At 45.2% G+C, this 124,079-nt stretch overlaps 1 protein-coding gene across 1 annotated transcript; it reads left to right on the top strand.

Moving 5' to 3' along the window:
• The first annotated feature begins 18,668 nt into the window (after window positions 1-18,668).
• On the top strand, window positions 18,669-118,523 carry LOC122926973 (phospholipase A2 inhibitor gamma subunit B-like). Its single transcript, XM_044278505.1, has 5 exons — window positions 18,669-18,762; window positions 78,516-78,641; window positions 109,295-109,441; window positions 114,981-115,124; window positions 117,551-118,523. Exons 1-5 carry the CDS (start codon window positions 18,711-18,713, stop codon window positions 117,802-117,804), a joined length of 723 nt encoding a protein of 240 aa, XP_044134440.1. The 5' UTR covers window positions 18,669-18,710; the 3' UTR covers window positions 117,805-118,523.
• Window positions 118,524-124,079: the final 5,556 nt, after the last annotated feature.

Genomic DNA, 124,079 nt, shown 5'->3' with positions numbered 1-124,079 from the left:
ATAAAAAACATCTTTAAAGTTGTAGGCATGTTCTGCAAATCCTCAAACAATCCATGTTAATTCCAGGTTGTGAGGCACCAAAAAAGTCAAGGGGGGGGGGGGGTGAATGCTTTTGCAAGGCACTGTATATGGTATATTGTGAGTCTTCTGCTTCTGCTTTTCCCTTGGGACCACTACCAAGAGCTGTACAGAGAGCTGCAACATAGTTTCATCCAAGTTGCAGTGGACCGAAGTGGCACTGTGCAAAAATTAATACAGTACAAAAACAGAAGGACCTGTGTTAGTCCACATAGCACGATGGTCCCTTCATGTGAACAGTTGTTGGGAGTGGGATGCCCACTGATTAGCAAATGGAGACATATCTTAGGGATATAATGTCAATTTCTTAAGTGGATAAATCTTATTAACTCTTGAAGGGCACCTTACTATTTATACTGTATATGAATAATTTTATCAGACATTAGATGGTAGAACATTTTAGTATTTATGGCAAAAAGTCAATAATGCTTTTTTTTTTTTACCAGCTATGACCCTGCTGTATACTGGTAGGTGAGCAACATATTGCAATTGATAAAAACTAATTGTTAAATGGGGTTCAATTTGATCCCATCGCGGTACCACAAAAATAGATTAAAATCCAATTCTGGAATAATAAAGATTTTCTATCCAAATGAATTACTGATTATGTGTGTATATGGTGTTTTTGTATATTTTTACCCCAGGTTAAATGTAGAGTGTGACATAATTGTTAGTGATCTTGAAATTTAAATGAATCTGCCAAGTAAATCAGTTACCATGTAAATCAATTTAAAGGGGTTTTCTAACTTTTTTTTATACTGATAACCTATCCTTAGGTGAACCTTGCTGCCTTCTTAAGGTTTACAAATTTCAGTTGCAGAGTCGTTGTGCTTGATATCCCCTTCCCCCTCCATAGACTCCAGTGTCAAAAGCAGGAAAAGCGCAAAGCAGCCTGATAAAAGCAGATAGAAGCATTTTTCTTTAATAAGATATATTACAAAGTTTCTTATACTCACATGCACTGTTTATTTATACAAGGTTGCTTTATAACTGGATGCACGCTTTGAGTGTGGTTATTGTGTGTTCATTTTGCAAAAGTAGTAATCAGTCTGGTGCCAAAGCAATAAGGCCTGTGATAGGATCCTTTACCATTGTATGTATCTAGTGCCCTGGAGAAAGGGTACTTTGGAGTCTGGATGTTTTTGGACCTTTGGCCCTATTGTGGCTTTTCAAAGCCATCAACTCACTACTTTAGTTTTGTTTGCACTTGTACTGTTTTGTACTGTTGAATTGTATTTTATAGGCTATATTCTGCTCATTTGCGGTTATTGCACTGTATTTGCACTGGATTGCGGAATGTGTTCATGCACAGACAGTTCATACTAAAAGACTATGGGGATTTCCAGCCTGTTAACTGAGAAGTTAGTAACTTTCAACTACTCTTATAAGGGACTATGAAGAGTTGAGCTTTGGAGAGAGAAAACCACACACAGTGACCTTTTGACAGTCTGGTTTACCATCTGATTTAACTCTGTCAGACGTTATTTATGATATAAAACTGCTTAGTCATTCCCATTGACCTGTAATGAAGCCCTATACATGTTTATCACAGTCTTGAACTGCAACATTGTTTCTGTTAGGTTTTGGGTCTTTAGCTTCACTCTTCCCAATCTAAGGTTCTTTATCTATATATATATATAAAAAGGATGTATGTATGTATGTGTGTATGTTCCGCGAAAACTCAAAAACGCAACCATCCATTTCAACAAAACTAGGTATACACATCCCTTGCTACCTGGAAAGAAATCTTGCGGGGGTCTCAGCTCTCTAGGACGTACCGTTCCCGAGATATTCCCCAAAAATGACCTGCATTAGCCAATAGAAGCCTGCCAGCCTTTCACTTAAATCCTAAATGCCATACACACGCTCACATGTCCCTTATCAGACAATAGAAGCTCACAGGTCCTACTTCAGGTTGCCATAACAACTGATCGCAGGTTTTAGCAGTTCGCAGGTCCTTAAATATTCAGTCATATGAACTATGACGGCACAACTACACTGCTACATGCATGGGGGGCAGGGGCCACTATTACCCACTACCCGACTGCCTAACGCAGGATTGAGTCCTGCGGTGGCCGGGTTATTCCTCCTTGATGCGCCGGCGCGTCATCTCGCGAGACGCGAGATTTCCTGTAAACGCGCGCTCACAGGATCCAAAGATAAATGATTTAATCTACAGCGTGCCAGCGGTGATCATTCGCTGGCAGGCTGTAGATGCGATTTTTTTTAACCCTTGAAAGGTATATCAGACGCTGTTTTGTTAACAGCGTCTGATATACCTGCTACCTGGTCCTCTGGTGGTCCCTTTTGCTTAAATCGACCACCAGAGGACACAGGCAGCTCTGCAATAAGTAGCACCAAGCACCACACTACACTACACCCCCCTGTCACTTATTAACCCCTTATTAACCCATGATCACCCCCCGTCATTGATCACCCCCCTGTAAGGCTTCATTCAGACGTCCGTATGTGTTTTGCGGATCCGCGGATCCGCAAAACACGGACTCTGCAGATCTGAAAAACACGGACACAGGCAATGTGCTTTCCGCATTTTGCGAATCCGCACATTGCCAGAACTATATAGAAAATGCCTTTTCTTGTCCGCAATTGTGGACAAGAATAGGACATGTTCTATAGGCTCTAGAAAAAACGCAGTGTTCGCCCGATCAAGCCTGATCTTGTGTGCACACTTGCGTTCAGTCCGCCCCACCGCAGTGACAGAATTATTTTTTTCTGATCACTGCAAAAACACTGTAAAATCGCTGCGGCGCTATAAAGATCACTTTTGAGGGGCATGGCGAGTTCATAGATTTATTTTTTTTGGCACAAGTTAGCGGAAATTTATTTTTTGTTTTTTCTTACAAAGTCTCATATTCCACTAACTTGTGACAAAAAATAAAATTTAACATGAACTCACCATACCCCTCACGGAATCCAAATGCGTTACATTTTTTAGACATTTATATTCAAGACTTCTTCTCACGCTTTAGGGCCCCCAAAATGCCAGGGCAGTATAAATACCCCATAAGTGACCCCATTTTGGAAAGGTATTCCGTGAGGGGCATGGCGAGTTCCTAGAATATATTTTTGGGGCACAAGTTAGCGGAATTTTTTTTATTTTTTTTCTCTTAAAAAAACATTTTCCGCTAACTTATGCCAAAAAAATATATATTCTAGGAACTCACCATGCCCCTCACGGAATATCTTGGGGTGTATTCTTTCCAAAATGGGGTCACATGTGGGGTATTTAAACTGCCCTGGCATTTTAGGGGCCCTAAAGCGTGAGAAAAAGTCTGGAATCCAAATGCCTAAAAATGCCCTCCTAAAAGGTACTCATTGGAATTTGGGCCCCTTTGCGCACCTAGGCTGCAAAAAAGTATCACACATGTGGTATCGCCGTACTCAGGAGAAGTAGGGCAATGTGTTTTGGGGTGTATTTTTACATATACCCATACTGTGTGTGAGAAATATCAATGTAAATTACAACTTTTTAATTTTTTTTTATACACCCAGCATGGGTATATGTGAAAATACACCCCAAAACACATTTCCCTACTTCTCCTGAGTACGGCGATACCACATGTGTGACATTTTTTTGCAGCCTAGGTGCATAAAGGGGCCGAAAGTCCAACGAGTACCTTTAGGCTTTACAGGGTTGCTCACAATTTAGCCCCGCCCAAAATGCCAGAACAGTAAACACACCCCACAAATGACCCTATTTCGGAAAGAAGACACCCCAAGGTATTCGCTGAGGGGCATATTGAGTCCTTTAAAGATTGAACTTTTTGTCACAAGTTAGCAGAAAGGGAGACTTTGTGAGAAAAAACTATAAAAAAAATCAATTTCCGCTAACTTGTGCCAAAAAAAAAAAAATTCTATGAACTCGCCATGCCCCTCACGGAATACCTTGGGTGTCTTCTTTCCAAAATGGGGTCACATGTGGGGCATTTATACTGCCCTGGCATTTTAGGGGCCCTAAAGCGTGAGAAGAAGTCTTTAATCCAAATGCGTAAAAATGCCCTCCTGAAAGATACTCATTGGAATTTGGGCCCCTTTTTGCACCTAGGCTGCAAAAAAGTGTCACACATGTGGTATCACCGTACTCAGGAGAAGTAGGGCAATGTGTTTTGGGGTGTCTTTTTTACATATACCCATGCTGGGTGAGAGAAATATCTCTGTAAAATGACAACTTTGTATAAAAAAATGGGAAAAGTTGTAATTTACAGAGATATTTATCTCACCCAGTATGGGTATATGTAAAAACACACCCCAAAACACATTTCCCTACTTCTGAGTACGGCGATACCACATGTGTGACACTTTTTTGCAGCCTAGGTGCGCAAAGGGGCCCAAATTCTAAAGAGCACCTTTAGGATTTCACAGGGAATTTTTTACGCATTTGAATTCCAAACTACTTCTCGCGCTTTAGGGCCCCTAAAATGCCAGGGCAGTATAAATACCCCATAAGTGACCCCATTTTGGAAAGAAGACACCCCAAGGTATTCCGTGAGGGGTATGGTGAGTTCATGTAAAATTTTATTTTTTGTCACAAGTTAGTGGAATATGAGGGAAAGAAAAAATATCATTTTCCGCTAACTTGTGACAAAAAATAAAAACTTCCATGAACTCACTATGCCAATCAGCGAATACTTTAGGGTGTCTACTTTCCAAATGGGGTCATTTGTGGGGTGTTTCTACTGTCTGGGCATTGTAGAACTTCAGGAAACATGACAGGTGCACAGAAAGTCAAAGTGCGTAAATTCACATTTTTGCACCATAGTTTGTAAACGCTATAACTTTTACCCAAACCAATAAATATACACTTATTGCATTTTTTTTTATCAAAGACATGTAGAACAATAAATTTAGAGAAAAATTAATATAGAAATGTAGTTAATTGAAAAATTTTACAACAGAAAGTGACAAATGTAGTTTTTTTACAAAAATTTCGGTCAATTTTGATTAATATCAAAAAAAGTAAAAATGTCAGCAGCAATGAAATACCACCAAATGAAAGTTCTATTAGTGAGAAGAAAAGGTAAAATCCATTTGGGTGGTAAGTTGTATGACCGAGCAATAAACCGTGAAAGTAGTGTAGTGCAGAATTGTAAAAAGTGGTCTGGTCATTAAGGGGGTTTAAGCTAGGGGAGCTGAGCTGGTTAAACGGACGGCACAGTGAAGTTCACTGTTAAAGGGGCGGGCACAGTGGAGGTCACTTTTAAAGGGGCGGTCACTGTTAAAGGGGTGGCCATTGTGAAAGTCACTCTTAAGGGGGCGATCACTGTTAAAGGGGCAGCCACTGTTGAAATTCATTGTTAAGGGGCGGTCACTGTTAAAGGGGAGGCCACAGTGAAAGTCACTGTTAAAGGGGAGGTCACCATAGAAGCCACTGTTAAAGGGGCGGTAACCGTTAAAGGGGTGGCCACTGTGAAAGTCAATGTTTAAAGGGCAGCCACCGTATAAAAAGTCACTGTTAAAGAGGTGACAAAAAATAGTTGGAGAGTCACACTCACCAGATCTCGAGGTCATCCGGAATGCAACAGCCTACCTGGAGTCCAAGGTTCATCAGGGCTCCTAAGTAACAAGTCCCATAAAAGAAGATGGAGGCAGCATATCCGGTAAAAAATCCCTTTAATGGGAGCCGCTTAAGTGAACAAACGTGCAGAAGGTCGTGACGTTTCGGCTGATTCACAGCCTTTATCAAACACCTGTGTTTGATAAAGGCTGTGAATCAGCCGAAACGTCACGACCTTCTGCACGTTTGTTCACTTAAGCGGCTCCCATTAAAGGGATTTTTTACCGGATATGCTGCCTCCATCTTTTTTTATGGGACTGTTAAAGAGGTGGTCACCGTTAAAAGGGCGGTCACTGTATAAGTCTCTGTTAAAGGGGCGGTCACCATTAAAGGGGCAGCTACTGTGAAAGTCACTGTTAAAGGGGAGGTTACCGAAGTCACTGTTAAAAGGGCAATCACTGTGAAAGTCACTGTTAAAGGGGCGTCACCATTAAAGGGGCGGCCACAGTAAAAGTCACTGTAAAAGGGGCGGTCACAGTTAAAGGGGCTACCACCGCGAAAGTCACTGTTATATAATATAAAATTGCAATAAATAAATACCCGAACAAAGCCGGGTCATAAGCTAGTAAGTTATAAAAGTAGAACAGTCAGAGCCCCCTGTAGTCTGCAAATAGGGTCCAGTGTTCAGTAGGAGAGACTCTGGCAGACAGCACAAGTGAACAGAAGAAGATGCTGAGACAGATATTGACCAGGAATGATCATGCTCTCCCTATTTTTGAAGCATTCCAAAAAACGATTTCTCTCCACCTGGAGACGAATCCTGTCAAGATTGATGCAAGTGCGGTATTGGCTGCTCATCGACCCAGATACTTCTGCGTGAACCTGCCTGGCATGAACAGGCCTCTAGTAGCTTCAGACAATGAGAAGACAAAGCGTCAAGATAGCTTTGAGCCTGGAAGACTCGGGAGGTTCATCAAGATAAGTCACTAAAGATTTTGCTGCATATAACCGCAGCGCTGACCGCTGAATAAATTTTGTTTTTCGACCGAAATACTTCAATAAAGATTTTACCGCACATAACCACAATGCTGACGGCTGAATAAAATTAGTTTTTTGACCGAAATACGTCAATAAAGATTTTACCGCATATAACGACAGCACTGAATGCTGAATAAAATATGTTTTTCGTCCGAAATACGTCAATAAAGATTTTACCGCATATAAATGCAGCGCTGAACGCTGAATAAAATTAGTTTTTCGGCCGAAATACATCCCAAAGGGTTTTACCACATATAACTTCGACCAAAATACATCAATAAAGATTTTACCACATATAACGGACACTGAACGCTTTCACCACATATAACTGCAGAATTGAAATGCCTATATATTTTTCCTTTTTGTACTGAAATAGGCCACTAAACGCTTTCAAGACATATAACCGCCGCCGACGTGAACTGAGAATATATTTTTCTCTTTGCACTGAAATAGGCCAGTAAAAACTTTCAGCAGAAATAAATGCAACAGTGAAGTGTATATATATATTTATTTCTGTACTGAAATAGGCCACCTCTGGAATATGCTCCTATCTCTAGAATGGGGACCCTAAAATGAACAGAGAGCAGCTCCGCATGCACGGCTGCCCTCCAGTCACCACTATAGCAGTTCCAAGAATGGATGAGAGCCGGTTTGGCTATTTCTGGCAGTTTCATAGCGGTGGACACACTTAAACGGTGCTCTATCCATTCACTGCTATGGGACCACTGAAAATAATTGAGCATGCTCTCTTAGCTATTTTCGGAGATCCCATGGTAATGAATAGAGGGCACGCTGTGCATGTGTGGCATGCTCTCCTTCACTTCAGAGGTCCCCTTCTGGAGATAGGAGCAGGTCTCAGAGGTGTGACCCGCACCTATCAAACCTATCAAACATTTTTGGTATATCCTAGCACTATGCCATCAGTGTTTGAGATGATCCAACCCCTTTAATGATAGATCACATCTGTGCTTTACAACATGGTCATAATACTGTTATATTGTGCACACCTCCCAACATGACCCGATCACTGGACATAACATAATATAATTCTATTATATTCAATACCTAGAGCACTACAACCCCTAATGTGTCTCGATCACTGAACATGACCAGAATGCAATTTATTATACATCAAGCATTACGCCTCCCATCGTGAACAGTGGATGAAGCCTTGTTATCTATGAATTGTATTATACCTCTGTTTGCGCTATAGTCACCTAATATCTCATCTTTTATATTTCTTTTATGGATGGGTTATAGTGAATGAGAATGGGGGTGGGGGGTTGTGTAATTAACCGTTGCCTTGCATGGATGAGATGCATTCACTCACTGTGTCTAAATATACAAACACACATGATGTCAAACAGAATTACACTGGGTGCGGTTACTGTACAATATGATATGTCTGGCCGTGACCCAACATTCTGCTGGCAGCGGTCCTGTCCTGTGTCGTCTCTCTGCTGTCCCTACTATAGACGAGCGGCACTGTCCAAATAGATTCACGTCTTGTTCCAGCTTAAAAACAGAAACAAAAAGAAAGGGTAACATTTCTGGGAATGGGTTTTTATTAATAAAATGGTTGTCTCAAAAAATGTATGACTATGCAATGAATAGTGCACTTCAAATGAAGTATTTCTGCAATATACACGCAATCAAAATATTGTTTATTTTTTTAGTTCATTACATTTTCCTCTCTGGTAGCGCCCCCTGCTGTTTATTCTTCTGGTCCACCTTGTCCTGCATTCCGTGGTGGACAGACATGCCCAGTAGCTTCGCTGCCCCCTCCCTTCCCTTCCCTCAGTTCTGGTGTAGTGATCCCATAGTGAAGCGGCCCAGACACCTTTCTTTCATCCATCCCTTCTTCTAAATTCATAGAAGTATATAGCTGTATCTGTCTCTAGACAGTGGAAGGAAGGAAGTTGTGGAGGCATGACATACCATGTGTATCTTTGAGGCTTAATTTGAGGGACTATTTTCTATGCAGGGAAGGAAGGGTTTAACAAGAACTAACCACAATGCATCCTGAGAGATGCAGGTGGTTGATTGCCTCATTTGAGCTGCTGCCCACCCACAGAAAGGAAAGAAAGTCCTTCAGATAAGTGAGTACAATGCCCTTCAATTTTACAAGTTCAGAGAATAGGAAATGAGCAGAAATACAGAGGTGGTGGGCTATATAACTAGCACCAGAGCCTTATCTGCCTGCACCATTTGTGAAGTGATCCTGTGGTTGAACATGCATTTTTATTCCCAGACGGGTGATATGGAGCTGCTAGAATTACCTGGATGTTCCTTGGAGGTCTGTATAAGACATTTAAGTAGATGAGACAGATAAGGACTGGGCATTCTACAATAACTATTATTTAAATAGTCCCTACAGGGAGTGCAGAATTATTAGGCAAGTTGTATTTTTGAGGATTAATTTTATTATTGAACAACAACCATGTTCTCAATGAACCCCAAAAACTCATTAATATCAAAGCTGAATATTTTTGGAAGTAGTTTTTAGTTTGTTTTTAGTTTTAGCTATTTTAGGGGGATATCTGTGTGTGCAGGTGACTATTACTGTGCATAATTATTAGGCAACTTAACAAAAAACAAATATATACCCATTTCAATTATTTATCTTTACCAGTGAAACCAATATAACATCTCAACATTCACAAATATACATTTCTGGCATTCAAAAACAAAACAAAAACAAATCAGTGACCAATATAGCCACCTTTCTTTGCAAGGACACTCAAAAGCCTGCCATCCATGGATTCTGTCAGTGTTTTGATCTGTTCACCATCAACATTGCGTGCAGCAGCAACCACAGCCTCCCAGACACTGTTCAGAGAGGTGTACTGTTTTCCCTCCTTGTAAATCTCACATTTGATGATGGACCACAGGTTCTCAATGGGGTTCAGATCAGGTGAAAAAGGAGGCCATGTCATTAGTTTTTCTTCTTTTATACCCTTTCTTGCCAGGCACGCTGTGGAGTACTTGGACGCGTGTGATGGAGCATTGTCCTGCATGAAAATAATGTTTTTCTTGAAGGATGCAGACTTCTTCCTGTACCACTGCTTGAAGAAGGTGTCTTCCAGAAACTGGCAGTAGGACTGGGAGTTGAGCTTGACTCCATCCTCAACCCGAAAAGGCCCCACAAGCTCATCTTTGATGATACCAGCCCAAACCAGTACTCCACCTCCACCTTGCTGGCGTCTGAGTCGGACTGGAGCTCTCTGCCCTTTACCAATCCAGCCACGGGCCCATCCATCTGGCCCATCAAGACTCACTCTCATTTCATCAGTCCATAAAACCTTTGAAAAATCAGTCTTGAGATATTTCTTGGCCCAGTCTTGACGTTTCAGCTTGTGTGTCTTGTTCAGTGGTGGTCGTCTTTCAGCCTTTCTTACCTTGGCCATGTCTCTGAGTATTGCACACCTTGTGCTTTTGGGCACTCCAGTGATGTTGCAGCTCTGAAATATGGCCAAACTGGTGGCAAGTGGCATCTTGGCAGCTGCACGCTTGACTTTTCTCAGTTCATGGGCATTTTGCACCTTGGTTTTTCCACACGCTTCTTGCGACCCTGTTGACTATTTTGAATGAAACGCTTGATTGTTCGATGATCACACTTCAGAAGCTTTGCAATTTTAAGAGTGCTGCATCCCTCTGCAAGATATCTCACTATTTTTGACTTTTCTGAGCCTGTCAAGTCCTTCTTTTGACCCATTTTGCAAAAGGAAAGGAAGTTGCCTAATAATTATGCACACCTGATATAGGGTGTTGATGTCATTAGACCACACCCCTTCTCATTACAGAGATGCACATCACCTAATATGCTTAATTGGTAGTAGGCTTTCGAGCCTATACAGCTTGGAGTAAGACAACATGCATAAAGAGGATGATGTGGTCAAAATACTCATTTGCCTAATAATTCTGCACTCCCTGTATAAAAGAGACAATAGCTTGTACAGTGTATGAATGCTCTCCACAGGGTTGTCAACTAAAAAGAAAAAGCTCTGCATTTATAAAATCTAATTGCCCCCCCCCCCCCCGATCATCAAAAGAGCTATGCACCTCCCTCTCTCACCATGTGGACTCTTAGCCGACCTATCCCCATTGTCTCTATGTCTTTTATGTCAGTCTCTCACTAATCTCAACTTTGCCAATGAATTTCTGTATTGAAATAAAACATTGAGATCACACGGTTTTACCATGACCATCACAAGAGTGTCAAAACAATTGTATCTCAGTAGAGAGGGAATATTTCTCACTTGTTCCAGTTCCATCACCCTGACTCAGATGGGCAGTAGGTGAGCAGCCATCAGCGCCCACCTCCCCTCCTAGTGGTATTGGAGTGTCTGGGCAACCGGCACCAGAGGTTGACATTTCCAAACAAGCAATCTAAACTGGGCAGCTGCTCCTGAATGCCACCCAGGGATATAGATATTATATAAGCAGGCTTTGTTGTCTAGCATTTGCCACCTTCTATCTTGATTACTGACTTTATGCTTGAGTTTTCCCTTGGATTCTCATTTGATAGTTGTTGTTCTACATGATTTAACCTTGGCTTCATTCTAGACCGTGCTCTCTCATGTACCCTTGACATTTCTGACTTCTTATTGCTGACTCTTGGCTGGTTTTTTACTATGATATTTAATGATCTATACTGATTGAGTTTCATTTTTATTTTGGTAGCGATCCGTGTGGCAGGATCTGATTGATGTGGTTCATAGGTCGGAGGGTCTGATTATTGGTTTATAGCTTTCCTAATATACATGAACTCATCCATAACTACAAAGGCTCCCCCTTATCTGCGGGTGTAAATATCAGATCTTTATGAGCCTGTAACTCAGTAATGGCCCTATGTTCTTCCGGTGTCAAATTCTTCAAATGTTTGAACTCGCCCTTCCTATGTTGTTCCAAAATCTATTGAACAGATTGTTGTGTAAATGAAAAGTAGGTGTCCACAGGGTGGTAAGACTTGGGTGGCATAAAAGGGCTCTTATTCTTCAGGCCTATAGATTGAAATGAAAGAGCATTCTGTGGTGCCAGGTAACCTGAGGGGGTCTGGCTCTTAGGTTGAACAAAGCGAGAATGAAGATTAATTAATAATATCTGGATCACGCTATCTTCTTATGTTTATAATTATGTACATTGATTTATGAATAAAATTGAATTAGCTATAAAACCATTTGCACCTTGAAAATAATATAATAACCTATCATGAGCATTGATTCATCAATCAAGTAACCATTTATTGCGCATAATCATGGACATTGATTGGAAAATGAAACTGAATAATGAAGAATTGACATTATTTACAGTTATTTGCAATTAATGAGCATTGATTTTCTTTAGGATACAAAAAGGAATGTTTTAATCAAATCAGCATGATTATTGGATGATATAGTCACATTAGGATCATTCTGGGCCTGCTTTTCACAATTTAATAGTGTTCTTTTCTTTGGATTCCATTATATTGTGCAGGATGTGTCTCTGTCTTGCTTAGTCACATAGGTGACTGAGTACCAGCCTATATCTCGCACAGTCCTAAGTGCCACTGGCAGACAGTTTGTATCTGACTGAGTAACACAGGAGAACACTCAACTGACAGCTGATATATCAACTTGTGAGGTGTACTTGTTACTTATTCTTAATTTTATGTAAATATCTACCAATTTATTTTTTATATATTTTTATTGTCTGCATTGATTTTATTTATAATAAAATACTAGTTTTCGGTACAGTTCCTGGAGATTGAGTGCCTGTTAACACTTTGAAAGTGAGTCTTTAGTATTACACTCCAGTAGGACCGTTGTAATTCCTGACAGATCCGCTATACTACACCTCACAGGAGAGCTGACAGATCCTCTATACTACACCACAGAGGAGAGCCGACAGATCCTCTATACTACACCACACAGGAGAGCCGACAGATCCTCTATACTACACCACACAGGAGAGCTGACAGATCCTCTATACTACACCACACAGGAGAGCTGACAGATCCTCTATACTACACCACACAGGAGAGCTGACAGATCCGCTATACTACACCTCACAGGAGAGCTGACAGATCCTCTATACTACACCACAGAGGAGAGCCGACAGATCCTCTATACTACACCACACAGGAGAGCTGACAGATCCTCTATACTACACCACACAGGAGAGCTGACAGATCCTCTATACTACACCACACAGGAGAGCTGACAGATCCTCTATACTACACCACACAGTAGAGCCGACAGATCCTCTATACTACACCACACAGGAGAGCTGACAGATCCTCTATACTACACCACACAGGAGAGCCGACAGATCCTCTATACTACACCACACAGGAGAGCTGACAGATCCTCTATACTACACCACACAGGAGAGCTGACAGATCCTCTATACTACACCTCACAGGAGAGCTGACAGATCCTCTATACTACACCACAGAGGAGAGCCGACAGATCCTCTATACTACACCACACAGGAGAAGCTGACAGATCCTCTATACTACACCACACAGGAGAGCTGACAGATCCTCTATACTACACCACACAGGAGAGCTGACAGATCCTCTATACTACACCACACAGGAGAGCTGACAGATCCTCTATACTACACCACACAGGAGAGCTGACAGATCCTCTATACTACACCACACAGGAGAGCTGACAGATCCGCTATACTACACCACACAGGAGAGCTGACAGATCCTCTATACTACACCACACAGGAGAGCTGACAGATCCGCTATACTACACCACACAGGAGAGCTGACAGATCCTCTATACTACACCACACAGGAGAGCTGACAGATCCTCTATACTACACCACACAGGAGAGCTGACAGATCCTCTATACTACACCACACAGGAGAGCTGACAGATCCTCTATACTACACCACACAGGAGAGCTGACAGATCCTCTATACTACACCACACAGGAGAGCTGACAGATCCTCTATACTACACCACACAGGAGAGCTGACAGATCCGCTATACTACACCACACAGGAGAGCTGACAGATCCTCTATACTACACCACACAGGAGAGCTGACAGATCCTCTATACTACACCACACAGGAGAGCTGACAGATCCGCTATACTACACCACACAGGAGAGCTGACAGATCCTCTATACTACACCACACAGGAGAGCTGACAGATCCTCTATACTACACCACACAGGAGAGCTGACAGATCCTCTATACTACACCACACAGGAGAGCTGACAGATCCTCTATACTACACCACACAGGAGAGCTGACAGATCCTCTATACTACACCACACAGGAGAGCTGACAGATCCTCTATACTACACCACACAGGAGAGCTGACAGATCCTCTATACTACACCACACAGGAGAGCTGACAGATCCTCTATACTACACCACACAGGAGAGCTGACAGATCCTCTATACTACACCACACAGGAGAGCTGACAGATCCTCTATACTACACCACACAGGAGAGCTGACAGATCCTCTATACTACACCACACAGCGAGCTGACAGATCCTCTATACTACACCAGCACAGGAGAGCTGACAGATCCTCTATACTACACCACACAGGAGAGCGACAGATCCTCTATACTACACCACACAGGAGATCTGACAGATCCTCTATACTACACCACACAGGAGAGCTGACAGATCCTCTATACTACACCACACAGGAGAGCTGACAGATCCTCTATACTACACCATCACAGGAGAGCTGACAGATCCTCTATACTACACCACCAGGAGAGCTGACAGAATCCTCTATACTACACCACACAGGAGAGCTGACAGATCCTCTATACTACCCACCACACAGGAGAGCTGACAGATCCTCTATACTACACCACACAGGAGAGCTGACAGATCCTCTATACTACACCACACAGGAGAGCTGACAGATCCTCTATACTACACCACACAGGAGAGCTGACAGATCCTCTATACTACACCACACAGGAGAGCTGACAGATCCGCTATACTACACCACACAGGAGAGCTGACAGATCCTCTATACTACACCACACAGGAGAGCTGACAGATCCTCTATACTACACCACACAGGAGAGCTGACAGATCCTCTATACTACACCACACAGGAGAGCTGACAGATCCTCTATAACTACACCACACAGGAGAGCTGACAGATCCTCTATACTACACCACACAGGAGAGCTGACAGATCCTCTATACTACACCACACAGGAGAGCTGACAGATCCTCTATACTACACCCACAGGAGAGCTGACAGAATCCTCTATACTACACCACAGGAGAGCTGACAGATCCTCTATACTACACCACATAGGAGAGCCTGACAGATCCTCTATACTACACCACACAGGAGAGCTGACAGATCCTCTATACTACACCACACAGGAGAGCTGACAGATCCTCTATACTACACCACACAGGAGAGCTGACAGATCCTCTATACTACACCACACAGGAGAGCTGACAGATCCTCTATACTACACCACACAGGAGAGCCTGACAGATCCTCTATACTACACCACACAGGAGAGCTGACAGATCCTCTATACTACACCACACAGGAGAGCTGACAGATCCTCTATACTACACCACACAGGAGAGCTGACAGATCCTCTATACTACACCACACAGGAGAGCTGACAGATCCTCTATACTACACCACACAGGAGAGCTGACAGATCCTCTATACTACACCACACAGGAGAGCTGACAGATCCTCTATACTACACCACACAGGAGAGCTGACAGATCCTCTATACTACACCACACAGGAGAGCTGACAGATCCTCTATACTACACCACACAGGAGAGCTGACAGATCCTCTATACTACACCACACAGGAGAGCTGACAGATCCTCTATACTACACCACACAGGAGAGCTGACAGATCCTCTATACTACACCACACAGGAGAGCTGGCAGAACCTCTATACTACACACACAGCAGAGCCGACAGATCCTCTATACTACACCACACAGGAGAGCTTACAGATCCTCTATACTACACCACACAGGAGAGCTGACAGATCCTCTATACTACACCACACAGGAGAGCTGACAGATCCTCTATACTACACCACAGAGGAGAGCCGACAGATCCTCTATACTACACCGCACAGGAGAGCTGACAGATCCTCTATACTACACCACATAGGAGAGCCGACAGATCCTCTATTACTACACCACATAGGAGAGCTGACAGATCCTCTATACTACACCACACAGCAGAGCAGACAGATCCTCTATACTACACCACACAGGAGAGCTGACAGATCCTCTATACTACACCACAGAGGAGAGCCGACAGATCCTCTATACTATACTACACAGGAGAGCTGACAGATCCTCTATACTACACCACATAGGAGAGCCGACAGATCCTCTATACTACACCACATAGGAGAGCTGACAGATCCTCTATACTACACCACACAGCAGAGCTGACAGATCCTCTATACTACACCACACAGGAGAGCTGACAGATCCTCTATACTACACCACAGAGGAGAGCCGACAGATCCTCATATACTACACCGCACAGGAGAGCTGACAGATCCTCTATACTACACCACATAGGAGAGCCGACAGATCCTCTATACTACACCACATAGGAGAGCTGACAGATCCTCTATACTACACCACACAGGCAGAGCTGACAGATCCTCTATACTACACCACACAGGAGAGCTGACAGATCCTCTATCTACACCACAGCAGGAGAGCCGACAGATCCTCTATACTATACCTACACAGGAGAGCTGACAGATCCTCTATACTACACCACACTAGGAGAGCCTGACAGATCCTCTATACTACACCACACAGGAGAGCTGACAGATCCTCTATACTACAACCACATAGGAGAGCTGACAGATCCTCTATACTACACCACACAGGAGAGCCGGACAGATCCTCTATAGTACCACCCACAGGAGAGCTGACAGATCCTCTATACTACACCACACAGGAGAGCTGACAGATCCTCTATACTACACCACACAGGAGAGCCGACAGATCCTCTATACTACACCGCACAGGAGAGCTGACAGATCCCTCTATACTACACCACACAGGAGAGCTGACAGATCCTCTATACTACACCACACAGGAGAGCTGACAGATCCTCTATACTACACCACACAGGAGAGCTGACAGATCCTCTATACTACAACCACACAGGAGAGCTGACAGATCCTCTATACTACACCACACAGGAGAGCTGACAGATCCTCTATACTACACCACACAGGAGAGCTGACAGATCCTCTATACTACACCACACAGCAGAGCTGACAGATCCTCTATACTACACCACACAGGAGAGCTGACAGATCCTCTATACTACACCACTCAGGAGAGCCGACAGATCCTCTATACTACACCACTCAGGAGAGCCGACAGATCCTCTATACTACACCACACAGGAGAGCTGACAGATCCTCTATACTACACCACACAGGAGAGCTGACAGATCCTCTATACTACACCACACAGGAGAGCTGACAGATCCTCTATACTACACCACACAGGAGAGCTGACAGATCCTCTAATACTACACCTCACAGGAGAGCTGACAGATCCTCTATACTACACCACACAGGAGAGCTGACAGATCCTCTATACTACACCACACAGGGGAGCCGACAGATCCTCTATACTACACCACACAGGAGAGCTGACAGATCCTCTTTCAATAATCAGGACAAAATAAACAAACTAAAAGATATATATATATATATATATATATATATATATATATATTGCATCTTTTAACCCCTTAAGGACCTCCGCCATATATGTACGGCGGAAGTCCGGTCCCCAAACATGGCGCCGCTAATAGCAGAGACATTTTTGCAGTCCAGAATTGGAAGTCGCGCACTTCCGCTCCGGTAACAGAGTTCCTCGACTAAGATCGGGGCACCTGTTATATCTACAGATGTAGCAGTGTTAATACACAAATTCCTAACTCAATTTTTTTAACTCATTGCGTCATCTTGAAACAAAAGCCATTGAAAAGCAATTGAAGTAGTTTGCTTAACGCATTTAGTTTAGATAACATGTCTCATAAAGCATTTGTGTTAACTCTACTACATCTGTATGAAATAGCCTGAAGCCTCAAGCAGGTTTCGAAGCTAATTTCAGGAATATACTAATACAGGCTACTAGGTGGCAGCATTGTATTGGTATAGTGCAAATTAAGTTTTCATTGATGGCTAAAAGTTTAAATCACCACCCTTTCCTTAAGATAAAAATACTTAACCAATAAAAAAATAAACATCATTTGTATTGCCGCGTAATGGGAAAAAAAAAATAATGACAGCCAATTTGCCATGTTTTGTCACTTCAACTACCCAATTATTTTTTTTATAAAAAGTGATCAAAAAGTCGCACACACTTCAAATTGTTATCACTAAAAAGAACAGATCATCCCACAAAAAAATAAGCCCTCACAAAGCCCCATGTACATAACTACAAAAAAGTCATAGGGGTCAGAATATGGTTATTAAATAATTATTTTTTTCTTTCCTCAAAGGTTTAAAAAAAAAAATCTGTTTTAAAAAGCAAGAAAAATTATACAACTATGGTATCGTTGTAACCGTACTGACCTGGAGAATGAAGATAACAGGTCAATTTTACCGCATAGTGTACAGGGTAAAAAAATAAAAATCAGAATTGCGTTTTTTCCAATTCTACCCCTTTTGGATTTTCTTTCCGCTTCCTACTACATGGTATGCAACCATTAGAAAGTACAACTTGTCCCGCAAAAAATAAGCCCTGATAAGGCTATGTGAATGGAAAAATAAAAAAGGACTATGTGAAGGCAGGGAGTGAAAAACGAAAAGCAAAAATGGAAAATCTCAGGGACCTTAAGGGGTTAAAATTTCACTGTATTAATAAACAGTTTACCAGAATTTACATGAAATCTCTGTAGCATATTTCGTCTCGTCAATCGATATTTTGACAGACCCACTGATAGTTTGTACTTTAGATTTATTAAACATCTGGTGCTCACATTCTGTGTATTAAACAAGTGCCTCCCACATCGCTGTTCTTCTCTGGGCTTCATCTAGGAGTTGCATCGTCTCGTTGCAGTCATCATGTTCTTCTGCCTTCTCTTCCTAAATGTTATTTCAACCCTACCGACCACCAGTAAGTGACCCCCATCATCAATGTTGCTCTTTGTGGTAGGGATTTGTCAGACATGGTTCTTGTTTCATCCTTGCCTTTTGTGTTTTTATTACCTGCTGAAAAACAATGGGATATTGGGTGTATTGTACTGTTGTTTGACTTTATGTATTCCAGAAACAAGAACTGAACCATGGTTCTAGTGAACTGGACTTAGGTCTCTATAGGGGTCCAAATGTTACTTTCTCATGAATATTATATGCTAATGTTAAGAGGTTCTCCTTTAAGGATTTCTGTATTTTTTTTACTTCTGTGTTCAGAGGGAAGTAAACATGAAAACTAATACATTTTCATATAAAAAAGTAGCAGCAATCTTTTTACATTTTTTATTTTAAAAAATGGGTTTGGCTGTGTAGTCTCTCCATTATACCATATGTATCATCCGATTATTTGAGCCGCTCTATGACTTGTCTACACTGTAACATCTATCACTTGGTTATATGAGCCACTCCCTGAGATGTCTACATTATAACACACAATATGTACCACACTATGACCATGTCTACATTGTAACATATGTAGCACCCAACTATTTGAGGCCACTATGACTTGTCTGTAACATATGTATCACTTGGTTATTTGAGCCACACCCTGATACAGTATATCTACATTGTAACATAGTACAGTACCACCCGATTATTTGATGCACTCTGTGACTTGTCTACATTGTATCATACATATGTATCACCCGATATCTGAGCCATACTGTCTACATTGTAATGGAACAACCACACAGAGCAGTCATGTCGCAGTTGCAGTGAACTCTAATTAAACTAATGAGACTGCACTGTTTAGTGGGTCTGTATTGTCAATGGCCGCGTGGTATTAAAGATGCTTCAGGGCCATTAACAACACAGACCCACTGAACAGCGAACGCAACGTGAGCGCCATGTGGTTTTACCCTTACATACAGGGAGTGCAGAATTATTAGGCAAGTTGTATTTTTGAGGATTAATTTTATTATTGAACAACAACCATGTTCTCAATGAACCCAAAAAACTCATTAATATCAAAGCTGAATATTTTTGGAAGTAGTTTTTAGTTTGTTTTTAGTTTTAGCTATTTTAGGGGGATATCTGTGTGTGCAGGTGACTATTACTGTGCATAATTATTAGGCAACTTAACAAAAAACAAATATATACCCATTTCAATTATTTATTTTTACCAGTGAAACCAATATAACATCTCAACATTCACAAATATACATTTCTGACATTCAAAAACAAAACAAAAACAAATCAGTGACCAATATAGCCACCTTTCTTTGCAAGGACACTCAAAAGCCTGCCATCCATGGATTCTGTCAGTGTTTTGATCTGTTCACCATCAACATTGCGTGCAGCAGCAACCACAGCCTCCCAGACACTGTTCAGAGAGGTGGACTGTTTTCCCTCCTTGTAAATCTCACATTTGATGATGGACCACAGGTTCTCAATCGGGTTCAGATCAGGTGAACAAGGAGGCCATGTCATTAGATTTTCTTCTTTTATACCCTTTCTTGCCAGCCACGTTGTGGAGTACTTGGACGCGTGTGATGGAGCATTGTCCTGCATGAAAATCATGTTTTTCTTGAAGGATGCAGACTTCTTCCTGTACCACTGCTTGAAGAAGGTGTCTTCCAGAAACTGGCAGTAGGACTGGGAGTTGAGCTTGACTCCATCCTCAACCCAAAAAGGCCCCACAAGCTCATCTTTGATGATACCAGCCCAAACCAGTACTCCACCTCCACCTTGCTGGCGTCTGAGTCGGACTGGAGCTCTCTGCCCTTTACCAATCCAGCCACGGGCCCATCCATCTGGCCCATCAAGACTCACTCTCATTTCATCAGTCCATAAAACCTTAGAAAAATCAGTCTTGAGATATTTCTTGGCCCAGTATTGACTTTTTAGCTTGTGTGTCTTGTTCAGTGGTGGTCGTCTTTCAGCCTTTCTTACCTTGGCCATGTCTCTGAGTATTGCTCACCTTGTGCTTTTGGGCACTCCAGTGATGTTGCAGCTCTGAAATTTGGCCAAACTGGTGGCAAGTGGCATCTTGGCAGCTGCACGCTTGACTTTTCTCAGTTCATGGGCAGTTATTTTGCGCCTTGGTTTTTCCACACGCTTCTTGCGACGCTGTTGACTATTTTGAATGAAACGCTTGATTGTTCGATGATCACGCTTCAGAAGCTTTGCAATTTTAAGAGTGCTGCATCCCTCTGCAAGATATCTCACTATTTTTGACTTTTCTGAGCCTGTCAAGTCCTTCTTTTGACCCATTTTGCCAAAGGAAAGGAAGTTGCCTAATAATTATGCACACCTGATATAGGGTGTTGATGTCATTAGACCACACCCCTTCTCATTACAGAGATGCACATCACCTAATATGCTTAATTGGTAGTAGGCTTTCGAGCCTATACAGCTTGGAGTAAGACAACATGCATAAAGAGGATGATGTGGTCAAAATACTCATTTGCCTAATAATTCTGCACGTAGTGTATGTATCACCTGGTCATTTCAGTCACATTATGACATGTATGTTTGTCAGACCAGTAGTTAAGGACGAACAACGGTCGGGACATTTCACGGCAGGCCCCATTCACTTTAATGGCAGGCAAACCTGAAAAACCTTCAGGTCATATTTGCAGCCACCAAATACTTACTAGAAGTGCACAAATAGTCCCACAACATGGACATTGATATACCAGAGGGAGATCAATAGCATAAATTCCCACAAAAAATATGTATTTTAATCAGGGGCCATTTTTATGCGTCTTAAAGGGAAACTCTAAAAAATGTGCCCTGCTGGGGCATAGAACATTTTTATTTCAGGCCACAGGAGTACAGGCCCCAAAAATTAGGCATTCACCTGACAGAAAAGAACAAATGATTATGTGGCTGAGATTAGCTGCGCCACATCTCCAGTGTAAAGTGTGCGCATCCCAAAAATATCTGCGACATCCAGTGTACATTGTCAATAGATGGTGTTCGCTGCGGACAGTGACATTACAAGTGCCACATCTCCAGTGTACCGTGTGCGCCAATTTTTTTTTATCTGTGACATACAGTGTACTTTTTATGTAGACGCTTTGGACAGTGACATTACCGGTGGTATCTTTCCTCATCCCAAATACCTGTGATATTCCATGTATTTTTTTATTAGCCGCTGGTGACAGCATTGACATTATCTGCGGGATATCTCCTGTCTAACGTTTCCACATCACAAATACCTTTTTAATATTTTTTTGCGCAGGCATATCACACCCCTCAATCTGTTTTTTGTGGAAGCAGGAATATCGCACCCATCAATCAGTATTTTGTGGAAGCAGGTATATAGAACCCCTTAATCAGTATTTTGTAGAAGCAGGTATATCGCACCCATCAATCAGTATTTTGTGGAAGCAGGTATATAGAACCCCTTAATCAGTATTTTGTAGAAGCAGGTATATCGCACCCATCAATCAGTATTTTGTGGAAGCAGGTATATAGAACCCCTTAATCAGTATTTTGTAGAAGCAGGTATATCGCACCCCTCAATTAGTATTTTGTGAAAACAGGTATATAGAACAGATGAATCATTATTTTGCAGAAACAGGTATATCGCACCCCTCAATCAGTATTTTGTGGAAACAGGTATATAAAAAACTTGAATCTATATTTGGTGGAAGCAGGTATATCGCACCACTCAATCTATATTTTGTGGAAGCAGGTATATCAAACCCCTTAATCAGTATTTTGTGGAAGCAGGTATATCGCACCCCTCAATTTTTATTTTGTGGAAGCAGGTATATCAATCCCCTCAATCAGTATTTTGTGGAAGCAGGTATATAGAACCCCTGAATCAATATTTGGTGGAAGCAGGTATATCGCACCCCTCAATCAGTATTTTGTGGAAGTAGGTGTATCGCAGGCCTCTTCCCCGACAAGATGGAGGCTGTTGTGAAAGCCCTCATGGAGGCTAGCCTACAGCAGCGGGAGGCGAACAAACAGCAGCAAGAAACTAACCAGCTGCTGTTACAACATATAATGGCGTTGCAAGCAGCAGGAGCAACCCAGAGCACTTTTGATGCCAGGAAAGCTGTTCGGGCCGCCATTCCAAAGATAGGTTCCTCTGATGATGTCAAGACCTACCTGGCAGTGTTTGAGAAAGTCGCCATCCGGGAGAAGTTGCCCAAGACTAATGGGCTGTGATTCTCACTCCATTCCTGTCGTCTGGACCCCAGCAGGTTTTCTTAGATCTGCCCGAGGACCAATTGGCTGATTACCAGGTCATCAAGGGTAAGATATTGGCCAGACTGGGGATGAACGTTTTGGTACGGGCTCAGCGGGTGCATCAGTGGGAGTTTAACCCAGCTGAACCTGCCAGACCCCACTACTATGACTTGTTGCATCATTTACAAAAATGGCTGGAGCCAGAGACACTGAGCCCCGCTGCTATGCTGGACCGGTTGTTGGCTTACATCTTCTGGAGGGCTTTGCCATACACTCTCCAACACTGGGTAGGCCAGGTATCGCCGGGTCGACCTGGTGGAGAGTTTTGAGACCACAAAAAATATATACAGGGGGTTCTTTTGGGAGGGAGCCGGTTAAAGCCAGGAAAGCCCCGCCTTCGACCTGACGGCCAGTTCCAGCAAAGCCTGCTCGGGACGGGCCCCCCGCAGACCAAACTCCAATTATCTGTTGGCTGTGCCAGGAACCGGGTCACATAAGACCTGACTGTCCCTGTCAAGACGAACCCATGGCACTGGCCGCCGGATCCGCCGATCTGCTGCTGCCTGAAAGCATTTGTGAGACGGATCCGGATGCGACATTCCGGTATTCTGAATGCCGGATCCGGCGCTAATACATTCCTATGGGAAAAAATGCCGGATCCGGCGTTCAGGCATGTCTTCAGTTTTTTTCGCCGGAGATAATGCATGCTACGGTTTTCTCTTTTGCCTGATCAGTCAAAACGACTGAACTGAAGACATCCTGATGCAAACTGAACGGATTACTCTCCATTCAGAATGCATGGGGGTAAAACTGATCAGTTATTTTCCGGTATAGAGCCCCCGTGACGGAACTCTATGCCGGAAAAGAAAAGCGCTAGTATGAAAGTACCCTAAGAAATTCACTGATAATCCCGGCACAGCTCAGCTGAATGTAATGATACCTTCCCCTTAGCGATCCATTGCTTCATTCTGAAGAAAAAGTACCTGAAATCCATATGCAAATGAACAGTTCAGTGCACCGAGGGCGGCCCAAGTCACTGTGCACCTTTGCTCCCCCTGCTTCCTCTTTCAGCCCCTCTCTTTCTTAATTGAGAGGGCCAGGCGAGATGACTATGCTGGAACCTGGCCCTGTCAATCAGGAAAGAGAGTGAGGAGCTAACAGAGGAAGCAAGGGTGCACAGAGTGGCTTGGGTCCGCCCTTGGTGCACCTAGTGGCTAATTTGAATACGGATTAAAAGTACTTTTTCTCCAGAATGAAGCAACAGATCGTTAAGTGAAAGGTATTATTAGCAAGATTCTTTTCTGAGACCTTTCTGACCGGTGGGGGTCCGACACCCGGGGTCCCTGCTGATCAGCTGTTTGGGAAGGCAGTGGCACTTGCAGTAATGCCGCGGCCTTCTCTCAGCTTAGTTTAGGCCATGTTACTTCACGTTAATTGGTCACATGGCTTAGGCGCAGCTCATGGGGCTGAGCTGTGATACCAAGCATAGCCACTACACAATGTACGGCGCTGTGCCCGGTGAGCATCTGCTAACATATAGACTGTTGAGGAAGGGTTGAGACGTATGCATATATATCCATGCATGACCGCAAACACGTGCGGGCATGTATGGTATATATGTGCATACATTAACCACAGCATCATGGGACGATGTGCGTAGATGTGCCCAGCGTCTGCGCACGTCTGCCCATGGTGATCCCCAGGGGCTCATGGTGGCCCCTGTGGGAAATATGTGCCTCCTTTAGACCGTGCCCCTTATAATATATATATATATATATCTATAACATTATGCCCCTTATATATGTGTATATATATTATCAGGAGGACATATATATGTATCTGCCCCTTCTTTGATCCAGTGGGGACATATGTATGTCCCCTGTATGTGATGCCCCAGGTATATGAAAGTGTGTGTGTATACACTACGTGCAGAATTATTAGGCAAATGAGTATTTTGACCACATCATCCTCTTTATGCATGTTGTCTTACTCCAAGCTGTATAGGCTCGAAAGCCTACTACCAATTAAGCATATTAGGTGATGTGCATCTCTGTAATGAGAAGGGGTGTGGTCTAATGACGTCAACACCCTATATCAGGTGTGCATAATTATTAGGCAACTTCCTTTCCTTTGGCAAAATGGGTCAAAAGAAGGACTTGACAGGCTCAGAAAAGTCAAAAATAGTGAGATATCTTGCAGAGGGATGCAGCACTCTTAAAATTGCAAAGCTTCTGAAGCGTGATCATCGAACAATCAAGCGTTTCATTCAAAAAAGTCAACAGGGTCGCAAGAAGCGTGTGGAAAAACCAAGGCGCAAAATAACTGCCCATGAACTGAGAAAAGTCAAGCGTGCAGCTGCCAAGATGCCACTTGCCACCAGTTTGGCCATATTTCAGAGCTGCAACATCACTGGAGTGCCCAAAAGCACAAGGTGTGCAATACTCAGAGACATGGCCAAGGTAAGAAAGGCTGAAAGACGACCACCACTGAACAAGACACACAAGCTGAAACGTCAAGACTGGGCCAAGAAATATCTCAAGACTGATTTTTCTAAGGTTTTATGGACTGATGAAATGAGAGTGAGTCTTGATGGGCCAGATGGATGGGCCCGTGGCTGGATTGGTAAAGGGCAGAGAGCTCCAGTCCGACTCAGACGCCAGCAAGGTGGAGGTGGAGTACTGGTTTGGGCTGGTATCATCAAAGATGAGCTTGTGGGGCCTTTTTGGGTTGAGGATGGAGTCAAGCTCAACTCCCAGTCCTACTGCCAGTTTCTGGAAGACACCTTCTTCAAGCAGTGGTACAGGAAGAAGTCTGCAAGGTAAGAAAAACATGATTTTCATGCAGGACAATGCTCCATCACATGCGTCCAAGTACTCCACAGCGTGGCTGGCAAGAAAGGGTATAAAAGAAGAAAATCTAATGACATGGCCTCCTTGTTCACCTGATCTGAACCCCATTGAGAACCTGTGGTCCATCATCAAATGTGAGATTTACAAGGAGGGAAAACAGTCCACCTCTCTGAACAGTGTCTGGGAGGCTGTGGTTGCTGCTGCACGCAATGTTGATGGTGAACAGATCAAAACACTGACAGAATCCATGGATGGCAGGCTTTTGAGTGTCCTTGCAAAGAAAGGTGGCTATATTGGTCACTGATTTGTTTTTGTTTTGTTTTTGAATGTCAGAAATGTATATTTGTGAATGTTGAGATGTTATATTGGTTTCACTGGTAAAAATAAATAATTGAAATGGGTATATATTTGTTTTTTGTTAAGTTGCCTAATAATTATGCACAGTAATAGTCACCTGCACACACAGATATCCCCCTAAAATAGCTAAAACTAAAAACAAACTAAAAACTACTTCCAAAAATATTCAGCTTTGATATTAATGAGTTTTTGGGGTTCATTGAGAACATGGTTGTTGTTCAATAATAAAATTAATCCTCAAAAATACAACTTGCCTAATAATTCTGCACTCCCTGTATATAGATATGTGTGTATGTATTTGCACACATGTCTTTATGTATATACACTTGTGCCTGCATGACAGTATGTATGTGGGCTTATTGCTGCCCATTCATACCCCTGGTTTTGTATGTGTATGTGTTTATAGATGTGCCCCAAGAATCTGTGGATATATATATGTACTATGTATATGTGTATAATTGTGCATATGTGTGTGTGTATATATATATATATATATATATATATATATATTGGCCCTGTATGGCCAGAGGGGGGAAGGTCATAGTGTTATGTCTGTATATGTGGATATGTCTGTATGCCCCTGTATCTGCACACATGTCCATTTATACTTACATTAGAGTTGGGTATATATAGATATGCCCCAATTGTCTTATATGCATGTGGCCAGTTATGTCCCCCAGCCATGGAGCCCCCCCGCCTACCTGCGGGTGATGGCACCAGATGGCTAGATTGTCCAGTTTCTGGTCACTTCAGAAGATCAATAGAGCTCTTTAAAACATGCCCAGCAGGGCTCCCCACCTTCTGTCTAGGGACTGTTTATGACATGGGTGTGTGTGTGTGTGTGGTGCCATGATGTCTTTGGCTGTACAGATTGTGAGCCTCAGGGGGCCAGTTGTCTGCTTCAGTCTGAGTGCATGCATTCCGTCACACGCACACGATGATGTCATTTCCCTACACCTTGGATGGGGGAGGGGGGGTGAGAGTGACTTATATATCAGTCCAAGACAAAGGAAGGGGGTCTCTTGCAACCAGACTAGAACCAGAGACACATGGGGACTGCTGCCTGAAGGAAGAGAGGCCCATTTGCCCCTGGAGATGGCTGAGTATACGCTGGCATGGCATTGTACCTCTGCCCTTGCAGTGCCAACCATATTCACCCCTTCCCTGCCTCCCTTCACTGCTGCCTGCTTACTCCAGTAGCAGCTGAGTGTGTGTTGTGGGGTGGGCTGCTAAGGGATGTATGTACAGCTAGAGTGTGGGGTGGAATTGGGAATTGTATTGTGGTGTCTACGTCTATATGTATATATATATTTATAACCATTGATCTATAAATAGATATAGATATAGCGTATAATTAGATTACGATTATCCCCCCCCCCCCCCCCCCCCCCCCGGTTTACCCTTTCCCTACCCTGATTAACCCCTGCATTGCTGTACAGTTCTGATATTATCCCCATTGTTAATCCTTTGTGTTTGTGGTCGGCTTACACCCCTGTAAGACCACCGTTAACCCTCGGTGTACCCCATAGGGATAGTATAGAACTAGATGGGTGGGTTGTTAATATTACTTGTATGTGTGAACTGTATAGTTAGTTTATGGGTGGAATTGGGAACGTGTAGTGTAGTTTAGGATTGTATATTTAGTGCTGTATTGTTAGGGTATTGCGTGCGTAGTGTATTGTAAGTAATAAATACTGTGTACAACTATCCGTGTAATGTGTTGTTATTAACGATAGTTAGTTTAGTTAGGCGCATGCAGCTAGCGTAGCGATTAGTTTAAAGCATAGCGAAGGTATTGTTGTGGTTATATAAAGCTATAAATAGGCGGAGTCATCAATAGACGGCTCCTCCTAATTAGGAATATTAACTATCGATATTCGCATAATATTGGTGATTAATATTCCCCCCTTTACATAGATAGAGGAAAAATTAAAAGGAAACTCCAGGAAAATCTGGTCCACTGCTTATCTCTCAGAAAACAGAAATCCCATGATGACCGTAAAGGCTATGCTATCCATACAGTTATCATTAAAGAGCATCTGTCAGCAGTTTTGTACCTGTGAACCTGGCTGACCTGTTGCATGTGTGCTTGGCAGCTGAAGACATCTGTGTTGGCCTCATTGCTGAGAAAAATGATGTTTTAATATATGCAAATGAGCTTGTAGGAGCAACGGGGGCGTTGCCGTTACACCTAGAGGCTCAACTCTCTCTACAACTGCCGCGCCCCCTGCACTGTGATTGACACGGCCAGGCAGTGAAAATGTATGAACATGCCAAGCGCACATGCAACAGGTCAGCCAGTTTCATAGGTAGAAACCTGCTGACAGATGCCCTTTAACTGAGTGACAGATATGTGCCCCCTCACAGTATTATGCCCAGGATTGTGCCCCAACAAAGTAATATGGCCAGGATTGTGCCCCCTCACAGAAATATGCCCAGCTGTGCCCCCATTACAGAAATATGGCCAGGGCTGTGCCCCCTCACAGGAATATGCCCAGATGTGCCTCCTCACAGAAATATGCCCAGCTGTGCCCCCATTACAGAAATATGCCCAGGATTGTGCGCCCTCACAGGAATATGCCCAGCTGTTCCCCCTCACAGAAATATGCCCATCTGTGCCCCCTCATGGAAATATGCCCTCTGTTGGAAATCATGTGCCCACCTGTGCTCCCCATGCCCGCTGTGGCCCCTCACAGAAATATGCCCAGCTGTGGCCCCTAACAGAAATATGCCCAGCTGTGGCCCCTCACAGAAATATGCCCAGCTGTGGCCCCTAACAGAAATATGCCCAGGGACACTGTATTGCTTGAGGATGTGGATTGGTTGCCACAAAAAAGGCCCGGAGAAGGAGGACAGACTGATTGGGACTGCTGGCCACAAAATCTGGTGATGCCATGTCATGTGCACGATTACTTTAATTGCATATTATTTGCGATAAATGAAATAATTACGAATATTCGATTTCGACGAATATAATACGAATATTCAATCGAATATTCACGAAATATCGCAAAATCGAATATGGCACCTCCCGCTCATCACTATTAGTGGCATCACCAGTTCCTGAGCTGGCCACAATATAAGAAAATCTGTCCCTTGCAGGTTTTTCAGAGGTTTTAGCCATACGTTGGCTCTGCTCTTTATTGCTTCCAGGGCCACCACCCTTCTCCTCTGATGTCTCCTCCTCCTCAGCACCCCTATCTGGCTTCGAGGTCCTGCCCAACATACAATCAACATTATAATCCTCATCATCGGCTCCAGTTTTATCACACTGTGTCATGGTGGCTTCCTTGAACCCCCTCCAAATTCCCTCCTCTGTATTTTCGCTGACTGCCAATGCCGCTAATACTACCTTCATCTCCACCACCTTGGCTATAAGTGCCACTACTACTACTACTACAACCAGTATGCGTTTCTGCAGGACCGTGCAAATTCCTAATGGTTAATGAGGTCACCTCTTTAAGTCGAACCATCCAACTTTATGTATACAGGCAAAACACCGGATTCACCAGATATCCTTCTCCCACAACAGCTCCTGTGAGACACCAAAACCGCACCAATAGTAATGTACTGGAAATAACTGCTCACGCGCACTCTTTACTGATATACTCACAAGCGCAGGTGGAATGCAGGCACATCCAAACCAATATAAACATCTTGTATTCCTCCTTCTCACGCAATTCCTATAGGAAGTTAAAAGTTGTTCCAATAGTGAAGAACCGCCGTTCACTTTGACATAATGTTTTTTTATTATACTCACATGCGCAAATAGAAATACATACAAAATAAAACAAGTCAACGGCTAGTGCTCCTGCCCGACCAGGGTTTCGCTCCAAGCTTCATCAGGAGCGTAACCTCAAACTCTCACATAGGTCTTTAAATATCCTCATATTACCTCTCCCCTTCCTTCCCCTCATCTTGGTATTCTTTCATTAAAACCTCCTATTTAAAATCAACACCTATTCGCTCCTAATTCACCTGCAAAATGTGTATCAAATGGATGTTCCGCCCCCCTCTTTTATTTTTCACATTTACCGCCTAAAGTTTTATCAGTTTTTGTACATCACAGGGTCCATTCATAAATCCTATACTGCACCGTCCAGCCGAGGGAACATCACGTGGTTTTCCCCAACCAATCCTGTATGAGCAGGCAGACCCAGGTTCGCAACTCACTCCAATTATAGAGTATTGAGTAGCGCAGAGTGAATCTACCTATTCCGTCAGGCATGGTTTTAGATTGAATTCCCGGTTCAGACCCTGCGGCTGGATTGTGTCCAGCTCATACATCTACCTCACTTCGCAACGGTCTATCTTCGCTACGGGATCTCCTCCCCGCCAGTTCCCCTTCACCAATTCTATTCCCATAAAGGTAAGTCCTCTTGGATTTTTTTGGTGAGCAATTTTAAAGTGTAAAGAAACTCCATGTGTTTCAAGACCTTTCTTAATATTTCTTATATGTTCCTGCACACGGGTTTTGAGCTTCTTCATTGTGCGACCTACATACTGGAGGCCAAAAGGGCACTCCAAGCATGTGGACCATCCCCGAACTCTCACATGTCATTTCGCCGACAATTTTAAAATCCTTATCTCATTTATTTGAATGTAGTATAGACTCCTGTCTCTTTTTTATCATTCATCCTATCCTTACAGGGGAGGCAGAACCCACACCACGAGAATTTATTCTGCCCTTTCTTTCAACTCTGTGTGTGAATTATTCCCCTATCTTGCCCCGCGTTCTTCAGTACCGATATCTGTTTACTAGTAAATTACTTAGCCAAATTATGTTTTCTTATGTACTTATGGACATCTAAAAATGCCTCAAATTTGTTCAATCCCTTAGTCGGTGTAAATTTCAGGCCCCTCCCTGAACACACTCTTTTCTTGCTCTGAGAGAACATAACTACTCAAGTTGAAGATTCCTGCTACTGAAGAACGCGGGGCAAGATAGTGGAATAATTCAAACACAGCTACATGAAAGATCAAAGTTTTTTGCAAAAAATAATGAATGCCTGCAGGCATTTAAGAGAGGTGTGCTGAAAGAAATAGAGAAGATCGAATGTGAAACCTAGGGCATATAACCTAACAAAGGATGAAAAAGCGGCATCGAAAATCTGAAAAAAAAAATGCAATATAGTTATAAAGCTGGCGGATAAAGGAGGAGGGTTGGTGATAATGGACACCCAGAAATATGAGGCGGAGTTACAGAGGCAGTTAGCAGATAAGGAAACCTAGCTCCTTTTGAAGAAAACCCCACTACCAGAGTATAAATTAGAGTTAGATAAATTGCTACAAAGAGGTTATAAGGAAGGAGTTATTAATAAAAAAGAATATGAGTCTTTAACCATAAAAACCCCAGTAACACCCGTTATATATACCACCTGCCGAAAGCCTAAGTTGACCTATTGTCGGAAACAATTCTCTAACCAGCAGATTAACAGCGTACATCGATTATTTTCTTCACAGTTATGTTATTAAATCACCATCTTATTTAAAAGACACATTGAATTGGTGAATAGTTGAGGACCCTGTGGTGAGGATGTATGGTTGGCAACTGTCGACGTCACCTCTCTTTATACTATTATCCCCAAGGAATTAAGTTTGAGAGCAATAAAGGAAGCAGGGAGGGAGGGCGTTTCAAAACTAGAAATAAAGAGAAAGGGGAAGAGGTTAAGCTGAATAAAGATTATCGCTATTCCTTTCTAACCCAATAGACTGCACAAGCCGGTCTTGTAAAGAATGCGATTCGAAAAAAACTGGGCAGTACTTAAAAATGATCCTGTCCTGGGAAAAGAAATCCCAGATTGTCCTGATGTTATTTTCTGAAAAGTTCCCAATCTTCGTAACCATTTAGTGCATAGTGCCATCTCTATAGATAGTGGAAAGAATAAATTCTCGTGGTGTGGGTTCTGCCTCCCCTGTAAGGATAGGATGAATGATAAAAAAGAGACAGGAGTCTGTAGTACATTCAAATAAATGAGATAAAGATTTTAAAATTGTCAGGGAAATGACATGTGAGAGTTCGGGGATGGTCCACATGTTGGAGTGCCCTTGTGGCCTCCAGTATGTAGGTCGCACAATGAAGAAGCTCAAAACCCGTGTGCAGAAACATATAAGAAATATTAAGAAAGGTCTTGAAACACATGGAGTTTCTTTACACTTTAAAATTTGTCAGCAAAAAAAAATCCAAGAGGACTTACCTTTACGGGAATAGAATTGGTGAAGGGGAACTGGCGGGGAGGAGATCCCGTAGCGAAGATAGACCGTTGCGAAGTGAGGTGGATGTATGAGCTGGACACAATCCCGCCGCAGGGTCTAAACCGGGAATTCGATCTAAAACCATGCCTGACGGATTCAGATTCACTCTGCGCTACTCAATACTCTATAATTGGAGTGAGTTGCGAACCTGGGTCTGCCTGCTCATACAGGATTGGTTGGGGAAAACCACGTGATGTTCCCTCGGCTGGACGGTGCAGTATAAGATTTATGAATGGACCCTGTGATGTACGAAAAGTGATAAAAATTTAGGCGGTAAATGTAAAAAATAAAAGAGGGGGGCGGAACATCCATTTGATACACATTTTGCAGGTGAATTAGGAGCGAATAGTGTTGATTTTAAATAGGAGGTTTTAATGAAAGAATACCAAGATGAGGGGAAGGAAGGGGAGGGGTAATATGAGGATATTTAAAGACCTATGTGAGAGTTTGAGATTACGCCCCTGATGAAGCTTGGAGCGAAACCCTGGTCGGGCAGGAGCACTAGCCGTTGACTTGTTTTATTTTGTATGTATTTCTATTTGCGCATGTGAGTATAATAAAAAAACATTATGTCAAAGTGAACGGCGGTTCTTCACTATTGGAACAACTTTTAACTTCCTATAGGAATTGCGTGAGAAGGAGGAATACAAGATGTTTATATTGGTTTGATGTGCCTGCATTCCACCTGCGCTTGTGAGTATATCAGTAAAGAGTGCGCGTGAGCGTTATTTCCAGTACTTTACTATTGGTGCGGTTTTGGTGTCTCACAGGAGCTGTTGTGGGAGAAGGATATCTGGTGAATCCGGTGTTTTGCCTGTATACATAAAGTTGGATGGTTCGACTTAAAGAGGTGACCTCATTAACCATTAGGAATTCGCACGGTCCTGCAGAAACGCATATAGACACTGTGAATTGAGCCCACTTTACTTTTGGGACTTGCAGCGGTAAATAATTGAGGCAACGTATTGGAGTTTTATATTTTACTACAACCAGTATACCTATGCATTGGGTTCCCCATTTCCATCTTAGCATCCTGCTCATGGTGTTTCAATGCTGACTGTTCTCACACAAGTCATCAACAAGAAGACTACCTTGATCACCTTCCATGTCGGTTTTGTTGATTCTTCTAAGGCTACTTTCACATTAGCGTTTTTCTTTTCCGGCATAGAGTTCCGTCACAGGGGCTCTATACCGGAAAATAACTGATCAGGCATATCCCCATGCATTCTGAATGGAGAGCAATCCGTTCAGGATGCATCAGGATGTCTTCAGTTCAGTCATTTTGACTGATCAGGCAAAAGAGAAAACCGTAGCATGCTACGGTTTTATCTCCGGCGAAAAAAACTGAAGACTTGCCTGAATGCCGGATCCGGCATTTTTTTCCATAGGAATGTATTAGTGCCGGATCCGGCATTCAAATACCGTATTGCCGGATCCGTCCTTCCGGTCTGCGCATGCGCAGACCTTTAAAAATGAGGGAAAAAAAACAAAACGGATCCGTTTTGCCTGATGACACCGGAAAAACGGATCCGGTATTGCAATGCATTGCAATGCATTTTTCTGACTGATCAGGCATTTTTCAGACTGATCAGGATCCTGATCAGTCTGAAAAATGCCTGATCAGTCAGAAAAAATGACATCCGTTTGCATACAGTTTGCCTGATCAGGCAGTCAGTTCAGGCAACGGAACTGCCTGCCGGAATCAAACAACGCAAGTGTGAAAGTACCCTTAGGGAAAAAAGGTTCCCCACTAGAAAGAGGCAGTGAAGACCAGGGATGATTCTAGCCTTTCTGCTGCCTGAAGCAAAAATTTAAATGGAGTCCCCCTCCCCGTATGATTGTGTTTCCGGTGAGCATTGTTCCCCCGCTCCTGTGACCCAAGTTGCAGCTTCGTGATTACATCAATGCGATCTCCTGCGCCAGGCCACAGGCAGCTCGATGACTGGGTTACATGACCACGTCATTGCACTGCCTGTGACCTGGCGGAGGAGGTTGTAATGTCATCTCGACCATCGGTGTCATTCTACTGTCTCATAGGCTTCAGGCCTAGTGACATGAGGCCTATTAGACTGAATTGTTGGGACGGGAGACAGAGACTCCGGTGTCCAGAAGCAACCTGCTGCCCCCCTCAGAGTCAGGTCGGTTGCAACCTGAGATTCTCATCTCACCTCATAGTTGAAGCAGATCTGGTGAAGACAGAGACGATGCAAGGCAAAGGCTTATCTGGAGGAGCAGGAGGAAAGAGCTGACCCCTGGCTCAAAGGCGTAGTGCCAGACTCAGAGGTGACATCAATATCACCCTGCAGATAAGTGGAGCGAGCCATCCAGCCCACAATATCATTCTCTTTGTCCTCAATAATAATCCGGCACCTACCGGAAATGACAGGGAACTCTGCTGTTACTGATATTTGCACTGCTACAGCCAACCACAACCTCACTTCTGGATAAGGAGGCCTTGGTCTTTTGTTTTCCACTCTGTCCTTTATCAGACATTTTATTATGAGGCATATTTATACAGTGACAAGTCACAGGTTTGGTACACTAGATTATTAAATGGGAGCAAAACTGTTTTTGTTTTTTTTTTGTAATTAACAGTGATAAAATGAAACATCTCTTTCCAGAAACAGATGGGACACTTGCAATGAGCCGGACCAGTGGTATTGTTACACGGACGCCTAATTATGCAGTGGGTCAAGATATGAGTATAATAGTCTTTAGTTTTGTTTGTGACGCCAATTGCAGCGTGCGCAGGGTACTAACACAGGGCCCTTTAAGGTGTTGTAACTCACGTACCAGGTTAGGAATGCCAGAGTGGTGTAATGTCTCTGTATGGTAGTGGTAGTGGGGTCAACGGTGTCTCCTACCTGGGTACGGCTGGACTCCTGGATCCTGGCTCACTTGCAATAAATTGAGTGTGGTGCTAGTAGGAGTAATTGAGGAATTTGCAGCATTAATTTAGATCCAGACCTTTGGTAAAGTTCAAACTTGGCTTTACTGGTAGTAGTTTTCATCCAAGCAAGGTACAGCACTAGTCTTTGGTCCCAGCAGGTATTGGCAATGTGTGTCAGGAATGTATCTTCTGCTCTATCATGTGCCTGGAGATTTTGTAGGCAAGGACGTCTGCTTAGTAGCTCTGTAATGTGGCAGGAATTTATCTTCTGCACTATCTATCATCTGCTGTGTGGAGACTGACTAGCTGAGGAGGAATATGGCTTCTCCTGGGTCTCTGAACTTTGACTCACAGTTAGCTTCACAGGATATGCTTCTTCCTGGAATTCTGGAGTTGTCTGCTTGCTTCCTTCCATCTGAGGCTACAAGGCTCAGGCTGGGGATGATGATCAATTGTCTCAGCCGAAACAAGATCCTGGCTGGATTCCCTATAACTGGGAGCTCCTACACGCACAGCCTTCCCCAAGCCGTGGTGGCTGGCACACTGGCTAACTTCCTTCCCTCCCCATGAGGCAGGATATGGGCACAGCCACTCTGCTCACAGAGGGGGGAGTAAACTGGAATGAACTTGCTGAACACATTGCTGCCGCCTGCTGGTGAACATAGAAATTACAGCAATAAATATGTAACAAAGATTTCAATGCACATTTGTGAGGACATTATATGAAATTACATTAGATGACAATGTAGATACACTTAACAGGTTGTAGCGGGGTAAAAGAGTTTCGTAACACAACTCTGGGGTGTTACATTCCCCCTTACTTCGAGTTAAGCCGCCCTTGGCTTATGCTTAGGAGGGAGAGGAACCAGCTCTGGGGTACCCAAATAAGTAAAAAGTGTATTACACATATGACATACATAGACAAAACATATAACGGCTACCCTAGGTTCCTGCCCACATGAGTAGGGTGTCCTATGTAACAGTTTCCCTCTCGGTATAACCAGTGAACCAAGATACTGCACTAAGCAAACAATACTGACTAACTACTGAAGTGTTCTGGCCTTTAAACACCAAAGAAAGCATGGGGGTGTTTTTACTCCGTAGTCCCGACATTATGTAATGGAATGCCTGCAAATGGAAGGGTGGATTTATCCTGTATTCCCTTCCCTGCACCAAAGTCTGAAAAATATGGCCTAAAGCACGATCACTATTGTGACTATGGGTAGCTGAATGTGGCTCTAAGGTTTGAGGCGCCATACCATAGGCAAAGGCTCAGAAGGGGAGGTATTTAGTGTCTCCATTCCCTTTTGGCAATGTCAAAGGAGGAGGGTATGATAATCCCATGGAACTCCTGGAAGAAACACCTCAGGATGGGAGCAATCCTGAACATATAACCAATGGGAAGGAGGGGTCTATGACTTCTGACCATTCCCGAAGCAGCAGGGTTACTCGTGTATTTACTAGATCTGCCAGGACTTACCACTTGGTCCTACCCTGGGTACCTAGGATATATAACACCTGGTGTAGGCTATTAGTATTAAGCATCCGCATAGGCAGTCCGTATGAAGGGGTGAAAGAACAAGAGCTGTAAAGCAAGGCATACTGGAGTAAGTTGCTTGATTTCTGGTTAAGTGCAATGTTAAGTGCAATCATCACAAATAGTGCAGGAGGTCACATTGCGGCACCTGGAAAAGAATACACACAATGGGCATATTACACTTAAACATTACATAACATGTAAACTGGTACAATTAGTGCAAAATTATCACATAGGAATCACAAAGAGCTCAGGTATACATTTGAGTCTTTTCTTTGGGTGCAAGCTTTTTATGTTGCATTAAAGATTTTTGGAAAATAGTGCAAATTTTATTAGTGCAAGGGTAGGCTCAAAAATAACTTGAGTCCTTCTTTTCCTTGAAGTGCTTGATGTTGAATACTCTGGAAACTGTAAAAGTCAATTGTAATCCACAGGAATGATAAAAGTTAATTGCAATCCAATGGGCAATATAAAATGTCATTTAAAAGCACATAAAATAGCAGCGTAGTTTAGAACCGTAATTCCATAAGGTTATCAAGTAACCTGAGAAAGGGGGTGAAACAATGAGAACTTGGATGCAAGGGGTTAAATGATGATGGAGGGAGTCCTTACAGTACATGACCATCAGGGTGAGGACAAAATAGGGCAACCTGGAAAGAAAAACAATAAAAACAATGCCAACGGGTCCTCACTCGTCAGGAACAGTCCATGACGTGGCTCCCAATAGTCCTTATTTTTTAAAAGGATGCATTTAGAGAAGGACGTCCATGTCCCCCTCGCTGCTAGAGCTGCTGAAGCGCATTAGGGGGTGCTCTTGTCTCTGCTAGCTCAAAGTCGCAGCTGTAGTAGTACGCCACTGCCCTCTAGTGGTGTCTTTGGGTGGTGGCTGAGCAGACAGCCTGTTGAATGCAGTTGTGACCTGTTGCAAGCCGGGATCCCTAGCCAGTGCAGAGGCGGTTAAAACCTCCAGCTGAAGGAGTTCTGGTAGGCAAACAGAGGGTGCCTGGGGCAGTTTCCAAGGTAGAACATATGGCTGCACACTGGGGTTAAATGTTAGAACAGAGTTATTAATCTGGCCCACCCGCAGTGTTGGTGGGGCAGCCAGGTCAGGGATGAGTGGCTCAGGCTCAGGCTGCGGCTGTTCCCTGAAACGTAATCTGCCACCCTGGGTTTCTTGCAGACATCTCACTTTCCCTGCAGAGCCTGGGTCCTCCTACCAGGTCTCTGGGGTAACGGCAGGGGTTAAAGGTTTGGCCAGCAGGGTCACTCCGGCAGCAAATGGGCCTTGGATTGAGCGCATGGGAGTGTGTTCCACCTGGTCCCATGCGTACAGGTTGTGACAGGCCTGGGGCAAGTAGTGGCGCTTAACAGAGCGGCGGCCCACAGATATCTCAGACCCAGAATGACTGTCCTGTAGGAAGCCCACTCCTCTTTCAACAGAGAACCAGAGCACAGTCCCAGTGCGTCTGGTTAATTTAGGGTCTCCTGGCTGGGGATCATCTATTACTTGTTTAACCCATTCTTCCACGGCTGATTTATATTCCCAGGCCGTCTGGGCATGGGTAGTGATCTCTGTGGGGACCTCGGGATTTAAACGTCCCACTCTGGCGGTATTGGCTCTGGGCGGCGGAGTGGAAGTTCCGGCCGCCTCCGCCGCACCAAAATGCATTCCGTTCCGTTTAGTTGCGTTCCCAGACCGGAGAGCAAACCGCAACATGTATTTTGCTTTCCGTCCTGGGATGCGGAGCACGACAGATCCCGCATGACCCCCAATACAGGTCAGTGCGGACGGATCCGTTTTCTCTGACACAATGTGCCACAACAGAAAACGGATCTGTCCTCCATTGACTTTCAATGGGTGATTTAGATGGCCAGCTCGGCAGCAGGCCCTCACCCCTAATGTTTAAGAGGGTCAGCTCAGCGGCAGACCCTCACCCCTAATGTTTTTGAGGGTCACCAGCAGGCCATCAATCATAATTTCTCAAGGCCGTGTATGAGGCCCTCCTTTATGTGTATTAGAGCGCCGGTTCCTTGTAATATTTGGCAGCCCTTGCCCTTAGTGCATAGGCTTTATGAGTGTAGGAGTCCCACTACCTGAACAATTGTACCACAATGTGAATGAGGTCCCTCCTTTATGTGATATACAGGTTGTATCGGAGCCTCTTCCTTGTAATTTTTGGCAGCACTTGCACTTTATATACAAGTAAGTATACAGGAAAGAATGTTTCCTCTAAAAACAATTTTATCTTCGGTTTTGTGCGCATTATTGTCAGTCTGTAAAAGTGGAGTACTACTCGGACAACATGGTTCCCAGCAGCGACCTGGGAGTCCAAGATGCATCCAGACATCCTCCCCAAGCTGTTCCCGAACCATTTCTGTGGTGTTTCCATCAATTTCTGACCTTTTACTATGAACCAGGCGCCCCCCCCTCTTCAGAGCAGGGGGTTCCTGGCTTAATGCTCGTGTTCTCCCATTGACTTCCATTGTGCTCGGGGGCTCGGTAGAGCCCCCGAGCATCCCAAAGTGTTCTACTCGAGCACCCAAGCACTTTGGTGCTCGATCAACACTAATAATAGGCTATGGTGTCGCACTGCGACATGTGACATGCTGCGACACGACAGTTGCAAAACATCCTTTCAAGATGGATTTTTCTGCGAAATGTCGTGTCGCAGTCACAGCATGTCACATGTCGCAGTGCGGCACCATAGACTATCATTATAAAAATTGTCGCTCGACATTGGTGCGACATCAATGTCGCGTGACACATGTAGCAGTGTAGTTTTGCCCTATGTGTAGTGTGACTTATTGTCGTGCGACACATGTCGTCGTGTAGCCCTAGCCTAAAGCTGACCTACAGCAGTGACGAAAAATGGCTGGCTTGTTATGGAAACCTGGAGTAAAACTGTGTATATGAGGAGACTAAGGGCCTGCAAGCTTCTATTGGGGACATGTGACCGTGTGTATGGCAGTTGGGATATGAAGAGAAAGACTTGCAGACCTTCTTTACATATTGTGGGGATTCGCTTTGGTAGGCAGGGTAAGCGGACGCAGTACAGAGGCAAAAACAAGGTTTAAATCAAAGTTCAGTGTTTATTCACACATAGCAAGAAAACAAGCCAAAAGAAAGTGTTCAGTTTTGGTGCCTGTTCACACCACACAAAGTTCACAGTGCAAAAAGACGTCACCTGGTCAGCAGATGATTTTCACCCAGAGTCCGCAGCAGTCTTTAGTGGCCTGTTTCCCCAGCCTATGGCTCACACAAACAGATCCCTCAGTGTCTCAGACCACAGACTCCTCAGCTCCTCTGTCATGGAGGATAATCCACACCACCTGAACATGCTGGCTGGGTTTTTTATATTCCAGCCAAAACCCGGCCTGGAACCGTGGGGAACAGCCACCCACCCTGCTCTTTGGCTGCTCCCAATAAGAACCGGCCCGGATTGGCTTTACAGCCATTCTAACAGTTGAAGTGTCAGATTGCACTACAGACCTGACACTTCAGGAAAGAACCCGGTTCTTACCTCACCGAGGCCAGGAACCTCGGTGACACGTATCTTCCGTCAAAGACGGCTCCTTGTTCCTTCTTACAATATATATATATTGAGTTAATTGTTACAAAGTAACTCTTTCCTTGAATTTTAATAAACAGAGGTGGATCTTATAAAACAAAAATACGGTATATATCGGGTAAACTGCACAACTCTATGGCTGCGGCGTGACTGTCTGTTATATTCTCCCGATTGATCTGAGTTGTGCAATCACTTCCATCATGGCGTATGTGAATGAGCTTATCGTCCTCCACTAGTAAGCTTATGGTGGCCCACGCCTGTCTGTTTTTCTTGTCCCAGTCCTGATCATAGTCCTGTGGCCTCTCTGTGGTGGTGACCTCCCACAAGACATCTCTGGATAATAACATTTCCACTTTAAACTTCCATAGCTGATAATTTTCATTGTTCAGCTTGGCCACTGGGAGTTTAACCTCTGAGTTTCCGGCCATTCTCCCTCCCTTATATATGAACTTGCTTGTCTACAGGAGATGTCACTGGAAATCTTTCTTATGTCGATCTCCGCATCAGCAAAACTGTCTCCTGCTCGGGGCTTTGTTCTGCCAGGGCTGCGCCTGGTCACTGGGCTTTATCCGGTCACTGGGCCCATAACCTGTTGCAAAGTATGATTGCTGGGTGCAGCGGAGTCAATTCAGATCAAACGTAGTGGAGTAACAGGAACTGGCTTTATTGGAACATGCGTGCAATGACAGAAGGTCACCTTACATGGTGAATGGCACAGACAGCAAAAAGAAATCAGTGAGTTCACCTCAATGTACAGGAAATACAACACATCATAGAAATGCATAGAAAGACCACAAGTGAGCATTAGTAACAGTGACATCTAGTGTTATAACTGTGAATTGCAGTCAATCCAGCAATAGACTAAGCTGTAAGTTGTTGTATATCCAACACATTCATCCTTGATTCTGGGGTGAAATTGTGACCTGATACAGAAAGTTTTGCAGTGTTTTTTTTTTTGTTGTATACTGTATAAGTACATCCATTCATCCTTGATTCTGGGGTTAAATTGCGGCCTGATGCTACAGATTTTATGGTGCTCAAATTATATTACACGTAAATATATCCATTAATCCCTTTTTGTGGTGTTGGTATGAGATTTCTGCCTGATACTACTGGTCTTTTACCATTACAGTTACATTAAAGTACGTCCGACAAACAGGTGACAGGCCCTTCTAAGGGAACGGGCAGTGGCTAAAATGTTTCTGGAGCTGGCAGAGGTAGCAGCAGAAGAATGGGGGGTGGTAGCAGCAGTTGCAGCAACAGGCCTGAGCTCCCAGACAAGCTCTGTGCCCCCATCTGTCCTGAACCTGCCTCTTTCATTTTCGTTTTTTTCTGCTCGAGAAGTATTGTATGTGTTGGCTCGACTCCACTTTTCAGTGAGCCAACGGCATTCAATACTTCTAGAGAACAGTCAGCAGCTACTGCCCAGCCAAGATCTGGAGGTGAGATCTGCTGCTTCCTCCAGTAGGCGGGCAAGTAGCGATGATGAGAGTCGCATGGGAGCTGTTGTTGCAAGCAGTCAGTCCCGTGGCCCTGAGGGTGACATCAGTGATGTGCAGACAGTAGCTGATGATGATGTAGCCAATCACACGTGGGAGCCGGGTGAAGAGGGGGCTTCCTCTTCATCAGGAGAAGAGGGTGGCAGCTTGCCCGTGAGGCAGCGGCTGAGCCAGCAGAGTAGTAGCATGGCCGTGAGTCAGCAGGGTGGCAGCAGTGGGAGTTCTGGAGCCAAACGTGCCTGGGGTAGACCATCTGCTAAGCAGGAGTCGACCTGTCCGGAAAGAACTGGCAGTGCACGGGTTCGCAGAGGCAGCGGCTGCAGGCAGTTAACACAGAGTGATGGGGGAAAAATGCCCTACTTGGCGATGTGGGAATTTTTTATCAAGCCACCGGAGGACATCAGCATGGCCATTTTTACAATCTGTGAGCAGAAAGTGAAGCGTGGCCAGGGTGCCAATGTTGGCACCACGGCCCTGCGTCAACAATAAATTGGCCTGGGAAAACCGTGGCACTAATGTAGTGGTACAGCCTAACGTAGCAACCGCTGCATCACCCAGTTACCTGCACCCCTGCTCCAGCAGTCAAGGACTCCACCACCTCAGCAGAAGGGAGCTGTGTTTCCTTCCCATTATCTACTGGTCCTGATGCTCCTGCTCCTCCTCCTACTCCTAGTCACTTGTTTTGTGAGCAATCGATCAACGAGGCGATTGCAAAAAGACAACAGTATGTGTGCACTCATCCAATAACGCAGAAACTGAACATGCTCCTGGCCAAGTTGCTGGTACTACAGTCCCTCCATTTCCATGTAGTGGACTCTGCACCTTTCAGAGAACTGATGGCTTGTGCAGAGCCAAGGTGGAGAGTCCCAAGCCGTCATTACTTCTCCAAAAATGCTGTACTAGCCCTGAAGGAGTATGTTGAACAGAAGGTGGGCCAGTCCTTGAGCATGTTGGTGTCTGCTAAAGTTCATGGCACCGATGTGTGGAGCTATAACTACTGGTCAAGGACAATATATGTCCTTTATGGCCAACTGGGTAAATGTGGCTCCTGCACAGCCACACCAGCAACTTGGCCAGGGACAGCACTGCTGGCTCCACGTTCTCTAGCTCCACCCTCCACATGTTGGAACAACTATATGAGCAGAGGAAGGCCATCAACGATTTCTTGATGATGAAGGCAGACTGGAGCACTCCCCTGTGTAACTTCGACATTAGCCGCCAGTGGCAGCTTACACCTGCCATTTGCTCAGGCCCTTTGAGGAGGCTACTTTATTTGTCAGTCGCCAGTACTACAGGATGAACAACATCATTCCACTCCTTCGAGTCCTGGGGAAGATGCTGATAAATCTGGCTGAACAGGGACAGGAGATGTGGCGCCTACATCTCATGGCCACCTGAGCCCTGTGAGGGCTAAAATGGAGGAGATGGAGAAGCACATTCACGCACAAGCAATGTATACAGAAATGAGTGGTTTTTCTGCACAAGTGACAGGAGAGGAGCAGGAGGAGTTAGAGGGTGATGTGGAAGACCAGGCAGATGACCCTGAGACACTGTGGCAGTATGCAGTGGAGGTGGAGGCAGGGAGTTCCTCTGAGTCCCTTGCGCAAATAGCCCGATGCATGCTGAGTTGCTTGCATAGTGACAGTCTTTTTATCAACATTCGGCAGAGAGATGACTACTGGCTCTCCACCATGTTAGACTCTCCCTACTGCTCCAAAATAGGGAGTCTTTTTGCCACCCACTGAGAGAGAGGATAAACTGAACTACAACCGAGACATCCTATGTAGTCAGTTGGCTGCTGCCTATGTGCGCCATCGCCCATCCTCACGAAGGTCTGAGCAGAAGAGCTCTCTGTGCTCACGTTCCACTGCCATGACTTCTGGAGGGGGGTGGGGGGCAGGAGCAGCACCACCTTCATCAGCAGCAACTTAAGTCTGCGGTCTCTAATGAGCAGTTTTATTCACCTGCCTACTGAAGAAACCACCCACTAGCAACAGCAAGACATGGAGAAGAACCTGAACCAGCATTAGACTGCACCCTGCTGTCCGACATCCAAGATCCCCTGGATTACTGGGCAGTCAAACTTAATCTGTGGCCGCAACTGGACAAGTTTGCCACAGACAAGATTTTTTTTGGGGTTGTTCTTATGACGGATGAGAACAATGGCAAAATAACAATGATGTAAACACAAACTTACTGCTGACACCCTCTCCACTCTGTCAGGGGGACACTCCTTGTCTCAGCATGTAACAGAACAGATTCTGTAGAAATCGATGTGGAATCAGTTGACGACGGTGTAAAAGGAGTGCGCTCTTTCACTCTATTGTAGAATCTTGGGCCACTTCACAGTTCTTTATACCTGATGTTAACAATGACCTGTAAGTCTGAGTCCAGACTTGAGTTATTTGGTCAGTTTTGGCCCCGTAACTGACTAAATAAGTCAACTGCCGGTCATACAGACACAAATTAACTATTTCCAGCTCATCCCCCTTTGACCTTCTTGGGACAGGAAACAGAGAGGTTAAAAGGTCCCTCCAACCTACACCCACCAGTGTTTTTACTGTCCCTACAGGGGATAGACGCAGAGAGGTTCCCTGCTCTAGGGTTGAAGAGATTCTACAAGAACTTTTATGGCCTAAGGCTGGGACTAGGATCGGGGGCTTTCCGACCTCTCCTTCCAGGCTTCGAATAGCCTTGCTAACACCTCTCGGGGAAGAGGTCCCTTAGCAGCCTGGAACCTGGCGGAGTCTGAGCCTATAGGTGGCTTCTCTGATGGCCTGGGTTCGGTCGGTGGGTTTATCCTCATCCTTCCTACCCTATAAAGTGGCTGTGCCAGTAAACCCCTTATGTGGGTCCCTCTGGCTTGCTCCTAACCCCGATGAGTGGGTAATGCAGCTGGTGGCTACCTCACTATGTACAGCTATGGGTTTATGGAGCTTAGATCTGCTGTTTCTTAATGGAGTTTATCAGGATCGCTCCTCAGTGCGCCTGAAAGAGTCAGCAGCTGGACCGGGCCTTGTTGTTGGTTGCCTTACCAACGCTCCGTATGCAAGTGTTGACAAATGCTTGCATGACAATATTGGTGATTGCTTTGGCAGCACATATTCCAAGACTGGTAAGTAAACCATGCAAACTATTTGTCAGGTAAGTAAACCATGCATGTGTTTAACCAGCTGGATTGCCTCAACAGTTCTAATTACTTAAATTGAGAATCTGTTTGTAGATCTAAATAGGAGCTCAGATGATAGTAGCATCACCTGTTTCTTTAATCAGGACTGAATGTGGAGTTAAAATTTTCAGCCTGGATTTAATTGACAAGACTTAAATCTCTCAGGCTAGCAACCTAGCTTAGTATGTCTGACTTGATTCCTTATCTAGGAAAAATTTACACTTTGCCTGGTTGTGCCACCTCATGGCCTCTGTGCCTGGAAACGTGCCGCTTCATGGCTGTGCCTGGCATGCAGCCTCATGGCCTCTGTGCCTGGCATGCAGCCTCATGGTCTCTGTGCCTGGCGTGCAGCCTCATGGCCTCTGTGTGTGGTGTGCAGCCTCATGGCCTCTGTGTCTGGCGTGAAGCCTCATGGCCTCTGTGCCTGGCGTGAAGCCTCATGGCCTCTGTGCCTGGCGTGCAGCCTCATGGCCTCTGTGCCTGGTGTGCAGCCTCATGGCCTCTGTTCCTGGCGTGCAGCCTCATGGCCTTTGTGCCTGGCGTGCATCCTCATGGCCTCTGTGCCTGGCGTGCATCCTCATGGCCTCTGTGCCTGGCGTGCAGCCTCATGGCCTCTGTGCCTGGCGTACAGCCTCATGGCCTCTGTGCCTGGCGTGCAGCCTCATGGCCTCTGTGTCTGGTGTCCAGCCTCATGGCCTCTGTGCCTGGCGTGCAGCCTCAAGGCCTCTGTGCCTGGCATGCAGCAACATGGCTTCAGTGCCCGGCGTGCCACCTCATGGCTTCGGTGACCAGCGTGCCGCCTCATGGCTTGCTGCCACTTGCCTCTGTGCATGGCTTGCTGCCACTTGCCTCTGTGCATGGCTTGCTACCACTTGCCTCTGTGCATGACTTGCTACCACTTGCCTCTGTGCATGGCTTGCTGCCACTTGCCTCTGTGCAGGGCCTGCCTCCACTTGCTGCACCCTTTCAGGGCCTGCTGACACTTGCTGCCCCCGTGCAAGGCCTGCTGCCATTTTCTGACTACATGCAGGGCCTGCTCCCACTTGCTGCCTCCGTGCAGGGCCTGCTGACACTTGCTGCCACTGTGCGGGGCCTGCTGACATTTTCTGCCTCAGTGCAGGGCCTGCTGACACTTGCTGCATCTGTGCAGGACCTGCTGACACTTGCTGCCTCTGTGCAGGGCCTGCTGCCGTTTTCTGCCTCTGTGCAGGGCCTGCTCCCACTTGCTGCCTCCATGCAGGGCCTGCTGACATTTTCTGCTCCGTGCAGGGCCTGCTGACACTTGCTGCCTCTGTGCCGGACCTGCTGACACTTGCTGCCTCAGTGCAGGGCCTGCTGACACTTGCTGCCTCTGTGCAGGGCCTGCTGACATTTTCTGCCTCCGTGCAGGGCCTGCTGACACTTGCTGCCTCTGTGCCAGACCTGCTGACACTTGCTGCCTCCGTGCAGGGCCTGCTGACACTTGCTGCCTCTGTGTAGGGCCTGCTGACACTTGCTGCCTTCGTGCAGGGCCTGCTGCCTCTCTCCTTCGGGTGGTGGCCTGCTGCCACTGGCCTCCAGGCAGTGGCCGGCTGACACTTGCCTCCTACTGGTGTCATGACACATAAAAGTGACAAGGTAGGAGGCAGGAAGTTAAGTTAAAGTTAAAAGGGTCCTAAGGTGAAGAACTCAGGTAAGGACCCAGTGTGACAGGAGTAGCCTACAGTGCCTATTTAAGATATACAGTTTAGCACAAAGCTGTATTGGAGCCACATTCCTCCGGGGACAATGTGGACAATATTAATAGAAATGGTATGTAATTCAGGAGTACAAGACATATATGTGTACGGGCCATGTGATTTAAATGGTATAGCATACTCTACACCTGGAGATAGTATGGGTCAGCCTGAAGTTCAGGAACATTAGTGTGACAAGAGCACTGAAATTTAGTAAAGATCCTACCCAGACCTGTTATAATGGGAGGCAGCATCATCCTGGCTGGGAATTCATCTTGTACGGATTACAGCTGTCCCTTCTATGGCAACACATTGGTATATCTACCTCAGGACAAGTGATTTCACTAAATGTCAACTTATGCCCAACTAAACTGTTCTCTATGTTATTCTATCTATTTGCAGTCATGAACATTAGGGACCCAGCCTTCGTTGCACCTAATACCCATAACATCAAGGGCACCTCTGTCGCCTCCGGAAAGGAGACTTCCCTTACTGCACGCCAACTCAGGGAGCTACAAAACGGCAATAGTGACTGTGCATTCCTCTGTCCACATTCACACTTACAGCCATGCTCACACATATAAGCTGTTGCTATGTACGCTGCATAGGTCCTGTAACCTTTTGCCACTCCTCAGTCCCCTTGTCTCCTGGCTAGTGCCATGTGAAGATCTTGTGAAACCCTTAGGCCTCTTTCACACGGCCGTTGCGGAAAAATGTGCAGGTGCGTAGCGGGAACACGCGCGTTTTGCACTCGCATGAGAAAAATCGCGCATGTTTGGTACCCAAACCCGAAATTCTTCACAGAAGTTCGGGCTTGGGATCGGTGTTCTGTAGATTGTAATATTTTCTGAATACAGAATGCATAGTAAAATAGCGCTGGAGGGGTTAAAAAAAAATTAAAAATTTTTTAACTCACCTTAGTCCACTTGATCGCGTAGCCCGGCATCTTCTTCTGTCTCCTTTGCTGAACAGGACCTGTGGTGAGCATTCATTGCAGGAACAGGACCTGTGGTGACGTCACTCCGGTCATCACATGATCCATCACCATGGTAAAAGATCATGTGATGGATCATGTGATGACCGGAGTGACGTCACCACAGGTCCTGTTCAGCAAAGGAGACAGACGAGAAGCCGGGCTGCGTGATCAACTGGACTAAGGTGAGTTAAAAAATGTTTTACTTTTTTTTTTAACCCCTCCAGCACTATTATACTATGTATTCTGTAGTCAGAATGCTATTATTTTCCCTTATAACCATGTTATAGGGGGAAATAATAATGATCGGGTCCCCATCCCGATTGTCTCCTAGCAACCGTGCGTGAAAATCGCACCGCATCCGCACTTGCTTGCGGATGCTTGCGATTTTCACGCAACCCCATTCATTTCTATGAGGCCTGCATGAGCATGCTGCGATTTTCACGCAACGCACAAGTGATGCGTGAAAATCACCGCTCATGTGCACAGCTTCATAGAAATGAATGGGTCAGGATTCAGTGCGGGTGCAATGCGTTCACTTCACGCATTGCACCCGGCGGAATACTCGCCCGTGTGAAAGGGGCCTTAAGACTGCTTCTGCCCTTTAAGCTATGCGGGCAGGTGGGTTCTCGTTTGGCCTGGTTTAGTCAGCAGGATACTTTCTCCGTTCTTCTCCCTTGAGTTCATACTAAGGCCCCTTTCACACGGGACAAGTTTTCCGTGCGGGTGCGATACGTGCGGTGAACGTATTGCACCCGCACTGAATCCTGACCCATTCATTTCTATGGGGCTGTGCACATGAGCGGTGATTTTCACGCATCACTTGTGCGTTGAGTGAAAATCGCAGCATGCTCTATATTGTGTGATTTTCACGCGATGCAGGCCCCATAGAAGTGAATGGGGTGCGTTAAAATCGCATAGCATCCGCAAGCAAGTGCGGATGCGGTGCAATTTTCACGCACGGTTGCTAGTAAACGATCGGGATGGAGACCCGATCATTATTATTTTCCCTTATAGCATGGTTTTAAGGGAAAATAATAGCATTCTGAATACAGAATGCATAGTACAATAGCACTGGAGGGGTTAAAAAAAATATGTTTTATATACTGATAGTCTGTAGCGACTTCAGCCTCAGAGCGCTCTGGCTGACAGTCTGTATCTATCCACGTGTTTAAATCAAAGTAACTTTTGTTACGGAGCTCCCTGCCTGCCTACCACCGACTCTAAAAACACATACACACAAACATCCTGCATCCCGACATGTTTCGCTGGAAACCCAGCTTCTTCAGGGGATAATGCAGGTATGCGTGTTGGGGGTTGGGACCATCTCTTAACAGTTTGGTATCTGATGGTGTGTATCTCGCAACCTATCAGGCTGCTTATTGTGTGCCAAATCACCCCCTCCTCCTTTAATCTCCGGTTCTGAAAGGCTTACCTTCTCTTAGGTTACCGCCTTCTAGCCGCGTCATGCATAGATCATCTTATCGCTCTCTCAAAGCTCTGATGAGTCCACGCATGCGCGCCAACTTGGAATGAGTTTTCTCCCTTATCTCCGTACAGCGCATGACTTGCCACTTAGTCTCATTGCATTTCTAATCTATGAGGTCTGGCTATGCTTTTAGCCTTTCTCATGATGTATCAGTTTACCTCTCTATATTATTCTACCAATTGCTGTCCAAAAAAAAAACATTGCTGCACATTTACAGTTTGCACAAGAGCACCTGGATGTTCCACAGCAGTACTGGCAAAATATTCTGTGGACAGATGAAACCAAAGTTGAGTTGTTTGGAAGAAACATGCAGTACGAGGGTTATCACAGTTGTGTATAGAGTCCCTGGGCAGGCGTACAGCAGTGATAGAGAGGCTGGCACAGGGGTCCTCTGGGGCACACTCTGTATTTAGGGACCAGGCCTGATGGTGGATGAGGTGCCCTGGATGTTGCAGGTGTTTAAAGTGCCTAGGGCAAGGTCCCTTTAAAATTCGTGACGCCAGTGCCTGTAACGGTGGCACACCGATTTCTAGCAGTAATTAGTGATGAGCGGGAGGTGCCATATTCGATTTCGCGATATTTCGCGAATATTCGAATGAATATTCGTGTTATATTCGTCGAAATCGAATATTCGTAATTATTCCAATTATCGCGAATAATATACGATTTTTTTTTCCGCGTATTGCGATTATTTATCTTGATAGTATAAGGCAACGTTCCTATGCTAATTGACAATAGCTAGGCTAATATGTGTATTTTACGAAATTTCGTGATTTGCTCTAACTTCGTCTCTTAGAATATTACGAATATTCTAAAAGACGAAGTTAGAGCAATATTACGAAATTTCGTAAAATACACATATAGATTGTAATTTAGCTAATATAGTGCTATAATCCCTTTTTTTCCCTCTAATTTTTTTTTTGCCTCTTCTGAACTTAAGTTTTGTAAAATATGTACACTATTAAAAAATATTACTATAGCAGTATATTAGCTTAAATACAATCTATGTGTATTTTACGAAATTTCGTAATATTGCTCTAACTTCGTCTTTTAGAATATTCGTAATATTCTAAAAGACGAAGTTAGAGCAATATTAAGAACATTTGCAAAAGCCGAAATTGCGATGCGAGTAATATAATACGAAATAATCGCATGAAGATTTCAGCACTGCTATATTCCATATTCTAGCCTAATATGGAATATAGCTGTGCTTGTATAAGGCAACGGTATTTACGAAATTTTGTAATTGCTATAATTTCGTCTTTTAGAATATGACGAATATTCTAAAAGACGAAGTTAGAGCAATATTACGAAATTTAGTAAAATACACATATAGATTGTAATTTCGCTAATATAGTGCTATAATCATTTTTTTTTTTCTCTAATTTTTTGTCCTCTTCTGAACTTAAGTTTTGTAAAATATGTACACTGTTAAAAAAATTAATATAGCAGTATATTAGCTAAATTACAGTCTATGTGTATTTACGAAATTTCGTAATATTTCTCTAACTTCGTATTTTACGAATATTCTAAAAGACGAAGTTATAGCAATATTAAGAATATAAGTAGGGATGAGCGAACTCGAACTGTATAGTTCGGGTTCGTACCGAATTTTGGGGTGTCCGTGACACGGACCCGAACCCGGACATTTTCGTAAAAGTCCGGGTTCGGTGTTCGTCGCTTTCTTGGCGCTTTTGTGACGCTTTCTTGGCGCTTTTTGAAAGGCTGCAAAGCAGCCAATCAACAAGCGTCATACTACTTGCCCCAAGAGGCCATCACAGCCATGCCTACTATTGGCATGGCTGTGATTGGCCAGAGCACCATGTGACCCAGCCTCTATTTAAGCTGGAGTCACATAGCGCCGCCCGTCACTCTGCTCTGATTAGCGTAGGGAGAGGTTGCGGCTGCGACAGTAGGGCGAGATTAGGCAGATTAACTCCTCCAAAGTACTTGATTATTGATCGATCTGCAGCTGTGGATCATTGAGCTGCTGATACTCAATTGCTCACTGTTTTTAGGCTGCCCAGACCGTTTGTCAGTCACATTTTTCTGGGGTGATCGGCGGCCATTTTGTGTCTTGTGGTGCGCCAGCACAAGCTGCGACCAAGTGCATTTAACCCTCAATGGTGTGGTTGTTTTTTGGCTAAAGCCTACATCAGGGTGAAGCTGTCACACCAAGTGCATTTAACCAGCAATAGTCTGTTAATTTTTTGGCCATATACTACATCAGGGGCAAGCTGCGCCTGTCACCAAGTGCATTTAACCCTCAATGGTGTGGTTGTTTTTTGGCTAAAGCCTACATCAGGGTGAAGCTGTCACACCAAGTGCATTTAACCAGCAATAGTCTGTTTATTTTTTGGCCACATACTACATCAGGGGCAAGCTGCGCCCGTCACCAAGTGCATTTAACCCTCAGTAGTGTGGTTGGTCAAGCTATCACACCAAGTGCATTTAACCAGCAATAGTCTGTTCATTTTTTGGCCATATACTAAATCAGGGGCAAGCTGCGCCCGTCACCAAGTGCATTTAACCAGCAATAGTCTGTTCATTTTTTGGCCATATACTAAATCAGGGGCAAGCTGCGCCCGTCACCAAGTGCATTTAACCAGCAATAGTCTGTTCATTTTTTGGCCATATACTACATCAGGGGCAAGCTGCGCCCGTCACCAAGTGCATTTAACCCTCAGTAGTGTGGTTGGTCAAGCTGTGACACCAAGTGCATTTAACCAGCAATAGTCTGTTAATTTTTTGGCCATATACTACATCAGGGGCAAGCTGCGCCCGTCACCAAGTGCATTTAACCAGCAATAGTGTGGTTATTTTTTGGCCATATCCCAGTCTAATTCTGTCACTAAATCCATACCGGTCACCCAGCGCCTAAATAATAGGCCTCAAATTTAAATCCCGCTAAATCTCTCGTTACCGCTGTCCTGTTGTGGCTGGGAAAGTTATTTAGTGTCCGTCAAAGCACATTTTTTGTTCTGGGTTGAAATACAATTCCCAATTTAGCAATTTAAAAATTTAGTGGTTCCTGCTATATCAGAGCTATTTGAAATCTATCCCTAAAAGGGTAGATCATATTGAAGGTGCACATTGGGTCATTCAGAATAACTTCACACACACGCTACTGTGCATTTCCAAGTCTAATTCTGTCACTAAACCCATACCTGTCACCCAGCGCCTAAATACTAGGCCTCAAATTTATATCCCGCTAAATCTCTCGTTACCGCTGTCCTGTTGTGGCTGGGAAAGTTATTTAGTGTCCGTCAAAGCACATTTTTTGTTCTGGGTTGAAATACAATTCCCAATTTAGCAATTTCATAATTTAGTGGTTTCTGCTATATCAGAGCTATTTGAAATCTATCCCTAAAAGGGTATATAATATTCAAGGTGCACATAGGGTCATTCAGAATAACTTCACACACACACGCTACTGTGCATTTCCAAGTCTAATTCTGTCACTAAATCCATACCGGTCACCCAGCGCCTAAATACTAGGCCTCAAATTTATATCCCGCTAAATCTCTCGTTACCGCTGTCCTGTTGTGGCTGGGAAAGTTATTTAGTGTCCGTCAAAGCACATTTTTTGTTCTGGGTTGAAATACAATTCCCAATTTAGCAATTTAAAAATTTAGTGGTTTCTGCTGTATCAGAGCTATTTGAAATCTATCCCTAAAAGGGTATATAATATTCAAGGTGCACATAGGGTCATTCAGAATAACTTCACACACACGCTACTGTGCATTTCCAAGTCTAATTCTGTCACTAAACCCATACCTGTCACCCAGCGCCTAAATACTAGGCCTCAAATTTATATCCAGCTGAATTTGAATACAATACATTGGGCCAAATAATATTTTTGTTGTTGTGGTGAACGATAACAATGAGGAAAACATCTAGTAAGGGACGCGGACGTGGACATGGTCGTGGTGGTGTTAGTGGACCCTCTGGTGCTGGGAGAGGACGTGGCCGTTCTGCCACATCCACACGTCCTAGTGTACCAACTACCTCAGGTCCCAGTAGCCGCCAGAATTTACAGCGATATATGGTGGGGCCCAATGCCGTTCTAAGGATGGTAAGGCCTGAGCAGGTACAGGCATTAGTCAATTGGGTGGCCGACAGTGGATCCAGCACGTTCACATTATCTCCCACCCAGTCTTCTGCAGAAAGCGCACAGATGGCGCCTGAAAACCAACCCCATCAGTCTGTCACATCACCCCCATGCATACCAGGGAAACTGTCTCAGCCTCAAGTTATGCAGCAGTCTCTTATGCTGTTTGAAGACTCCGCTGGCAGGGTTTCCCAAGGGCATCCACCTAGCCCTTCCCCAGCGGTGAAAGACATAGAATGCACTGACGCACAACCACTTATGTTTCCTGATGATGAGGACATGGGAATACCACCTCAGCATGTCTCTGATGATGACGAAACACAGGTGCCAACTGCTGCGTCTTTCTGCAGTGTGCAGACTGAACAGGAGGTCAGGGATCAAGACTGGGTGGAAGACGATGCAGGGGCCGATGAGGTCCTAGACCCCACATGGAATGAAGGTCGTGCCACTGACTTTCACAGTTCGGAGGAAGAGGCAGTGGTGAGACCGAGCCAACAGCGTAGCAAAAGAGGGAGCAGTGGGCAAAAGCAGAACACCCGCCGCCAAGAGACTCCGCCTGCTACTGACCGCCGCCATCTGGGACCGAGCACCCCAAAGGCAGCTTCAAGGAGTTCCCTGGCATGGCACTTCTTCAAACAATGTGCTGACGACAAGACCCGAGTGGTTTGCACGCTGTGCCATCAGAGCCTGAAGCGAGGCATTAACGTTCTGAACCTGAGCACAACCTGCATGACCAGGCACCTGCATGCAAAGCATGAACTGCAGTGGAGTAAACACCTTAAAACCAAGGAAGTCACTCAGGCTCCCCCTGCTACCTCTTCTGCTGCTGCCGCCTCGGCCTCTTCTGCTGCTGCCGCCTCGGCCTCTTCCTCCGCCTCTGGAGGAACGTTGGCACCTGCCGCCCAGCAAACAGGGGATGTACCACCAACACCACCACCACCACCTCCGTCACCAAGCGTCTCAACCATGTCACACGGCAGCGTTCAGCTCTCCATCTCACAAACATTTGAGAGAAAGCGTAAATTCCCACCTAGCCACCCTCGATCCCTGGCCCTGAATGCCAGCATTTCTAAACTACTGGCCTATGAAATGCTGTCATTTAGGCTGGTGGACACAGACAGCTTCAAACAGCTCATGTCGCTTGCTGTCCCACAGTATGTTGTTCCCAGCCGCCACTACTTCTCCAAGAGAGCCGTGCCTTCCCTGCACAACCAAGTATCCGATAAAATCAAGTGTGCACTGCGCAACGCCATCTGTAGCAAGGTCCACCTAACCACAGATACGTGGACCAGTAAGCACGGCCAGGGACGCTATATCTCCCTAACTGCACACTGGGTAAATGTAGTGGCAGCTGGGCCCCAGGCGGAGAGCTGTTTGGCGCACGTCCTTCCGCCGCCAAGGATCGCAGGGCAACATTCTTTGCCTCCTGTTGCCACCTCCTCCTTCTCGGCTTCCTCCTCCTCTTCTTCCACCTACTCATTCAGTCAGCCACACACCTTCACCACCAACTTCAGCACAGCCCGGGGTAAACGTCAGCAGGCCATTCTGAAACTCATATGTTTGGGGGACAGGCCCCACACCGCACAGGAGTTGTGGTGGGGTATAGAACAACAGACCGACGAGTGGTTGCTGCCGGTGAGCCTCAAGCCCGGCCTGGTGGTGTGCGATAATGGGCGAAATCTCGTTGCAGCTCTGGGACTAGCCGGTTTGACGCACATCCCTTGCCTGGCGCATGTGCTGAATTTGGTGGTGCAGAAGTTCATTCACAACTACCCCGACATGTCAGAGCTGCTGCATAAAGTGCGGGCCGTCTGTTCGCGCTTCCGGCGTTCACATCCTGCTGCTGCTCGCCTGTCTGCGCTACAGCGTAACTTCGGCCTTCCCGCTCACCGCCTCATATGCGACGTGCCCACCAGGTGGAACTCCACCTTGCACATGCTGGACAGACTGTGCGAGCAGCAGCAGGCCATAGTGGAGTTTCAGCTGCAGCACGCACGGGTCAGTCGCACTACAGAACAGCACCACTTCACCACCAATGACTGGGCCTCCATGCGAGACCTGTGTGCCCTGTTGCGCTGTTTCGAGTACTCCACCAACATGGCCAGTGGCGATGACGCCGTTATCAGCGTTACAATACCACTTCTATGTCTCCTTGAGAAAACACTTAGGGCGATGATGCAAGAGGAGGTGGCCCAGGAGGAGGAGGAAGAGGGGTCATTTTTAGCACTTTCAGGCCAGTCTCTTCGAAGTGACTCAGAGGGAGGTTTTTGGCAACAGCAGAGGCCAGGTACAAATGTGGCCAGACAGGGCCCACTACTGGAGGACGAGGAGTACGAGGATGAGGAGGAGGTGGAGGAGGATGAGGATGAAGCATGGTCACAGCGGGGTGGCACCCAACGCAGCTCAGGTCCATCACTGGTGCGTGGCTGGGGGGAAAGGCAGGACGATGACGATACGCCTCCCACAGAGGACAGCTTGTCCTTACCCCTGGGCAGCCTGGCACACATGAGCGACTACATGCTGCAGTGCCTGCGCAACGACAGCAGAGTTGCCCACATTTTAACCTGTGCGGACTACTGGGTTGCCACCCTGCTGGATCCACGCTACAAAGACAATGTGCCCACCTTACTTCCTGCACTGGAGCGTGATAGGAAGATGCGCGAGTACAAGCGCACGTTGGTAGACGCGCTACTGAGAGCATTCCCAAATGTCACAGGGGAACAAGTGGAAGCCCAAGGCCAAGGCAGAGGAGGAGCAAGAGGTCGCCAAGGCAGCTGTGTCAATGCCAGCTCCTTTGAGGGCAGGGTTAGCATGGCAGAGATGTGGAAAACTTTTGTCAACACGCCACAGCTAACTGCACCACCACCTGATACGCAACGTGTTAGCAGGAGGCAACATTTCACTAACATGGTGGAACAGTACATGTGCACACCCCTCCACGTACTGACTGATGGTTCGGCCCCATTCAACTTCTGGGTCTCTAAATTGTCCACGTGGCCAGAGCTAGCCTTTTATGCCTTGGAGGTGCTGGCCTGCCCGGCGGCCAGCGTTTTGTCTGAACGTGTATTCAGCACGGCAGGGGGCGTCATTACAGACAAACGCAGCCGCCTGTCTACAGCCAATGTGGACAAGCTGACGTTCATAAAAATGAACCTGGCATGGATCCCACAGGATCTGTCCGTCCCTTGTCCAGATTAGACATTAACTACCTCCCCTTAACCATATATTATTGGACTCCAGGGCACTTCCTCATTCAATCCTATTTTTATTTTCATTTTACCATTATATTGCGAGGCTACCCAAAGTTGAATGAACCTCTCCTCTGTCTGGGTGCCGGGGCCTAAATATATGCCAATGGACTGTTCCAATGTTGGGTGACGTGAAGCCTGGTTCTCTGCTATGACATGCAGACTAATTCTCTGCTGACATGAAGCCAGATTGTCTGTTACGGGACCTCTCTCCTCTGCCTGGGTGCTGGGCCTAAATTTATGAAAATGGACTCTTACAGTGGTGGGTGACGTGAAGCCTGATTCTCTGCTATGATATGAAGACTGATTCTCTGCTGACATGAAGCCAGATTGTCTGTTACGGGACCTCTCTCCTCTGCCTGGGTGCTGGGCCTAAATATATGCCAATGGACTGTTGCAGTGGTGGCTGACGTGAAGCCTGATTCTCTGCTATGACATGCAGACTAATTCTCTGCTGACATGAAGCCAGATTCTCTGTTACGGGACCTCTCTCCTCTGCCTTGGTTCCGGGGCCTAAATATCTGAGAATGGACTGTTCCAGTGGTGGGTGACGGGAAGCCAGATTCTCTGCTATGGGACCTCTCTCCAATTGATTTTGGTTAATTTTTATTTATTTAATTTTTATTTTAATTCATTTCCCTATCCACATTTGTTTGCAGGGGATTTACCTACATGTTGCTGCCTTTTGCAGCCCTCTAGCCCTTTCCTGGGCTGTTTTACAGCCTTTTTAGTGCCGAAAAGTTCGGGTCCCCATTGACTTCAATGGGGTTCGGGTTCGGGACGAAGTTCGGATCGGGTTTGGATCCCGAACCCGAACATTTTCGGGAAGTTCGGCCGAACTTCTCGAACCCGAACATCCAGGTGTTCGCTCAACTCTAAATATAAGTACAAAGTTTAAATCGCAATTCGATTATTATAACTTAAATTAATCGAATTGCGATTTCAACTTGGACCTGTTTTACTATGGTTGGCTTCAATGGCTTGGTAGAATTAGCGAATATGACGAATATATTCGTCATATTCCACAAAACGAATATACGAATGTATTCGTCATATTCCACAAAACGAAGATATTCTCCATCTTCGTTTTAGCTACCTATTCATCAACTTCGCGAATTCTAGCAATCATCATATGGGAAAGTTTACTATATAGAGAGACAGCTAAGTTTAATTCGATATGCGATTATATTACTTTGCCTTTTTTTAATAGAATAATTATAATACCTGATAATTTTTATAATTATTCTATTTATAAAAAAAAGCTAATATAAATACGAATATTTTTAATATGGATACGATTTTTTTGTCTAAATTTATTTTATTTTTTGAGTCTAGCGAAACATTCGTAAATACGAATATTTTTAATATGGATACGATTTTTTTGTCATGAATTATTATTTTTTTTTTAATATGCTAAAAATAGATAATACAGATTTGTGCACTGCACTAAGTATTCTTGTTACTTCACAGCACTATGTTTGTAGCCTGTATGTATGGACAACAGATACATTTATATCACATGCACAGCACATAGCACGTCCATTTTCCTGTCACTCAATATATACCACACACTATATACGGTACCATACACTATATACCATACACACACACACACAATATATATATAGATTATATTTAATGTACATGAGCTTTCTTTGTTTCACCGTATTTGCTGTTTCATTTAGCGTTACCCAGGGTGCACCACGGTGATGCAAACCAGCTGTACACCCAATACCGTACCGTCACTTGACTAGACAAGTACATCGCAGCTTAGCCGGTCAATATCCGATTGCTCCCTCAGACCCCACACACATAGAATCGCAATACAATCCGATCTTATAACGGTAACATTCAATCTAATATTTCCCCTTTAAATACATAACTACTTTTTGCAGGTTTGTTGAGGACATATGTTTTAAAATTTTGAATGTAAAAAATTGGAATTCTATGCTTGCATCTTTATATTGCAATGTTTGTTGGTGAGGGGATACGCCCTAACCAAGAAGAGGGTGGAGAAGCGCGCCATTCTAAGGTCTATCCGTGCGGAGTTGTTTATGAAGTTTTCTTTGTGGCATAAATATGTGGAACTGCAAAAGAAGTGGTGCGATCTGAAGAGGTTTAGGCCCAAACTTGTAAAGGAGATGAGCGAACGATTATGTCCAGGTACAATATTTACATGACTTTTGTATCTCTCTTTACAACACTATGTAATGTATATATTCAGTTATGCTGCTAATCTGTACAGATGTAGTTGGGATAAAACACAACCTCTTAACTCATTGCGTTATCTAGAAACAAAAGCCATTGTTAAAAAATAGTGTAACGCATTTAATTGCATTTTGTTTAAATAACACGTCTCCTAAAGGATCTGTGTTAAATCTACTACATCCGTATTTCATCCCTTTAAAAATTATTACTTAATACCCGGTGTGACACGTACAAAATAATCCGCTTACATCATACATCTCTTCCTCGCTGAGATTGTATATATATATATAGTTATACACACAGCGCGGTCAGATGTATCATGTCACCGGATGATTTCATACGTTTCACAGACTGATTACAGGTTACATCCCCTCCCCTCAGTCTGAAAAGTAATTTAATAATCAACAATCCATTTGTAACATCCATTGTAGCCCAACCAGACGAATGCTAAGTGGTTGTAGACGAATGCTAAGTGGTTGTAAAACAAAAAAAAACAACATACGTCACAGTGAGGAAGCCGGCATCAGGAGAGCGGCCTTCAGTCACTGCGCCGAAGACAGAAGTGAACGGCGCAGGCGCGTGATTTCGGCAGTGATGCGGCGGACCGTGCCTTCAATCAAGAGGAGCTGACATACGCCCACATAGCCCCTAGAGGCTCATTAGCATATAATAAAAGTGTTTTTTTTTTACAAAAACGGCTGCAGGGACTAACGTTCGAAACATACTGTTATGCAGTGCTGACATTAGCGCATCGCTAATGTCAGTCAGCTACATAACAGTATTTCTGGTGGTAGAAACCCTTTAAAGACAATAATACGTACTCAGCCCCTTATCTGTAAGATAATAATGTACTTATTATGATGGTCTTTGATATGTTTTTTTTATTATATTTGAAATGCCTATTCATTCCGCCATGTATTCCTTCTCATAGTATATATGACAGATGAAGGGACTGGTCAGTTCTCGGAAGCTCGCCGCCATGTGATATAGTAATTCATTTTTTTTGTCCAATAAAAAATATCAATCCACCCTAAATCTTATTTAGTATTTCTTAATGACAGCACTGAATTACTTTGAAATAATTATGTAATGTTTAATGTGAATTAGTTGGATATTATATGGTTTTTATGTAGATTACAGAGTGATTTGTGTTTGTAATTTTTCTGTCTATCTCTCTACTTTTTTATATTTTGAAAAAATTTTGGTCCCTTTTTCTTGTAAACATTGTATTGATATTTAATTAGCTAGCTTTTGCACAAATTTACCTTCCTGATGAGGGGTGTAAACCGGCTCCGCCTCCTCTTCTGCCAGTGGTGGTGGAGAAGACTCCCCTGGTTGAGGTGGTTCCTCTGACTCCAAGGAGATTTGGGAGGGTCCAGGCTGCTCCTCCTCTGCCTGGTTCTCCAATTCTTCCTCCTCATCGGATGTCACCACCATCTCCTGTGATTTTCGTTTTTTTACGGTTGGAACAGGATCCCCTGTAATCCCAGAATGTTAAGAATTCAGACAAACAATAAAACATAACAAAGCTAAATATATAAAAAAAATCATATACGGAGGGATCTGCATGGGATTCTGATTATCCACACGGTGGATTTGCCTCATTTTGGAGTTATATAACATGCCCAAACCAGTGTTACAGATGGCTAAAACTGGCCTAAGTTGAAAGGTAGGATGACGTAACAGGGCTTATTGGATGGTGTTATGTTGGGTATATTATATTTTTGGGCTGTCAGCGTTAGTTATACTGTCTGGCCAGCCGCATTTTCAATATCTGCCGTCCGCCTTCACTCCCTGTTGATTCACACGGTCACTTTATTAGTAAAAGGAGGGGTAAAGTCGCTTGCCGATAGGTGCCAAGCGTACTTGATTTTTAGATGGTATTTAGGAAGAGTTTATCGCTGGTCTATTCAGTGGTAGAGGGAGTCTTTCACGTAAAATTATGATGTTACACCAGTAACATCATGATTTTCCTAACTTTCCCCTTATTAAAATTGTAACTTTAATATTGCTGTCCATCAACTGTATTCATCGAAAAATGCTTTTATTTTAGTGTTAATTAGCTTGTATAGGTGCCCAGAGGCGGCGTTGATGCGTGTGCTGCTGCCCATGCCCCTCGGCGCTTTTCAAAGCAAACCACTTCCCTTTCACCCCTCTGGGCTGCCCTAGGTTCTTCAGTTTCCATCATCTCTTCAACCCTAAATCCTGCTCCTGCGCTGTTTAACATAATCCTTACGCCTGAACAATACATTACCCTAATTAGTCTACTTTTTTAAATTTTGGTTTAATTTAACACAATAAAAGCATTTTTGAACCCAAAAAATCATGTTTTAATCTGAGAGCCAGCCGTATTTTATTAAAATTTTTGGCCATTTGTCTTAGATAGTGGGTCATTTTTTGCGTGATGGAGGGCATACCATGGGCGTAGCTATAGGGGATGCAGAGGTAGCAGTCGCTACTGGGCACAGGAGCCTGAGGGGGCAAAATGACCCTTGTGGTGCATACAAAGACATTATATTGTATTATATTATAGAAAGTGCATGCTGGTCAAGTTAAACCTCTGGCTGGAGGGAAGGGGTTAGGTCAAGAATTTGGCATGGGGATGGGGGGAGGAGGTGCTGTTTTAATTTTTGCCTGAGGCAGCATAAAGGCTATGGCTAGGTCTACACGACGACATTTGTCGCGCGACAAAAAGTCGCGCGACAGATAGGGCGCAACAGTTGTCGCGCGACATTTTGTTGCACCAATGTCGCGCGACAATTTTTATAATGGCAGTCTATGGTGTCGCACTGCAACATGCAACATGTTGCGACTGCGACGCGACAGTCGCAGAAAAATCCATCTTGAATGGATTTTCTGCGACTGTCGCGTCGCAGTCGCAGCATGTCGCATGTTGCAGTGCGACACCATAGACTGCCATTATAAAAATTGTCGCGCGACATTGGTGCAACAAAATGTCGCGCGACAAATGTCGTCGTGTAGACCTAGCCTATGAGCTTCCCTGTCCCTGACCACTAAGCACTGAGGGAAGGGGGCCCAAGCTTAATTCTTGCAACAGGTGTCATGAACCTTTAGCTATGCCCCTGGGGCATACGCCTTTTTGATTGCTTAGGGCTGTTTCACACGAGCGGATGCCGTGCGTGACATCCGCTCCGTGTATGACAGCCAAGACGCAATGCAGACTGCAGAAGCACGGAGCATTAACATGACTGATAATGCTCCGTGCCTCTCTGTGACAACTTTATCTCACTGGGATTTCGTAGTAAAGAGGTCACAGAGAGGCACGGAGCATTATCAGTCATGTTAATGCTCCGTGCCTCTGCAGTCTGCATTGCGTCTTGGCTGTCATACACGGAGCGGATGTCACGCACGGCATCCGCTTGTGTGAAACAGCCCTTAGTGTTACACTTTTAGTGATAGCAATTCTGTCATGTGATATCTTTATTGTGCCGGTTGCAAAAATAAATCTTTTATTTACAATTTATTTTGGGTCCCACTCTGGGACTTTAACTTTTGGGGTCTGAACCCCTTTACAATGCATTCAAATACTTCTGTATTGGAATGCATTGGCTATAGGAGTAATACAGTTGTATTACTAAGGCCGAATGCCCACAGCCGTGTTCCGCGGCCGAGAGCGGTCCGTGGTTTCCTGGCCGGGATTCCTGCTGACAGCAGGAGTGCACAGCGTCATTGGTTGCTATGACGCCGTGCGCTTCATGCCGCCGCTGCTGTACAGTAATACACTCGGATGATCTTAACGAGTGTATTACTGTACAGCAGCGGCGGCATGAAGCGCACGGCGTCATAGCAGCATCACTGAATATATACATAAGAAAGTGTTGTAGAGGAAGATAAAGTTATGTAAGCAGCACTGTACCTGGGCATATTTCTGCACTTTCTTTATGGATGCGATCCATATGGTGGCGCTTTAAATCACACCATTTTTTTTGAATAGATGCCTTTGTGGGCCTCCGATGAAATTTTTCTGCCATCTCCTCTATCAGCTCCGTGATAATGGCGTCCTTCGTCGCATTTTTCCTGGTGCGATGGTAGCCCTTTTCCAACATGCGCTGAAGAATAAAGATGCAAGCATTTAATCCCAAATATTTGAAATACAAGTTTTCAGCAAAAAGGTCCTCAACAAAACAGCAAATAGTAGATACGTATTTAAAGGGAAATATTATATTTAATGTTACAGTGATAATTTAAGATCAGATTCTATTGAGATTATATGTGTGTGGGGTCTGAGCTATCAGATATTGCCCAGCTGAGCTGCACTGTATCTGTCTAGTGAAGTGACGGTGCGGTATGGGGTGTAGAGCTGGTTCACCTCCCCGTGGTGCACCCTGGGTAACTCTAAATGAACCAGCAAATACTTGTGAAATACAGTGAAACAAAAAAAGCTCAGGGACAGAAAAAAAATATAATATATATATATTTTGTGTGTGTATGGTATGGTATATAGTGTGTGGTATTTAGTGTGTGGTATTTTGTGGCAGGAAAATGGATGGGCTATGGGCATCTGAGCAGTGTCGGACTGGGGTACTTAGGGCCCACCAGTAAAATTTATTTTTGGGGCCCCGTCGTACGGATACATTTAAGTATAATAAATAATCTATCACGTTTTGAATATGAACATAGGTTGGTTGAGGTGCTGTACATTGAACCTATGTATATAGTGCAGTAATTCTACTGTGGTAATTACTTTCAAGCTTGCGTTTTTCTTTTCCGGCGCTGAGTTCCGTCATAGGGGCTCTATACCAGAAAAGAACTGATCAGGCATATCCCCCTGCATTCTGAATGGAGAGCAATCCGTTCAGGATGCATCAGGACGTCCTCAGTTCAGTCTTTTTGACTGATCAGGCAAAAGATAAAACTGCAGGATGCTACGGTTTTCTCTCCGGCAAAAAAAACTGTAGACTTGCCTGAATGCCGGATCCGGCATTTTTCCCATAAAAAAGTATTAGTGCCGGATCCGTCGTTACAGCATGCTGCGCAGATCGGTAAAAATGTACAAGAGGGATCCGTCGGTCCGCATGACAAGCGGAGAGACGGATCCGTCCTTGCAATGCATTTGTGAGACGGATCCGCATCAGGATCCGTCTCACAAATGCTTTCAGTCAGTGGCAGATCGGCGGATCCGGCGTGCAGTTCCGATCCGTCTCACAAGTGCCGTGATGTCACAAATATTACTTAGTGCACCAATCAGTAATATCTACTCTTTAGTGGGAGGTGGGGAAGAATAATTCGGAACAATAATGAAAATATTCGGATTTACAAATATTTTCAAACGCTCCACATACATATAAACTATTTGTCATACATGCAGTATGTAATAAAAAAAAATACAATGCTGTGATACAATATTACTTACAGTCAGGAGGAATCCTTCCTCATCCTCTTTAAAGAATCTTTTCACCATCTTTCGCTAGCCGATAATATTTGCGGCACTATGTTCGATTCCGGCATAGAAAACGAAACCAAAAGTCACGTCACTGTAACTTCGTACGAAGTAACGCGATATTTTCATAACTTCATGATTTTCGGTTGATACGGATATTCGAATTTAAGATCGATTCCAGCCTGCTTCTTGCGCGAATAGACAGGACACTGGGCAGGAAGTACAGTTTTTCGAAAGATAGAATATACTGTCGGATCTGAGTTTCTCCTGCAACTCAGATCTGATGGTATATTCTAACCCACAGGCGTTCCCATGGTTACTGTGACGCTTGACGGGGACTCCGGGGAGCAGTATGTTAGTGGAATATTATTCGTCTTTTCGAATATTCTTAATAATTGCTCTAACTTCTTTGAGAATATTACGAATATTCTAAAACTAAATTAGAGCAATATTACGAATATTCTAAAACTAAGTTAAATTAATAATATACGTAAAAAAAAACAAAAAAAAAAAAAGAATATTCGATTTCGCAAATATATAGCACTATATTCTAAATATTCGTGAAATCTCGAAAACACGATATTCGAGAAAAAAATTCGCGATTCGAATATTCGCGCTCAACACTAGCAGTAATAAGTGAGGAACACAGATTGTAGTGAACCAAACTTTTCTTTTACTAGCAACAGTTCAACTTTGTACAGTTGGTGGTTAATACATTTCCATATATCAGGTTCACTTCACAAGCAGGCTCTTACATCAATGGCAGGTATACTGTTCCTTGCAAGATACTCAGAGGGTAACAACAACACACTCAGATCAGGCTGTACCTTCTCCTCAGAAAAACTGTACACTGTTCCTAAGAACTCCTGTCTGTTCTTATCCCAAGGCCCGGATGCCCTAATACTGGCTTTATCCTTGGTAGAAATCTTCCACCCGTATTTATCCTTGCTTTAAATTAATAATCCTTCTGCCCTTCAGCTTACTTGACTAGCTGGAACACTGGCTCTGCTTGGCTTGTGGGAACTGCAGGTTTCTCCCAGGAGGCAAACCCTTCTCTTGGGGTGGATCTTCTGAGCTAAACATAGGCTCAGGAAACTTCAGGCAGGCTATGCTCCTTTACTAGCCTCCTGGTGGCAACTAGAAGCCTGGACTGTCTAGCTGCATGTCAGGAGGAGGCCCTCAGCTTGTCTCTGGCTGGTGCCTTCTCACTTCTGTCTCCACAGACTCCTGACTACAGACTGACTCCTCCCTGTCTGAGCCTCAATATATATACTAGAGGCTCCCTATCTCCCTCTAGTGTCTAGGATGAATAACTGCACCCTAATAGGCCTGCTGCACAGCTTACAGGGGAGAAATACACATAAAAGCATATGGAAATACATTAAAATGGACTGAGAAATATACTGCCACTGTCCCTTAGGAGTAGGAGGACAACATGGCCCAATTTACCCTTGTGTAGTGCCCAATTTTACCTAGTGGGACACTACATACCCCGTTGCTATGACGTTGCCCGTCCTCGGCGCAACATAAGGGGCCCGCCCAGCTGGAAACTGCAACCTGAAAGACAAAAATAATGCAAAGCAGGAACACACATCTACATTTGCAAATACACATACATATATCAGGCAGCTCCGCTGGCTAAGGAACAAGTCCGGTGAAAAGGGGCGTCGTTCTCTTCTCTCAGGATAGTATAAGGGAACATGGGGCGCTGACCTGGTGCAGCGTATCAAGGATACCAGGATAGTCCATAATAAAATACAGTAGTCCATAATAAAACAGCATCTCAGAGGCCCACTTGAATCTGAGGTCATCTCTGGGCACATCACTTTTAAGTTTAATATTGCACGTAAAAGTCACAGCACACAAAGTCCATATCATATAAAATGGCATATAAAATAAGTGCTGTAATGTTCCTTAATCAACCTGAAAAGGGAGTTAAAAGGGTTAAAGTGCAAATCAAAAATAGGCACAACTTCGCTTAAGTTCTAGAAGCAGGCAGGAGGTCCTGTAAACAACATGGCAGCAGAGCAAGTATTATTCTCAGTGGCCTTGCAACTGTCACTGGGCCGTGGGGAACTGGAAGCAGCTCCATGGTGCCAAAACAAAGGACTCCTGTCCTGAAAGGGTTAAATCTTCAGCAATTAGGGTCCCTCAGCAAAACAGATTATAACAATGGCCTGCAGGCCTACTCACAGGTGTTTATCAGTTCCATCTGATCAGCATCAGTGGCACATCCTTGCTCTGCTTGTAAATTGGGCCTGATTCGAGGATCCACATATGACTGGGCCCACAAAATTGTATTCGGCGGCAGTTGCAATATGAAGGGTCCCCTTACAGGTATGGGCCCCATAGGCCTAGGGGTGTATGCCGCGGGAGGCCTTAATGCAACAAAAGGATCGCCGTCTCTGGGTGCGACCGCAGCAGAAGGCTCCATGGGCTCAGGGGTTGCTGACAGTACGTGGGGCTCCTGGCATAGGTGAGTCTTCTTGGGGTCGTAATAGCGGCTGCAGCTACAATAGGTGGCCGGCTGGTAGGGATAGGCACCCTTACCTCTGGCTCAGAGACGTCTGAGTCCTTAGTTGCACTCCTCATTTCCAGTGCCGGAGACGGTATCCTGGAGGTGGAAGCTGGCGCAGGCCTCGCAATTGAAGTTCAAGTCAGATGATCTAGTCGTCCAAACTTTCAGGCTCTGCGTCACTGCTGGGATCCTCTGTCGTCACCGCAGGTGCAGGTAAGGGATCCGGCTTGTCTTGCGCGGCCGCTGCAGGTTCTGGTGCCGCATCCGCACTCTTTAAATTGCGAATATTGTCCAGGGCTGTATGGAACCTCTCCAGATTCTCGAGTTCCCTGATAGTTTTCTCCCGGCGGGGCAGCTCAGGTGACGGGTACAGGCTTACTTACTTCTCCAAGACCGTGGGCTGCCAGAATACATTCAGGCCAATGAAAGAGCCCCTTTCTTGGAAGGTGTTGTGAGCCGGTTCTGAGGAACGCTCCGGTTTGCGTCCCGGGCTGGCAGGCTCTTCCGGCTCCTCCCAGTCTTCCGATCCCGGCTTGGGACGGGTCACGGCCATTGCGTAGGGGTCTCGCAGGCTCTCGGCAGGGGTGAACTCTACCTCCTTTCCCTCGCGAAGGTTATGCAAATGTTCAGGGAGGTAGCTCCATTTGACGGATCTGCGGTTCACGAATAGATTCCTGCCGGTCATATAGTCCTGAATAGAGTTGAGCGGACACCTGGATGTTCGGGTTCGAGAAGTTCGGCCGAACTCGATCCGAACTTCGTCCCGAACCCGAACCCCATTGAAGTCAATGGGGACCCGAACTTTTCGGCACTAAAAAGGCTGTAAAACAGCCCAGGAAAGGGCTAGAGGGCTGCAAAAGGCAGCAACATGTAGGTAAATCCCCTGCAAACAAATGTGGATAGGGAAATGAATAAAAATAAAAATAAAATAAATAAAAATTAACCAATATCAATTGGAGAGAGGTCCCATAGCAGAGAATCTGGCTTCACGTCACCCACCACTGGAACAGTCCATTCTCAGATATTTAGGCCCCGGCACCCAGGCAGAGGAGAGAGGTCCCATAACAGAGAATCTGGCTTCATGTCAGCAGAGAATCAGTCTGCATGTCATAGCAGAGAATCAGGCTTCACGTCAGCCACCACTGCAACAGTCCATTGTCATATATTTAGGCCCAGGCACCCAGGCAGAGGAGAGAGGTCCCGTAACAGAGAATCTGGCTTCATGTCAGCAGAGAATCAGTCTGCATGTCATAGCCGAGAATCAGGCTTCACGTCACCCAACACTGGAACAGTCCATTGTCAGATATTTAGGCCCAACACCCAGGCAGAGGAGAGAGGTCCCATAACAGAGAATCTGTCTTCATGTCAGCAGAGAATCAGTCTGCATGTCATAGCAGAGAATCAGGCTTCACGTCAGCCACCACTGCAACAGTCCATTGGCATATATTTAGGCCCCGGCACCCAGGCAGAGGAGAGAGGTCCCGTAACAGAGAATCTGGCTTCATGTCAGCAGAGAATCAGGCTTCATGTCATAGCAGAGAATCAGGCTTTACGTCACCCAACATTGGAACAGTCCATTGGCATATATTTAGGCCCCGGCACCCAGACAGAGGAGATGTTCATTCAACTTTGGGTAGCCTCGCAATATAATAGTAAAATGAAAATAAAAATAGGATTGAATGAGGAAGTGCCCTGGAGTACAATAATATATGTTTAAGGGGAGGTAGTTAATGTCTAATCTGCACAAGGGATGGACAGGTCCTGTGGGATCCATGCCTGGTTCATTTTTATGAACGTCAGCTTGTCCACATTGGCTGTAGACAGGCGGCTGCGTTTGTCTGTAATGACGCCCCCTGCCATGCTGAATACACGTTCAGACAAAACGCTGGCCGCCGGGCAGGCCAGCACCTCCAAGGCATAAAAGGCTAGCTCTGGCCACGTGGACAATTTAGAGACCCAGAAGTTGAATGGGGCACTGTTCCACCATGTTAGTGAAATGTTGCCTCCTGCTAACACGTTGCGTATTAGGTGGTGGTGCAGTTAGCTGTGGCGTGTTGACAAAACTTTTCCACATCTCTGCCATGCTAACCCTGCCCTCAGAGGAGCTGGCCGTGACACAGCTGCCTTGGCGACCTCTTGCTCCTCCTCTGCCTCGGCCTTGGGCTACCACTTGTTCCCCTGTGACATTTGGGAATGCTCTCAGTAGCGCGTCTACCAACGTGCGCTTGTACTCGCGCATCTTCCTATCACGCTCCAGTGCAGGAAGTAAGGTGGGCACATTGTCTTTGTACCGTGGATCCAGCAGGGTGGCAACCCAGTAGTCCGCACACATTAAAATGTGGGCAACTCTGCTGTCGTTGCGCAGGCACTGCAGCATGTAGTTGCTCATGTGTGCCAGGCTGCCCAGGGGTAAGGACAAGCTGTCCTCTGTGGGAGGCGTATCGTCATCGTCCTGCCTTTCCCCCCAGCCACGTACCAGTGATGGGCCCGAGCTGCGTTGGGTGCCACCCCGCTGTGACCATGCTTCATCCTCATCCTCCTCCACCTCCTCCTCATCCTCGTCCTCCTCGTCCTCCAGTAGTGGGCCCTGGCTGGCCACATTTGTACCTGGCCTCTGCTGTTGCAAAAAAACTCCCTCTGAGTCACTTCGAAGAGACTGGCCTGAAAGTGCTAAAAATTACCCCTCTTCCTCCTCCTCCTCCTCCTGGGCCACCTCCTCTTCCATCATCGCCCTAAGTGTTTTCTCAAGGAGACATAGAAGTGGTATTGTTACGCTGATAACGGCGTCATCGCCACTGGCCATGTTGGTGGAGTACTCGAAACAGCGCAACAGGGCACACAGGTCTCGCATGGAGGCCCAGTCATTGGTGGTGAAGTGGTGCTGTTCCGTAGTGCGACTGACCCGTGCGTGCTGCAGCTGAAACTCCACTATGGCCTGCTGCTGCTCGCACAGTCTGTCCAGCATGTGCAAGGTGGAGTTCCACCTGGTGGGCACGTCGCATATGAGGCGGTGAGCGGGAAGGCCGAAGTTACGCTGAAGCGCAGACAGGCGAGCAGCAGCAGGATGTGAACGCCGGAAGCGCGAACAGACGGCCCGCACTTTATGCAGCAGCTCTGACATGTCGGGGTAGTTGTGAATGAACTTCTGCACCACCAAATTCAGCACATGCGCCAAGCAAGGGATGTGCGTCAAACCGGCTAGTCCCAGAGCTGCAACGAGATTTCGCCCATTATCGCACACCACCAGGCCGGGCTTGAGGCTCACCGGCAGCAACCACTCGTCGGTCTGTTGTTCTATACCCCGCCACAACTCCTGTGCGGTGTGGGGCCTGTCCCCCAAACATATGAGTTTCAGAATGGCCTGCTGACGTTTACCCCGGGCTGTGCTGAAGTTGGTGGTGAAGGTGTGTGGCTGACTGGATGAGCAGGTGGAAGAAGAAGAGGAGGAAGCCGAGTAGGAGGAGGTGGCAACAGGAGGCAAAGAATGTTGCCCTGCAAACCTTGGCGGCGGAAGGACGTGCGCCAAACAGCTCTCCGCCTGGGGCCCAGCCTCCACTACATTTACCCAGTGTGCAGTTAGGGAGATATAGCGTCCCTGGCCGTGCTTACTGGTCCACGTATCTGTGGTTAGGTGGACCTTGCCACAGATGGCGTTGCGCAGTGCACACTTGATTTTATCGGATGCTTGGTTGTGCAGGGAAGGCACGGCTCTCTTGGAGAAGTAGTGCCGGCTGGGAACAACATACTGTGGGAAAGCAAGCGACATGAGCTGTTTGAAGCTGTCTGTGTCCACCAGCCTGAATGACAGCATTTCATAGGCCAGTAGTTTAGAAATGCTGGCATTCAGGGCCAGGGATCGAGGGTGGCTAGGTGGGAATTTACGCTTTCTCTCAAATGTTTGTGAGATGGAGAGCTGAACGCTGCCGTGTGACATGGTTGAGATGCTTGGTGATGGAGGTGGTGGTGGTGTTGGTGGTACATCCCCTGTTTGCTGGGAGGCAGGTGCCAACGTTCCTCCAGAGGCGGAGGAAGAGGCCGAGGCGGCAGCAGCAGAAGAGGCCGAGGCGGCAGCAGCAGAAGAGGCCGAGGCGGCAGCAGCAGAAGAGGTAGCAGGGGGAGCCTGAGTGACTTCCTTGTCTTTAAGGTGTTTACTCCACTGCAGTTCATGCTTTGCATGCAGGTGCCTGGTCATGCAGGTTGTGCTAAGGTTCAGAACGTTAATGCCTCGCTTCAGGCTCTGATGGCACAGCGTGCAAACCACTCGGGTCTTGTCGTCAGCACATTGTTTGAAGAAGTGCCATGCCAGGGAACTCCTTGAAGCTGCCTTTGGGGTGCTCGGTCCCAGATGGCGGCGGTCAGTAGCAGGCGGAGTCTCTTGGCGGCGGGTGTTCTGCTTTTGCCCACTGCTCCCTCTTTTGCTACGCTGTTGGCTCGGTCTCACCACTGCCTCTTCCTCCGAACTGTGAAAGTCAGTGGCACGACCTTCATTCCTTGTGGGGTCTAGGACTTCATCGTCCCCTGCATCGTTTTCCACCCAGTCTTCCTCCCTGACCTCCTATTCAGTCTGCACACTGCAGAAAGACGCAGCAGTTGGCACCTGTGTTTCGTCATCATCAGAGACATGCTGAGGTGGTATTCCCATGTCCTCATCATCAGGAAACATAAGTGGTTGTGCGTCAGTGCATTCTATGTCTTCCACCGCTGGGGAAGGGCTAGGTGGATGCCCTTGGGAAACCCTGCCAGCGGAGTCTTCAAACAGCATAAGAGACTGCTGCATAACTTGAGGCTCAGACAGTTTCCCTGATATGCATGGGGGTGATGTGACAGACTGATGGGCTTGGTTTTCAGGCGCCATCTGTGCGCTTTCTGCAGAAGACTGGGTGGCAGATAATGTGAACGTGCTGGATCCACCTTCGGCCACCCAATTGACTAATGCCTGTACCTGCTCAGGCCTTACCATCCTTAGAACGGCATTTGGCCCCACCATATATCGCTGTAAATTCTGGCGGCTACTGGGACCTGAGGTAGTTGGTACACTAGGACGTGTGGCTGTGGCAAAACAGCCACGTCCTCTCCCAGCACCAGAGGGTCCACTAACACCACCACGACCATGTTCGCATCCCTTACTAGATGTTTTCCTCATTGTTATCGTTCACCACAACAACAAAAATATTATTTGGCCCAATGTATTGAATTCAAATTCAGGCCTTTTTTTACAGACACCTAACACTATCTGGCTATCTATTTAGGTACCGTATTACACTAATACAGGCACAGCAGTAACCACAGATTTAGCTGGATATAAATTTGAGGCCTAGTATTTAGGCGCTGGGTGACAGGTATAGGTTTACTGACAGAATTCGACTTGGAAATGCACAGTAGCATGTGTGTGAAGTTATTCAGAATGACCCTATGTGCACCTTGAATCTGATAAACCCTTTTAGGGATAGATTTAAAATAGCTCTGATACAGCAGAAACCACAAAATTAGGAAATTGCTAAATTGGGAATTGTATTTCAACCCAGAACAAAAACTGTGCTTTGACGGACACTAAATAACTTGACCAGCTACACCAGTACAGCAGTAACAACAGATTTAGCTGGATATAAATTTGAGGCCTAGTATTTAGGCGCTGGGTGACAGGTATAGGTTTACTGACAGAATTAGACTTGGAAATGCACAGTAGCGTGTGTGTGAAGTTATTCAGAATGACCCTATGTGCACCTTGAATCTGATATACCCTTTTAGGGATAGATTTAAAATAGCTCTGATACAGCAGAAACCACTAAATTAGGAAATTGCTAAATTGGGAATTGTATTTCAACCCAGAACAAAAACTGTGCTTTGACGGACACTAAATAACTTGACCAGGATATAAACTTAAGGCCTAGTATTTAGGCGCTGGATGACAGGTATACGTTTACTGACAGAATTAGACTGGGATATGGCCAAAAAATAACCACACTATTGATGGTTAAATTCACTTGGTGTGACAGCTTGACCAACCACACTACTGAGGGTTAAATGCACTTGGTGACAGGCGCAGCTTGCCCCTGATGTAGTATATGGCCAAAAAATAAACAGACTATTGCTGGTTAAATGCACTTGGTGTGACAGCTCCACCCTGATGTAGGATTTAGCCAGAAAACAACCACACCATTGAGGGTTAAATGCACTTGGTGACAGCTTGCCCCTGATGTAGTATATGGCCAAAAAATAAACAGACTATTGCTGGTTAAATGCACTTGGTGTGACAGCTTCACCCTGATGTAGGATTTAGCCAAAAAAGAACCACACCATTGAGGGTTAAATGCACTTGGTGACAGGCTCAGCTTGCCCCTGATGTAGTATATGGCCAAAAAATAACCAGACTATTGCTGGTTAAATGCACTTGGTGTGACAGCTTCACCCTGATGTAGGATTTAGCCAAAAAACAACCACACCATTGAGGGTTAAATGCACTTGGTGGCAGCTTGTGCTGGCACACCACAAGACACAAAATGGCCGCCGATCACCCCAGAAAAAAGTAACTGAAAAACGCTCTGGGCAGCCTAAAAACAGTGAGCAATTCAATAGCAGCAGTTGAATCATCCACAGCTGCAGATCGATCTCTGAATGAAGTCCTTTGGAGGAGTTAATCTGCCTAATCTCGCCCTAACATCGCGGCTGCAACCTCTCCCTATGCTGATCAGAGCAGAGTGACGTGCGGTGCTACGTGACTCCAGCTTAAATAGAGGCTGGGTCACATGGTGCTCTGGCCAATCACAGCCATGCCAATAGTAGGCATGGCTGTGACGGCCTCTTGGGGCAAGTAGTATAATGCTTGTTGATTGGCTGCTTTGCAGCCTTTCAAAAAGCGCCAAGAAAGCGACGAACACCGAACCCGAACTTTTACGAAAATGTCCGGGTTCGGGTCCGTGTCACGGACACCCCAAAATTCGGTACGAACCCGAACTATACAGTTCGGGTTCGCTCATCCCTAGTCCTGAATAAAACCGAAGCCTCGGTTCTTGTCAAAGGCCATCACCACCCCCATTCTCCTTTCCAGGCGGGGTTGGGTGTTGGTGTGGCGCTCATAGACATTCTTTGCCAATTCTTCAAAGTATATCTTGGTGCGTGTGGTCTTTTTAATAGCGGCCTCTCGCACTTATGCCATCAGTGCCGACCATTGCATAGAGGGCCTGATAATGTCCTTCCAGGAGCCAAAATAGGGTTCCAGCTGTGATCCTGGCGGCATTCAGGTGGGTCTCTCCGGTCCCGGAGAGTAAGCTGGTGGAGTGTCCATATTAGTAGGATCCATTTTTAATCCAACAGGTGCCGACATCCCTTCAGAGCAGTCTTTACTGGTCAACATGCTCGATCGACAGGGCGGCACCAATAATTGTAGATAAGACCTCCCATTGCTCCGGGAGGCTGCCCCCCAGGTACTCCAGCATAGGGGAGGCGGAGTCCATTATAGCAGACATGCTAATTTGTAGACAGGGCGGTGGCACGGACATACAGTCTTTCCCGCACTTTTTAGCAGAAGGCGTCAATTTTGCCGCCAGCAAAGTACAAAGATGATGCAGCAAATAAATCCAGTCAGGTTTAGGCGGCCAACTTTTTAAGCATACTGCTGTCTATTCACTGACAGCAAGTGGTCATAAGCAGCAAAACATTCCATGCAATATACAGTTTTTCACACCACTAATTATTACAGTTCTATGGCCCAGCAATTTTTCCAATAAACAAGTAGGGCTTGGTCACTTTATGGGCAAATAACGGCACACAGTTTAATTTCACAATGGCGCAGGAATAATCCGCAAATCCTGTTCGTGACGCCAAATTATGCAGTACGCCGACCTGCAGGGTATTGCGATGTGAGGTCACGGTTAACGGGCAAACGAGGGTTACTTACAGTTGTGTATAGAGTCCCTGGGCAGGCGTACAGCAGTGATAGAGAGGCTGGCACAGGGGTCCTCTGGGGCACACTCTGTAGTTAGGGACCAGGCCTGATGGTGGATGAGGTGCCCTGGATGTTGCAGGTATTTAATGTGCCTAGGGCAAGGTCCCTTTAAAATTTGTGACGCCAGTGCCTGTAACTGTGGCACACCGATTTCTAGCAGTAATAAGTGAGGAACACAGATTGTGGTGAACCAAACTTTTCTTTTACTAGCAACAGTTCAACTTTGTACAGTTGGTGGTCAATACAGTTCCATATAGCAGGTTCACTTCACAAGCAGGCTCTTACATCAATGGCAGGTATACTGTTCCTTGCAAGATACTCAGAGGGTAACAACAACACACTCAGATCAGGCTGTACCTTCTCCTCAGAAAAACTGTACACTGTTCCTAAGAACTCCTGTCTGTTCTTATCCCAAGGCCCAGATGCCCTAATACTGGCTTTATCCTTGGTAGAAATCTTCCTCCCGTATTTATCCTTGATTTAAATTAATAATCCTTCTGCCCTTCAGCTTACTTGACTAGCTGAAACACTGGCTCTGCTTGGATGTGGGAACTGCAAGTTTCTCCCATGAGGCAAACCCTTCTCTTGGGGTGGATCTTCTGAGCTAACCATAGGCTCAGGAAACTTCAGGCAGGCTATGCTCCTTTACTAGCCTCCTGGTGGCAACTAGAAGCCTGGACTGTCTAGCTGCATGTCAGGAGGAAGCCCTCAGCTTGTCTCTGGCTGGGGCCCTCTCACTTCTGTCTCCACAGACTCCTGACTACAGACTGACTCCTCCCTGTCTGGGCCTGAATATATATACTAGGGGCTCCCTATCTCCCTCTAGTGTCTAGTATGAATAACTGCACCCTAATAGGCCTGCTGCACAGCTAACAGGGGAGAAATACACATAAAAGCATATGGAAATACATTAAAATGGACTGAGAAATACTCTGCCACTGCCCCTTAGGAGTAGGAGGACAACGTGTCCCAATTGACCCTTGTGTAGTGCCCACTTTTACCCAGTGGGACACTACAAACACACAACACTATGTGTGGAGAAATATGGACACACCGCAGGGTTCAGAAAGAAAGGAGCGCCATATGTTTTTTGGGGGAAATTTAGCTAAAATTGTTTTTGCGAAAACCCCAAGTGACCCTGTACTAGAAAATACTTCCCCAAGGAATTTTTTAAGATGTATAGTGAGCATTCTGACCCCAGAAAGAAATGTGCAGTAGATGGTAAAAAATAAAATGCAAACTTTTCCACAGATATGCCATTCCTTTGCCGAATATGTTGTGTCCAATTTGTACCACAGTGAAATGTCAAATGTGTTTCTTGATTGTAGAACTACCCAAACTGTAGACTGGATATTGGTTATTTGTGATGGCTCACCTAACTGTTGCACATGGAGTTGGTGCCCCAACCGGTAAGACACACCCAGTCTATAAAGTAAAAGATAAATATAAAATATAGAATGGTTGGGCACACCTCATTTGGAGGGATTCATCTGAATTATTAATATAGATCAGGTTCCTATAGTGGAATGATAATAAATAATTTTATTTTTTTACATATATTGAAAAGAAGTAAAAAAAACTATATCTGATGTATATAGAATTTTCCGGAAGGGTGTCAGAGGTATTCAACAACGGGAACCGTGGTCGGATAGACCATAGGGTGGTGGGGTCTCCGTAGTGAATAGCCCGGATAATCCTCAAATGGCTATATAACGCCCTGATAATACAGGGAGATATATCTCTACCAGAAAAGTATTTCATAAATTGACGCTCATCAAATATGTAAAGGTGCGAACATTAGTCAAAGTTCATCAAATAGGGATGTAATTTTATCCAACAAATAGTAAACAGTTCATCCACAGTAGAATTATGATAGTTCAAAATACAAGAGTGGGTCCACTTGTTAAAAGATTAGTTAAAAAATCATGCGCAAAAAAAATAAAAAAATTCAGGTATAGAGGTAATTCCACCTATAAAGAGGATAAGTCCACCTGTAGAGAAGAGGATGATTCCACCTGTAAAAAAGACTTCTCCAGCAAATAGTTCATCCACAGTGTGACCACAAAGGGTTAAAATGCAAAAATTAGGAAATAATAATTGATCCAGCAAGTAGTTCAACTACTATAAGAACTGTAATGTCTATTGGAGTAAATAGAGTAAATAGATCCCGATTATTCAACAATGTATCATTTCAATGCTCCAGATAGGGTAACATATACATTGTGAGTGAGTCTATAAGAATATGTTGCTCAATGTAGATTTCTTATATATTCCTGCAATTTTCATAGACCGGCTTGATAAATATTTTTTGTTACGTAGGTGATAGGACTTGATAATTGAACCCTTACTCACGGTTAGTTGTCCCAGCTGGGAAACAGCCCGGCGGTATCGTAACGGATGGAAGATTGGGAGATTTAACTCAATGTAATCCGTGTAAACCGCAGATTATGCTGTTGGCATCGCGATGTTTGGGGCAACACGCTGGTGATATTTGTGTCCCCTTGCGTTTTTTATGCGGTTTTTATAGAATAAAATAGTAGACAATAATGTAGTAAATTATATATAAAATATAAATATAAAAAGATAAAAAGAGTAAATATAAAAAGAATGGTGGTGATGAATAAGAATAAATGTATGGTATATATTTTTTGCATATATGTATACATAATATAGTTGCAAAAAATTAGTTGATAGGAAAGTTTTTTCGGCTGGTGATGTCTTGTTAGATCAGCCGCTTTGATCGGATGTCAGATCTAGTGTATCTGGAGTACATGCAGTATAGCAGAACCCATTGCGTTTTTTATGCAATATGTTAAAAAATATGATAAGATATGAAATAAAATAACAGTTTACAATAATAGCAGTCTGGACATTGATCTTTTGTAGTGAATTATATATAAAAAATATTATGGAGATGAATAAGGATAATGTATATAATTATATATATTATAGTTGCAAATAATTTGATAAAAATGGTTTTCGGTTGGTTATTTATAGTTGATAGAGGACCAACATTACCAGTAGAAGAGTCTATAATTGATAGATGTATGGATGTGGTCGCTAAATGTCGCTGCTATCTCCCCTCGACATTTAGCGACCACATCTATACATCTATCAATTATACTGTAGATTCTTCTACTGGTAATGTTGGTCCTCTATCAACTATAAATAACCAACCGAAAACCATTCTTATCAAATTATTTGCAACTATAATATTTATAATTATATACATTATCCTTATTCATCACCATAATAACCATTCTAATATTTTGTGGACTGGATATATCTGCCCTCTGGATATACAGTATCTGATGGGACAGGCTATTACTTTTTCTGTATGAAATCAGGGGACATACAGCGATACAGTAGAGCCCCATAGATAAGCCATCCTATACAGTAGAGCTCCATAGATAAGCCATCCTATACAGTAGAGCTTCATAGATAAGCCATCCTATACAGTAGAGCCCCATAGATAAGCCATCCTATACAGTAGAGCTCCATAGATAAGCCATCCTATACAGTAGAGCTCCATAGATAAGCCATCCTATACAGTAGAGCTCCATAGATAAGCCATCCTATACAGTAGAGCTCCATAGATAAGCCATCCTATACAGTAGAGCTCCATAGATAAGCCATCCTATACAGTAGAGCTCCATAGATAAGCCATCCTATACAGTAGAGCTCCATAAGCTGGAGCCATCCTATAAACAGTGCAGTCTTCAGGACATGCTGCATTTTGGTTTTGACCCATGCCACACCCAATATTGTTTTTCATGAGTTAATTTTAATATTTTCAGGTTACGCTCTCTCGTGTACCTGGTGTGGATCTTGGTCTTCCTCTACATGCTCTGACTCTGGCTTAAGAATGGTTTGTTCTCCTGGCGAAGTGTGTGGATCGACATACGCAGAAATCACCACTAATGGTAAAATACAATCTTCTGAAATCTTTTAATTCAGGATGTGGACTCTCTATTACATAAAGCATAACTATCATTATAGCGTTTCCTGTGCATCTATAGCGTATGCAGAGTTAGGTCTCCTGCACACGAACCGCATTTGCAGATCCGCAATACACGGGCACCGTTCCGTGGGCATTCCGCATCACGGATGCGGACCCATTCACTTCAATGGGTCCGCAAATCCGGAGATGCTGAATGGTGCGGAACGGAAACACGAAATGGAACCCTACGGAAGCACTACAGAATTCTTCTGTGGGGTTTCGTCCCATACTTCCGTTCAGCAAAAAGATAGAACATGTCCTATCTTTTTGCGGAATGGCCGGATCGCGGACCCATTAACGTGAATGGGTCTGCGATCCGCTGCGGTTGCCCCACGGTCGGTGTTCATGCACACGTTCGTGTGCAGGAGGCCTTAAAAAGGTTATCCTCAGGATTGATCATCAGTATCTGAACGGTGGTGGTCCGACACCCTTGACCCTTTAGAAGGCATCAGCGCTCCTGTGAGCACAGTGTTGTACATTGTATAGTGGCTGTGCTTGGTATCCAAGTGCCTTTTCAAACAGCTGATCAGTGGGGGACCCGGGTGTCGGACCCCCAGCAATCAGATACCGATGACCTATCCAGGGGATAGGCCATCAGTATGTAAGCCTAGGAAACCCTATTTTTTTTATAATTAACAAGCCTAGGAAACGCCTTTATAATAAATCTCGTTAAAGAAACATTCTGAATCTCTGCACTCACTGAAAAACCTACTGAGTCTCAGCGATGGATAATATTATACAGCAGAGCTGGACAGAATGCATGTGAGCATGGAGACGGGAAGTACTGGATGTGCACATGTCATGGTCCCTCCCATGACAGAGGTGAGAAGATTGGAGAGACTGGCGGCATGTGAGGGTATCTGACAGTCTCTCTGTTTTCTCCTTGCAGTGTTGTTTTTCGGTAATGACCACACCTCTTGGCAGGTGCTGCTTGTAGTCATTACTGAGGCTCTATTTAGTCCTGAATCACACTGCTTACCATGAGGTTGATATTTCTTGCTGGAGTTAGTTGAGCTGATGTGTTGTTCCTTTGGATCTCCTGCTCCTCCATTCTGCTTGAAGCTAAGTGCATTTTGTTTTGCATTTTGCTTGTGTGTGTTGTTGTCTAGGCCTCAGGGTGACGCTGGTTGAGGAACCAGTAGTCTCATTCCCTGCCACCATTCCTAGGGCCTTCCAGGGTCTTCAGGGCTTAGGTTCCAGTGTATGAGTATTTCCACCTTCAGGGTCTACTCATACTGGCAGGAGTCAGGGAGAGGTCTAGGGATTCCTAGGAGGTCACCATCCCTCTCCCTTAGCTTTGAGGCCTAGACTCCGGTCTATTCCTTCTGCGTGTTATTTAGTGTTATCCCCTCCCCATTACCTGTGACAGCACACAATAGACTCCTGCTGATCATCGATCATCTTCTAGTATGTGGGGCATTATTGAGAAGATATACTTCAAACTAACTTAGATTCAAACTAACAACATAAATCATATAAATAGAAAATCTATCTTTTATATCTTTTAATTTGTGATTAAAAGATTACAAGCGGAGGCAATAATAAATCTCAAAATCGCCCATACACCTAGTTCACATGTGTTGCACACCCAATCCCATTAGTGCAAATAGTACAACCAAAGAACCAACCGGATGACAAAAGAAAAGTACTATGTACATGACAATGTATTTGAATTTCGAGGTACCAAAATTGGCAGTTACACAGGGGGACATTCCTTTTGTTCCAACGCGTTTCCCCTTATGAAAGGTTCAGCAGGAGACTATTATTCAAGAAAGCTCGCCATAAAAAAATATCAAATTTTAAAGAGAGAATATATATATATACATACATGTATATACACTGTAAATGCAGTATATAAAAATATTAATAAATGACACCTCCTTTAAACACTGTGGTGCCTTTTCATAGGTAAATGCATTGATATCCAATTTATTTTAGTCAAGATGAATGTTCATTACCTTTAAGAGCCATACTCGACTATAGTTACAATTTTGTATGTCTTGAGTAGGCCAAATTAAGGTCGTACAAAGGTTTCTGCTTTTTAGTGCTATTCTTCCCATGAATGTACCAGTCTGAGAAGAATACTCCTTGTCTACTCTTAAATTTACGACAGGAGGTAAAGATAAGCTCTATGCAGCTGGTGATAATTACCTATACAATTAGGCATTTATCAATGAAGCAAATATATAATATGTATGTATTCATTTAATGAGCCTTAGTCCTTAGCATAAGACAATCAGTAGAACATATAATATATATTATACTGTTATATGTGATGAAGACAACATGTATCCAGTATATTATATATATTTCTCATTAGGAGAATATTTGTCTCTAAAAGAGTGTCTGTGAAGATGTGTGTTTTGTAACAATTATTCACCTCTTTGGTATGAGAGGAGGTACTGATATCCCTGAGTAAACAAAGCCATTGAAGTTATTTACGATACACAAATAAACAAAGTGAGAAACATTCAGAGAGACGCCTAGAGGTCTGTCTCTAATTGCTACAAGTGTCAAATCTAATCCCTATAGCCCTGAATTAAAGCTTTTAAGGTCAATTGTATATTATACCTTTATTCAGACTTACAGAAGTTAACCCTTTATACTATGATGCAAATAGCTTACACAGCAGTGCCACATAGGTACGAGTAGGTGACATTACAACAGTAGCAAAAGTGTATTCTGGGTAAGGTTATGATGTCATTTCTTATCAATAGTCACGCCCATCCGATTATGATTGGAAACTTCCAAACTAGGAAGGTGTGTCTAACTGATAAGTTTGTGTTCATAAACCATACACAGGGGGGAGAAAGGGGAGACAGAGAAAAACAGAGACAAGAAAGAGGATAGGAGAGAGAAGTGGAGCTCTCTAGAGAGGTCTATCAAGATGAAAGCCATGGTGAGATGTGCTATGATGGACCACCCAGCTTTCCTAGGAGCAGAAGTAAGATTTCTACTAGGACTTGGTAAGAGACACAGAAAATTATATTTCATCTTATTAAGACTAATTTGATAGTGTGGGTGAAATTTTACCATCTAGATTGGCGAATAAATACATTAATTAATTGATCATCTCCATATTGAGATGTAGTTTTAGGATATTGTGAGACTTTATTCTACCTGCAGAAGAATCAAGACTCATAATCTCGCAGAGCATTAAATAATTGCTTAGATATATATATTTATATATATATATATATATTGATAGAACATTCTTCGCCAAGCTAAGTGATGGATTCCCACAGGAAAGACTTATTTCGAGTCCTTCCCATCAAAGATATGGTCTAGCAAAGATCCTATATCCCTGTCATTTGTCTTAATAGTCTTACCAAAGTTATATGTGTGAAAATAGTCCAGGATGGGGCAGAAGGATACAGTTATCTCTTCTAGTTATATCCTTGAATGGGTTTGCCCATGCCTGAAGTCATGTGACGTGTAGTTTGTTAGAGGGGGGCGGAATGTATTTAGCATTCTATATTGATGTCTAGGATTAGACAGGCCCATCCTGATATCATGAGGTTTCCTCCAACTGAGGTAATATATAAATTATGTTCCTATTTGATATCCTAACCTAATAATAGCTTTGTTATAATGTGACAAGTTATTTCCTCTCACATGTATTGTTAAGCTTGTAATGCTATATATATTCATTTGCATGTTTCATTGTGTTTATTTACTTATATATGTTTATAACCTTGTATCCAATAAATCTGCATATTTTTATAAACCTGTGTATTATTGTATAATGCAGAACTACATGTTTTATCATTAACGTCATCTCACGTCAAAAAGAACTTATTTATCTGAGGAAATAGTCGGCCTCAGATGTGAATTGTATCAAGTAGGTTGTCTACGATTCACCAGGTCATGATTTTAAGAATTTATGAAAAATTTTATAAATTAAATTTTTTTATAATTAATAATTTTTATGACCATAATTTATAATTCTTAATTGAATTATTACCACCCGACAACACTGAAAGTACAGAAGAGGATCAAGGGTTTCTCTTGAATCATGATGGATAGATGCAATTTAACAATAGCCCTGAAAACCATCAGTCCAGATAATTCAAATTACAATACAGGTCCTTCTAAAAAAATTAGCATATTGTGATAAAGTTCATTATTTTCTGTAATGTACTGATAAACATTAGACTTTCATATATTTTAGATTCATTACACACCAATTGAAGTAGTTCAAGCCTTTTATTGTTTTAATATTGATGATTTTGGCATACAGCTCATGAAAACCCAAATCTCCTATATAAAAAAATTAGCATATTTCATCCGACCAATAAAAGAAAAGTGTTTTTAATACAAAAAAAGTCAACCTTCAAATAATTATGTTCAGTTCTGCACTCAATACTTGGTGGGGAATCCTTTTGCAGAAATGACTGCTTCAATGCGGCGTGGCATGGAGGCAATCAGCCTGTGGCACTGCTGAGGTGTTATGGAGGCCCAGGAGGCTTCGATAGCGGCCTTAAGCTCATCCAGAGTGTTGGGTCTTGCGTCTCTCAACTTTCTCTTCCCAATATCCCACAGATTCTCTGTGGGGTTCAGGTCAGGAGAGTTGGCAGGCCAATTGAGCCCAGTAATACCATGGTCAGTAAACCATTTACCAGTGGTTTTGGCACTGTGAGCAGGTGCCAGGTCGTGCTGAAAAATGAAATCCTCATCTCCATAAAGCTTTTCAGCAGATGGAAGCATGAAGTGCTCCAAAATCTCCTGATAGCTAGCTGCATTGACCCTGCCCTTGATAAAACACAGTGGACCAACACCAGCAGCTGACATGGCACCCCAGACCATCACTGACTGTGGGTACTTGACACTGGACTTCAGGCATTTTGGCATTTCCCTCTCCCCAGTCTTCCTCCAGACTCTGGCACCTTGATTTCCGAATGACATGCAACAGTCCAGTGCTGCTTCTCTGTAGCCCAGGTCAGGCGCTTCTGCCGCTGTTTCTGGTTCAAAAGTGGCTTGACCTGGGGAATGCGGCACCTGTAGCCCATTTCCTGCACACGCCTGTACACGGTGGCTCTGGATGTTTCTACTCCAGACTCAGTCCACTGCTTCCGCAGGTCCCCCAAGGTCTGGAATCGGTCCTTCTCCACAATCTTCCTCAGGGTCCGGTCACCTCTTCTCGTTGTGCAGCGTTTTCTGCCACACTTTTTCCTTCCCACAGACTTCCCACTGAGGTGCCTTGATACAGCGCTCTGGGAACAGCCTATTCGTTCAGAAATTTCTTTCTGTGTCTTACCCTCTTGCTTGAGGGTGTCAATGATGGCCTTCTGGACAGCAGTCAGGTCGGCAGTCTTACCCATGATTGCTGTTTTGAGTAATGAACCAGGCTGGGAGTTTTTAAAAGCCTCAGGAATCTTTTGCAGGTGTTTAGAGTTAATTAGTTGATTCAGATGATTAGGTTAATAGCTCGTTTAGAGAACCTTTTCATGATAGGCTAATTTTTTTAGATAGGAATTTGGGGTTTTCATGAGCTGTATGCCAAAATCATCAATATTAAAACAATAAAAGGCTTGAACTACTTCAGTTGTGTGTAATGAATCTAAAATATATGAAAGTCTAATGTTTATCAGTACATTACAGAAAATAATGAACTTTATCACAATATGCTAATTTTTTTAGAAGGACCTGTATATGGCCTATAAAAAAGAAAAATAGAAATATCCAAACACATAAAGAAAAATGCAAAAGAGCCACAAATAATAGCAGCAGACAGGATTTCCAGTTCCGGCGCACACATGCAAAGCAGCAAGCGGAGTGAACTTCATGGCCCCAGACTCTCCACCCGGAGATTTCAACACTTATAGGGGAATTCCCCCAGCACACCTAGACTGTGACTCTCAAGCAGGTGATGGAGAAATTCCTAATCCTTAGTGGATCTCCAACTTCTAGCGATCCCTTGCTTCAGAGAGAAGGACGACTGCTGAGTGGCAAGATGGCGGCCACAGCTGAATGTGTCATGCAAGTAACCCGCTCCTCCTCCTAACCCAGATTTGGAGGGAGAAGTAAATCGCTAGCAGTGGAGGTAGCTAAACTTCTAGCTCCAGATATTAAGGTCACACTGGAGGCTACAGTCTCAGCAATAATGAATCAGCTCCAGACAGACGTTGCATTACATTCCTCTCAAGTATCCGAGTTGGAGCAAAGAATGGAAAGATCTCAGACTCAAATCTGACAGTTTCATAAAAACAAATCATGCTCTCCAGGAGAAAGTGGATCATTTGGAAAAACAGGTCGAGGAGGAGTGTCCTGAGGATCATTGGCTTACCGGAATTGATTTCTCTTGGATAGTTGCAACAGATCTGCACCACAGAAATACCTTATACATTGGGACTCACTGGCCCTTGTTTTGTGGAAAGGGCACACCGCTTAGGGCCCTCCATGGGACTTACACTCCAACAAGGAAGGGACAAGGTCGCGCCCAACTATAGTTAAATATCTGAACTATTGTTATGCAAGCAGGTGTGGACCCACTGCGCCACTCACTGGCTGTACTCTGAAGGGGCGTAACTAAGCAACTACCTGGTCTTCACTGGAGCCTCTGATGGTGAGGATAGGCTTGAGCCGTTTGGGTAGTTGCCAGGTGCCACTCCACAGCAGTCCCCGAGTCAGTGGCAGCTGAGCAGGGGGTCAGAGTACACGGTGCAAGCACTGAGGGGACGTGTGTGGCCAAGAGGATCTGAGTCTGGACAGGCAGCAATCAAGAAAGGTCAGTAAGCGAAGTCTGAGGTCAGAGGCAGGCGGCAAACAAACAAAGTCCAAAAACGAGATCTGAGGTCAGAGGCAGGCGGCAAACAGGCAAAGTCCAGGAGTTCAATAAGCAGAGACCGGTACACAGTGAAGCAGACAAGAGAAACACCTTCGCCCATGAGTTGCTCAGGCATATTCCTGTGGTAGGAAGCGCCTTTAAAAACCTCCTGCAATCCAGCCAGAGGCTGGTGAGACAGAGGGCGTGTGTGTGTTGCATCATAGGTGAAGAGAGACACACCTATGCAAGCTCAAACACTAGTACAGGTCTCCAGCAGGAAGGAAACTCTGGCATGGTACACAGACACCATACTTAAGCTTCCTGCTGCCCGCCCGTCAGCATGGCACATGGCGGCAGGGAAAGAGGGAGCCCGGCCCCCTTGCCCGCGTTTAAGGGCAGCAGCGCCGGCACAGACCGCTGGTCTCCCCAATTATGATGATAAAGCTGCCATCTTGAGCAGAGTCAAACGTGGGGTGCTCCTATTGTTGTCAGAGGGCATAAACTGCTGTTGTTTGGAGACCATTCTTTTGATGTGCAAAAAAAAGAAAGGCCTTTTCTGAGGTGTGCTCTATACTGGTAACAGTTTACCTTGCAGTTCCCAGCCATGCTAAAAGTCTTCCCTTCTGAGGGACAGGCCGACATCCGGAAGAAGCCATGTCGTCTCTGGATATACAAGAACATACTTGGATACGGAGATTAGAAAATTTGCTCTAAATCTGAATTTCCTGGCCCTTCGTGGTAATGAATCAATTTTTTCTTAACATGTCGGCTAAACGTGTTACAAAGTGAAAGTAAGAAGCGATATCACCCATAATGCCATGCAGACAGCCAATCAGCAGCTAGCCATCCCCTATAAATCGCTCATCCTGCCCGTTCTCCACCATTTTACTGTGAACTGAGTACAGGGAGAGACATGACAAACGCTAGAGACAGTGATTAAGAAAGCATTTATTTATAAAATATTGTATAGGAAGAGTTCAGGAACAGCCTAGGGAGATCGTAGGGAGACTTTTTGCACAGTATAGGGAGTGTATAGGGAGAGTGCAGGGACTTGGCTGATAGATAAGCAATTCTATCTCACCAGATATAGACTGGGAAACTGAAACCTGTACATCTCATAAAGGAAACAGGTTCTTGGCAATAACCAAAGACAATTGCCTCTCCCAACTGATTCAGGACCCGACTAAAGGGACGTACATACTAGACTTAGTATTAACCAATATACCTGACAGAACAACAGACGTGCAGGTTGGGGGACACCTGGGAAATAGTGACCATACAGTAATAACCTTCCAATTATCATTCAAAAAAGCGTTTCTTCAGGGAGGAACAAAAATACCAAACTTCTAAAAAGTTACATTTAGCCAAGTAAAAGAGGCCATAGGCCTAACTAACTGGGATAAAGTCCTCAAAAATAAAATACAGTCACAAAATTGGATATTTTTAAAAGCATCCTAAAATCTCATTGTGAGAGGTACATACCTTATGGGAATAAAAGGTTAAGGAACAAGAAGAAACCAATGTGGATAAATAGAACTGTAAAGAAAGCAATAAATGACAAAAAGAAAGCATTTAAATCACTAAAACAGGAGGGTGGTGAGGAAGCACTAAAAAACTATAAGGAAAAAAAATTAATATGTAAAAACAAATAAAAGCAGCCGAGAGATTAATTTCCAAAGAGAGTGAATCTAACCCTAAAATGTTCTTCAATTATATACCGTATTTTTCGCCGTATAAGACGCACCGGCGTATAAGACGCACCTAGGTTTTTGGGGAGGAAAATAAGAAAAAAAATATTTTGAACTAATTGTGGTCTGTGGGTGATGCACTGTTATGGAGGATCTGTGGATGACACACTGTTATGGGGGATCTGTTGTTCTGGGGGATCTGTGGGTGACGCACTGTTCTGGGGGATCTGTGGGTGACGAACTGTTATGGGGGATCTGTGGGTGACGCACTGTTATGGGGGATCTGTGGGTGACGGACTGTTATGGGGGATCTGTGGATGACGCACTGTTATGGGGGTCTGTGGATGACACACTGTTATGGGGAGGATCTGTGGATGACAGTTATGGGGGGATCTGTGGATGACACATATATAGCATCTTATGCTATGTGTCATCCACAGATCCCCTCCATAAGTGTGGGGGTCGCATTTGCTTTTATAATGGGGGTGGGGGTCGCATCTGCATTTATAATGACAGCGGGGCCCGTGCAGTGACTGTATTCTACTACACGGGCCCCGCTTACTGTATAATCATATCCCTAATAGTTAATTGTTGTGTGCACTGCATGTAAAAGCACAATGAGCGATAATGATGAGCGCTATTACTTACAATTAGAAGCGCTCGCCGTTCGGAGCAGAGAGGAGGGAGGAGGCAGGAGGCAGGCCGGGAGGACGGGCGCTGGCAGTGTGAGTCATACGTCATGCGCCCACGCCGCCTGCTTCATTCATGAAGCAGGCGGCGCAGGCGCGTGACGTATGACTCACACTGCCAGCGCCCGTCCTCCCGGCCTGCCTCCTGCCTCCTCCCTCCTCTCTGCTCCGAACGGCGAGCGCTTCTAATTGTAAGTAATAGCGCTCATCATTATCGCTCATTGTGCTTTTACATGCAGTGCACACAACAATTAACTATTAGGGATATGATTATACAGTAAGCGGGGCCCGTGTAGTAGAATACAGTCACTGCACGGGCCCCGCTGTCATTATAAATGCAGATGCCGCACCCAGCCCCTCCTCCCTCACAGCTGATACACCCGCCGCACGGCATCGCGGCGGGTGTATCATTGAAAACTAAGCAAAATCGGCTACATTCGCCGTATAAGACGCACTGCTATTTCCCCCCCACTTTTGGGGGGGAAAAAGTGCGTCTTATACGGCGAAAAATACGGTAAATGGAAGGTGTCTACCGTTTCCAGAGTAATGATGGGGGAGTTGCAAAGAGCGATGAGGAGAAAGCAAAGCTATTAAATATTTTTTTCTCCACTGTATTCACTGAAGAAAATAAACTGTCAGATGAAATGTAGAATGTAAAAGTAAATTCCCCATTAAAAGTGTCCTGTCTGACCCAGGAAGAAGTACAGCGACGTCTTATAAAGATTAAAATAGACAAATCGCCAGGACCAGATGGCATACACCCCCATATCCTAAGAGAATTAAATAATGTCATAGCCAGACCCTTATTTCTGATATTTAAGAACTCTATACTGACAGGGAGTGTCCCACAGGATTGGAGCATAAATGTGGTGCCAATATTCAAAAAGTGTCCAAAAACAGAGCCCGGAAACTATAGGCCGGTAAGTTTAACATCTGTCATGGGTAAACTGTTTGAAGGTTTTCTAAGAGATTTTATCTTGGAGCACCTCAATTGAAATAAGCAAATAACGCCATATCAGAATGGCTTCATGAGGGATCGCTCATGTCAAAATAATTTATTCCGTTTCTATGAAGAGGTAATTTCTAGACTTGAAAGTGGCGAATCAATGGATGTCGTATATCTGGACCACATAAAAGGTTAGTATATAAAATGAAAATGCTCGGACTGGGAAAAAATGTCTGTATGTGGGTAAGTAACTGGCTCAGTGATAGAAAACAGAGGGTGGTTATTAACAGTACTCACTCAGATCAGGTCACTGTCACTTGTGGGGTACCTCAGGGGTTAGTATTGGGCCCTATTCTCTTCAATATATTTATTAATGATCTTGTAGAAGGCTTGCACAGTAAAATATCAATTTTTACAGATGACACTAAACTGTGTAAAGTAATTAACATGGAAGTGGACAGTATACTGTGTATATATGTATATATATATATATATATATATATATATATATATATTACAGAGGACAGTAAACTATATATACAGGTCCTTCTCAAAAAATTAGCATATTGTGATAAAGTTCATTATTTTCTGTAATGTACTGATAAACATTAGACTTTCATATATTTTAGATTCATTACACACAACTGAAGTAGTTCAAGCCTTTTATTGTTTTAATATTGATGATTTTGGCATACAGCTCATGAAAACCCCAAATTCCTATCTAAAAAAATTAGCATATCATGAAAAGGTTCTCTAAACGAGCTATTAACCTAATCATCTGAATCAACTAATTAACTCTAAACACCTGCAAAAGATTCCTGAGGCTTTTAAAAACTCCCAGCCTGGTTCATTACTCAAAACCGCAATCATGGGTAAGACTGCCGACCAGACTGTTGTCCAGAAGGCCATCATTGACACCCTCAAGCAAGAGGGTAAGACACAGAAAGAAATGTCTGAACGAATAGGCTGTTCCCAGAGCGCTGTATCAAGGCACCTCAGTGGGAAGTCTGTGGGAAGGAAAAAGTGTGGCAGAAAACGCTGCACAACGAGAAGAGGTGACCGGACCCTGAGGAAGATTGTGGAGAAGGACCGATTCCAGACCTTGGGGGACCTGCGGAAGCAGTGGACTGAGTCTGGAGTAGAAGCATCCAGAGCCACCGTGTACAGGCGTGTGCAGGAAATCGGCTACAGGTTCCGCATTCCCCAGGTCAAGCCACTTTTGAACCAGAAACAGCGGCAGAAGCGCCTGACCTGGGCTACAGAGAAGCAGCACTGGACTGTTGCTCAGTGGTCCAAAGTACTTTTTTCGGATGAAAGCAAATTTTGCATGTCATTCGGAAATCAAGGTGCCAGAGTCTGGAGGAAGACTGGGGAGAGGGAAATGCCAAAATGCCTGAAGTCCAGTGTCAAGTACCCACAGTCAGTGATGGTCTGGGGTGCCATGTCAGCTGCTGGTGTTGGTCCACTGTGTTTTATCAAGGGCAGGGTCAATGCAGCCGCTATCAGGAGATTTTGGAGCACTTCATGCTTCCATCTGCTGAAAAGCTTTATGGAGATGAAGATTTCATTTTTCAGCACGACCTGGCACCTGCTCACAGTGCCAACACCACTGGTAAATGGTTTACTGACCATGGTATTACTGTGCTCAATTGGCCTGCCAACTCTCCTGACCTGAACCCCATAGAGAATCTGTGGGATATTGGGAAGAGAAAGTTGAGAGACGCAAGACCCAACACTCTGGATGAGCTTAAGGCCGCTATCGAAGCCTCCTGGGCCTCCATAACACCTCAGCAGTGCCACAGGCTGATTGCCTCCATGCCACGCCGCATTGAAGCAGTCATTTCTGCAAAAGGATTCCCGACCAAGTGTTGAGTGCATAACTGAACATCATTATTTGAAGGTTGACTTTTTTTGTATTAAAAACACTTTTCTTTTATTGGTCGGATGAAATATGCAAATTTTTGAGATAGGAAATTCGGGTTTTCATGAGCTGTATGCCAAAATCATCAATATTAAAACAATAAAAGGCTTGAACTGCTTCAGTTGTGTGTAATGAATCTAAAATATATGAAAGTCTAATGTTTATCAGTACATTACAGAAAATAATGAACTTTATCACAATATGCTAATTTTTTTAGAAGGACCTGTATACTGCTACAGAGGGATCTGATAGATTGGAGGCTTGGGCAGAGAAGTGGCAGATGAGGTTTAACACTGACAAACTAAGCTGTAAAAACCAGTGTCAGGCAGCTGCTGCCAAGGCCAATAAGATAATGGGTTGCATCAAAAGGGCCATAGATGCCCGTGATGAGAACATAGTTCTACCACTTTACAAATCATTAGTCAGACCACACATGGAGTACTGTGTACAGTTCTGGGCTCCTGTGAACAAGGCAGACATAGAAGAGCTGGAGAGGGTTCAGAGGAGGGCAACTAAAGTAATAACTGGAATGGGGAAACTACAGTACCCTGAAAGATTATCAAAATTAGGGTTATTCACTTTAGAAAAAAGAAGACTGAAGGGAGATCTAATTACTATGTATAAATATATCAGGGGTCAGTACAGAGATCTCTCCCATCATCTATTTATCCCCAGGACTGTGACTGTGACGAGGGGACATCCTCTGCGTCTGGAGGAAAGAAGGTTTGTACACAAACATAGAAGAGGATTCTTTACGGTAAGAGCAGTGAGACTATGGAACTCTCTGCCTGAGGAGGTGGTGATGGTGAGTACAATAAAGGAATTCAAGATGGGCCTGGATGTATTTCTGGAGTGTAATAATATTACAGGCTATAGCTACTAGAGAGGGGTCGCTGATCCAGGGATGCCTGAATGGAGTCGGGAAGGAATTTGTTTCCCCTTAAAGGGGTTGTCCCACTTCATAAAATAGGTTTTATCTAATCTATTTACCCCCACACAACATATCTTCCTATCCATGTTATTATCCAAAAGCTACCTTTCATTCAAAAAATCATGTAAAGCGATTCCTTTGTTGTTTTCTGTATCCCATGGATACGGCCTCTTTCGTCCGGCCGCATCGCTGTGCCGCGCCTGCGCACAACGGCTGAACAAGTACTCGGGCCGCCTCTCCATTCCTACAAGTACGCGCACGCCCGCGCATGCGCAAATACAGCAGGCGGGTGCCGGAATCAAATAGCCGGCACCCGACCTCTATGACAGGGAGCGGGACCTTAGGGGTTAACTGCCGCTGATCGCAGCCCCCTATCATAGAGGTCGGGTGCCGGCTATTTCACTCCGGCACCCACCTCCTGCATTTGTATTAACATTGGTGGCGCAGTGCGCCCCCCCCCCCCCCAGTATAATATACATTCAGTGCGGCCACCCCCCCCCCCCCCAGTATAATATACATTCAGTGCGGCCACCCCCCCCAGTATAATATACATTCAGTGCGGCCACCCCCCCCCCAGTCTAATATACATTCAGTGCGGACCCCCCCAGTATAATATACATTCAGTGCGGACCCCCCCAGTATAATATACATTGGTGGCGCAGTGGGAAGTGCCAATGAGGGTTAAAAAAATAAATAAAAAATTAACTCACCTCCTCCAATTGTTCGCGCAGCTGCCGGTCTCCTGTTCTATCTTTAGGACCTGTGAAAGGACCTTTGGTGACGTCACTGAGCTAATCACATGGTCCATTACCATGGTGATGGATCATATGATGTACCATGTGATGACCACAGTGATGTCACCAAAGGTCCTTTCACAGGTCCTAAAGATAGAACAGGAGACCGGCAGCTGCGCGAACAATTGGAGGAGGTGAGTTAATTTTTTATTTATTTTTTTAACCCTCATTGGCACTTCCCACTGCGCCACCAATGTATATTATACTGGGGGGGTCCGCACTGAATGTATATTATACTGGGGGGGGGGTGGCCGCACTGAATGTATATTATACTGGGGGGGGTGGCCGCACTGAATGTATATTATACTGGGGGGGGGGGGGTGGCCGCACTGAATGTATATTATACTGGGGGGGGGGGTGGCCGCACTGAATGTATATTATACTGGGGGGGGGGTGGCCGCACTGAATGTATATTATACTGGGGGGGGGGCGGCCGCACTGAATGTATATTATACTGGGGGGGGGGGGCGCACTAAATGTATATTATACTGGGGGGGGGGGGGCCGCACTCAATGTTTATTATACTGGGGGGGGGGCGGGACCTCACATACGGCTCCATGTGGATGACCTCATACACATGAACGAGCACGCAGGGTGAGTCATGAGGAGGCGTGGCCTTCACTCAACTGCCTGAGAACCAGGAAGTTATCAGGACATCTACTGCTGATAAGATTAAAAAAGCAAAGTGGGACAACCCCTTTAAGTGGGGAAAATTGGCTTCTACCTCACCGTTTTTTTTTTGTCTTCCTTTGGATCAACTTGCAGGATGACAGGCCGAACTGGATAGACAAATGTCTTTTTTCGGCCTTATATACTATGTTACTATGTTACTATGATGATCAAGATTCTAAAATATGAAATGACTGGTGAAAACTCAAGGAGAGGACCTGTTCTCGAGGTCCTACAGAAAACTCAAATTATACATTTTAAAAAAAGGGGGGAATGTTGGGGGGAATTAAAATTTACTCTGTGTTTTCTAGAATGGACTTTATTGTAATTATTTGAGGTATGTGCAGGGCCTTGGTCTATTCGATAAAGAGGTCAGAAGTCACGTAGGCATAGATGATTGATGCCCTGACACTATAGACAAGCATAATAGTGGACATCTGGAACAGATCTTGTGCTCAGAAACTTTTTGATGGATGGCCCCCAATGTCTGTAACTTTTTTTCATATGCCTCTCTAACTGTGGATATATTGTTAAAACTGGTCCAAACCAGTTTTAACTATGCCTTAAAATTGTCTATATAAACTCAACTTGAGAATAGACTGCAGACATCCTGCTGAACCTCCATACAGTGTGTTTGTCTCTTCTTATATAAGAACAAAGATAAATTACCTCCTTTTAACCTTAAATTCAGATGACATCGTGATCCTTCCTTGGTAAAGAAAATTCTACAGACACTGTTGTATGTTTGCCATAAATGCTATGGAATCTCTGCGGAAGCGTAGAAGTACCACCAGAAGTCTGCTGTTAAGGTCTGGATCAGACAGTAAGACATCATTTAGTAATACGCCGTCGCACCAGGCGTTCGAGTCGAATACTACTCGTATCTGCCCTGTTTTTTTAGGATGATACACGCCGAATATGGGTAAGTACCAACACTTCTCAGAGTCTTGGAGCACAGGTACTATTTCTGCATGGTTGTTCTGGAATATTCTTTCCATTAAGGTAAAGAAATGTTCTCTCGTCTCTGGTGTCCTCTGAAGTTTGTGCTTGAGGGAGATAAATCGACTGTAGACAAGTTCTTTGTTGTTAGGTAAGCGTTGTCTCTGAGGTTTAATCGGTAAAGGTGCAACCCAGCTTTTTGACTTGTCTTTTAATATTCCTTGATGCATGATATCCAAGAACAGCCTGTTTTCTATGGACATTGCGACCCTGTTGTCTTCTCTTGTCCTGTGGAAAACTGTGCACCCTAAGTGATCTTGCTCGCCATTGTCATGGTCTTCAGAGGGGATATCTGCAAAAGGACAAGGCACAGGTGCACTGTGTGGCAATTCTTTTATAAGGAAACTGCTGTGACATGGCTAGAATAGGGAAGGACATCCATTCTCAAGTGTGTTGGTGAGCATACTGTTGACTGTTGTGTGCTCCTCCTAGACAGAGATCTCCTATGATGACCCATCCTAGGTCAAGTCTCTGGATGTATGGAGTGATCTGGGGACCGTTAATCTGTCCTCTAGCCTTGTGAACTCGTAGTATGTCTTTTCCAAGGAGCAAGACTATTGGGGCTTCCGGGTCCAGTTCCAGTATCAGGTGAGCTATATGCTTCAGGTGGGGGTGGTATGCCGCTACCTCTGGTGTAGGTATCTCAGACCGGTTGTCAGGTATGTGATTGCACTCCAGTATGGTTGGCAGGGACAAGCAGGTTTGACCATCTATCGACTCCACCTTGTACCAAATTGCTTTCCTCCCCGCTGTCTCAATGGTACCTGCACTCCTTAAGGAGTAGGGAGAACCAGGCCCTACGATGCTGAAGTTGTAGAAGAAGGTGGATTAGGCTAAAGACCTGTTGCTTTGATCATCTAAAATTACGTATACCATGATCGCCTTATCTCGGTGACCTACCAGATAAACTCTGACAAGGCAGTCATGCTCCTCTGCTTGGGATGGTACCTGAGAAAGTGGTCCAGGGTTTAAAGCCATGTTGTGTTCTGTGCTGCCGCATTCTGTGCATGTCACACTGACCTTACAGTTCCTGGCAAAGTGCGATGTTGTAGCTCAGCACCTGAAGCATATGATGTTTTCTTTCAGGAATTCTTTGCGGTCCTCTAAAGACTTCTCCCTGAAGGCTCTGCATTTTAGTAGAGAATGTGGCTTCTTGTGCAGGGGGCATTGTTTGGTAAGATCTTTGGGTATGTTCTCTTCTTGAGAAGACTTAAACTGCCTGTAAGGAGAACCTGCGGAGGCAACATTAAATTTGTGGACTGCCACTGGTGTGTTATGAGGTTTGACACCAGTGGTAGTGGAACATGACAATGTAAAGTCAAAACTGAGATTGTTTCTGATCCTTGTCTGTTGAGTAACAAATTCTACAAACACCACGAATGGGGGAAATTGTACATTATAAACCTGTTTATAATGAGAGCCATGCGTGATCTACTTCTCCTGTAGGTTATAACTGAGTTTTTGGACAATCGGGTTGACACCTCTGGCCTCTGGTAACCCCTACCCACTATTCTGGGAAAATTATCAATTCTCTTATATAAAGCATTTTCCATAGCTTCTATTGACCCATAACACTCATCAAGTCTTTCCCACACCATCTTTAGGCCTTTGCCCGGATAGTTTATGGTAATGTCTCTGATTCTTTTGGAGTGCTCTGCAGACTCGTTACCAAGAGATCTAACTCATCACTACAGGAAAGATCTAAGTCCCTTATGGCGTTCTGGAAGGAAGCACGCCATGCCCTGTAGTTCTCGAGGCAATCAGCGAACTTTATAAGTCCCTTGGTAATCAGCTCCCGTTTAGCAAAGGACTTAGGGCTCTTTCACACCTGCGTTCTTTTCTTCCGGCATAGAGTTCCGTCGTCGGGGCTCTATGCCGGAAGAATCCTGATCAGTTTTATCCTAATGCATTCTGAATGGAGTGAAATCCATTCAGGATGCATCAGGATGTCTTCAGTTCCGGAACGGAACGTTTTTTGGCCGGAAAAAATACCGCAGCATGCTGCGCTTTTTGCTCCGGCCAAAAATCCTGAAGACTTGCCGTAAGGCCTGATCCGGAATGAATGCCCATTGAAAGGCATTGATCCGGATCCGGCCTTAAGCTAAACGTCGTTTCGGCGCATTGCCGGATCCGATGTTTAGCTTTTTCTCAATGGTTACCATGGCTGCCGGGAAGCTAAAGTCCTGGCAGCCATGGTAAAGTGTAGCGGGGAGCGGGGGAGCAGTATACTTACCGTCTGTGCGGCTCCCGGGGCGCTCCAGAGTGACGTCAGGGCGCCCCAAGCGCATGGATCACGTGATCGCATGGCACATCATCCATGCGCATGGGGCGCTCTGACGTCATTCTGGAGCGCCCCGGGAGCCGCACGGACGGTAAGTATACTGCTCCCCCGCTCCCCACTACTACTATGGCAACCAGGACTTTAATAGCGTCCTGGCTGCCATAGTAACACTGAAAGCATTTTGAAGACGGATTCGTCTTCAAATGCTTTCAGTACACTTGCGTTTTTCCGGATCCGGCGTGTAATTCCGGCAAGTGGAGTACACGCCGGATCCGGACAACGCAAATGTGAAAGGGGCCTTAGCAAAGTCCATGGCAGCCTGGTTAGCGCCAATACTACCTGGTGTGTTGTTCTTATGCTGCATGTGTGGTGAATCACCATACCTTTTAGGGGTTTCTGGCTTAGGGAAGTCTGTATGATACCATTCTGACACGAAGGTTGTCCCTTTTAGTCGAAGCGAAGGTTATAGCTTCTGTTCTGTAGGGCGGTAGTTGTGGTCAGCATCGCTTTGTACTGTGGTTCAAGGTAGGATCTTTGGCACTCTGTATAAGCTGGCTGATATACTGGATCATTGTCATCGTCTTGGGATGCTGATGGATGTATTCTGAGACACGCTGTGTTGGATCTTGTTCATCTATGTCTGGCCCAGGTACTTGGCTGTGTTTCTCGGATTCAGGGAACTCCAAGGCTTCTAGGAACTCTGCTTTGGCTACTGCAGCTGCCGCTTCTTTCTCTGCGGCGAGTTTTTCCATTGACACTTGCAGCAGTACTCTCTCCTTTTCCATTGACGCATAACGACGTACTCTCTCTTCTTCCAGTGACTAGAGTTGAGCGGACACCTGGATGTTCGGGTTCGGCAGGTTCGGCCGAACTTAAAAAAAAAATAGGGTTCGGGACCTGAACTTGACCCTGAACCCGAACCCCATTGAAGTCATTGGGGACCCGAACTTTTGAGCACTAAAATGGCTGTAAAAATGTCATGGAAAGAGCTAGAGGGTTGCAAAAGGCAGCAAAATGTTCTTAAGAGCATGGCAAATGCTCTGCAAACAAATGTGGATAGGGAAATGAATTAAAAAAACATAAAAGACCTTAAAAAAATAAAAATTAGGAATGATGTATGAGGGAGAGGTTGAGGAGGCAGTGAATGGGTGGATGTGGCCGTGTAGGCTCACGTGGCAGTCTAGGTGGAAGCTGCGGCGAAGGAGGAATAGGTAGCCAACACAGATGTGTGTTATTTTTCATTTTTACATAGGGGTACCCCCCCAATATTGGGACAAAAAAAAAGGAATAAGTGCACTTGAGTACAAGGATGGATGGTTGAGGCTGTTAGAACTGTCTATTCTGCACAAGGTACAAACAAGTCTTGTGGGATCCAGGCCTGGTTCATTTTAATGAACGTGAGCTTGTCCATGTTGGCTGTGGACAGACGGCTGCATCTGTCTGTAATGATGCCTCCTGCCGTGCTAAATACACGTTCAGAGAGTACACTGGCTGCAGGGCAGACCAGCACCTCCAAGGCATACAGGGCAAGCTCTGGCCATGTGGACAATTTGGAGACCCAGAAGTTGAATAGGGCAGAACCATCAGTCAGTACGTGTAGGCGTGAGCACAGGTACTCTTCCACCATGTTGTTCAAATGCTGCCTCCTGCTAACACGCTCCATATCAGCAGTTGGGGCCAGTTGTTGCGGCGAGATGACAAAACTTTTCCACATGTCGGCCATGCTAACCCTGCCTTCTGAGGTGCTGGCGCTGACACAGCTGTGTTGGTGGCCTCTTCCTCCTCCCCTGCCTTTGCCTTGTGCTTCCACTTGTCCCCCGGCATCAGTCGGGAATGCTCTCAGGAGCGTGTCTACCAGCATGCGCCTGTAGTCGCTCATCTTCCGATCAGTGAGGGAATTAAGGACGGCACATTGTCTTTGTAACGGGGATCCAGCAGGGTGGCCACCCAGTAGTCAGCACACGTTAAAATGTGGGCAACTCTGCTGTCGTTGCGCAGGCACTGCAGCATGTTGTCGCTCATGTGTGCCAGGCTGCCCAGAGGTAAGGACAAGCTGGCGTATCGTCTGCGTCCTTCGTATCCCCCCAGCCACGCACCAGTAATGGGCCGGAGCTGCGTTGGATGCCACCCTGCTGTGAACATGCTTCCTCCCCATCCTCCTCCTCATCCTCCTCCTCCAGTAGTGGGCCCTGGCTGGCCAAATTTGTACCTGGCCTCTGCTGTTGCAAAAATCCTCTTTCTGAGCCACTTCTAAAAGACTGGCCTGAAAGTGTTAGAGATGACCCCTCTTCCTCCTCCTCGTCCTAAACCACATCCTCTTCCATCATCGCCCTTTCACACGGGCGAGTTTTCCGTGCGGGTGCGATGCGCGCGGTGAACGTATTGCACCCGCACTGAATCCTGACCCATTCATTTCTATGGGGCTGTGCACATGAGCGGTGATTTTCACGCATCACTTGTGCGTTGAGTGAAAATCGCAGCATGCTCTATATTGTGCGATTTTCACGCGACGCAGGCCTCATAGAAGTGAATTGGGTGCGTTGAAATCGCATAGCATCCGCAAGCAAGTGCGGATGCGGTGCGATTTTCACGCATGGTTGCTAGGTGACAGTCTATTCACTGTATTATTTTCCCTTATAACATGGTTATAAGGGAAAATAATAGCATTCTGAATACAGAATGCATAGTATAATAGGGCTGGAGGGGTTAAAAAAATAATAAAAAAAGTTAACTCACCTTCTCCTCTTGAGTTCCCGGTCTCTTTACTTCTTGAATGAGCTGTGGGCTAAAGGACCTGTGGTGACGTCAGATCACATGCTCCATCACCACGGTGATTGACCATGTGATTGGAGCATGTGATCTGACATCACCACAGGTCATTTAGCCCACAGCTCATTCAAGAAGTAAAGAGACCGGGAACTACGCGATCAAGAGGAGAAGGTGAGTTAACTTTTTTTTTATTTTTTTTTAACCCCTCCAGCCCTATTGTACTATGCATTCTGTATTCAGAATGCTATTATTTTCCCTTATAACCATGTTATAAGGGAAAATAATACAATCTTCAGAACATCAATCCCAAGCCCGAACTTCTGTGAAGAAGTTCGGGTTTGGGTACCAAACATGCACGATTTTTCTCACGCGAGTGCAAAACGCATTACAATGTTTTGCACTCCCGCAGAAAAATCGCGCATTTTCCCGCAACGCACCCGCCTCTTATCCGGGCAAAAAAACTGACGCCCGTGTGAAAGAGGCATAAGTGTTTTCTCAAGGAGACATAGAAGTGGTATTGTAACGCTGATAACGGCATCATCGCCACTGGCCATGTTAGTGGAGTACTCGAAACAGCGCAACAGGGCACATAGGTCTCGCATGGAGGCCCAGGCATTGGTGGTGAAGTGGTGCTGTTCCGCAGTGCGACTGACCCGTGCGTGCTGCAGCTGAAACTCCACTATGGCCTGCTGCTGCTCGCACAGTCTGTCCAGCATGTGCAAGGTGGAGTTCCACCTGGTGGGCACATCGCATATGAGGCCGTGAGCGGGAAGGCCGAAGTTACGCTGTAGAGCAGACAGGCGAGCAGCGGCAGGATGTGAACGCCGGAAGCGCGAACAGACGGCCCGCACTTTATGCAGCAGCTCTGACATGTCGGGGTAGTTGTGAATGAACTTCTGCACCACCAAATTCAGCACATGCGCCAAGCAAGGGATGTGCGTCAAACCGACTAGTCCCAGAGCTGCAACGAGATTTCGCCCATTATCGCACACCACCAGGCCGGGCTTGAGGCTCACTGGCAGCAACCACTCGTCGGTCTGTTGTTCTATACCCCGCCACAACTCCTGTGCGGTGTGGGGCCTGTCCCCCAAACATATGAGTTTCAGAATGGCCTGCTGACGTTTACCCCGGGCTGTGCTGAAGTTGGTGGTGAAGGTGTGTGGCTGACTGGATGAGCAGGTGGAAGAAGAGGAGGAGGAAGCCGAGTAGGAGGAGGAGGCAACAGGATGCAAAGAATGCGATCCTTGGCGGTGGAAGGACGTGCGCCAAACAGCTCTCCGCCTGGGGCCCAGCCGCCACTACATTTACCCAGTGTGCAGTTAGGGAGATATAGCGTCCCTGGCCGTGCTTACTGGTCCACGTATCTGTGGTTAGGTGGACCTTGCCACAGATGGCGTTGCGCAGTGCACACTTGATTTTATCCGATACTTGGTTGTGCAGGGAAGGCACGGCTCTCTTGGAGAAGTAGTGGCGGCTGGGAACGACGTACTGTGGGACAGCAAGCGACATGAGCTGTTTGAAGCTGTCCGTCTCCACCAGCCTAAATTACAGCATTTCAAAGGCCAGTAGTTTAGAAATGCTGCCATTCAGGGCCAGGGATCGAGGGTGGCTACGTGGGATTTTACGCTTTCTAGCAAAGATTTGTGAGATGGAGAGCTGAACGCTTCCGTGTGACATGGTGGAAATGCTTGGTGACGGAGGTGGTGTTGTTGGTGGCAGGTGCCAACGTTCCTCCAGAGGCCGGGAGGACGAGGCCGAGGCAGCAGCAGAAGAGGGAGCAGGAGGGGCCTGAGCCATTTCTGGGTTTTGAGGGTTTTGAAGGTGCTTTCTCCACTGCAGCCCGTGTCTCGCATGTAGATGCCTGGTCATGCAGGTTGTGCTAAGGTTCAGAACGTTAATGCCTCGCTTCAGGCTCTGATGGCACAGCGTGCAAACCACTCGGGTCTTGTTGTCAGCACATTGTGTGAAGAAGTGCCATGCCAGGGAACTCCTTGAAGCTGCCTTTGGTGTGCTCGGTCCCTGGTGACGGTGGCCAGTAGCAGGCGAACTGTTTTGGAGATGGCTGCTCTGCTTTTGCACCCTGTTCCCACTTTTGCTACGCTGTTGGCTCGGTCTCACCACTGCCTCTTCCTCCGAAATCTGAAAGTCAGTGGCACAACCTTCATTCTTCCAATGGTCCAACCTGACCTCCTTTTCGGTCTGCACACTGCAGAAAGACGCAGCAGTTGGCACCTGTGTTTTGTCATCATCAGAGACATGCTGAGGTGGTATTCCCATGTCCTCATCAGGAAACATAAGTGGTTGTGTGTCAGTGCATTCTATGTCTTCCACCGCTGGGGAAGGGCTAGGTGGATGCCCTTGGGAAACCCTGCCAGCAGAGTCTTCAAACAGCATAAGAGACTGCTGCATGACTTGAGGCTCAGACAGGTTCCCCAATATGCACGGGGGTGATGTGACAGACTGATGGGCATGGGTTTCAGGCGCCACCTGTGAGCTTTCTGCAGAAGACTGGGTGGGAGATAATGTGAACGTGCTGGATCCACTGTCGGCCACCCAATTGACTAGCGCCTGTACTTGCTCAGGCCTTACCATCCTTAGAACGGCATTAGGCCCGACCAAATATCGCTGTAGATTCTGACGGCTACTGGGACCTGAGGTAGTAGGTTCAGTAGGACGTGTAGCTGTGGCAGAACAGCCACGTCCTCTCCCTGCACCAGAGGCTCCACTAACACCACCACCACCACCATGACATCGTCCCTTATTAGATGTTTGCCTCATAGTTAGCGTTCAAAAAGCAAAGTAAAAAGTGTTTAAGTCTGTTAAAAATAATTAACTACCAATAAAAACCCTGATGTAGGGTATTGCACTAAATTTATTTTTTTTAACTGTATATGACAGCGGCATTTGTGGCCTAAATTTCACAGTAACTTATGCATGTCTAATCCCAGATGTGCAGTATATCAGAGGGTTTTTTCACCTCAGTAACCAAAAAGCCGTATTTCTGGCTTAATTGTTACAGTCACTTATGCATGTGTAATCCCAGATGTGCAGTATATTGGAGGGTTTTTTCACCCCAGTAACCAAAAAGCTGTATTTCTGGCCTAAATGTGACAGTCACTTATGCATGTGTAATCCCAGATGTGCACTATATGAAACAGATATATTTTTTTCACCCCAGTAAGCAAAAAGCTGTATTTCTGGACTTGCAGACATGCAGATAGCCTGTGCTGGTGCACTAGCGTTGCATAAAATGGCTGCCAATTATGTATTGATATTGACTAACTGAAGGAAAAAAAGTTTGTTTTCAGCAGTAGTTGGCTGAGGGCAGGCTTAAAAAAAATTGTGCACTGCATCCACAAAACACATTTGCTGTAAATCGCTGAGTAAAGAAGCAGTTCTGAATCTTCATAAGATTTCTCCCTGATCTCTTCCTCACAGCAGCTGCAGCCTGTCCCTACACTAATCCGAGCAGAGTGATGGGCGGCGCTACGTGACTCCAGCTTAAATAGAGGCTGGGTCACATGGTGCTCTGGCCAATCACAGCCATGCCAATAGTAGGCATGGCTGTGATGGCCTTTTGGGGCAAGTAGTATGACGCTTGTTGATTGGCTGCTTTGCAGCCTTTCAAAAAGTGCTATAAAAATCATCGAACACCAAACCCGAACCCAAACTTTTACGTAAATGTTCGGGTTCTGGTCCGGGTGCCGAAAACACTAAAGTTCGGTACGGTAAGTTCGGGTTCACTCAACTCTACCAGTGACGCTCTCTCTTTTTCCATTGAAGCTTGGACGCATGCTCTTTCTGTTTCTTGATCTGCTTGCCTTACCATTAGTTGCATCTCTTGTGCAGCAAAGAAAGAACTAACTTTTGCAGCCTCAGCTTCTGCACGGGCGAGAGCAGCCTTTTCTTTTATTGAAGACTTGCTAGAGCAGCTTGCTCGTAACCTGGTCCTGTATGATGATGCCTGGCTAACGGACATTGTGTGCCTTTTGCTGGCTGCTTAATGTCTCTGTGTGGACTCAGTCTATTGTGAGATAGTGACAGGTCTCACGCAGGTTAGAGGCAAGGAAGGGGTGGATAGAGCGGTCCACGCCCCTATTCCACCACAGGTGAGACCAGCTGGAGGTACTCAGCCTGGCAGAAAGCAAGGGGGGAGTGTGTTACCTGTGGACAGAGGCCTGGAGGCTCTGTCTGTGTGGTCTCAGCTGGGCAAGGCTAGGAGATAGCCTGGAGTTGGGTGACGAAGCGATGCCTGGGAGGGTCGCAGGGCTATAGTCAGGCGGACTACTAAGCCCCAATCCCCCACAATAAACACTGAACTGGAGACAGTGGGCGTACTGGACTCTGTACAGCCAGAAGGCCGTGGGACATTGGCTGACAAAGCCGCATGGGTTCACCGGGTGTGAACTGTGACTTAGGGGAGTCAGAAACTTCATATTTAGTTAGAGCCCAGCCGGGCAGGTGTTTATTTTGTATTATTTATGTTTAGTTTGCTGAGGCACAATAAATGCACTGTTTGGACATGAAACCTGGTGTCCTGAAGACGATTCTTGTGAGAACGACCACGGAATAAGAGACGATCCCTTACACTATATAGAAACGAATGTCAGCATGGTCTGGATCGTGCTGCACTTGCTGGGGGTTGCTCTCTCACTTCTTGTGGCTGTATGACAGCCGCTGCAATCTTGTACGCAGGACCACATGTGTGATGGCAGCTCCGTATAGTCAGATCCACTATCGCTGGTGACTAGCATCTTTTTTACTGACCTATCTTCTTACATGTTCACACAGTGTGCAGTCTGACATTCAGCATAAGCCATTCCTGTCTTTCAAATAAGATGGCTTCCTGTACATAAGATTGCATGTCTAGCTAACAGTATTAACAATTCCCTGAGTGACAATTACAACTAGCTGAACAGTTCTGCAACACACATCCCTGAAACAAAGATAGATCCCTCATCAGATATGCTTTTACAAGGACGGTGAAGTTTAAGAAGGAGACATGCCTCTAAGGCCTTTGACAGGGTGGAGTGGCGCTTCCTCTGGAAGGTTCTGGCAAGGATGGGCTTTGGGGAAAAGTTTATACGTACTCTTAAGTTATTGTATAGATCTCCAAGGGCAAAATTGAGTCTTAATGGAATCCTGAGTAGTAGTATTGATTTAAATAGAGGTACGCGGCAGGGCTGTCCATTATCTCCCTTGTTATTCGATATCTATATCGAACCTCTTGCGATGGCCATCAGGCAGGATGATCAGGTTAAAGGATTTGGTACGCTAGGAGCACAAGACCGTATCTCATTATATGCGGATGATGTTCTGTTTTTTATAGACCATACGGAAACTACTCTTCCTAGGATTATTCAAATGGTTAAAGCATTTGGTGAGGTGTCTGGTCTTCTTATAAACTGGGCCAAGACCAGCTTGATGCCAATAGACCCCCTGCCACAGAAAGAGGTTCTTGTGACACAGTTAGACACTGTTGACACTTTTCAATATTTGGGTTTGACTATATCACCTCGGGTTGAAAATTTTGTACAACTTAATTTGATCCCCATAGTGGTAAGCAGTAGAGCTAAAATAGGGATCTGGCTGAGACTTCCCCTATCCAGAGCTGATCGAGTTTCACTAGTTAAAATGGTGATATTACCACAATTTCTCTACGTGCTCAGGAATACACCTATCTGGATACAAGATAAATATTTTAAACTCATGGAAAGAATAATTAATGATTTAATATGGGGAAGAAAGCGAGTTCGAATAAAGCTGGAATATTTGTATAAATCAGTGGAGTGCGGGGGGCTAAATCTCCCTTACTTTAAAGGGTACTTTATTGCAGCCCAGCTATTGAGGTGCTATGAATCAGAGAACAGTGCACTCCTGGGGAAGTTGGTAACTAGCCATGCCCACAATAATATTTTTACCTTGTTGGAATCTGGTTTATTGAAGAGCTATGAGCAAGGCTACAGAGAGACCATAAAATTACTCCTGAAAGTGTGGGCGACAACTAGGACATGGTTGAAGGTTAAGGGTTCACTTACATTTACGCCGCTCTGGCATAACTTGTATTTACAAAGGCTAGATGAAATTGCAGCTGACACTTTTTGGCAGAAGAATAAAATTCTGTATATTTCACAGGTAGTTAAGGATAGAGACATTAAACCATTTATTAGAGATGACACATAATATAGAAAATCTTTCATGGTTTAGGTATTTTCAATTGCGCTCAGTACTATCCAGTTTGGATGATAAACTGGTGTTGGATATAGATAAATTATCTTTTCTGAATGATTGGGTAGGGGGTACACTGTCTAGAATAAAAATTTCAAATATATATAAGTTATTACTTAAGGCACGGTTTAGTGATACACAGTCACCAGGACAAAAAGCGTGGGAGGCGGATTGTCTGAATCTACAAATAGAAGGGTGGGAGAATATTTTTGGGAACTTAGTTTCACTATCCCAGAACTTCAACCATGTTTTAATACAATTTTATATTTGCCATAGATTATATATCACTCCTCTATGGATGAATAAATGTGGATTAAGAGACACGTCTAACTGTCCTAAATGCGACACTGTAGGAGCGGATTTTCTTCATATGATCTGGACTTGTCCAGAACTCATAAACTATTGGAATGCTATAAATAATTGTATTATGTATAAACTAAAAATAGGAATCCCTTTTGAACCACAAGTATTTGTGCTTAATGATCTTTCCAAATTAAATAAACACAAGTATCAAAAGATCCTCCTGAGCAGGATATTGATGTTGGCCAGAGTGTTGGTCAGTCGGACCTGGTTTGCTCGACATACTCCAGATATAACTACATGGAGAAATCTAATGGTTAAGGTAAAAAATTATGAGAAAATTATCTATAAACAGAGGGAAGCTGAGGATAAGTGGATTAAGATATGGGGTGGTTGGAGGACTTGATTAGTTGTGTTTTTTTTTTTTTGTTTTTTTTTACAAAGGTCTTTATTTTGACGCACCACAGGTAGGGGGGGAGGGGAGGGTTTCTTAGGGAATTGGGGTTGGGGAGAAATTGTATCCTTTTTTCTATTCGTAATGTTTTTGATATATTAATTAATAAAGATAATAAAATAAAAAAAAAGAAGGAGACATGCATAGGACAGCTCTGAACTGTTTCCTGGAGACTTCTCTTTCCCAGGATGCTTTGGACTCTCACAATGCTTGCACCTCCCACAATGCAGCAGTCTTTGTAACAAGAAAAACAAAGTGTAATACAATTTAACACCGCTAGATGGTGCTATAACCACACTAATAACTGCAGAAATACCAAAACTGAGCAGACGTGATCTGTAATGATTCTCAAACTCTGCTGGGCAGAACAGGATCTGTGTGTCAGGATGCTGCTGCATTTCCTCTGTAAAGTCCCTTGCGTGTTCTTTCCATCTTATCTACTGTCTACGTTGGCCAGGGGCTGACTGGCAACTTTTGGCCCAGGGGGCAAGTAACACCCAGAGGCCCACTGAGCCCCCCTCCTGCTTTCCCATTTCCCCTGCCTCCTCCTGACCCCCCCCTTGCCACTTTCGTCAGCCATGTAAATTACAACACAGTAAAACAAAATAAACTAGGCATGCTCCGATATATCGGCCGCCGAAACATATCAGCCGAAAATGGCATTTTTGGTATAATGCCGAAAGTGTAATTTTCTGGCTGATACAGTGTTGCATCCGTGTATTCTCTCCTCCCCGCTGGGCGCTGCTCTGTGTCCCCCCCATGACACTTGATGACTTTTGCAGGAGAAACTGTATATTGTGTGGCACAGTGTAGGCTATATGTGTATAACATAAACATATTTTATTTGAAAACTTACAGTTACTTGACCCTTGGGGATCTCGGACACCACTTCCACACTTTGGTCGGGGGCTCGGCGGAGCTGATGTTGTGTTTTATCCTAATGAGAAAGATTTCATAATAAGGATTTGGAGAAGGGGCAGAGGGATAGCAGAGCAGGGAGAGGCTGGTGCTGCTACTAGGGGGTCATACCATGGGGGAGTAATAAAACCCACCATAATGCCCCCCCCCCCCAGTAGAAATAAATTTTCCTTATAATAGACAGTGCACAAAATACCCCCTTGTAATATCCCCAGTTGAGCTAATGTCCCCATAGTGCCCCCTATAATGTGCTAGTAGCCAGATAGGGCCCCCTATAATGTGCCAGTAGCCATATAGGGCCCCCCTATAATGTGCCAGTAGCCAGATAGAGCCCACCTATAATGTGCCAGTAGCTATAGGCCCCCTCCACTATAATGTGCCAGTACCCAAAGAGGGCCACCCTATAATGTGCCAGTAGCCATAGGCCCCCCTATAATGTGCCAGTAGCCATAGCCCCCCACTAATGTGCCAGTAGCCATAGCCCCCCCACTAATGTACCAGTAGCCATAGCCCCCCACTAATGTGCCAGTAGCCATAGCCCCCCCCCCACTAATGTGCCAGTAGCCACATAGGGCCCCCCTATAATGTGCCAGTAGCCATAGGGCCCCCCTATAATGTGCCAGTAGCCATAGGCCCCCCATAATGTGCCAGTAGCCATAGGCCCCCCATAATGTGCCAGTAGCCATAGGCCCCCCATAATGTGCCAGTAGCCATAGGCCCCCCATAATGTGCCAGTAGCCATAGGCCCCCCATAATGTGCCAGTAGCCATAGGGCCCCCATAATCTGCCATCAGCCCATAGTCCCCCTATAATCTGCCATCAGCCCATAGTCCCCCTATAATCTGCCAGTAGCCATAGGCCCCCCTATAATCTGCCAGTAGCCATAGGCCCCCCTATAATCTGCCAGTAGCCATAGGTCCCCCTATAATCTGCCAGTAGCCATATGCCCCCCTATAATCTGCCAGTAGCCATAGGCCCCCCCCTATAATCTGCCAGTAGCCATAGGCCTCCCATAATGTGCCAGTAGCCATAGGTCCCCCATAATGTGCCAGTAGCCATAGCCCCCCCATATAATGTGCAAGTAGCCATAGCCCCCCCTATAATGTGCCAGTAGCCATAGGCCCCCCTATAATCTGCCAGTAGCCATAGCCCCCCTATAATCTGCCAGTAGCCATAGGCCCCCCATAATGTGCCAGTAGCCATAGGTCCCCCATAATGTGCCAGTAGCCATAGGTCCCCCATAATGTGCCAGTACCCATAGCCCCTCCATAATGTGCCAGTAGCCATAGGCCCCCATAATGTGCCAGTAGCCATAGGTCCCCCATAATGTGCCAGTACCCATAGCCCCCCCATAATGTGCCAGTAGCCATAGGCCCCCCCACTAATGTGCCAGTAGCCAGATAGGGCCCCCCACTAATGTGCCAGGAGTAGCCAGATAGGGGCCCCCACTAATGTGCCAGGAGTAGCCACTAGCCAGATTGTGCCCCCCACCCCCCTCATAAAGTGCCAGGCCCAGGGCCAGTAGCCAGATAGGGACAGAAATAAAGAAGAAAAAAAAAAAAATGTCAGTCAGACTTATACTTACCTCCCTGCTTCTCTGGAATACTCCGGTCCCGCCTCCAGCCAGCACAGATCTAATCACTTTACGGCAGCGCAGCGGCTCAGTCAGGCCGCAGGACCGGCGCAGGTGGCGCGATGACGTCATCGCGCCGATGACGTCATCGCGCCGCCTGCGCCGGTCCGGCGGCCTGTCTGATAGGCTGCCGGCAACACGCCTCCCCTGCTCCCCGTCTCCCTGGCTTAAAGTGGCAGTTCATTCCGGCCCGGCCGGCCGGCCGGGACAGCAAGCCAGGGAGGCCCAGTCCGCCCCTGACAGCAAGCCAGGGAGGCCCGGGGGGCAATTGCCCCCCTGCCCCCCGGCCCAGTCCGCCCCTGACGTTGGCTGACTTTTTTGGATTCTTTTCTGTCTCTCCAAACTCTGCCATGTACAATCCCTTTCCCCAATATGCTGCAATCTGAGAGAGAGGAGGTGGAGAGCAGAGAGAGCTATCAGTAACAGACGCAGTGTAAAGCGGGCCTGGCAGCAGGGGTGCATTCGGTCTGCTGGTTCACCGTCATGTGGGTGTTGCAGTTGCCATACAGTTCTGCGCTAAATTTGTGTGGAGATTACCATGAAATAGGCTGCCTGAGAGGTGACAAAATGTATTTTCTGTACATCTGCAGGTGAGATAACGGATATATTTTTCAGAAGAGCATGTGTAGTTCAAGATGATTGTGACTTCAAGGGAAATCGTGACCTATATGGAACAACATACAGTGTGGCCACTACCTGCTGTTCCACTGATGGCTGCACTCCTCCTGTTCCTACATGTAAGTTGTCAGCTTTATTCTGAGATGTCACCACAGACGAGTCACTACTGTAGCTTTTCTTTTTTACTTTCTACTGGCCAAACATCACAATATGTTGTGCCTTTAGGGCTGATTATAGACCTGGACCTCTTGCTCTTCCCATACTACAGATGTGTTCACCTTTACCTTAGTGGCAGACTGGGAAAGGACTACAATTTCTCATCAAACAAGCCAAATGCAATATGATGACTAGAGATGACCGAAGTTTACAGAAATTTGATTTGTCTGCTTCTCCGAATTTCACAAAGAAATTCACTTTGTGTGAAATTACTTTGTCGCAAAGTGCATTTCTTTGTAAGCCTTGGGTGCAATGACAGGGAACGGTGATTGTGCAGCTCCCCTTCATTGTACCCCTCATATGCCGCATTCATCGCTGATTGCGGCATCTGAGATAGAAAATCAGGGCTTTCGGGGGGTTAATTAGTAAAAAAAAAACGGTTCTCAGATGAAAATGGCTCAAACTGATGCCAACTGATGTAATAGGATGTTTTTTTCTTCTCTTCTTCTGATGGATCAGAAGAACGGAAAGCTAAGCGATAATGTGAACTCAGCCTAACAAAACCTTTCAAAGGCAGAAACTCACAGCACAGCCACTGGGTGGCAGCACATAGACACACACATAGGATGGTCATCTCATATCCACAATATCACCATAATATGTTGTTTTGAAAAGTTGGTTATCTCATGGCACACATATCAGGACATGTTCAGCCAAGAAGAAGGGTAAGGAAAGTCACAGTCATATCTGTGTACTGCCCTCACACTGTACAGCATTGCAAGCTGAAAGCTCTACTTTAAATGCGTTCTCCACCCAGGGTGGCTTCTTTATGTCAACTAAGGCTAGTTTCACACATGTGGTAAGAGATCCAGCATTTGCGGAAAGTACCTGAATGCTCACTGACCCCATTAACTATAATTGGGTCCAGCAAAGATCTGTCCGCAGCCTGCCAAATACCCACGCAGCGGTTTTTATTTAAAAAAGCCTTCCACACCAGGACCCCAGAATAAATACAGACTCCCACAACATACCCCAGAATTAATACAGACACCCACACCAGACCCCAAAATTAATACAGACTCCCACACCAGACCCCAGATGAGACTTGAAAATCTATACAGACCCCTGGGCCAGACCCCAGAATTAATACAGCCTCCCACACCATACCCCAGAATTAATACAGACCACTACAGCAGACCCCGGAATTAATACAGCCTCCCACACCAGACCACAGAAGTAATACAGCCTCCCACACCAGATCCCAGAATAAATACAGACTCCTACACCAGAAACCCAAAAATAAATAGACATCCACACCAGACCCCAGAATTAATACAGACCTCCATACCAGTCCCCACAATTTATACAGACTCCAACACCATACCCCAAAATTAATACAGACACTTACACTAGATCTTAGAATTAATAAAGACTTCCATACCAGACCCCAGAATTAATACAGACTCCCACACCAGACCCCAGAATTAATCCAGACACTTACACTAGATCTTAGAATTAATACAGACCCCAGAATACATATTTTTTGCTTTATAACATGCACCCTAAGTTTAAGAGGAGGAAAATAAGAAAAAAATATATTTCATCAGACCTAATATCAGATCCTCAGATCAAACCCCCATAAATATCAGGACATCACATCAGCCCTTCATGTCAGACCCCCTTCAGACCTCAGATCAGCCCACCTTGTCAGACCCCCATCAGATCTCAGATTAGCCCACCTTGTCAGACCCTTTTTCAGACCCCAGATCAGCCCACCTTGTCAGACTTCAAATCAGATTAAAATAAAAAATAACTCTCTTACCTATCCTGCACCGCGGCTCCTCTCCACCTCCAGCAGAAGTTGCGCTCTGCCGTCTTCTCGGCTTGCGCTGCTCTGTCACCTGACTGCGTGCAGCATCAGGTCATAGTGTGCGCACTAGGTCCTGACGTTGTATGTGGTCAGGACAGTGAAGCGCAGGCCCCAGGAATGAAGACCGGGAGGGTGAGTATTACAAGCGCTTGCGGCGCTTCACTCCCGGCTTCCAGAACCTAATGGATACTAGTGAGCACTTCTATATGGAAGCGCTCACTAGTATTCATCTTTATTAGATGCACGGCCATTTTTCCACCACTTTTGGGGGGGGGGGGAGTGTGTCTTATAAAGTGAAAAACACGCTAATACAGACTCCCACACCAGACCCCAGAATAAGTACAGACTCCCAAACCGGTCCCCAGAATTAATACAGACCCCCACACCAGACCCCAGAATTAATACAGAATCCCACACCAGACCCCAGAATTAATACAGACTCCCACACCAGACCCCAGAATTAATACAGAATCCCACACCAGACCCCAGAATTAATACAGAATCCCACACCAGACCCCAGAATTAATACAGAATCCCACACCAGACCCTATAATTAATACAGACCGGTCACTACGAATTAATACAGACTTCCATACCAGACCCCAGAAATAATATAGACTCCCACACCAGACCCTATGATTATTATAGACCCCCACATCAGACCCCAGAATTAATACAGAATCCCACACCAGACCCTGGAATTAATACAGACTCCCACACCATAATTCAAAAAAAAAATACAGACACCCACACCAGACCCCAGAATTAATATCGACTTCTATACCAGACCCCAGAATTAATATCGACTTCTATACCAGACCCCAGAATTAATATCGACTTCTATACCAGACCTCTGAATTAATATAGACACCCACACCAGACCCCAAAATTAATACAGATCCCTACACCAGACCCCAGAATTACTACAGACAATCACATCAGACCCTAGAATTAATACAGACTTCCATACCAGTCCCCAAAATTAATACAAACTCCTACACCATAATTCCAAAAATAAATACAGACACCCACACCAGACCCCAGAATTAATACCGACTCCCACACCAGACTCTATAATTATTACAGACTTGAACACCAGACCCCAGAGTTAATACAGACACCCACACCGGACCTCAGCATCGGGCACTGCGAGAAGAGGACCAGGGAGTGGTGATTAATGCCAGTGCAGCTCTACATTCACCACACCATGGGCTTCCTGTCCTAATGAGCATTTCCTCAATGGAGGCGCTCATTATTTACAATTATCAAGGTTTCTTTTTCTTATTTATGATATAAAAGTGTAAACCCCCCCCCCCACACACTTTTTTTTTTGGGTAGCGAGGTGGCGCCCTAGGAGGGCACTTACCTTTGCCTTCCCTTCCCATCATCCCAGCCCTGGATAAGGGGCTCCTGAGGAACTAAAAATCAGCGTGACCAAACCTCCTTAACTCTTGCTTTCCTGAAGGGGGGCCCTTAGAAGAAATGGACCCGACGTTGCATCCCAGACACAAGTTACAGGTTTATTCACACGTTGAGGCCCTTTCACAGATTTTGCTGTAATTTTTTTTTTATATGCATCACAAACCGTGACATGTGAATAAACCTTTACATGGAATTCAGATCTGATTTATAATCTGATTTATATGAGATCCTAGTGCAGTGAATACACTTAGATTGCGAGCTCTATGGGGACAGCTAGTAATGAAAATGTAAAGCGCTGCAGTATATGTTAGAGCTATATCAGTGAGTGAGATAAATCAATAGATGAATAAAAGTGATAAGTGAAGGCAAAGTCTTAGGATGTGCTCACACTTTACCAATATCCATTAGGCATACTCAGGGCTCATTCACATGGCCGTTGCCCCTCCGTTGCCGTATTGCGGCCCGCATACGGCGGATCAGCAGTACACGGGGCACCGGCCATGTGCATTCCGCATCACGTATGCGACCCAGTCACTTGAATGGGTCCGCAAATCTGGAGATGCAGTGCGGAATGGAAGCATGGAATGGAACCCCGCAGAACCACTACGGAGTGCTTCCGTGGGGTTCCATTCCGTGCAATTTGCGGTCCGCAGCACAGGCACGGCGGGAAAACGGCAGTGTGAATGAGCCCTAAGTAATATTGTAGTTGACTATGCTTTTCTATGAAGAGGTAAATTGTAAAAAAAATATGTACAGTGTAGGATGTGGTGGACAACATAAGTAATGTGTATGTAAGATGACCATATGGCACTTACTAATACAGTGATACGTCGGTTCACGAACGCTTCTGTTCACGAACAACTCGGTTCACGAACAGAAAAGTTCATAAAAATATGCTCCGGTTCACGAACTCCGCCTCGGTTCACGAACAGGAGCCGCGGCCATTTTAATGCTATTTCCAGGCTGTCACATGGTCGTGACTTCCTGTAGGAAGACCGTGGAGAGAAGAAGAGACACAGAAAGTACTGTGAGTACTCTGCAAACATTTTAAGTGATTTTTTTTATTTTTGGTGTGCTTTTTAGCACATACTGTACTGTACTACAGTACTGTACTTACTGTATTGTACAGTTCCCCCTGATGTCCTTATGGAGGGGGACTCTCCCCCCAAACAATAACTGCCTCCCACCTACCTTCCTCCATGCCAGAAGTCATCTCAAGCAAGGTTAGTGTCCTCTCTTTATACATTACTATACTGTACTAATGTGTATTGTAATTTGTTTCATATTTTTGTGCTTTAAAAACCCCCAAAAAAAGGTCAGCACGGATTAACCGGATTTACATTGAACCCTATGGGAAAATGTGCCTCGGTTCGCGACCAATTCGGTTCGCGACCAGAGTCAGTTCACGAATTAAGTTCGTGAACCGAGGTATCACTGTATAGTCTTTGTTGATCTTCTGTGCCGTTTGCTATATTTCATAACCATGCCCCAAATCGTCTGTGTAGTCCTGTCCATAAGATGGCTGCTTCCAGTGTAGGACTGGGGTACCTAGGGCCCACCAGTAAAATTTATTTTGGGGGCCCACCGTACGGATACATTCGAATATAATAAATAATTTAACAAGTTTTTTATATGAACATCGGCTGGTTGAGGTTCTGTACATTGAATATATGTATGTAGTGCAGTAAATCTAATGTGTTATATGCCACTTGTGCAACAGGTGGGAGACTAGGGGCCCACATTGCTCAGGGGCCCACCGGGGATTCACCTGTACCCCTGTGGGCCAGTCCGAGCCTGGCTGCTTCATTCATACACACTGCACTCACATTAAATTCTCAACAGAAGAAGTACAGACGGCAGGAGAAGGTATTTGAATGGAGGAGGCATCACATGAGCGGCCATTTTATGGACAAGACCTCTGTGTGGACAGTACTAAAAACTTGGCAAACAAGGGGGCACACCTTATGAAATATAGAAAATGGTGCAAAATTCCAACAGTAACCAGAAAGTGGCCATCCCTTTGCTTAAAATACTCTATATTAGGGATGCTCAACCTGCGGACCTCCAGCTGTTGCAAAACTACAACTCCCAGCATGCTTGGACAGCCTACAGCTATTCGGGCATACTGAGAGTTGTAGTTTTGCAACAGCTGGAGGGCCGCAGGTTGAGCATTGTTGTATATTACTATTTACCGCTCTCTTCCCTGATAGTATTACCCAGCAGCGATGAGCCCAATGGTCTGACGTGTCCATCCTGCGTGCCTAATAATGTCACCAAGTGTAACGCTTCAGAAACTGTAACGTGCACCGGAAATGAGACTGTCTGTTTTTTTGTGGAAATGAAAGGAACAACAGGTAATTTCTTTAGAATTAAAGTATTTGTGTTACTTTATCTTTTACCAGAACAAACTATTCATTATTTTGTTTCAATGGATCTGAAATTCTGAGCTGATAAATCTCATTGTATACCTACGCTATCAAGAGATCATTATTCTACTAAAAAGCTGCAAATCCCCTGAATACACACATCGAGTGACATGATACAATGCTGTCTGCCTTCATCTACCACTAGAGGGAGCTTACTGAGAATGTGTATGCAGTGAGCTCCCCCTAGTGGTGGCTATCAGTAGTCAGCATTTTATTTTGTAACTCAATGGCTCCGTGATGTCAAGCAGGGGATTTGGAGGTTTGTATAAAAATTAGCTCCAAACTTTTTTTTTTGTAAGATACAGTGGATATAAAGTCTGCACAGCCCTGTTAAAATGTCAGGTTTCTGTGATGTAAAAAAAATGAAAATTGAACTTTTTCCACCTTTAATGTGTCCTATAAACTGTACAACTCAATTGAAAAACTTATTTTAGGTAGAGGGAAGAAAAAATATAAAAATAAAATAATATGGTTGCATAAGTGTGCACACCCTTAGGCCTCATGCACACGGCCATGGTCTGCGGCTGAGAGCGGTCCGTGGTAACACGGCCTGGATTCCTGTAATACGAGTGTATTACTGTAGTGCAGAGGTGGCATGAAGCGCACGGCATCATAGCAACCAATGACGCCGTGCGCTCCTGCTCTCAACAGGAATCCAGGCCGTGTTACCACGGACCGCTCTCGGACGCGGAACATGGCCGTGTGCATGAGGCCTTAAACTAATACTTTGTTGAAGCACCTTTTGATTTTATTACAGCCCTCAGTCTTTTTGGGTAGGAGTCTATCAGCATGGCACATTTTGACTTGACAAGATTTGCCCACTCTTCTTGGCAAAAACACTCCAAATCTGTCAGATTGCGAGGGCATCTCCTGGGCACAGCCCTCTTCAGATCATCCCACAGATTTTCAATCAGATTCAGGTCTGGGCTCTGGCTGGGCCATTCCAAAACTTCTTCTGGTGAAGCCATTCCTTGGTTGATTTGGATGTATGCTTTGGGTCGTTGTCATGCTGAAAGATGAAGTTCCTCTTCATGTTCAGCTTTCTAGCAGAAGCCTGAAGGTTTTGTGCCAAGTATTGACTGGTATTTGGAACTGTCCATAATTCCCTCTAGCTTAACTAAGGCCCCAGTTCCAGCTGAAGAAAACCTGCCCCTTGGCATGATGCTGCCACCACCATGCTTCACTGTGGGGATGGTGTTCTTTTGGTGATGTGCAGTGTTGTTTTTCTGCCAAACATATCTTTTGGAATTATGGCCAAAAAGTTCAACCTTGGTTTCATCAGACCATAACACCTTTTCCCACATGCTTTTGGAGATTTCTGATGTGTTTTTGCAAAATGTAGCCTGGCTTGGATGTTTTTCCTCGTAAGAAAGGGCTTTCGTCTTGCCGCTCTACCCCATAGCCCAGACATATGAAGAATACGGGAGATTGTTGTCACATGGACCACACAGCCAGTACTTGCCAGATATTCCTGCAGCTCCTTTAATGTTGCTGTAGGCCTCTTGGTCGCCTCCCAGACCAGTTTTCTTCTCGTCTTTTCATCAATTTTGTAGGGTCGTCCAGTTCTTGGTAATGTCACTGTTGTCCCATATTTTCTCCACTTGATGATGACGGTCTTCACTGTGTTCCATGGTAGATCTAATGCCTTGGAAATTCTTTTGTACCCTTCTCCTGACTGATACCTTTTAACAATGAGATCCCTCTGATGCTTTGGAAGCTCTCTGTGGACCATGGCTTCTGCTGTGGGATGCGACTAAGAAAATTTCAGGAAAGACCAACCAGAGCAGCTGCACTTTATATGGGGTTAATCAGAAGCACTTTACATCATGGCCGGTGTATGCTGACTCCTATGTAACAGGATTGTGAATGTTTAATTCTGAACACAGCTACATCCCCAGTTATAAGAGGGTGTGCATTATGCAACCACATTATTTTAGTGTTTTTTGTTTTCTTCCCTCCACTTAAAAGATTTCAGTTTGTTTTTCAATTGAGTGGTACAGTTTATAGGTCACATTAAAGGTGGAAAAAGTTCTGAAATGATTTATCTTTGTCTCTTTTTTTTACAGCACAGAAACCTGACATTTTAACAGGGGCGTGTAGACTTTTTATATCCACTGTATATCGGGAAATGAATCAGCAGAGAAGCTTAGATTGTATTAAACAGCAGAGGTTCACTTGAAATAAATGCACGTCCTACCAAATGTTTAAGAATGTGCCGCCGTCAGACAACCAGGAAAGGGGTTCTCTTTCCAGTGATTATTTTGTGATGCAGGTGAAGAAACATTAACCCTTCATTGTGCAGATCTTGTAGTGTCAGAAATGTCCTTAATACCATAACAATTAAATCTCTGCAGGAGAAGTCGCAAATATGTGGGGGTGCGCAACTCAGAGCTACTGTGTCCATGTGGCCAATGAGGATATCAAGATACTTCATGCTACAGGAATAGCCCAGACTAATTATATCTGTTTCCGTGGTTTAATCAGTGTCCAAAACTACATCCAGACTCCGGCTATTATTTCAACCCGCTCCAGTGGAGGCATCAGAGTCCAGAAAGTCGTCCTGACTCCGGCCGTCGTGTGTCTTCTACTGCTGACGTGGCTTTTCTAGAAGATGTACAGGTCCATGTGGCCGATGCTGATGTTCCCGTAGTTGTCAGATCGTAATTTGTCACAATGCAATTTAGTTGCATGGAAAATAAATAATGGAAACCAGCATTGGCGTCTGGTTTCCGTTATTTTGGACAGAAACAAAAGTCCTGCGGACCGTTATTTATTCTCCCTTCATCTATATTAGGACGGATTAAAACGGACAGTGTTCTTTTTGGTTTCCATGATAGCAATTCCGTTATTGTCTGTAATAAGCATATTATAACGGAATGCTATAATAGAAATAAAAACGGTTATCATTCACGCCCTTTCTGTAATATATAATGCTAGATGTTCCTGGGGCGATGGCCTTGCCCACAACCTGCCCTCTCCATGCCCCCTTATCGGAAACTGGCGAGAGCGGCATAAAAATGCCAATTGAGACTAAATCTAGTTGCTATGTTTTTTTCAAAATTCGCAAAACCGGGTTTATGGCTTTTTAACTTCAAATCCATTGCGTGGATGATACATGTGAATAAAAGTGAATGATCCCCTCAGTGACTTAAGATCTGGCTACGATAAAACTTCCTATATCCTTGTTATGAGTTATGCCATGAAGGGGTTACTACAAGATAAATATTCTGCAGTTTAAAATCAACGCCTGGATCTGAACAGTTTTGTAATTGTCTGTGGTTAAAAAATGTGCATAACCACTAAGTTTTTCAATTAAATGTATCAGTATAGCGCCACCTGTTTCTTCTTTTTCTTAGTTCTCTATCCACTTTGCTGAGGTGGACGCACATGCTCAGTTCCATCATTCACTTGCCTCCTGAGCTGTTATAGAAAGAAAGCTGCAGAAAATGCACCAGAAAAGACACACCGTTGAGCTACAGCAGTCAGGACACACTCATTTAGCTGGAACAGAAAGGAAATGCCCCTGAGCTGCAGCAGAAAGTACACACACAAGAGCTGCAGCAGAAAGGACACACACAAGAGCTGCAGCAGAAAGGACACACACAAGAGCTGCAGCAGAAAGGACACACACAAGAGCTGCAGCAGAAAGGATACACACAAGAGCTGCAGCAGAAAGGATACACACAAGAGCTGCAGCAGAAAGGACACACACAAGAGCTGCAGCAGAAAGGACACACACAAGAGCTGCAGCAGAAAGGATACACACAAGAGCTGCAGCAGAAAGGATACACACAAGAGCTGCAGCAGAAAGGACACACACAAGAGCTGCAGCAGAAAGGATACACACAAGAGCTGCAGCAGAAAGGACACACACAAGAGCTGCAGCAGAAAGGATACACACAAGAGCTGCAGCAGAAAGGACACACACAAGAGCTGCAGCAGACAGGACACACACAAGAGCTGCAGCAGACAGGACACATCCCTGAGCTACCAGCTTAAAATAAATGTAGAAGAGCAATTGGAGCAATAAATGGAGAGATCTGTGGATCCATGTGCGGTATAGGGCTGGGTTTAGCTTTGTTAGAGATTGTCATGCGCTACATAGTGCAAAGCATGAGTTACAGTCAAGGATCAGCGAACCAGTGGATCTTCAGGTTCAGCGGGTTCGGCTGAACTTTATTTTAAGTCCGAGAACTTTGGGACTGAAAAATGGCTGTAAATAAGGCATAGAAAGGGGTAGAGGGCTGCAAAAGGATCCAAAGTGCTCTGATAACAAATGTGGATAGTGAAATGACTTAAAATAACGAAGAATACAAAAAAATACTAAATAATCTTGAACAAGGAGGAGGAGGTCCAAGTGGAGTAGGAAGCTGAGGAGGCGGTGGACGTGGCGGTCTAGGTGGATGAGGCCGAGGAGGAAGCAAACACTGTTTTTGTAGTGGTTTTTTCTTTCATTTTTTTTTTTATTTGTCTGTGAATTCTGTGTGTGACTGTTAAATAATATGTGATATCAAATTAATTAATATTTAATATAAAGGCTTTATTACACTACACACTGACTCCATGTATAGTAATACACAAGGGTGATGGGAGGTCTGTATGGGAACGTCAAGACCTATATTTGAAGTCTCCATATATGACAATGTAGAAGCATGGTGGCTCAGTGGTTAGCACTGGTGGCTTGCAGCGCTGGGGTCCTAGGTTCGAATCCGACCAAGGGCAACATCTGCATGGAGTTTGTATGTCCTCCCACACTCCCAAGACATACTGAGGATAGGGAACTGAGATTATGAGCCCCATTGGGGACAGTTGGATGCTAATGTGTGTAAAGTGCTGCGGAATATAGTAGCGCTATATAAAGTGCATAAAAAAAATAAGTAAGTACATGTATTAGTAAGATGCGCTTGTATCTATGGTATAAATGTCTTCTTACTCTCACTCTGTTGGAAGACACACATGGAGCCTACACTTCAGAAAGGATGCATCTGACTGGTGGGGGTCTGACATCTGGGACCCCCACCAATCAGATCGGTTGATTGGTGGGGGTCCCGGGTGTCAGACCCTTGCCGGTCAGATGCTGATGATCTATCCTCTGCAGAACCTCTTTAAGGACATTCCTATTCATACATCGACAATAGATTAAGAGTTCACTGAAAACTCCAAATAATGCCCTATAGCCATTTTTTGGGGTACACTTCTCTACTCTGCCAATATAAGACATAATAATCTTCATGGATCCCACAGGACTTATCTGTAACTTAGGCCTCCATAAACCGGAAAAAAAAATTGAATAAATGTTGGCTACCTTTTCTGCCTACACTGCCACATCCACTACCTCCTCCACTAGGACCTATAGTGGAGGAGGTCCTAGTGAAGGAGGTAGTGGATGTGGCAGTGTAAGCAGAAAAGGTAGCCAACATTCTTTTTTTCGGTTTATGGAGGCCTCAAACCATTGGGAATTGGGAGTATACCTCTCTACTCTGCCCAAGGTACAGATAAGTCCTGTGGGATCCATGCCTGGATCATTTTAATGAAAGTGAGCTTGTCCACGGCTTGAAGTTGTCTGTGATCGCCCCCGCTGCCGTGCTAAACACATGTTCGGACAGTACACTTGCGGCAGGGCAGGCCAGCACCTCCAAGGCGTAAAGGGCAAGCACAGGCCATGTGTCCAATTTGGAGACCCAGAAGTTAAACGGGGCAGACCGATCAGTCAGTACGTGCAGATGTATGGACATGTACTGTTCCACCATGTTGCTAAAACGCTTCTTCCTGCTAAGACGGTCTGTATCAGATGATGGTTCTGGTTGTTGTGGCGTGCTGACAAAGCTTTTCCACATTTTGGCCATGCTAACCTTGCCTTCTGAGGTGCTGATGCTGCCCAAGCTGAGTTGGTGACTCCATCATTAGATCCTAGGCCCCGAATTACAAGCATTTGGCCCCGAACCTCTGGCCAGCACGTTTACTTCTCCTTTGCTCTGCAGCTGAGCCACCAGTCTGGAGCTGCTGGGTAGAGTTGAGCGAACACCTGGATGTTCGGGTTCGAGAAGTTCGGCCGAACTTCCCGGAAATCCCGAACCCGATCCGAACTTCGTCCCGAACCCGAACCCCATTGAAGTCAATGGGGACCCAAACTTTTCGGCACTAAAAAGGCTGTAAAACAGCCCAGGAAAGAGCTAGAGGGCTGCAAAAGGCAGCAACATGTAGGTAAATCCCCTGCAAACAAATGTGGATAGGGAAATGAATAAAAATAAAAATTAACCAATATCAATTGGAGAGAGGTCCCATAGCAGAGAATCTGGCTTCACGTCACCCACCACTGGAACAGTCCATTCTCAGATATTTAGGCCCCGGCACCCAGACAGAGGAGAGGTTCATTCAACTTTGGGTTGCCCCGCAATATAATGGTAAAATGAAAATAAAAATAGGATTGAATGAGGAAGTGCCCTGGAGTCCAATAATATATGGTTAAGGGGAGGTAGTTAATGTCTAATCTGGACAAGGGACGGACAGGTCCTGTGGGATCCATGCCTGGGTCATTTTTATGAACGTCAGCTTGTCCACATTGGCTGTAGACAGGCGGCTGCGTTTGTCTGTAATGACGCCCCCCTGCCGTGCTGAATACACGTTCAGACAAAACGCTGGCCGCCGGGCAGGCCAGCACCTCCAAGGCATAAAAGGCTAGCTCTGGCCACGTGGACAATTTAGAGACCCAGAAGTTGAATGGGGCCGAACCATCAGTCAGTACGTGGAGGGGTGTGCACACGTACTGTTCCACCATGTTAGTGAAATGTTGCCTCCTGCTAACACGTTGCGTATCAGGTGGTGGTGCAGTTAGCTGTGGCGTGTTGACAAAACTTTTCCACATCTCTGCCATGCTAACCCTGCCCTCAGAGGAGCTGGCATTGACACAGCTGCCTTGGCGACCTCTTGCTCCTCCTCTGCCTTGGCCTTGGGCTTCCACTTGTTTCCCTGTGACATTTGGGAATGCTCTCAGTAGCGCGTCTACCAACGTGCGCTTGTACTCGCACATCTTCCTATCACGCTCCAGTGCAGGAAGTAAGGTGGGCACATTGTCTTTGTAGCGTGGATCCAGCAGGGTGGCAACCCAGTAGTCCGCACAGGTTAAAATGTGGGCAACTCTGCTGTCGTTGCGCAGGCACTGCAGCATGTAGTCGCTCATGTGTGCCAGGCTGCCCAGGGGTAAGGACAAGCTGTCCTCTGTGGGAGGCGTATCGTCATCGTCCTGCGTTTCCCCCCAGCCACGCACCAGTCATGGGCCCGAGCTGCGTTGGGTGCCACCCCGCTGTGACCATGCTTCATCCTCATCCTCCTCCTCCTCATCCTCGTCCTCCTCGTCCTCCAGTAGTGGGCCCTGGCTGGCCACATTTGTACCTGGCCTCTGCTGTTGCAAAAAAACTCCCTCTGAGTCACTTCGAAGAGACTGGCCTGAAAGTGCTAAAAATGACCCCTCTTCCTCCTCCTCCTCCTCCTCCTCCTGGGCCACCTCCTCTTGCATCATCGCCCTAAGTGTTTTCTCAAGGAGACATAGAAGTGGTATTGTAACGCTGATAACGGCGTCATCGCCACTGGCCATGATGGTGGAGTACTCGAAACAGCGCAACAGGGCTCACAGGTCTCGCATGGAGGCCCAGTCATTGGTGGTGAAGTGGTGCTGTTCTGTAGTGCGACTGACCCGTGCGTGCTGCAGCTGAAACTCCACTATGGCCTGCTGCTGCTCGCACAGTCTGTCCAGCATGTGCAAGGTGGAGTTCCATCTTGTGGGCACCTCGCATATGAAGCGGTGAGCCAGAGGCACCAAGAAACGTGTGGTGTTAGGACATGCGCCAAACCGCTTTTTGCTTCAGGTCCAGCTGGCACGGCATTTACCCAGTGTGCAGTTAGGGAGATATAATGTCCCTGGCCGTGCTTACTGGCCCACGTATCAGTGGTTATGTGGACCTTGCCACTGATGGTGTTGCACAGTGCACACCTAATTTTGTCCGCCACTTGTTCGTGCAGGGCAGGGATGGCCCGCATGGAAAAGTAGTAGCGGCTGAGAACTGTTTTGGATCTGGTCAAACTGCCAGGTCGGTTAATGTACTGCTCCAAATCAATGTTAAATGAATACGTGCACAGAAAGATCAAATGGAGACACGCATAGCGGGGAGTCAAAGCAAGATCTCTGGTTTATTGCAGAACAGCAGACAGTATATAGGACAGCAGAAATAGAACAGGAAGGAGTGGGGGTTATTAGCTATAAACTCTGTATTTTCTGTCACATCTACATGCAGGAGGAAATTCCCCCCTCCCACCTTCTAGATGGGGGAAGCTGCTTGAGATGAACAGAAACTGTCTTGAGGTGCATAATGAAGCATCAAAGTAAGATTCTTGTTCTAGGCGCTGGCTGGGTGCCTGGTAGGGTGACCACATTTCCTAACTGCCATTCAGGGACACATACTTTCACAAGTGCATTTCGTCAAACTTATACTTGAGACTGACAAACACATATCTGCCTGTGCATTGTTCAGTGTTTCTGCGCACATTGACTGGCTAAACCAAAAACCTGTCATGTTAGCATTTAATAACTAACACCCAATCACAGCAGGTCTCACCGAGCACACGCAAGTAAATGTACAAAAACCAAGTAACATATAAAACCAGATTCAAAGCATAGATGGCGGATTACTGTATACTGTGCATAAATGTATGGAGGTTACACCATGCGGACAATATAACCTCTGTGCCATGCTGTACAATAAACAGTATAACCACTACACAGTGTAGAGGTATACTGTATATTGTGGGGCACAGTGTAGCGGTATACTGTATATCGTGTGGCACGGTGTAGAGGTATACTGTATATTGTGGGGCACAGTGTAGCGG

This window comes from Bufo gargarizans, chromosome 2 (genome assembly GCF_014858855.1).
Source record: "Bufo gargarizans isolate SCDJY-AF-19 chromosome 2, ASM1485885v1, whole genome shotgun sequence".
Lineage (NCBI taxonomy): Eukaryota > Metazoa > Chordata > Amphibia > Anura > Bufonidae > Bufo > Bufo gargarizans.
Note: the sequence above shows the minus strand (reverse complement) of the source record. Positions and strands in the feature narration are given on the sequence as shown.

Coding starts and splice junctions, on each gene's coding strand:
- LOC122926973 (XM_044278505.1), top strand. CDS start 18,711: ATGTTCTTCTGCCTTCTCTTCCTAAATGTTATTTCAACCCTACCGACC. Junction 109,442..114,980: donor CACTCCTCCTGTTCCTACAT/GTAAGTTGTCAG, acceptor CTTCCCTGATAG/TATTACCCAGCAGCGATGAG. Junction 115,125..117,550: donor GGAAATGAAAGGAACAACAG/GTAATTTCTTTA, acceptor AAATCTCTGCAG/GAGAAGTCGCAAATATGTGG.